Source organism: Patella vulgata, chromosome 3, assembly GCF_932274485.2.
Source record: "Patella vulgata chromosome 3, xgPatVulg1.2, whole genome shotgun sequence".
In the NCBI taxonomy this organism is placed as follows: domain Eukaryota; kingdom Metazoa; phylum Mollusca; class Gastropoda; family Patellidae; genus Patella; species Patella vulgata.
In genome coordinates this window covers 12,216,048-12,324,962 of record NC_065881.2, presented here as the reverse complement: position 1 = coordinate 12,324,962, position 108,915 = coordinate 12,216,048, and the positions used below count along the sequence as shown (strand labels likewise).

At 36.1% G+C, this 108,915-nt stretch overlaps 5 protein-coding genes across 12 annotated transcripts; 3 read left to right on the top strand and 2 right to left on the bottom strand.

Annotated features, from left to right (window-relative positions):
* Window positions 1-3,925: 3,925 nt before the first annotated feature.
* On the bottom strand, window positions 3,926-20,392 carry LOC126816224 (ras-related protein Rab-24). The gene is made up of 8 exons (XM_050542527.2): window positions 20,258-20,392; window positions 14,102-14,244; window positions 12,512-12,580; window positions 11,519-11,665; window positions 10,686-10,785; window positions 10,454-10,504; window positions 9,587-9,643; window positions 3,926-8,374 (listed from the first exon to the last, which is right to left on the bottom strand). Exons 2-8 carry the CDS (start codon window positions 14,222-14,224, stop codon window positions 8,307-8,309), a joined length of 615 nt encoding a protein of 204 aa, XP_050398484.1. The 5' UTR covers window positions 14,225-14,244; window positions 20,258-20,392; the 3' UTR covers window positions 3,926-8,306.
* Window positions 20,393-20,680: 288 nt separating this feature from the next.
* LOC126816211 (probable tRNA(His) guanylyltransferase) lies at window positions 20,681-44,035 on the top strand. Of its 4 annotated transcripts, none has more exons than XM_050542500.2 (7): window positions 20,681-20,860; window positions 38,288-38,519; window positions 39,851-40,027; window positions 40,992-41,161; window positions 42,280-42,368; window positions 42,707-42,814; window positions 43,460-44,035. In XM_050542500.2, the coding sequence occupies exons 2-7, from the start codon at window positions 38,317-38,319 to the stop codon at window positions 43,616-43,618; spliced, it is 906 nt and encodes a 301-aa protein (XP_050398457.1). In that variant the 5' UTR covers window positions 20,681-20,860; window positions 38,288-38,316; the 3' UTR covers window positions 43,619-44,035. The 4 variants fall into 4 exon arrangements, with proteins under 4 accessions (XP_050398457.1, XP_050398460.1, XP_050398459.1 ...); XM_050542503.2 differs by lacking the exon at window positions 20,681-20,860 and adding an exon at window positions 21,194-21,263; XM_050542502.1 differs by lacking the exon at window positions 20,681-20,860 and adding an exon at window positions 29,081-29,150.
* Window positions 44,036-48,355: 4,320 nt separating this feature from the next.
* LOC126816226 (exocyst complex component 6B) lies at window positions 48,356-88,049 on the bottom strand. Of its 4 annotated transcripts, XM_056099527.1 has the most exons (25): window positions 87,858-88,049; window positions 84,528-84,693; window positions 83,641-83,779; window positions 82,708-82,753; window positions 81,829-82,033; window positions 81,046-81,186; window positions 80,283-80,351; window positions 79,702-79,785; window positions 78,925-78,971; window positions 75,058-75,178; window positions 70,734-70,772; window positions 67,335-67,406; window positions 66,625-66,674; window positions 66,097-66,250; window positions 65,209-65,318; window positions 63,865-63,976; window positions 62,859-62,938; window positions 61,802-61,856; window positions 60,154-60,226; window positions 58,953-59,059; window positions 55,509-55,553; window positions 52,263-52,404; window positions 51,146-51,219; window positions 49,682-49,794; window positions 48,356-48,772 (listed from the first exon to the last, which is right to left on the bottom strand). In XM_056099527.1, exons 1-25 carry the CDS (start codon window positions 88,022-88,024, stop codon window positions 48,637-48,639), a joined length of 2,547 nt encoding a protein of 848 aa, XP_055955502.1. In that variant the 5' UTR covers window positions 88,025-88,049; the 3' UTR covers window positions 48,356-48,636. The 4 variants fall into 4 exon arrangements, with proteins under 4 accessions (XP_055955502.1, XP_055955504.1, XP_055955503.1 ...); XM_056099529.1 differs by lacking the exon at window positions 55,509-55,553; XM_056099528.1 differs by lacking the exon at window positions 70,734-70,772.
* A 3,201-nt stretch (window positions 88,050-91,250) lies between these two features.
* On the top strand, window positions 91,251-94,019 carry LOC126816202 (uncharacterized). Its single transcript, XM_050542478.2, has 2 exons — window positions 91,251-91,582; window positions 92,277-94,019. The coding sequence occupies exon 2, from the start codon at window positions 92,291-92,293 to the stop codon at window positions 93,332-93,334; it is 1,044 nt and encodes a 347-aa protein (XP_050398435.1). The 5' UTR covers window positions 91,251-91,582; window positions 92,277-92,290; the 3' UTR covers window positions 93,335-94,019.
* A 5,891-nt stretch (window positions 94,020-99,910) lies between these two features.
* On the top strand, window positions 99,911-105,181 carry LOC130010225 (uncharacterized). Of its 2 annotated transcripts, none has more exons than XM_056099536.1 (2): window positions 99,911-99,996; window positions 103,428-105,181. In XM_056099536.1, the coding sequence occupies exon 2, from the start codon at window positions 103,442-103,444 to the stop codon at window positions 104,483-104,485; it is 1,044 nt and encodes a 347-aa protein (XP_055955511.1). In that variant the 5' UTR covers window positions 99,911-99,996; window positions 103,428-103,441; the 3' UTR covers window positions 104,486-105,181. The 2 variants fall into 2 exon arrangements, with proteins under 2 accessions (XP_055955511.1, XP_050398434.1); XM_050542477.2 differs by lacking the exon at window positions 99,911-99,996 and adding an exon at window positions 101,474-101,689.
* Window positions 105,182-108,915: the final 3,734 nt, after the last annotated feature.

The following is a 108,915-nucleotide window of genomic DNA, read 5'->3' as shown; positions in this document are numbered from 1 at the left end:
ACAATATATATAAACACGAAGACGGACATTCACCATGTAGTGTGGTATAAGGAAAATTTTGCTCAGAGAGCAGCGCTACTATACTCTTAACTGCAAAGGATTCTTTCACATGCGTGCCAAAGTGTACAAGAAAACTTCAGTTTTTCGTCCCATCTGAACAACAGTACCTTGCCACACCCTCTGTCCTGCACCACTGACTTTCTGGGAGTAGACCTGAGACCTTCTGGATAGCGAGCCAACCTCTTACTCACTGAACTACCACGATGATTATTTTCCATTGAAATTAAACCATAATTACTATTTCCATGAAAGATATCGGCGAATTTCAAACAATATGGCCACAACGGAATTCTTTTTCAGTGTGGTGTCCCCTGGTCAGTTGTACAGGACGAAGAGTCTGGCAAGGCACAGCGTGAAAACATTCATTCGGATGGTACATGTTGCCGTATATTTAAAAGAACCCTTGGCAGTTGGAATTGAAGGAAGAGCAGTCAAAAACACGATTGTCTAGTCAAAATTTCCTCATAGTATACCCCATGGCATATGCCTGATTTCATTAGCCCTGTCAGTTATATCATTGAATTGCCAGGATGATCTGCAGTCCGGCGTTACACATTTTTTTCTGAAAAACACTATTTTGATAGTTATTTGAAGTTAAAATTTTGCATGAGAAAATACAAAAGATAATCAGAAAAAAAAAAAATTCCGGTGGATTCATCACAACCAGATTTTTAGATTTTCTTAAAAGAAGCAAGGCTTGAATTTAACACATTTATCCAATATATTCAAAAATATACAATTTACACCCTTTCTCCTATCAATATCATTAAAATACACATCCCATTGTTTATATACTCGCGATAGAAATGAAATGGGGTTTAACGCCCTACTGTTCTGTTCCTATACTGAGGTAAAGAAGACGGGCTTACACAGCTTTTCGTCCCATTCGAATGACAAAAAAGCTGTTCTTGTCAGGCCCTCCATTCTGCACCACTGACAAGGGGAAACCATGTCAGAAAGTCCTGATAAACTTTCTTGGCCAATTCTGGGATCGAACATACGACATCCAGGCTAGCGAGCCAGCTCGAGACCATTAAATGACTTAAAATACAGACACTCTGCACCTGCCTTTACATTGAACTACGTCAGGCAAGTCCAATATTTCACTAGTATAAATAATGTACGTTTGGCAAGTTGCCCGTATGATTATTTGAAATAATGTTACGCCACATCTGTATTTTAAATCTGAATAACAAACTATTTATATTTAACTTTTGTTCTCTACTGCTCTGTATAAAGCCTAGCTCACAACCTGTCATACTTGCTACTACAAGCAGTTTACGGGGAAACTTTTAGTAAACCTGTGCATAAGACTTACATGTTCCTTGCATGTGTTCGGCACCATAGAAGATCACAGACTGGTCGTAGAGAGTATTGGTCCCGCACATTTAAAATTTTCAACCGGTTTCTTGCTACTGATCTGCAAGCATGCCTATTAAAACACGTACGGTAGGTTGTGAGCTAGGCTAAAGTCAGTGCTTATCTCCCTTGAATCTTGACTGAACAAACCATTTCATTGGCAGATCTCTATACATCACCCTCTCAGCAGAAGTAGAATTTGAGTCCCACGAACAAGTCTTTGTTTTAATCAGCTTGTTATTCCTACTATATGGAGCCAAGGTTACTCAGTGAGTAAGACGTTGAATAGCCAACATGGAGGCCCCGTGTTCGATCCCATCGTTGGCCGAGAAAGATCATTGGGATTCTGACGTGATTCCGCCTTGTCTGTGATGCAGGACAGAAGGGCCTGGCAAGGGGCAACGTATAGTCGTTCGGATAAGACAAAAACTAAGAGGTCTCGTGGACACATTGGTGTGCACGTAAAAGGTCTCTTGGTATTTGGAATTCAATGTAAGAGTATGCTGTTTTGTCACTGTCTGGTTCAATTTTATTTCTATAATTTGCTTGCTCGTAGGGATCTTTTGAGGAAACCGGAAAAACCCACAATCGAAAGCATGCCACTTAACTCAGTGACAGACTTTATGATTTCAAACGCACGTTAAACCACTAGATCCCCCCCCCCTCCCCCGAATCAAAAGAAATTTACAAAAATTAATGCATTGGTCCCCGATAATACACAACAATATCGATCTTAAAGGAATATATAAAAGACATCTACAGGAAAATATTTGTTTACACACTCATTGTTGGAGCAAGAGAGTGAGAAATGGGTTTAACACACTGTTCTTAATCGGCTGTTTTTGTCGGCTTTAGTTGAATGATGTTAAATCTAGCCGATTTAAAACAATAAACCGGCCACTATGGTATCATAAATCAATCGGCTTTCGGCTAAATTACAACGGGTTAATTATTACTTGTTAATTAAAAAAGAGAGAGAAAGAGAGAGAAATGGGTGTTTAACGTCCACTCGGCACAAACCAGGTCATTTCAGGACTAACATATGGTTAAATTTTATTTCAGTAATTCACTTGTGTGTATGGGTCTTTAGCAGTGGGAGAAAACCGGAGGACCTGGAGAAAACCCACGAGGTTGGACAGGTGACCCTACTCCTTGTCACGTACAACCGGGGAATTGAAACCATGCCAGTTGACTCAACGACAGACCTATGATACAGTGCACGTGCTAACCAATCGGACACACAACCCCCCTATTAATATAGGTCTATTTGGCTTCTTTTTGTATCCTATTCTTTATGCCTTTATATTGAACAATATTTTTTAAATAAATACTGTTTAAACCAATAATTCGCTTAATTTCAGAACACTCGGAGAAAACCCACCTGGTTAGGCAGGCGACCCTTCTCCATGTCCAGTGTACGTACAGGTGTGGGATTGAAACCATGACAATGTAAATGAAATGTGGTTTAACTGTTCTGCTCCGATTGGGCTAATGAAGACAGGCATACGCCATACAGTGTGCTATGAGTGAAATTTTGCCCTGGCAGCGGCACTATGGCCTACTCTTATGTCAAATTCGAACTGCCAAGGGGTGTTTCATGTGCAAGCCAATTTATACATGGGACCTTGGTTTTTTGTCTCATCCGAATGACAAAACAGCTATCCTTGTAAGGCCCTACGTCCTGCAACATTGACAAGGGGAAACCATGTTGTAAATTTCCGATGAACTTTCTAGGCTAATGCAAGGATAGAACACGCAACCTCCAGGCTACTGAGCCAGCATCTTACCCACTTAGCCACACTGACTCCCTACGCCAATGGACTCAATGACAGACCTTATGATCTAAAGTGTAATCCCCACAATTTCATTGATACCAAACCTTGGGGCCATTTTTACTAAATTTACTCTATCACTTTAAAAACCCTGATTTTTTTGCGGATACAATGATTTTAAGATATAAAAGCCCCAAGAGGTTTCTATTAAAGGCTGGTTTAAAAAAATAGGTTGCGAGTCTTCTGACAGCCACAGTCTACATTTGTTGTTTTTACATGTATATATTGTCCCATCCTATTCAATATTGCATCATTTCCTTGATAAAAGAGAACCACCTGTGTATTTGATAAAGACTAGAAAAGCCTAGTCGTAATGTCACTCAATAATAAATGAAATGAAATGGGGTTTAATGTCCTACTGTTCTGCTCCTAAACTGGGCTAATGAAGACGGGCATACACCATACAGTGTGCTATGAGGGAAATTTTGCTCGGGCAGCGACACTACGGCCTACTCTTATATCGAATTCCAACTGACCTCGGTTTTTCGTCCCATCAGAACGACTAAACAGCTGTCCTTGTCAGGCCCTCCGTCCTGCATCACTGACAAGGGGAAACCACGCCGGAAAATCTGGATGAACTTTCTCAGCCAATGCAGGGATCAAACACCCGACCTCCAGGCTAGCGAGCCAGCGTCTTACCCACTTAGCTAACTCAATAATAAGCAGTACATATATTTGTATTCCATAGAATTGTATTCTGTGTATTTCCAGTTCATTTACTAAATCCCATTGAAACAATTTGCACTGACAAGTTGAATGACAATTAATCCTATTGAAACAATGTGCGCTGACAAGTTGGATTACAATTAATCCCATTGAAACAATTTGCGCTGATAAGTTGAATTACAATTAATACCATTAAAACAATTTGCGCTGACAAGTTGAATTACAATTAATACCATTGAAACAATTTGTGAGGACAAATTGAATTACAATTATTACAAATGAAACAATTTGAGCTGACAAGTTGAATTACAATTAATTCCATTGAAACAATTTGCACTGATAAATTGAATTACAATTAATACCATTGAAACAATTTGTGCTTATCAAGTTGAATTACAATTAATCCCATTGAAACAATTTGCGCTGATAAGCTGAACATAGATAATAACAAGCAGTTGCCATGCAAGATATGCCCACATTTTGCAAGAGATGGGCAGAGAACAAGCCAAAAAAAAGCGATTTTTAGTACAATCAGGGGACATAATCCAGGAAGTTATGGTCCGATACACACAAGTATCGAAAGGAACACAGATCTTTAGGATATGAACATATATTTTAAGTTTCATAAAAATTTAATAAAAATTGTGACCTCTGGAGTGACAAAAAGGGGCCATAATCCAAGAAGTTATGGTCAGATACGCACAAGTATTGAAAGGAACACAGATCTTTAGGCTATGAACATATATTTTAAGTGTCATAAAAATTTGATAAAAAATGTGACCTCTAGAGTGCCCACAAGCTAAAAAAAAGCAATTTTTCAGACAATCAAGGGCCATAATCCAGGAAGTTATGGTCCAATACGCACAAGTATTGAAAGGAACCCAGATGTTTAGGTTAAGAATATATATTTTAAGTTTCATAAAAATTTGATAAAAATTGTGACCTCTTAGAGTGTCCACAAGCTAAAAACATATTTTTTAGTACAACCAGGGGCCATAATCCATGAAGTTTACGGTTCCGTCCGGTCCGCTACATGCCAATATCGAAAGGAACATGTATTTCAAGTTTCGTCAAAATCGGATAAAAATTGTGACTTGTAGAGAGTCCACAAACAAACTGTGGATGGGCAGAGGCGACGATGACATACTTCCACATGAAAATGTGGACATATAAAAATAAATCTTAACATTGTTATCAAGCTGTTTTGACTAGCATTTTACTTTTATTTTAATATTCATTTTTAGATTTAATAATTAAAGCTACTCCTCACGATACTGTTTTTTTTCCTATGTTCTATGGCAATATATCTTAAAATATAATTCACAAAATTCAGCAAAAAAATAAATCTATATTTATGGTACATTTATATCCAATATATATATTATAACAATAATTGTGGAAATGAAATAAAATTTACAAATATATTGTACTAGTATCTTTTCTAAAACTAAATGATAGAGGAATGGGTGGGTGGGTGGGTGGGGGCTAGCCAGGAGCAGCGTCTAGTCATTAGGATGGGAATAAGTAATGTTCTGTGAACATGTTCATGGGCATGAAGAAAAACCCTTGACAGTTGTTTTTTGAAGAAGAGAATTCATAAACACCAATGTCTGGAATGATGTTTTTTATTTGTCAGACATACAAAAATGAAATGGGGTTTAAAGATCTACTGTTCTGCTCCAACTGGTCTAATAAAGACGGACATATGCAATATAACACCAAACAGTGTGCAATGAGGGAAATTTGGCCCGGACAGCAACACTATGGCCTACTCTTATATCAAATTCCATGTGTACATGGGACCTTGGTTTTTCGTTTCATCCAAACAACTAGACATCTGCCCTTGTCAGGCCCTCTGTTCTGCACCACTGACAAGGGGAAATCATACCGGAAGTCAGACAAACATAAATTCGATCATATGGTATATTTTATTTTAATGCTGTGCAGGAGACTTTAGCAGTACAAGATCAGAGAACCCACAGGATTCGAATTCTAACCATACTCCTTGTTAATCTGATCTCTTCCTCAACCGATTTGATCTCCTACTCAACTGATCTGATCTCCCACTCAACTGATCGGATCTCCTACTTGACTGATCTGATCTCCTACTCAACCGATCTGATCTCTTACTCAACCGATCTGATCTCCTACTCGACCGATCTGATCTCCTCCTCAGTCGATCTGATCTCCTCATCAATCCAACCCGATCTCTTCCTCAAATGGACCTGATCTCCGCCCCAGCTCCCCCACCAGAATGAAAATTGATAACTCAACAACCCACCCCACTCCTATTTTAGAAAAGACCTGTACATAGGTTATAACAAGGATTGTGACAAATTAATACAATCAATATAATTATATATACATGCATCAAATGGTATATATATATATACATACAAACAATAAATATATACAGTTATTGATATCATAAAGATAATTATTTGTTCATGATGGGGACTACTGACCCATTAGGATTATTAACGATACATTATGGAAGATTAGATAAAGAGCTGACAGTTCTCACTATAATAATTAAAAACTAAATAATGTAAAGGTAATTTGCTGAAAATTTCAGTCAAATTGATCAACTATGAACTGATATATTATCGATTGAATGTTAGGCCTAACCTCGATCATCATTACTAAAGTCGTTATGATAAAAAAAATTTTTGGGGGGATTTAATCATCAATGAGCGTTGAGCAGCAGATCGGATTCAAATCCAGTGAAAATCCGACACATAAGATGTCAACGAGAGTTGATTATGGTCTGGATAAGTTAATTAATGTCTAATTAATAATTTAGATAACATTTCAGGCCTAAAGAAAGACCTGCAATAGGCAGATTTAGCTCTTGCATTATGTATGTTTAATACAAACTTTCATTGATCACATTATGTCATAAATATAATAATTTGTTTTATGATGGGGTTTAAGAGTCTACGACCCATTAGAGCCAGTAAATACATACCAAACTTTCTTTGTTCAAAACGTTTTCTAACATGATTTTGTGGTTTATTTTCTATTATTGGTTAAACATGTTCAGGTCCAATCATGGTAATCCTAAGGCCACACAAATTTGAAGTTTGATTCTTCAGAAACACCCATTACTACTTTGTTAATTATTTCTTATTGCTTGTACCAGAACACGTACCAGAACTAACACAGTTATATAGGACCACAATCACTGGTTTATTATAATCATCTTTACAAATTAATTCAGTATGGCAGTCTGACTGACTGCGCCCCACCCACTGCCCCTAAATTGCCAATTCCATTTTCAAAAAGTATGACCACCAACGTCAGTAATGCCTGCAACCCTGTCTTCACAGGAATAAATAAGTATGATGGCCTATACATGAATATTATATAAAAACAATAAAAATATACAAACAAACTACAGATGGGGTTTAATATCCAGATATTGATGGAGTAAGCTCTATAGAATAAAATGAAGCAGAATTTGATCAGTTGCTTTTGATCCGTAAAACACAACACACCAATCAAGTTAAGGCCATACACAAAAATTATTCTGGTTCTCAGACAATACTTACAAAGAATCTGACAGAGAGAAATGGGGTTTAATGTCCATTTGACACAAACTAGGTCATTTTGGGACTAACACATGGTTCAATTTTATTTCAATAATTAACTTGCGCGTAGGGGTCTTTAGCAGTGGGAGGAAACCGGAGGACCCGGAGAAAACCCACGAGGTTGGACAGACGACCCTACTCCTTGTCACGTACAACCAGGGAATCAAAACCACTCCAGTTGACTCAATGACAGACCTTATGATACAGCGTGCATTTGCTAACCACTCGGTCATCCAACTCTGAACAAAAAATCTGAAGGATCACTACTGGGCTAAATGACTTCTCACAAACATCACATTTTAAGACTCTACATTTATCTCATGTTGTTTATAGAATGTATGATTATCCAGTATCATTTATCTTATGTTGTTTATAGAATATATGATTATCCAGTATCATTTATCTTATGTTGTTTATAGAATATATGATTATCCAGTATCATTTATCTCATGTTGTTTATAGAATGTATGATTATCCAGTATCATTTATCTCATAGGAATGTATCAATTATCAATTTATCTGGGTTGCCTACTTGATAAATGAGCCTACAAGCAACATTTCTAGATTCAAATCATTTTCTTTTTAAAGAGCTACTTCCTGTAACCAAGGTAAAACATCTAATTAATGATACTGTTTTTATTTTTTACTTTTTGAAATAAAAACAGGTCATACGGCCAATTTTAACTGATGTGAAATAATCCAGGAATCAGATTATTTCTGGCCTAACAATTTCATCTTTTACCCTTTCTTTATAAAAATCAAATTTAAAATAACAAAACTAAAATCATTCCACGCATCTTTAGGTACTTTTACATGAACATGGTAACCGTTTCTTGACTTCATTTAGATAGATCATTTCTTCTTTAACTAAAAATATACAAATACAATTAACTGAAAATATACAAATGTTGAGTGACCATTGTTTGTTATAGATAAACATTTGGCCAAAGAAAGAGAAAGAGAGAAATGAGGTTTAACATCCACTAGACACAAACTAGTGGGGGAAGTAGTGGGGGGGGGAAACCCAAGGATACAGAGAAAACCCACAAGATAGGACCGGCAACCTATTCCTTGTCATGTACAAGCGGGGAATCAAAACCACTCAATGACAGCAGGTACATCCACGTCCCCAGAAACCCTTGCCAACCCTTTCCCCCACCTCACACCAACATTTTTGGGCTAGCTACGATTCGGCAACCCACCCCTTTAAAATATACAGATAAAAATCAAACAAACAAACCTAGTCCAAGGTTTTTACTTCAAAATTTTGTAATAATGTTTTTTACCTCTTTTATCAATAAGATATTCTTTCCAAAGTATGTGTCAGTTTTTAGCAGTACCCCAATTATTTAGTTAATACTTGTTTTAAGAGTTTTAAGTGCTTTAAGTGCTTTTACTAATAAAAACTATAATTTTAGTTGTTTCTATTATTTTAAGTTTTAATTGTTCGAAATTATAATTGACTGACAATTATAAAGTAGGTCAGTTCCACATGGATTATAACTTCAGTTGTTCATAATTTGGGTTGGGGGGGGGGGGGGAGAGAGAGAGAGAGAGAGATAGAGGGAGAGAGAGAGAGAGAGGTTTAATGTCCACTCCATACAAACTAGGTAATTTCAGGACTAGGGACTAGCACATGGTTCAACTCTATTTTAATAATTTGCTTGTGCGTAGGGTTCTTTAACAGTGGGCGGAAACAGGAGGACCCGGAGAAAACCCATGAGGTTGGACAGGCGAACCTACTACTTGTCACATACATGTACAAGCAAGGAATCGAAACCACTCTACTTGACTCAATGACAGACCTTCTGAAGAAAAGATAGAAATGAAGTCTAACGTCCACTTGACACAAACTAGGTTATTTTGGGACTAACACATGATTTAATTTAATAATTTGCGTCGGACAGACAACCCTAATCCTTGTCTTGAAGCCACGCCATTTGACTCAATGACAGACCTTATGATCTAAAGCTTAGGTCTTGCACTATTCGGTCACCCTCCCCTTGTTTTACAAAGAATGTGAAATTTATTAGCATTGACCCATTATTTTAACATATTTTAAAGTGTGCACGTGTTTACCTTCGGTGGTTTTCACAGTTGCCAAATAATATTCAGCTATTGCCATAAATAATTCATCTAAAATACAGAAAGAAATTAAACATTATATAAAATATAATATGAATCGTTCTTAAATAATGACTTTTGTGCTACATAACCTGAGAGAGAAATGGGGTTTAACGTCCACTCGACAAAAACAAGGTCATTTCGGGACTAACATATGGTTCAATTTTATTTCAATAATTTGGTTGCAGGTAGGGGTCTTTAGCTGTGAGAGGACCTGGAGAAAACCCACTAAGTTGGACAGGCGACCCTACTCCTTGTCACGAATAAGTGGGGAATCGAAACCGCGCCACTTGACCCAATGATGTGCTCGTACCCCCCCTCCCCCATCGAACAAATGAAAACAGTGTGCTTTTGTCTCGACAGCAGCGTTTCTGTCTACCCTTATTTCAAATTCCAACTGTCAAAATTTTTATTTTTTCCATGCACAAGAATGTGTATTTTGTTCCTCGGTTTTTGTTCCATCTGGATGACTAGACTGGTCCTTGTCAGGCCTGTACCACTGACAAGGGGGAAGCATGACATTTTATTAAAAGAAATGGGGACATAAAATGATTTTAGAAGAGAACAGACAATAATTCATCTGAAATAAAACACAGGAACTAAAATAATATTATGTATGTATGTATGTATGTATGTATAATGAGAGTTAGTATGTATGTATGTATGTATAATGAGAGTTAGTATGTATGTATAAGGAGAGTTAGTATGTATGTATGTATAATGAGAGTTAGTATGTATGTATGTATAAGGAGAGTTAGTATGTATGTATGTATAAGGAGAGTTAGTATGCACATATTTAAGTGTAAAATTAATTCAACTTACTTATATTTTCTCCAGTTTTACTGGACGTTTCATATAATTCAGCCATTACATCTGGAATCAAATCACTGATAATTAATATAAATAATTAATATACAAGTTCAGTCTACTAAAAAGGGTTGGGGTTAGTATTCCCCAAAATTGTCATTTATATAAAGCGGCCCTTATGGACTCCGGAAACACCCAAACCTCCCCAAACGGCCTACAATTAACATCTCCCTAAAACGATACGTACCTTTTGCTAAAGCTTGAGCCTCATTTTCATTCACATCTCTTGTGTTTGGGTCAGCATCGACTATATCTTTCTTTGTAGCACAAAGATATATCTTACACCCCTGTAAATATATCAAATATATATCTTACACCCCTGTAAATATATCAAATATATATCTTACATCACTGAAAATATATCAAATATATATCTTACATCACTGAAAATATATCAAAAATATATCTTACATCACTGAAAATATATCAAATATATATCTTAAATCACTGAAAATATATCAAATATATATCTTACACCCCTGTAAATATATCAAATATATATCTTACATCCCTGTAAATATATCAAATATATATTTTACACCCCTGTAAATATATCAAATATATATCTTACACCCCTGTAAATATATCAAATATATATCTTACATCACTGAAAATATATCAAATATATATCTTACACCCCTGTAAATATATCAAATATATCTTACACCCCTGTAAATATATCAAATATATATCTTACACCCCTGTAAATATATCAAATATATGTCATGCATTACACACAGGCCATACCCTAGCATTCTTGTAAAATGGTGTTCTTGTTAGACAAAGGGGGATGCCATCCCCACCCTCCTCAACCCTAGTGTTCCTGTTACACAGATAAACAAACACTGGTGTTCTCAAAACGACCCCCCACCCCACTGAGTTAGACAGAGAATGGACCCACAATCCCTGGAGTTCTCATTATAAACAAATGAACCTATGTTCTCGTTAGATCGATATTTTCCCATAACTCCAGGAGGATGGAGCTTGATAGTTTGATTTCGAATAATATAATAAATCTACCTCTTCATGAGTTTGTAATTCTCCAATCCAAAATCGGATTCGATCGAAACTGGATTTATCTGTTAAATCAAAACATAAAATGGCTGCTTTGGCATTTCTATAATATATCCTACTCATTGATTCATAGCGTTCACTACCTGCTGTGTCCTGTAAAATAAAATCAACAAATAAACTTGTCATGAACTTAGAGAACTAATCATGAAGTCACAGAATAAATCCCTGTGTTAGCCTAGAATGGCGAGATTATAGCAAGTTAATTCAATGCAATTCGTGTGACCCGACTGCTAATTGATGTCCAATCTGATTAAAATACAGATCTATATTTCGTTTTGTTTTTTATACTTTCGACGGCCTACACTACATGAAGATCTGACCAGTGATAGTGGAAGGTCATGTGAGGTGTCATACCAGCGGCTTTTGACCTTATGACCTCAGACATTGATTAATCAATCAGCGTTGATGTTTTGTAGTGATTTACCCACAGTTCCGTGCTCCTGACGACAAAAACTTGCCGTAACAGACCGTTTCATTGGCTAATCCCTAACATCATCCAGAACACAGGTTAACTAACAACTCTTCCAGATCATAGTGTAGTAAAGACAAGTAAAATGAAATTTTGAACTATAAAAAAGAAACGAAATAGGATCTGTGTTTTAACCAGATTGTCCTGTTTTAACTTGATTTTATTATGATGAAGGAAGAAGGTTAGCGAGCCAATATCTTACTCACTGAGCCACCGTGGCTCCCAGATTCAAACAGAGAGAGAGAGAAATGGGGTTTAACGTCCACTCGACACAAATTAGGTCATTTCGGGACTAACATATGGTTTTAATTTAATTTCAATAATTCGCTTGAGCATAGGGGTCTTTAGCAGTGGAAGGAAACCGGAGGACCCGGAGAAAACCCATGAGGTTGGACAGGCGACCCTACTCCTCCCAGATTCAAACAGCTACTATAGTATGAGTAGTACAGACAAATAGAACTGATACCTACCCATATTCCCATCACTATTTTCTTTCCATTAACATCAACTTTCTTGGCTCCAAATGCAGCACCTATTGTCTAAAATAATTAATTAAAATAATTAATTATCAAAATCATAATTTGGAAAAAATGAAATGAAATGGGGTTTAACATCCTACTGTTCTACTCTGACTGGGTTAATGAAGACAGGCAAACAACATACAGTGTGCTATGAGGGAAATTTTGCCGGGACAGCAGCACTACAGCCTACTCTTTTATTGAATTCCAACTGTCAAGGGATCTTTTACATGCACGTCAATGTGTACACAGGACCTCGTTTTTCATCCCATCCGAACAACTTAACAGCTGTCTTGCACCACTGACAAGGGGAAACCACATCGGAAAATCCTGATGAACTTTCTCGGCCAATGTAGAGATCGAACACGATCCATTGTGGAAATGGAGCTATCTAAAAATTCTTAATAATAAAAATATTAATTTGATTTGCCCATAAAGAAGTAAAAATTCTAAACAGTATTATTTGTTTTGTAAAGTTTATAAGGAAGGAGAAGTATAAATAAAGAAATGTGATATCTGTCTAGTTTTCCTGCTATATTTAATAAGATATGTAGCAGGGATGTTTTTGTGATTGTTTTGTTTGTACATGTATATCAGGAGACACCTAGATTGTTCTATACTGGTGTCACGAGTTTAAAGGAGGAAAATCGCTGTTGTTTGGCAACTAGAAATTGACACAAATGGGTTGCAATGCATATAATACTGTAATATGAATGTATATAAACTGAATTACATTCAATCGTTTCTGTTTTTACTGTAATTTCTAATCAGTTATGTTCGGCGAAATACGCGAAGAGTCTCAAATTGAATGGCTGTCTTTGGCGTTTGGTTATTCTAGTCTACACTGGGGTATGTTTAACCTCATTCATCGAGTCGCTTCAATACAAATGGCACTCGAAAGCATTCAGGCATACTGGCATGCAGTTTGTGTTCCAATTTTAAAATGTTCATTTTGTCTTAACTATTGAATATCCGTAAGCCCATCTTTTCATGGTAAGATAACAACATCAATGTTGATTTAAATTGACCAATAAGACGTGTTTGCAAAGTCGAAGACTGTGGATGTTATTGATTTAGAGGCTTGTCTCCTTTAAATATACTTTCTATTGACTTTGCTATGGGGAATTCCCTTATTCCCTTTGGTTCATTCGGTAGAGGTGTATGAGAGAAAGGGAGAAATGGGGTTTAACATCCACTCGACACAACTAGGTCATTTCGGGACTAACACATAGTTCAATTTTATTTTAATTCGCTTGCGCATAGGGGTCTTTAGCAGTGGGAGGAAACCAGGGGATCTGGAGAAAAACCACGAGGTTAGACAAGCGACCCTACTCCTTGTCACGTACAACTGGGGAATCGAAACCATGACAGTTGACTCAATGACAGACCTTATTTTGCAGCACACACATGCTAAGCATTCAGCTTTTGTCCCCCAGAGGTGTATGGAATGAATGCATGAAATGGGGTCTAAAGACTAACCATGTGGGGTTTCTCCCAATCTTCTGATATAAAGAATATCAGTAGTTATACAGATTTACTTACGTTTTGATATGGGACAGTTTCTCCATTAAATCTCTCATGTAGATATCGTTCTACCAGACAAGTTTTACCAGCGTACGATTTGCCCAATAATACCACTTTAATATCTATCTTATTACCACTCATTGCAATTCATCATATATACTCTAAAATATAAAATATAATATACTGTACTCTAAAACATAAATCATAGTATGATGGTTACACTCTAAAATATATAATGGTGAGACTCTAAAATACATGTATGAAATGGTTAGACTCTAAAATATAAAACATACTCTGATGGTTAGACTCTAAAATAAAAATACTATGATGGTTAGTCTCTAAAATGTAAAACATAATAAAAATACAAAACAAACCATCATGGTTAGACTTTAATATATAAAACATGGTATGATTGTTAAACTCTAAAACATAGTATGATGGTTAAATTCTAAAATATAAAACAGAGTAGGCCCTATGGTGGTTAGACTCTAAAATATAAAACATAGTATAATGGTTAGACTCTAAAATATAAAACATAGTATGATGGTTAGACTCTAAAATATAAAACATAGTATGATGGTTAGACTTTAATATATAAAACATAGTATGAATATGATTGTTAAACTAATACATGTATATATAACATAGTATGATGGTTAGACTCAAAAATATAAAACAGAGTATGATGGCTAGACTCTAAAATAAAATATAAATAATATGAGGTTCGATTCTAGCCATAGTATAATGGCTGAACTCTAAAATCTGATATGCCTTGGTCGAGACGACACATTAACGTCATAACATGTCATTTTATCGATCTCCTGTCCATAATACATTTACAATGTCTTAACTCAATAGTTTCAGAGATATTCAAGATATTAGATCAACAGCCACCATCTTGGATTTATCTGCAGATTGTAAGACTGTAATCAGACTAGACAGTAATCTATAAAGTATTAAATGAAATGAAATGTGAGTTTAACACCTGACTATGCTGCACCAACCAGGCTAATGAAGATAGGCAGATGCCATGCAGTGCGCTATGAGGTATATTTTGTTCTGACATTGGCACTTCTCTTATGTCATTTTCCAACTAAGTGTGAGTGGATCTTTAAAGTGCTGCCAATAGTCTAAACATTTGTACTTGATAACGATAAGAGAATACGTGTTGAAACGTCGTGCTATATGTGTATAAACCAGTGATTGTTTTCCATATAAATTGTGTTGTGTTTTTTAGTCTAAACAGGACCTCAGTTTTTCATATCATCCAAACAACTAGATGCTTTTACTTTGCTAGCACTAAGATCAAACCTAGGAACTTCTGGTTACTGATGAACTCGTGAGGGGTGTGAGGATGGTCTAGTTGTTTAACATGTACGAGTTAGATCATAAGATCTGTCTATGAGTCAAGTGGTGTGATTTCGATTCTCTGCTTGTACGTGATAATTAGTAGGGTCGCCGTGGGTTTTCTCCGGGTCCTCCTGTTTCCTCCCACTGCTAAAGACCCCTAAGTGCAAGCGAATTATTGAAATAAAATTGAACCATATGTAAGTCCCGAAATGACCTAGTTTGTGTCTAGTGGATGTTAAACTCCATTTCTCTGTACCAGTGCTGTACCTACCGTGGCCCGCCAAGTTTATTTGTTTGAAAGCCCAGACCATTTAACCCCTTAACTGCGTAGGACGTTATATAACGTCCTGGACAACTGCAACTCACCGTGTGTAGGACGTAATATAACGCCCTGGAGGTATTTTCCCCAACCTATTCTTCGAACACGATCTCGGCATTGTGCAGGACATATTATTACGCCTGGTCGATGAATCTATTTGAAGGGAGTCAACTCTATTTACTGTTAGTTTTATTTTGGTTTAAGACCACTCAAATTTGTATTCAGGAAAAAATAGGCCCAAATATGACATTTTCGTCAAATTAATTACGCAATAGGGGGTAGTTAACGTCAAATTAATTACACAGTTAAGGGGTTAATTACTAGTTTTAGGCCGACCTAATGGACATGTAAATAAATATCTTGTACTAATCTAATACTGACCTTACATAGATAAAAATAATTACTTTACAAAAACTTTAACAAGAAAGCAACTGTCTTACTGAAGACAATTCTTACTGTCATAAAAAAAATGGCTATCTAGCAATATCACCATTTAAACTGAAGAGTCCAGGGGAAGAACGATTTTTGTCTTTTCGCATCAAAGCAAAACAGACTTTTGGACGAGAATGCTTGACACGAACAGAATGACAAGTGGGTTTAATTACGACTTCAAAATGATGTTTAATACGAATCATAATTACCAGTACATCAACAGACTTCCAGGTTTCAGCCAAATTAAGGTCAAATAAAGGGTACGATGGAAGTATTTGTCCGGGAGGCCATTTCAGAAGGGCCTTGGTTCGATGAGACTCCGATCGTTTTTACCTGAAATTGATTGTTCCACAGAAAGCTTATACAATTTGCTACCAGATGGTGCCATTAACTGGGGTTCTTTGAAAAAGTGACTTAGATCGTTCTTCCCAGGGCTCTTCAACTCTTCAACTAGTTCATGTATGTAAATGTAAGTTTAACAGAAGATATAAATGTTTTTCTTACAGATTTAATATACCATACATTGATTAAAAAAATGTCTATCAAGCAGTATCACTCTCTAAACTTTAAACATGACAAAGTCTAACAGAAGATATAAACTATCCCATACAATGATAAAAAAAAAAGTTTATCTAGCAATATCACCTTCTAAATTTCACAAAGAACCAACTAGTACCGGTACATCTATGTAAGTCTAACAGAAAATATAAACCAATAACTTTTCTTATAGATTTAAATATTCCATACAATGATTAAAAAGATGCCTATCAAGCACTATCACCCTCTAAACTTTACAAAGAACCAACTAGTCTATCTATTTAAGTCTAACCATTAACTCTTCTTGTAGATGTATATTCGGGATATGAGAAGAGATTTAATATTCCATACTATGATAAAAAAAAGATGTCTATCTAGCAATATCACCTTCTAAATAGTTACATGAGATTATTAATATTACCTAAACAACATGTATCGATATATCTTGAGCAATGGTTTGTTGGTTATCAAATACTTAGATAAAACTTTGATAACGAGAGTTACATCACAGATTAAAACAGTCTAGAGTTAGGCCACACCAATCTTTTTTTTTGTTTAAAGATACATTATGGGAGATTAGATAAAGAGCTGACAGTTCTCACTATAATAGTTAAAAACTAGATGATGTAAAGGGAATATGCTGAAAATTTCCGTCAAATATCTTTAAAGACTCGGTGAACATTTTATAATCAGTACACGATTGTGTATTCTATGGTTTTGGGAGCCATTTGTAATGAACAGAGAAAAACATATCCTACAAGACAATGTAGAAGTAATTAGTAATGGGGGATTCATAAACAATAAAATAATAATATGGAAAACAATTATTGAATTTTTATTTGTCCTCTCTGCCCTGGAAAACAATGTTAAAACAAATACATGTAACAAACACAAGATGGTTGGTGTGAAATATCATTTAAATAAATGAAGACTGAAGCATGGGTTCAGACAGTAATTAGATTGCATTAAAGATACATGTATGTGCTTATTAAAACTATCAAGCAATTACCCGAAGAACCTCATGCTTCTGAGGATCAACTGATTAGAAGGCTGAAACGATTCCCATCTATAACTAACCAGACACAGCTCTATTCACACCCTGATTGAGCTGTTGTATCCAATCTCTATATCAGAGCTACATTTCTACGTGAGTTTTTTGTTCTTTAGGGTATTGATTAATAAATAGTCACATGAATTATATATATAATTTGAAAGGTGTCTTTTTATATTTTGGTTAGAAAAGTGTAAGCGTGATATTGTGTTATCGGAAGTCAAATTCTAGAAATTTTCACGGAACCCTAAAACACTGGAAACCGTGTTTTGCCAATAAAACCTTAAAATAGGCCCTGTTCTGAACAACAGAAAATCAAACTGGTGTGACCTTATATAGTTACTTGTATATCTTATTATACATGTTATTAGAACATCATCAGATTACAACTTTAATTACTGACTGGTGTATTTATAATCACCGGCTGCCCCACCTAGGTGTTACAACACACATCTCATATTAAATTGAAAAATAACTAACAAATTTTTTCTCTATCTTCATTGATGATACCAAACATCAACTGGACCTGATTTTAACTTGAATTTATTATGGCAAAGGAAGTTGACCCGCTTTCTCTTCTCACAGCAGCAAATTTTAACTCCTAGTTTTAAAGTTTATTATGTTTTTACCTTTGTTTATGCCCCCTTCATATGTAAATAATCTTAATCAAATCTAACTGTCCATAATATCATAAATAAGGTATTATTAGACATTAAAATAACTATAAGAAATAACTATTGTTATTTTCCGGCTTGGTTACCTCTTGTCAGTGTTGCAGGATGGATTGTCTGACAAGGACAGGTGTCTAGTCGTTCTGATGGGCAAGTACACATGTTGGCATGCGCGTAAAAGAACCCTTGACAGTTGGAATTGTTTGGGCAAAATTTCCCTCATAGCACACTGCCTGTCTACAAGTCGAGGCAGAAGAGTAGGACGTTAAACCCGATTTCATTTCAGGCTTCTCAGGCAATGATTTAGACAGCCGAGAAGAGGCATTTATATATGAATAGAGTAACAGATAGAGAAACAAAGACGCTAAGACTGGCATGTAAATTGTCTTTTGATTGGTTTGTAGAATTAACCTACATGGACATTGGACAATGAAATCATCAGGGGGAGATAATTTGAATTTGTGAATACCCCATGAATGGACCCAGTGGAGTTGGACGGAACGATGCTACATGTACCTGGGATATATACTGGACGCATATCTCACAGTAATGCTCATGGTACAAGTTTAGTTACACCTCTGTGATTTAGTTTAAATGTAAGTTGCCAGGTGATGAAAAATATGCCCACAGATTATAATCGGAAATCAATGGGATTATTCAGCTCATCAACTGACGCACGGGAGTGACGACAATATGGGCGTATAAAAATCAAGTGTTTAGTTTGGTTGATCTGATGTGCTATATCGGTCAGTTTTTTAGGGAAAAAATGTATGTACATGCATGGTCTGATGAACAAGTGTCAACAACATTGAACAACTACATGTATCATTTTACTATCACATTTTTAAGTTAAAGAAATTGGTTTTTTTTGTTGTTTTTTATCATCAAGTTATTTGACATTATTTAATCTTATTGATAAAAGGGTCACAGCTACTGTGATCAGTGATGTGACTCGATCATGGTTTTGAGTGTGAGGCTTTGAGTCATTTTATCTCCCAAATGCTACTATATTCTCTTTAAAATAGGAATCTCAAGTATGGCAGCTGTAACAGTAATTATTGTTCTAATATTATCTTCTACACTTTAAAGGAGCTAAGTCGCCAATATTTGGGACCTAGAAGTTGACACAAATGGGTCGCAACGCATATAATAATGTAATGTGAATGTACATAAAACTGATTTACATTCAATCGTTTCTGTTTTTACTGTAATTTCTAATCAGTTATGTTCGATGAAATCTGCCAGAAGTCTCAATCAAAGGCATTATGGTACAATGTTAAAATGTTTATTTTGTCTTAAATATTGGATATCAGAAGCCCATTTTTCCCAGTAAGATAACAACATCAATGTTGATTTAAATTGACAAATAATTTGGGTTTTCAATTTCGAAGACTTTGTATGATACTGAGTTAGAGATTTAGCTGCTTTAATATTTTGTTTAATTAACCATGGAAAACTTTATAACTCATCTGTGTTCCAGCTTTAATCTTACAGTTTTACAGTTACAATCACACCAGTGTAAATAAAATATATTATCATGAAGTGAAAGTAAAAGTACCGTACCGTAAAGAAATAATTAGGCAAGAATTAAAAGAAAAATCAGTGGTCAAATCTATGATGATCTCTGGCAGTGCAGTTTCTTTGCTGTAATCGTAATGTGGTACTTGTAACAGGCTCATGTAGAGAGTCGTCATACTCTTTGCCAACTGTGGCAACATATCTTTTAATTTATCAGATGTGAGTGACTCACAATCTATCTAAATCTTTCCACCTTTTCCCAGACTTTAGATTTCAAATTATTGAATTTTAGTTACCTAAATAAGTGAAAAACGAACCAAGGATCAAGTTGTTTCGTCTCTGGCTATCTTGTCCTCTGAATTATCAATAATTACGATGCAATAAATGTTTTACTTCAATAATTCTATCCCAAAAATAAATAAAAAAATTAACGAGAGTTATTTCCCTTGGGGGATTTCCATTTGTGGTCATTGCAAATTACAGAATCATCATAGCATTTAAACGAAACACGAACTGAAGTATCATTGACATTCTGTAAATATTTATATAGAACAAAGTACAACAATTATTTGAATGACGAGAAAAAGCACCAAATGTTGTAAATAATATTCATAAACGTAAAAATGAGAAAAGCCTTTTGGAATTAATTTCGTCTCTGTTCCATTTCCAGATCTAATCACTAATTTTTTCAACCCTTCCATGTTTATTTTTCGGTAAGCATGTTTCACTGACAGTTTAATTTTGGAAACTTACAAATAACAAGCCCGTTACATTAATTAATAAGTCCCGATCAATTTTTTTGACTCATTGAGTTTATCTTCAAAGTTCAATGCCCAATTATGGTAATGCAAATATTTGGCAATCTTGTTTGACGTCACTTGCCAAACATATGACATGAGGTAATACTAATAATGTAATTATTGTAATCAGGGTTAGGGTTAGTTTTTGGTTTAATTGCATATGCCATATATTTTAACATCAAACATCCATGTAAATGCCAGATAATTCCAAATTTACATCACTGTTGCAACAGAAGAATAATGCTAATGGCAATGCCCAGTAATAGTAAACAAGATATTTCCAAATTAACACCATTGTTACAACGTAAACAGCCTACAGATACCGGTACATGTATTACCATGGACCTTATAATGTTTTATAAGGTCCATGGTATTACATACACGGTACTACATGTAATTTCATTTGTAATATTAATTTGATCAAAGAAAGGTGAATGATTTTTCTGAATTATGTAACTCATTCTGTGGACAAGTTTGGTGATAGAGGTAGCCTACCAGTAAAGTAATTATTTTTTCTTTACGTTTTTTTGATTAAAAGAGTATTTAAGTAAACAAAATGTCTGTTAAATGACAACAACACTGCTGCAATTGTGAACCATGTAGATTCAACAATCTGAAAGAATTTTGAAGAAATATTGAAAGTTATAAAAGTTATAGCGTTTTGAAGATTGTGATTTGGAGGCACTAAAATACTTTTTTTTAAAACTCAAATAACTATAAAAAGGTATGTACTTGATCTAATCTAATTACCAGAATACTTTTCTGCTGTATAGCTTTTGTGCTACTGGTTTTCAAAGTTACGGTCAATGTTATTTTTGCTCAAGGTTTAAAAAGTTGACAAAACGTAACCAATCTAAGATGGCTGTGATGCCAAAATGATCGGTTATAGTTTAGTTTATTTTAATTCCCCGGTTGTATGTGACAAGGAGTAGGGTCGCCTGTCCAACCTATGTGTAAATGAATTATTATAATACGATTGAACCATATGTTAGTCCCGAAATGATGTATCTCTGATCTGCTGTTGCAATGCCCATTGATGATTAACTGTAAAAATGGATAATTGAGACTTTGTTAATTATCGTGATAGTGATTTTAAAATATTTATTTTTTTGGTTTAGAGTGAAGCAATTTGACTGAAATTTCCAGCATATTCCCTTTACATTATCTAGTTTTTAACTGGTATAGTGAGAACTGCCAGTCCTTCCATATTGTATCTTAAATCTTCTGTAAAAAATTTTTAATAAATTTTCATGAACACTCATAATGGCCATATGCCAGCATATTTTTTATATGCCCACATTTTCATGTGGATGTATATTGTCGTTGCCCTTGTCCGTCCATTCTCATTTTGTTTGTGGACATTCTACGGGTCACAATTTTTATCCATTTTTGACGAAACTTAAAATATAAGTTTATATTCCAAAGATCTTGGTTCCTTTTGATATTGGCATGTATCATACCTGGAGGCAGACCACCATTTTGATGATATATGAACTTATAAAACCATATAGGAGGCAGACCACCATTAAATTTCATCATCTCAGTACCCACGAATTGTAGTACGTCTATTTATAGCAATTCTCTCTCTCTCTCTTTTCTCCCCTTTTGCATGCCCATTTGTGTTGATTTTTTGGTCTAGAATGGACGAAGAGGGTTTGAATTAACATTTTCTGCCAGGTTTTGGTAAATATTCATGATTTTGAGGCGGAAGGATAAGAGGGTTATCAGGTTAGCTACGGCGATATGTACGGCAACTAGTTACATGTTTTTAGTATGCTTCTTCAAGTTTGTGTATCTCAAAATTTTGGTGGTCAACCTCATACAAATTTTAGTGCAAAGACATGACCATTTGTTCCTCTGTCTGTAGTGAAAAGCATTCAGCCCAACGAAAATTTGGGGAAAAGTTGGAGGTGGGCAAAGAGGCCAGAATTAACATTGAAGTCAATGGGGAAATTAATGGTGGTCTGCCTCCTATATGAAAACAACCTGACAGTGGATGAAAGGCCTAAATTTGATGATATGATCTCCAAATTGTCAGAAAATGTGATATATGGCATTTTGATGGTAAAATATGTGAAATGGTAAAATTTCAAAAATATTTGACAAATTTGGGAGGGGAAATTTTGATTTTAGTCAAAATTTTGTGATTTTCAGTGTTTATTTACTTTTCAAAATTAGTGGAAAATATTTTAATGTATGATTTTTACTTTTTCTGCATTATAATTGTTAGACGGGAAGAAAGTATCATAATTTCACTCAATTTTGCCTAAAAATCATGATAAATTGTCTGAAATTCTTCAGATTACCCCCAATATTGCTGTCAAAATTTTAATTATTCATCTGTTGTAAAATGAACCAAAATGTCTTGCATGTCTTTATTTTCATTGTTAAATAACTTGGCAAGGATCCATGTGTTTTTCAGATATTGAAAAAGTATTCATGTGTTTGTCAAAAATTTAAAAATTAAGAAATTTAGTCTAATTATGTTCTGCTTAGGTGTGTTAGAATTTTCAAAACATGAATTAACTGCATTTTGCTGCTGTTTTCCTCAGTCTTAACACAATTTTAATCTTTCAAAACCTGAAATTGTTGCATTTCCCTTCTCGAGAAAGTAAAATCTATGTGTTTGCAGGGAAATTTATCTGTCTTCATTTCATTTAGACTGGCTCACCCTCCCCACCCCACCCCTTTTCTTGAAGATGATATTTGGATATTCAATTGAACATTTGTTGACTCCAAATTAGCAGTAATCTGATTTTGTGCTTGAATTGTAACCGAGCATTTTATTTGACACAAACAAATAGTTACATATAAGATTTCAAGGATTTCTAAGACTTTTTGTTTATGGTCAAACATGTAATCCTATGACATTTCTTCCAAATGAGTCCACACCCCAAAATGGATATGTTGTAGATGTGTTTTTTGCAGCTTAATGTTTTACATTTTGAATGTAAATCTATTATTTGTGGTGATCTTTGAAAATGTGGCACTTACAGGGCAATAAAATATTAATTAATAGCCTTTTCATACCCCTTTTATGCTTTGAATTATGTCAGAACTCCCTTTTTATACGTCCACATTCATAATGTGAACGTATTATGCCGTCGCCCCTGTCTGTGTGTGTGTGTGTGTGTGTGTGTGTATGTATGTGTGTGTGTGTGTGTGTGTGTCTGTGGTTCGCCTACAGGGCGCAATTCTTCATGGATTTTCTTCAAACTTGGTATACTTATTCCTTATACCCCAAGGAAGATCCCTATTGTTTTTGGTGCATGCCCGACCCCCCGGGGCAGAGCCACGCCCATTTCTAGTATTTGTTTGTTTGTCGTCTACAGGCCACATTTCTTAACTAATAATCTCGAAACTTTGCATACACATTCTTTGTACCCTAAGGAACATCCCTATCGTTTGGGGTGCATGCCCAAGCCCCAGGGGCAGAGCCACGCCCATTTTCTTTGTGTGTCTGTGTGTCGCCTACAGGCCACAATTCTTAATCGATTGTCTTGAAAAAATTTCATATGAATTTCTTATACCCTAACGATGATCCCTATTGTTTTTGGTGCATGCCCTACCCCCAGTGGCAGTGCCACCCCCATTTTTTGTATTCATTGTTTGTCATCTACAGACCACATTTCTTAATGTATCACCTTGAAACTTTGCATACTTACTCCTTTTATCCTAAGGAACATCCCTATTGTTTGTGGTGAATGCCCAGCCCCCAGCGACAGAGCCACGCCCATTTTGTTTTTGTGTGTCTGTATGTCACTTACAGCCTGCAATGCTTAATCGATCATCTTGAAAACTTTCTTATACTTATTCCTTATACCGTAAGGCTGACCTCTATTATTTTTGGTGCATGCCAGACCCCCTGGGACAGAGCCACGCCCAGAATTTGTGTGCCTTTTGTATCGCCTACAGGTCACGATTCTTAATATTTCCTTTTGAAACTTTGCATACCTATTCCTTTTCCCTTTTCCCAGGGGCAGAGCCACACCCATTTTTTCTTTGTGTCTCTGTGAGTTGCCTACAGGCCACGATTCTTAATGGATTGTCTTTGAACTTGGGATATGTATTCCTTATAGCCTAAGGACGACAACTGCATGTCACGACCCCCAGGCGCAGAGCCACGCCCAATTTTTATGTTTATCGTTTACAGGCCGGAATTCTGAATGGATCAACTTGGTACTTGGCATATGTATTCCTTATAGCCTAAGGGCATCAACTATAGATTTTGCCTTTAACGCTCAAAGGCCACAGTTCTGAATGGATTATCTTGGAACTTGGTATACTTATTCCTTATACCCTAAGGACGGCAACTATTGATGTTGTCATTTCAATAACAGGATGGTACCTATATATATTGTTTCCATATCCAACCCCCATGGGCAGAGCCACGCCCAGTTTTTGTATTTATCGTCTACAGGCTGCAATTCTGGGAACTTTGCATATTTATTCCTTATACCATAAAGACAGCAACTATTTATTTTGATGCTTGCCCCGACCTCCTGGGGCAGTGTCACACCCACTTTATTGTTAGTATTTTGTCTGTAAATTTGGCAAAACAAACTTGATGCCTAGTCTTCTTTGCCTCTGAACATAATACAGCCATTTCATATTTCATTCTCTTCATTTTAAAAAGTACCATATCAATCAAAGGTGGAATGTGGACGTATATTGCAGCATTAGCGATGCTCTTGTTCCATCTCATTTTGTCAGGACATTGATGTAAAGATTAAAACAACTTGCTTCCACATAATATTTACACTATGTAATTTCAAGGATACCTCTGATTGTTAAAGTATTTTAAAAACTGAAATATTCCCATTTTTTAAAAAAAAATAGTGCTTTGCGACCCTTTTATTAGAGTGGCTGGTTGTCACCTAAATACAGCATTTATTTTACATTTATCAATCCATATTTTAATAAATAATTCATACTTCGTATAACAAACTGTGTTTGTATGTATGTATGTAAGCCAGGGATAGAAGAACATGGCTTTTAGCCATATTCCATCAACAGTATTACTTATGTGGACACAAGTGGGATTTGTTACCACACCAACATTTTTAGGGGGTGGGCTTACAGGTTTCACTATAGTTCCTTACAGTTACCTTCAATGCAACAAATTTGCAGCTTGTCTTCCTGTATACCGGCCAAGGTTTCTAGAAATAAATGCTTTTCATCTCAGACTTTCCAAGAAATAGGGAAATATTAGCATTTTGAGGCATACAAAGTGTCAAAAATGGACCATTTTGTAGAAAAAGGTAAAAGAAAGTCAATTTTTGAAAAATATTCCAATATTTTGAATATTTTTGATGTGACTTGTCTGAAACTCTTTAAATCTTTTCGCAGAACTCACATTTCGACAAAATTAAGAAAGAATCTTCAATTCTAGAACAAAAGGCCCATGGACCTGAGCTGCAATCCGGTATACAAAACACTACATAACTTTAAAGGGTCACCATTTCTGCAGTAATTATTTTTTTCTGATTCTGTATTATAATAATTTTGCAAAAATAAATGTGAAGCTATAAAGAAAAGAATTTTGATGATATATGAACTTATAAAACCATATAGGAGGCAGACCACCATTAAATTTCATCATCTCAGTACCCACGAATTGTAGTTCGTCTATTTATAGCAATTCTCTCTCTCTCTCTTTTCTCCCCTTTTGCATGCCCATTTGTGTTGATTTTTGGGTCTAGAATGGACGAAGAGGGTTTGAATTAACATTTTCTGCCAGGTTTTGGTAAATATTCATGATTTTGAGGCGGAAGGATAAGAGGTTTATCAGGTTAGCTACGACGATATGTACGGCAACTAGTTACATGTTTTTAGTATGCTTCTTCAAGTTTGTGTATCTCAAAATTTTGGTGGTCAACCTCATACAAATTTTAGTGCAAAGACATGACCATTTGTTCCTCTGTCTGTAGTGAAAAGCATTCAGCCCAACGAAAATTTGGGGAAAAGTTGGAGGTGGGCAAAGAGGCCAGAATTAACATTGAAGTCAATGGGGAAATTAATGGTGGTCTGCCTCCACCTAGACTTCATGGATTATGGCCCCTGATTGTACAAAAAAAACATGTTTTTAGCTTTTGTACACTCCAAAGGTCACAATTTTTATCCGATCTTGATGAAACAGAAATGTATGTTTATAACGCACAGATCTCGGTTCCTTTCGATATTGGTGCGTGTCGAGTGGACGTTAAAACCCATTTCTCTCTCTCTCTCATTTAGAACTATTTCTTTCACATTCATTCAATATCAAATCATTGTTTAAAGATTTGAAAAAATTGTTTAAAATCACCTCAAATCATCTAATTTATACTTGTATCCAGTTTAAAGCTGACCATTCAATTTTGATAATGTCCAATTTACAAGCATTTAATTTCTCGATCACTGTTAAAAAAAAAAAACAACCCAATAGATTATTGATGTGTAATGATTCATTTTTGGTCAGGAAATTAAATACTTGTTAATTGGATACTCATTATCAAAATTAATCAGTCACCTTTAAACTGGACACAAGTACAAATTAGATGATTTTTTGGTAATTTTAAATGATTTTTACACCTTTTTAAACAAGGATTTGATATTAAATGAATGTGAAAGAAATTAGTGTTAGATATACAAGATTAAATGATACCCGGATTACAGCACCATCTCTTGTATGGCAACCGCTTGTCTGGAGGTCCCCGGCGTGGTTCCCTCCAGGATGGAGGACCTGGCAAAGAACAATGTATAGTTGTTCGGATGGGACAAAAAAAACCCCAAAACAAGGTCACAAGTATACATTGAGGTGCACGTACATGTAGAAGAACCCTTGACAGTCGGAATTTGATATACATGTAAGAGTAGACGATAGTACCATTGTCCAAGTTAAATTACCCTCATAGCACACTGTATGGCATTCACCCTTCTTTATTATTAGCCCAATCTGAGCAGAAAACTAGCATGTTAAACCCCATGTCATTTCATTCCATTTATTAGAATTTATTCTAATAGCGTACATGTTTACCATGTCCAACTCAAGTGGAAAAAACTGTTTGTATATTAACTGACTGAAGTGTCATTATGTTTATGCGTCCATGCTTGCTGAATAAAAGAAAGAGATTGATTTTAAACCATGAATAAATTACATTTCTGTTATAAATCACATAGATATTGTCAGTTGATATATATATATATATAGGTAGACAACCCATGGTGTTTATATACTGATTGTTTAAAGACAAGTGTCAGATCTAGATGAAGTTAATCCCTAGGCTATTCCACTTTAAGACTACAGTGAGCATAACAAAGATGAGAGAAAGAGAGAGAGAGAGAGAGAGAGAGAGAGAGAGAGAGAGAGAGAGGTGGATTGGAAGGGGCCCAACAAGTGCAATAGGCTAGTGCCTCACTGAATCTAAATAAAGCGTGTGCTTAGTTTTTGTTATGGCCGGGGATATCTGTCATTGAGTCAACTGGCATGGTTTCGATTCCCCGCTTGTACGTGACAAGGAGTAGGGTCGCCTGTCCAACCTTGTAGTGGATTATTGAAATAAAATTGAACCATATGTTAATCCCTAAATGACCTAGTTTGTGTTGAGTGGATGTTAAACCCTCTCTCTCTCTCTCTCTCTCTCTCTCTCCATAGTGGTTTAAAGGTGTAACTTCTACGGAAATGGTGGTTTAAAGGTGTAACTTCTACGGAAATAGTGGTTTAAAGGTGTAACTTTTACAGAAATAGTGGTTTATCGGATTAACTGCCAATTTAAATGTTGTTCTTCAGAGCACAGGTTTTAAATTAGGTTCTTTGAATTATTGAAATAAAAATTTACCTTATGTTATTTCCAAAATGAGGGAGCCACGGTGGATAAGTGGGTAAGATGCTGGCTCGCTAGCCTGGAAGTCGCGTGTCCGATCCCTGCATTGGCCGAGAAAGTTCATCAGGATTTTCAGACGTGGTTCCCACTTATCAGTGGTGCAGGACGGCGGGCCTGACAAGGACAGCTGTCTAGTCGTTTGGATGGATCAAAAAACTGAGGTCCATGTATACATTGGCATGCATGTAAAAGATCCCTTGGCAGTTGGAATTTGATATAATATTAGGCCATAGCACACTGTATGACGTATGCCCGTCTTCATTAATCCAGTAGGAGCAGAACAGTAGGACGTTAAACCCCATTTCATTTCATTTTTATTTGTATGGAGTGGACAGTCAACTCTCTTTTGTTTGTTAGCAGGATGTATGTGTGTACCTTTAAGATATATTATCTATGTAGTCTATACAGGTTGATTAAGGTAATCTGTCTAGCTATACGTGACTGGTTTTATAAGTCAAGTATTCTTATAGGTGAAGGTTTGATATCGCAAGAGTTATTGAATAAATATCATTTCACCTTCCACTCAGGTAAATTCTAAAATTGATTTTACTTTATTGAATCTGTTCATACACAATAATATATCAATTTGTAAAAGTTGAGTTTGAGGACAGGTAACCACTCAGGTAAATTGTAAAATTTATTTTATTTTATTGTTCATAATATATCATTTTGTAAAAGTTGAGTTGGGGAATAATTTTATTTTAGGAATTGAATGGCGTTTAACCACTCAACTATACTTAGATCTTTCGGGAGGGAGGCTAACATATGATAGTAACCATCTATACAATATACTAGTAAGGTAAATTTTGTTTGGAGAAAAAATGTTCTTTTACGTGCACCCCTGAATGTCTTGGAAACAGTTAATTTTTGCCTATGGACATATGTACAATACCAAGAAGTTAAATTTTGACTGGACAGTGGATCTTTGGGACCTGATATAATTACATTTAGGTTGGCTGTTTGGTTTTTTTTTGCAAGATTTATCAATGAATGCTGTCTGAAAATAATAATCCCCACTTTGTCATGATGAATCTCTGATTACTGAAAATATGTTACTTTTGAATGAAAATATATTACTTTTGACTGAAAATATATTTCTTTGAGCTGGAGATTTTTTTTTTTTAAATGTATTGTGTTTTTTTCTCTCTCGACCAACCTCACCCTTTCAATGAGTGTTCCCCACTGTATCCCTGGGTGTTACAACTCTATCGGATGTATTACAGATTTTGTGAATTTTATGTTAGTTATATAATATATTGTATATCAGTTATAATTGGGTGATATTCTATCTAACTGTATTATATGGAGAGTTTGTAAAGATATTGGTATACCCAGTCATTGAGTCACCACAAAAACGTATCAGATCTATTACAGATTTTCTTTTTCTAATATCTGTTATATGATCTGTCATTGAGTCAACTGGCATGGTTTTTATTCCCTGGTTGCATGTAACAAGGAGTAGGATCGCCTGTCCAACCTCGTGGGTTTTCTCCAGGTCCTCTGGTTTCCTCCCACTGCTAAAGACCCCAACGTGCAAAGAATTATTGAAATAAACTTGAAGCATGTTAGTCCCAAAATGACCTAGTTTGTGTTGAGTGGAGGTTAATTCCCATCTCTCTCTCTCTCTCTCTGTAAAGATATTGGTATACCCATTCATTGAGTCACTGCAAAATAATATTGATCTATTACAGATTCTCTTTCACTAATATCTGTTATATCTAGGTTAAAATACGGTCATGTGTAAGGTATTCTATCTATTGTATGAAACTTCTATAAAGATATAGGTGTATAGTGACCCGGTCATTAAGTCATCGTAAAAAAACATATAATATAGAAATAATATCTGATAGAAATAATATATCCCTGATATAAGTGATTTATATACGGTCTCATTATAACCATATCACAGTAACAAGATTATTTCACACGACTTGATGGTATTAACTTTTTGATCTCTTCATATCATTTAGAAAAGTATTTTTACTTTTTTCTTATTTCAATTTGTATGTTGACCAAGTTTTTTTGTAGCTGATAATTCTAGTTTATTTGTCGGCTGGATGACCTTAACTTTTTGATCTGTTAATCTAGTTGTTTTGTAGCCTATAATTCTAGTTTTTTTGTCGGCTAGATGGTGTTAACTTTTTGAAGCCTATAATTCTAGTTTATTTGTCGGCTAGATGGCGTTAACTTTTTGATCTGTTAATATAGTTCTTTTGTAGCTCATAATTCTAATTATTTGTCGGCTAGATGGTGTTAACTTTTTCATCTATTAAAGATATATTATGGCAGATTAGATAAAGAGCTGGCAGTTCTCACTATAAAAGTTAAAAACTAGATAATGTAAAGGGAATTTGCTGAAAATTTCAGTCAAATTGATCCACTTTGATTTTTGAACCATGAATTTAGCGAATGAATTTAGGTGTAGCCTCGATCATCATTACCAAAGTCGGTATGATAAAAAACATAGTCTTGATTATTCATTTTTTGATTTAATCGTCAATGAGCGTTGAGCAGCAGATCGGATTCTGATCCAGTAAATATCGCAGGCTAGCGATGATATCGAGAGTTGTTTATGGTCTGGATAAGTAATAATGTCTAATTAATAATTTAGATAACATTTCAGGCCTGAAGAAAGACTTGCAAATAGGCAGATTTAGCTCTTGCATAATGTATGTTTAATATAGTTTTTTAAATGGATGAATGAATGAAATGGGTTTAACATCCTACTTTTCATTATTTGTTCTGTACCGTATGTTGGTTGAGTTTGTTTAGTACTGTTCAGCTCGGACTGGGTTAATGGGGTTTAACATGCTATTGTGCTGCTCCGACTGGGTTAGTGAGGTTTAACATGCTACTGTTCAGCTCAGACTGGGTTAATGGGGTTCAACATGCTATTGTGCTGCTCCGACTGGGCTAGTGAGGTTTAACATGCTACTGTTCAGCTCAGACTGGGTTAATGGGGTTTAACATGCTATTGTGCTGCTCCGACTGGGCTAGTGGGGTTTAACATGCTACTGTGCTGATCCAACCGACTAGGCAAATGGGGTTGAACATGCTACTGTGCTGCTCTGATTAGGTTAATGAAGACGGGCATACACTGTGCTGTGTGCTATGAGGGGAATTTTGCCGGAACAGCAGCGCTATGGCCTACTCTCATTTTGAATTCCAATTGTTATGGGTTCTTTTACATGCATGCCAATGTGTACATGGGACCTCATCTTTTAATCCCATCTGGACGACTAGACACTGTCCCTTGCCAATGCCATAATATTACATGTAGTTTAGTGCATGCCTAGATGGTAATACCTTCCATTTAATATGTTCTGATCTTGAAATATTCTTTTTTGATTTGTTAGTTTGTTACAGGTTTTATGATATATGGTGTTAACATTATGTGGTATTAACAATTTTTATAGAAATAGTTTTTATTTTTTGTTATTTATATGTTGGTTGAAGGTTTTATTTTGTAGCTCATGAAATTCTGATTTTATTGCTTTGAGATTTGAGGCAATGGATCATACATGAAAGGAAAATATGTGCTTGTACTTTGTGTCAAACATAATAAAGTGTAGCTTAAAGTGGCAACAAGACTATATGACCACAGAATAATTTTGTTACCATCAGTCAGCCATATATCATACTGATAGTTGAATATGCTAGATCATGTAGAAATTCTAACAGATTACATGTATATAGAAAATGAAATAGGGTTTAACGTCCTACTGCTTTGTTCCTACCGGGCTAATGAAGCTGAGTATTTGCCATACAGTGTGCTATGAGGAAAATTTTGCCCGGACAGCTGCACTACGGCCTACTCTTATATAGAATTCCAACTGTCAATTGAGGGTTCTCAGGGGCGGATCCAGGAATTTTTGCAGGGGGGGGGGGGGGTTGTCATGTTCCTGAGACAATGTATCTCCCTGCCCCCCTCCCGCATGGCCTCTATCGTCATTTTGGCGTATATACATACACAGAGAAATTCAACACCTCGTTTGACGTCAATTTTTATTATGAATTAATACAATGACATTGTGATTCAATTTCATGGATGCAAAGCATTAATTGTGATATCACATAATGTCGATATCATTATCTCGTGCTTTGAGTGCCCATCCTGTCCCAAATCCGACGATAAAGAATAAAGCACACGGCCGAGAAACCTTTCTCATAAAAAGTGTTGATTTACAAAAAAATTTATGTAGCTGAGCAGGGGGGGTGTTTCGACCCCCCAAACCCCCCCCCCCTCTGAATCCGCCCCTGGTTCATTTATGTGCACGCCAATCAAATATTGTCTATTTTCGTAGATATTATATAGATGATATTTAATATACCTATATATATTGTCTATTTTCAGTAACTATGTAGATAAATAATATTATTAATAGAAGATATTGAATATACCTATATATATTATCTCTTGTCAGTAACTATGTAGATAAATAATATTAATAATAGAAGATATTTAATATAGCTAATAGATAGGATTTATTTGTCTGTTGTCACTTAGTCAGTAACTACATGTAGATATTATATAAAGATATTTAATATACCTAATAGATAGTGAAAAAAACATGTAAACAAACTAGATATAACACTGGTTTATAGATAAAAGATATTTAAGGCAACTAACTGTCTCAGATTATCCTGAAAAAGTCTATATTATTTAAATCTTATATATTTATTATCCCGCAAAAAAAACGAAGTCAAATTGCCAACTTATGGTATGTAAAATGTACATGGGTATTTGATAAATTGAGTTTTCAAATTCTGTATTTGATAAATTGAGTTTTCTAACTCTGTATTTGAGTTTTCGAACTATGTATTTGAGAAAAATGAGTTTACGAACTCTGTGTTTATGAATTCTGTAGGCTGTAGGATACATGACTATACTATTTTCCAAAGGATAAACATGATTTGTTTTGGGAATTAATAACAATATTAATGTAAACAGTTGGACTGTGGATCAGATGAATCTCCAGTATGCATGTGAAAAAATCTTACGAAGAAATGCAGCCAGTCAATTTCACTTGTAACATTATCATAGTACAAAATACAACCAAATTTGGGGAAGTACATGTACTGAGGACTGTTGACTGTACATTTGACAAGCAATATCAAATGTTGTGGATATGGAAGGGGTTTACGGTGTACACCTACAGTGTTGTGTGCATTACATGTTATCTTTTTTCTTTATCATACATATTTGGCAGATAAAATATTCCAGTTGGTAGGGAAAAAAAATATAAACAATTTTTTTATATAAAGATTATGATCCATTTTGGAGGTAAAAAATTGAAAGCCAGTTTGAACCCTTCTCACTACTTATTGCTAATTTAAAACAAGTGGCATATGTTTTGTCACAAACACCCAAGTTAATCAATATAGGTGGTTCAGTGACTATGGTGCTGGTTCATCCATCAGGAGGTCCCTGGTTCGATCCTGGTCTAGTCTGAGAAAGTTCCATGTGAATTTTTAGCCTGGTTTCTTGTCAGGGTCTGGCAAAGAAAGGGCTTATAGTCAGTCGTTCAGATGGGATGAAAAAAAAGGGTCCCATGTTAAAGATCACCTAACGTTATCTGGCAAAAATTTTCCTCACAGCACACTGCAAGGTGTATGCCCGTCTTCATTAACTGGTTAATCTCAATGAATCTGTATTTGGGGGGTGTACCCCTTTAATTTCAATTTAAGCTATTTATATTATCCGTGTAGGGTGTTTAAAAGTAATAATTTAGAAAGTCAAACATCCTTGTTGTGTAATATCAGGTTTCAATGATACTTGAGTTGGTTACACGAACTTTTATTATTAACAGGTAACATGTACTTACATAGACATTGATAGACGTTACCCCTATTTAACAGTTACTAGTTTCGTTCGTTTGTTTTGAACTCTTCAGATTGATTGACCTCACCTAATGAGGTTCTATACTGTGTTGGGACCCTGGTAAAATTTCAACTCAGTTGCCTCTCACTTCCACCTTTTGAGCCACTCTAGTCACAATTTAGACAATCAAATAATTAAAACAATTGGGTATCAACCCTGACCTTCCCAAATCTACCACCAATAGACATACTATAGACCTTCACTGGATCATGTATGTGACAATCTCGTGGGTTTACCCCGGGTCCTCCGGTTTTCTCACACAGCTAAAGAGTCCTATGAGCAAGGGAATTGTTGAAATAAAATTCAACCATATATTAGTCCCAAAATGACCAAGTTTGAATACCATTTCTCTCTCTCTCACTGGATCATTAGATTGAAAACCCTTTGAAGCATACAGTATCAATGACAAAATCTGAACTGCCTGTTTACAGATAGGCCTATATATACTATTCAAAAAAAGTAGGGGATATTTGATTTTTAAGTGTTATTAAAGTCACCTAATGAAACTGACGAAGAAACAAATGACAAAATGAAATGAAGTTCACATTCATCGATTTATTCCAAATGATCGTTAGACTAAGTAAGGCACAGACTGACCATTATAAGGGTAAAATGATACCCGGGGTCAAACAGCAAAGTTACCACAGCATCACAACCAAGTCAGTAACGGGTAAATCCTCCTCTGTTTGCCAAACAGGCATTGATCGGACGTGGCATACTCCTAATGAGACGTCTAAGGTCATTTTGGTCCAGATTGTCCCATTCCTGTTGCAACGCAGCAGCAAGTTCTTGGACATTGGCAGGACGTTGTTGACGTTGACGTAACCTCTGTCCAAGCATGTCCCAGACATGCTCGATGGGGGAGAGGTCGGGACTCAGTGCTGGCCAAGGTAATGTGGTGATGTTCTGTTGTTGGAGGTAACCTGTAACGATCCTGGCCCTGTGACATCTTGCGTTGTCATCCTGGAAGATGAAACGGCGGCCATGACGTCGTGCGAACGGCACAACATGGACTGCCAAGATGTTGTCCCGGTAGTACTGGCCTGTAACACGCCCTGCAACAACATGTAAAGCCGTTCTTCCAGCAACAGTGATGCCTCCCCACACCATAACAGAACCACCCCCAAATCGATCATGTCTGATGACGTTAACGTCTTGGAAGCGCTCGTTTCGACGACGCCACACCCTCCTACGTCTGTCCAAAAAATCAACGGTGAACCTTGACTCATCTGAAAACATCACATTGCTCCACCGTCGATTATCCCAGTGTTGACGATCCCTACACCAACGACGTCTTGCCTGAATGTGATGATCTCTCAAACAAGGGATCACGCGAGGACGTCGGGCGCGAAGGTGACCCCTATGCAGTCGATTCCGAATCGTCTGGCCACTCACTCTCACACCAGTGTCTGTTTGAAGACGAGCGCTGATCTGATTTGCTGTGATGACACGATTTCTCAAGGCCAAGGTACGGATAAATCGATCCTGGGCTTGAGTTGTCGCCCTTGGTCGACCTGAGCGTGGTCTGTCCTGTACAGATTGTGTATCACGGTATCTGGACCATAGCCTGCTTATGACAGACTGAGAAACATTCATCGTCCGCGCCACAACCGCCTGTGTTGTGCCGATCTGTAGCATGCCAAGGGCACGTAACCTTTCATTTTGGGTAAGCCGACGCATATCAAAATTTGTTTTCTGGTCACTAAAACAATTAAACTGATGTTTCCACCCTGGAATTCAATGCCACAATGACTGTAACATTCAAAGTCAGAGTCTTGCAAATCTTGGGTTGGACCCCCATGATGATCCCAAGCATCACCTGCATTCCATGCGGTAGCTATTGGTGCGTTTGGGCGTCACATGTAACTGGAAATGTTTCTTCTGTTAGGTTCTATAGTGACTTTTTTCGTAGTCAATTGCATATTTTAGTATTATGCCCCCAAAATCAAATATCCCCTACTTTTTTTGAATAGTATATCTATATCTCACTACAACTAGTATCCGCAACTTATATGCAAAATAAACTCAAGCTAAGGGCACCAAGGGATTGGAGGCACCATTGATTTTTTTCTAATGCCAAAAAACTGCTGTTGAATGAAATTGTTTTGCGAGCAGAAAATTTAGAAAACAAACTATTTTAAGTTCAGCTTACATGTATGAGTTTTGATTAATTTTTGTAAGATAAAAACAATTTAGTTTACAGTTTAATAACATTTTTATTTAGAGAGGGGTTAAACAGGCCATGTCTGTTCTCAAATCCCATTCATTTATTTAAATTTTTTTTTTAAAAATTAGAGTTAAATATATTTGGGGGCACTGCAATGTTTTTAGTGCTTTGGGCCCTGTTTTTCAACCTTTTTTAGCGGACATCCTAAATCTGTACCAAAGATTCTACTGCGTCCCATGGTTGAACGAAGAATCAATCTCTCTCAAAGAATTGATCAACATCAAGAAGAATATAGGCCATGCTCTCGTCCAAATGGGAATAGCGAAATGTCCCACCTGAGGGATGCGTTCCCCAGGTTGACAACCGAGGACTGTAGGGGTTCCAAAGGTTTTAATCTGGTCTTGCAAGTATCCATCTAGATTCATTTAGAAATTAACTGATGAACCCAATCAAATTATTACTAGTGTTATATTCATCTGTTTTATTGATTGGTTGGACCTGGAAGCTAGTCTGAGTATGTAACTGGTCACCAAGATGTCTGATAAAGAGAGAGGGTTTAACGTCCACTTGACACAAACTATGTTATTTTGGGACCAACACATGGTTCAATTTTATTTCAATAATTTGCTTGCATGTTGGGTCTTTCATTGGGAGGAAATCCGAAGGCCCAGCTAGAGAAAACCCACGTTGTTGGACAGGCGACTCTTCTCCGTGTCACATACAAGCAGGGAATCAAAACCATACCAGTTGACACGGCTTCGCCAAGGCCCAATTTGCCCAGTTCGTCTGGGGTCCCATTTCGACCAGGGCCCAAATTTGCCCGGGCCCAAATTCAATGACATAAAACAATGACCATCTCATGCTGGATAATTTTATACCACATATGTCGGGGTGGATCGCAGTGAAGAAGCGTGATGGGCGAACACAACACACAGAGACATTTTGATTTTATTTATATAGATTAAGTCACCGATTGTTATAGTAATATGTTTCAAACAGATGCCCTGATGACCAAGACTCCTGGTTGGCAAATAGTCCAGACAACCACTGTTTGTAAATGCTTGAGGGGCCAGTGTAAGATTTATTTTGCGTCAGGAATTAACGAAGAAATGGGTCTTGGACTAAATTATATATTGTCTGAAAAATGCACAATCGGCGTGGATTGGGTGCGGGGGGAGGGGCAGAGTAGGCCAAAACAAACTTTTTCAAACAGTGACCAAATGATGAAAAAAATTGAAATTTAAGTGGATATAAAAGGAAAAATATGAAAATTATTCCATCCTGCAAAATAAAGTGCCCAAAATCCATGACTTTTACTGATAATTGGGTTGGGTGATGCAAAACCACACAATTCTGATTTTGATTCAGAGTGTCTAGTATTCAAACTCAAACTGCATTTCCAGAAAATTTGCTCCGCTCCGCGCTACTTGCCATTATTTTTCGAGATTTTACTATGGTTATTTTGTGATCGGGCTCTATCTGTAAAGTTTTCTGGGTTCATTTTTCGGGCGATGTCACTGTATTTTTCAGGCAATAATGCCTATGTCAGTTACTTTAAATCATTTAGCAGTCGTTTCGATTAAAATTGTCTGTAATTGTTTTTCTTTATATTTCAGACAAAAATCAAGAATAAAGATGGTGTGAAATGATTAAAAGTTTATTTGTGTTGCGACCAAGTTATAAATCATTCCAAAAATTATTTAATTTATCTCTCAAGACTCGTAATTACTTCACCTCATCTAAAATGGCTAAAAGTAAATTTGAGTATGTAAAAACATTTGAAATAGAAGACCGATGTTTACCTGGGTGTTGGATCGTCGTTAGGATTGATGGTAAATCCTTTCACAGGTAAATTTATGAAATATTTTTTTTAATGAAAATAGAAATGAAATAGGGTTTAACATCTTACTGTTCTGCTCCGACTGGACTAACGAAGGCGGGCATACGCCATAGAGTGTTCCATGAGGGAAATTTTTCCAGAACAGCGGAGCTAAGGTCTACTCTTCAGTCGAATTCCAACTGCCATGGGATCTTTTACAGGCAGGCCAAGGGATCTTTTAGGTACACAGCAATGTGTACACAGGACCTTGGTATTTCATCCCAGCAAAACGACTATACGTTGTCCCTTGCCGGGCCCTCTGTCTTGCAAGGGGGAACTACGCCGAAAAATCCTGATGAAACTTCTTGGCCAATGCAGGTATCAAAAACACAACCTCCAGGTTAGTGAGCCAACGTTTTTACTCACTGAGCCACCTTGAATCACAGATGTTTACATTAAAATATCTGAATGTCATATACATTGTTCGGACAATGTCAAATTTGTATTGTTTTTTTTTTTCATGGAAAAAGACGGGATCCTACATCACATGTATTTTGTAATTTCTCATTACGAAAACAGATGCTGCATTACCTTCAGGAAAACTCTTTATTTTTCTGAGAAATTCTGAACTAAAAAATCACGACCCTGACTTGTGTGATGACGTGTAAATAATCAAGTATTTTGGTATCACTTCTGTCTTTCTGTATGTTCATAATTCTAATCACAAGTAGAAAATAATTCTTTAGATTATTTTTTTCAAACTTGCTTAATCTGATTAAAGCACAGATCCTATTTCGTGTCCATTTTTATAGTTTAAAATTTCGTTTTACTTGTCTTTACTACACTAGGATCTGGAAGTCATTATATTACCGGCATTTTGGTTGAAGTGAGGGATTAGCGAATGAAACGGTCTGTGGGTAAATCACTAGAAACGTCAACACTGATTGATTAATCAAAGTCTGATGTCATAGGGTCAAAAGCCGTTTGTACGACCCCTGACATGATCTTCATGTAATGTAGGCCTTCGAAAGTATAAAAAAACGAAACAAAATATAGATCTGTATTTTAATCAGATTGAGACTTGCTGGAATTCTAACGATAGTCTTGTAGAATTGTTGCCCCTGTCACGGAAACCCTGTAAGTACCATAACAGTCAGAGTTTATTATATATTTATTGCCTGATAATACTTTGATTTTTGTCCCCCACCTTTCGAAGAAAGCAGGGGACTATTAAAATTGGTTCTTCCGTTCGTCCATCCGTCTGTCCGTCACACTTTTTGGGAACAATAACTCTATTTCTAATTGAGCTAGAATGTTCAAACTTGGTGCAGGTGTTTATTTTTTAATTCTTTTTTTTCAGATTTTCCGATGTTCACCATTTTGTTAAACCTAATGATGAGAGAGCTCTTGGGTTAATGTCTCGTGCTGCACAGAAAGTTCTAGAAGATTTCAAGGATGTAGTTTTAGCGTATGGTCAGAGTGATGAATTTAGTTTTGTTTTTAAAAAAGATACGTCCGTTTACAACAGAAGAAACAGGTACAGTATCTTTAGTTTGAGATTGGGAAAAATAATCGCTGTCCCATAGAAAAATAATTACGTCTCTGGGTCCTGTTTCACGAAATTTTAACTAAGATAAAATCCAAATTTTAGTAATTCGATTGGAAAAATATTGGATTGATTTTAGTGCTTATCCAATCAAATTTGAAGTATCTACTAAAATTTGGATTTTATCTTTAGTTAAGACTTCGAGAAACAATGATCATCATTGTCGAATTTTAAACCCCTTGAAAACTACAAAATTGTGAATGTTAAATCGCTGATCGATATAAATGTAGAAGTCCTAAAATGGTCATATTCCTGAAGCAATGTCCAGAGAAATCCCGCTCTGGCCATTATCGGATTGGCTTCTGATACTTGAGCTTTTGAGGGAGTGTGTCTATTCTTCCCGTTCAATCAAATCTATCCCAAGTACAGTAACATGACAGACCTTCGTTTAATCTGGGGTCTTCCCTAAAACTTTGGACAGTGATTTAAGGTATTAAAAACGGTGAAAGTATTGTTCATCCCCAAATTGTATTGTTTATATTGTATCCGTTGATAGCCTCGCTTGTCACACAATTAGTTTTTCTGCAATATTCTGCTATGCACTGGTTAATTGGGCATAATAAAATCATGAGTAATGACGTAACATTATGTAAACATATTTGGTCCAATTGGGAGCTCTGATTAAAGGGTAATGATATTGTTACGCAGTTAGCTATTGGTTGTTAATCGGACTATTGACCGGTCGTAATTTGGAACAGAAATTTGCTTTCATTACGGCAGTGTTAAGTGGGATTAGGTATAATCAAACGAAACACTGCGAGGAGTATGTAAAATGGTTCAATATTGTGAAAGTTAAATCTCTAAAAGGTATATATATGTTGTGGATATAGGCCTACATATGAATATTAGAATGTTTTATACATGCAACATATTTTGAATTTTTTTCTATTTTCAGTAAAATAGTGACGAATGTAGTTAGTTTATTTACGTCAGCGTTTGTTTTATATTGGCCGAGATTCTTCAGTACACAAGATCTACAATATCCTCCATCATTTGATGGTCGAGTTGTTTTATATCCTAACGATGAAATATTACGAGATTATTTATCATGGAGACAGGCTGACTGTAAGTTTTTAATTTAATTCTTACCTGGGCATGGACGGGTGATTGAGTTGCCTATCTGTCTTTGTTAGCACAGTAGGTGCTGAAAATTAATAAGTTAAACCCCATTTCATTTTATTTAGTGGTCTTAAGTATGCGTTTTAGATCATAAGGGGGGGGGATAAGGACGGAGGGCCTGATAAGGACAGCCGTCTAGTCGTCCGGTGTACACGTTGGTGTGCACGTAAAAGATCCCTTGGCAGTTGGAATTTGATATAAGAGTAGGCTGTAGGCAAAATTTCCCTCATAGTGTATGCCCGTCTTCATTAGTCCAGTTCGGAGCAGAACAGTAGGACGTTAAACCCCATTTCATTTCATTTCATAGATCATAAGGTCTGACATTGAATCATGTGATGTGGTTTCGATCTCAAGCTTGTATGTGTAGGGTGTCCTGTGTGTAAAGTGACCCGAACAACCTCATGGGTTTTCTCCAGTTTCCTTCCATTAACCCCATTTCATCTTTAAATTGAGTTCAAATTTACATACAGTCATTATATTCATGAGGCAAACATTTCTGATAATTATTGTTTGCTAATGAGGATCTCCAATAACACTGATATTGCAAGTCCTTCATTCGTTAGTCTATAAGTTTGTAAGCTTGAAGTCACAGGTCAGTTTTGCGTCATCTGTGTACACTTGGATTTAGGATGCACAGATGCAAAATCACCTTCAGTTTTACCAAATATATAGGAAGATAGAAATTATTTAGTGAAACTACCCATAGGCAAACTGTTTTGACCCATGCTGTGATTTAAAAAAAAAAAAAGATTCATTCTGGTCAAAGACAGTTCCTCAAATATCTATTTTTAGGATTAACACATCCTTAATGATTTTTACTGGATTGAGCCTTTAAAGTTGCTGCATTTTTGGACAAATCTAACTTTTGCTCAATTTTTTCTTTAACGATAGGTTGCCAAGCAACAAATTGTACACACAAGTCTTCCATAAGGACTGGCACATTTTTATTCTTTTGAAGGAAATGGGAATATTTTTACAAGACACTAAAACGGATCAAGGGCAACAACTCATGAATTTAAGATATATTCAACTTTTAAATGAGAATGTATATTTTTATATTACAGGTCATATAAATAATTTATATAATACGGTATTCTGGAAATTAGTTCAAGATAAAGGTTTAACACCTGCACAATCTCAACAACGACTCAAGGTAAGTTCATCACAGGGGCAGTGATATGAAACAACGACTCAAGGTAGGTTCATCATATTAGCAGTGGTATGAAACATTGACTCAAGGTAGGTTCATCACATTGACAGTGGTATGAAACAACGACTCAAGGTAATATTCTATAAGTGGCATTTGGTAACTGAGCAGATAAATAAACTATAAACATACCTATTTATTTAGGCGAAGTTTTGATGAATATTCTCTCAAAGTTTTCAAGCTAAAACGTTTCCCCCCAAATCTGACGTAGCTTTTAAATATTTGTTTGTATGTGATTGTTTGTGAAGAATGATTTGTATGATGTTCTTATTTATATATTTCAGGGAACATTATCCAGTGATAAAAATGAAATCTTATATTCTGAATTTGATATTAATTATAACACATTACCAGAATTATACAGAAAAGGAACAGTTTTAATACGCAATAAGGTATGATGTTCAGTAGTCATGTGGTTAGGGCACTTGACTCACGACTAGAGAGAGATAGACAGTAAGAGAGATGGGGGTTTAATGTCAACGCAACACAAAATAAGTCTTTTCGGTATTAACATATGGTTCAGTTTTATTTATATAATTCGCTTGGTCGTATTGGTCTTTGGTAGTGAGAGAAGGAAACCGACGAAAACACATGAGATTGGACAAACGGCCCTACTCCTTGTCACATGCAAGCGGGGAATCGCTACTTGACTCAATGAAAGACCATATAATCTAAGGCGTACGTGTCCCCCTCCCCCCTTTCAAATTTTTTATATCCTGGTTTCGAATCCTTGTGTGCACCGAGACAAACCCTGTTAGTGTTGGTGCCTTCGGGGGCTGACAAAGACAATGTGCTTAGTAATTCCGATGAGAAGAAAAGTGACGTCCATAAGCTGCAGTCCGATGATCAGATTAAAAAGTTTTGTATATATGTTGTTTAACGGTTTAAGTCTACTGAATTTCAAACAAAAACTTAAAAAATTAAAGGGGTCTAGTTATTTTAAATATACAGTACACACATTTTGAAATCTGAAAAATCTATATTTTAATTTTTTTTATTAATTGATTTAAAAAGATTTTTTTGTTAATTTATTACAGGAGACTGATGGATCTAATGAAGCTAAAAGTAAATCGAGTTTTTCCAATTCTCATAAATCAAACTTATTTAGTCCGAGAATCAGTGTTCTACATGTGGATATTATTAGTGAATCTTTCTGGCGAGAACACCCCGAAATATTAAACTCTAAAAAATCATGATAGACAGAAAAAAATGAATGAAATGGGTTTAAAGTCCTACTGTGCTGCACCAATGAAGAGGGTATGATAGACAGACAATATTAAAAAGGCCATGTGCTTCAGGGAGGAATAAATTATGAATTACTTTATTTGTATAGAAAATAGAACTGGATAATTTTGATTAGACCGGAATATCTAGTCTTTTATTTGGCTGTTTTTGATATTGTGACAATATGCCAATTAAAGACTAGATTATGTTGAACCGTTCAAATGACAAGAAAGCTGAATAACTATTACAAATATATCAAAATAATATATGGATTTAGGACTGCTGATGCCAGGACAATTGCCCTTCTCTAGACAATTGCCCCCCAGATATATATATTTTTTTAATGAATATCTTCTGAAGTAGTTTTTTGAAATAAAATAATCAGTGTATGTTTCTAGTATTTAAAGTAAAATATATTATTTTTTCTTGGTGAATAATTGTTGTAGATTCAGTGAGATACAACTGTCCTACCCTCGGGTGAATTCCCTGTTTTCTTATCTTGAATCTGAAATATATAAATTATGGGGATGCTCTGTCAGGAACATCCCCAACTGACAGAATTGCAAAAGAGTGAAAAGGTGACAACATAAGAAAATATATCAACTAACCATGACAGCTGAAACATATTCATTTATTTGTTACGTCCAGTTCAACTCACACCACCTCAGGCGAGTGTATTGGCAGAACTGTGACACAACTGAATTTAACGTCACTCAGTCGCAATACTGTCAATTCGAGATGGACAATTGAGCATCGCCTCTGTATCGTCTGTGAGCTAGTATTAAATACTACGACTCTGTGTATCAGTTTCTTATTTAATGTTTTAGTTTCAAACCATTGTCGGGAAACTGTTCCAAACTATTGGGTTTCTACTGTCTGTCACATAGTTTAAAATAGTCTGTCACATAGTTTAAAATAGTCTGTCTAGATTCGATAATGAATGTGGGTTTACAACTGTTTAGTTTCTCGAAAGGTGTTGAGTAATTAACAGACTGACTTATTACTCAACACTGCTCCAGAAACTAAACAGTTGTAAACCCACATTTATCTAATTCGTATTCGGTATCCCCAGTGAATATATCTAATCTAGATGGACCATTTTAAATTACTCAGCAGTAGGAACACAATGGTTTTCTGAGATTCTCAACAAATTGTAACAATTTTCCAACAATGGTTTGAAAGTAAACATTAAATACAAAAAATCCTGCTAAAACAGCACAAACTAGATGATACCAAAGTTGTAGTGAATTGTAGATGGATTATCTAACCGGGAATAGGGTGCCCCGAGCTAAAAAAAATCTCGAAAACTATTTACAGTTATGACACTATATCTATATAAACAACAACCCTAAATAATCCTTTATTATAAACGGCCAAGAAACTATACCTGCATGCTACATTTCACAAGATATATCCATTCGACTGTACGTTAAAATACACTGCTTTTGACCTGTAAAGTAAATAAATATAGAACAATGGCTGATCATCTGTTGTAACCAATTTACTCTCTAGGCATGCTCGATTGTCAACCCGGAATAGTCCAAATCAATCCGGAATAGTCCAAATCAATCCGGAATAGTCCAAATCAACAGTATTACAATAAAGTCTAAAACGGTGATTAAAATCTTTATACAGTGGCTCAGTGAGTAAGACGTTTGGATGGTATGAAAAAATAAGGCCCTGTGTACACTTTGGCATGCATGTAAATGAACCCTTGACAGAGATAGAGAGAGAGAGAGAAATGGGGTTTAACGTCCACTCGCCACAAACCAGGTCATTTTGGGACCAACACATGGTTCAGTTTTATTTCAATAATTCATTTCCACATAGGGGTCATAAGCAGTGGGAGGACCCGGAGAAAACCAATGAGGTTGGACAGGCGACCCTACTCCTTGTCACATACAACCAGGGAATCGAAATCACACCAGTTAACTCAATGACAGACTTTATGATACTAACCATTTGGCCATCCAACCCCCCTCGAAACCTTGACAGAGTAATGAAGTTGGAGTTACAGTATTACTTGTTAAATATTCTAACCCCACTACACTACACCACTCCAGCTGGTGGTTGGTGTATAATCGTTGCCTGGCAACTCCTAGTGAAAATGCTCCTGTTTTAAAAAAGCTATGCACCAAGTTTCATCTCACTCATTCAAAGTTATTGTATTCCAAAGCATTAAACATTGTTCATCTCTGGTTAAAAAATACTCATCAAACTCCATCAAGGCATGCAGACACTAATAAACACTTACACCAAGTTTAAACATTATAGCTCAATTAAAAGCAGAGTTATTGTGTCTGAAAAAGTGACAGAAAGACCTTTATGGTCTAACATGCACGCATTACACCATTTGGCCAAATGCCCACCCGCTTGACTCAATGGCAGACCCATTAATGAGAGAGAGAAATGGGGTTTAACGTCCATTCGACATAAACAAGGTCATTTCGGGACTAACATATGGTTCAATTTTATTTCAATAATTCGCTTGCGCGTAGGGGTCTTTAGCAGTGGGAGGAAACCGGAGGAGCCGGAGAAAACCCATGAGGTTGGACAAACGGGAAACAAAACAATGCAACTTGACTCAATGACAGACCTTATGGTGCACATTAATCATTCGGCCATCCGACCCCCCCCCTCCTCCCGACCTTTTACCGGATGGACCACAGACAGGGTGTAGAACATAAGCCCACTATATGTTTTATTTATTTATTTATTTATACTGTACATGTGATAATATTACATCTATATACAATATATAAATATCACACAATGTATTAACAATAGGCAATAAACAAAGACATGTGACATTATATATATATATATACCTAATAACTAGGGTTTTCACTTTAATAAATGGCAAGTTGGTCAATTGGTGACATATTTTTATTTTACCTTGGACAAGCAAGATATTTTCTCCAGAGAAAGGAAACCTTTTCCCCAAAGAAAGGAGACATTTTCTATCAGATATTTTATTCTGTGAGAGAAATTCAAGAAGTAAATTTAAATTATGTGAATATTTAAAATTGTGACATGAATAAGTAAGATTTTGATTCAATCTCTGAGACAAAAAAATGTCTACTCCTAAACCAAAACCTCTCTCTAAAAGTTCCCTCTTAAATTTTAAAGCATAGATAAACGAAATGCTTGAATCCATACTATTAGTATTATACTTTAAAATTTAGTTAAACATACATTATGTAAGAGCTAAATCTGCCATGTCTTTCTTTAGGCCTGAAATGTTATCTAAATTATTAATTACACATTAATTAATTAACTTATCCAGACAATAATCAACTCTCGATGGCATCGCTAGCCTGCGATATTTACTGGATTATGATTCCATTTGCTGCTCGACTTCCATTCATAATTTAATCATGAAATGGATAATCGAGACTGTTTTTCGTCGTACAGACTTCAGTAACGATGATCGAGACTAGGTCGAAATTCCAATTGCTTAATTCTCGGTTCATAGTGGATCAATTTGACTGAAATTTTCAGCAAATTGCCTTTACATTATCTAGTTTTTAACTATTATAATGAGAACTACCAGCTCTTTATCTAATCTCCCATAATGTATCTTTAATAATTTAAAACTTGTGCATTTGATTATATTCTTTAATAAAACAATAAAACGATCTGTAAAATCTGTCTTCAATCTTTTTTATAAAAAAAAGAAGAAAAAAACCCAAACAAACTTCGATTTTTCAGTGACTTAGATAAATCTCAAGACCAAAAGCTGGTCAATATTTTTGGTACATTTCAGATTGTTTCAAGGGTCTATCTATAGTGAAGCCCTTTTAAAGGAAATCTTGTAACCAGGTGAGGACTTTCAATCCTGATGCCATCTCTAGACTGTTATTAAATCTGAAAACATGGAAACTTCCTACCTTGATATCACAACACGCTCTTCAACTAGCAGTAGTCTCCCTTTATTATGCTATTTATAGAAACAAGTTTATTTATAAATGCTGAATCAATAGAGAACTAGGGATGATCTATTGAACAGTACAACCATGCAATCTAGTCCCTCCCAATTTTATAGAAAATAAATAGATTAATACTTTAAATTATTTCATTGCAAGATAAATCTCAAAACCATTTATATCTATATGTCCACATGAGGTGAATGAAGGGTGTGAAATTAGTTCAATAACGTAAAGTCCTGGACTCGACAAAATTAGAATATATCAGCTTCTCTTCTTCCAAAAATTCAGCTACAAGTTACATGTACAGTAACAACAGTTGGAGTCGATCAATGTTGGTTTGTAGAAATTTACTCTTACCATGGCATCCACCATACTTTGAGTCACTTTTGTGTCATATGCAGCCATTATGAAAAATTGAAAATTTTGAAACATTCGTGCTTCTTTTTTAATCCAAACAGAATTCAAGGCTTGAGATTATTGATCGTTGATATTAAAACTTTCTTAATTAAATATTAAATAATCATTTTGAGTGCATATTAAAATGGATTAAACTATGATTTTTTTTTTATTTTGTCCAAACAATGTTGATATGGAAATTGAAATTATTCGATTTTTAGATATGAAAGAAATAAAACACAGGTAAAAAAAATATGCAGAGTCCTAAAAGATGTTTCCACCTTCTCTGTGATACATTTTCAGAATTCACATTTAATACATGACACTTGTTCGATTGACAGATTGGGTCACACATTCCCCCCCCCCCACCCAACCCCCAAAAAATATTTCTATCTCCGCTGCAATATTTTTTCCACATTCCACATTTCATCCATGAAGTCTGTTCGACTGACATATTCTGTAAAATTTTTTAAAAAAAGAAGAGCGCTGTGACATAATTTCAATAATTCACATTTGATCCATTACACTTGTTCGATTGTGTTAATATTTAAAATAAGACCTGCAATTAGTTATATTTTAAACAATTCACATTTGATCCATGAAGCCTGTTCGATTGACACGGTTTTTAATTTATCACAATAAATATGGTTGTTGGAAGATTCGGTCTACCCCTGAGGCGTCGTTCCATTTTCTAACCCACGAAGTTGTTTTAAAACAGTGTCCACTAATTTCTTTTTGTCACGTTCGTTCTTTTTTAACGATGTAAATAAATTGTTCTTTTTCTTGTCGGCATTGTTTAATCTGAAGAAAAAAATAAATAGTACAAATTTTATGAAATGATTTATTGAGTAATTAATTTTATACACTGATGTGATATTAAATCTTATTAATAAAACATGTTTGAGGAGACACTGTGGCACATTGAGTAAGATGCTGGCTCCTCAAAAATGACTGGAAATGAAAGGTGTTATGCACAAGGCAGGGTATACCTACTCTTTCTAGATAACCTGATACCACGTCGGATTTGAATTCACATACTATGCTTACTGTGTACTTGACTTTCTAAAACACCTGATACCACTTTTATAATTTGTACTTACTTTTCTGGAACACTTGATACCACTTTTATAATTTGTACTTAAGTTTCTAGAACACTTTAATAATTTGTACTTAAGTTTTTAGAACACTTGATACCACTTTTATAATTTGTACTTAATTTTCTAAAACACTTGAATACTTTGTTCTTAATTTTCTAGAAAATTTGATACCACTTTCATAATTTGTACTTACTTTTCTAGAACACCCGATACCACTTTTATAATTTGTACTTAATTTTCTAGAACACTTGATACCACTTTTATAATTTGTACTTAATATTCTAGAACACTTGAATAATTTGTACTTAATTTTCTAGAAAATTTGATACCACTTTTATAATTTGTACTTAATTTTCTAGAACACCTGATACCACTTTTATAATTTGTACTTTTTTCTAGAACACTTGATACCATTTTTATACATTGTACTTACTTTTCTAGAACACTTTTATAATTTGTACCTAATTTTCTAGAACACTTGATACCATTTTTTATCAATTGTACTTACTTTTCTAGAACACTTGATACCTCTTTTATAATTTGTACTTAATTTTCTAGAACACTTGATACCATTTCTAGAACACTTGATACCACTTTTATAATTTGTACTTACTTTTCTAGAAGATTGATGGCTGTGTGTCTCTGAACTCGGATATATTTTGATTGTTGTTTACCAAAATCTGCCAAATATATCGACCAGTCCCAATTTAAAAACAGATCTAATAACTGAAATATAAAACAATATACACTTTTCTACATGAAACCACCGACGAGAGCCATGGGGGTCATCTTAGTATATTCCAGCCTTGTTTCTTCTGTCAGTGGCGCTTGACGAACGAGAACGAGAAGGAAAAGTCGGAAAATGTCTGTGAATACCACCGACAACATGTTAAAGATCACATGACAGTTGTAAATCAAAAAGGGAATCTCCCATGTTGCACATTGAATGATGTATGCCAGTTGTCATTAGCCCGGTTAGTGGAGTCAAATAGGATGATAAAACCAATTTCATTTCATTTTTGAATTTCTGAATCTTAAAAATCCTTTCTCATGTATGTACATGTAAGCACCAATATTGCTATTAGAATCTTAGAAATCATTCATGTATGGATCAGAATCATAATAATTATGTCTCAGATCAGATTCTTATTTAAATTATCGTAATGACTTGTCTCACATCTGATTATTTAAATGATCATAATGACATGGCTCACATCCGCTTTTTATTATAATGACTTGTCTCACATCAAATTGTTATTATAACATCTTGGCTCACATCAGATTGTTATTATAATGACTTGTCTCACATCAGATTGTTATTATAATGATTTGTTTCACATTAGGTTATTATTATAATGACTTGTCTCACATCAGATTGTTATTATATCGATTTGTTTCACATTAGATTGTTATTATAACATCTTGTCTCACATCAGATTGTTATTATAACATCTTGGCTCACATCAGATTGTTATTATAACATCTGGTCTCACATCAGATTGTTATTATAACAACTTGTCTCACATCAGATTGTTATTATAACAACTTGTGTCATATTAGATTGTTATTAGAATTGAATCAGATTGTTATTATATGACTTGTTTCAAATCAGATTGTTATTAAAGAATTATTATAATTAGCCCAGACAAATTTAAATTTGGGAACACACATTAAAACTTCTTCCACCAATTTCTTCAGGAAAAAAACTCATCTAAAACAGAAAGTGCTCACTTCTGTTCTCAAAAGGCTTTAGTTTCAAATATTTAAAGTGCACATAAGATGGCCGACATTACTTTTCGGTACGTATAGCCAATTGTTACTATATCCACATTCAGGCAAGTTCATACCAATCTGATTAAAATTAATTCAGCTATTAACGTTTAAGTATCTGACACTCCAAAACACTTTTCAATTTTTCAATTACGACCCCAATTGGGTTGGTTGGCTCGTGATGTCACAGGGACTACACATAGTATATACATTATCTATTTTAACAAACCATTGCACACAAAAATTGAGTGGAGCATTTATTGATTAAAACCACAAAGAACTAAAAACTAAATTTGTTTCGCCTTACTTGTCTCAGATCAGCAAAAGCTAGCTTGAGTGTTCCATCGTTCGAACCAGGCACAGGTTCAGACTCAGCAAATTCTGTAAAATAAAAATAAAATACATTAACTCTCATGACTGGGCAAATAAACATTTTTATAATATTGATTTTTAATATCTGTTTAATTACAGAGAGAGAGAAATGGGGTTTAACGTCCACTTGACACAAACTAGGTCATTTCGAGACTAACATATGGTTTAATTTTATTTCCATAATTCATTTGTTCCTAGGGCTCTTTAGCAGTGAGAGGAAACTGTAGGACTCGTAGAAAACCCACAAGGTTAGACAGGTGACCCTACTCCTTGTCGCGTACAAGTGGGGAATGGAAACCACGCTACTTAACTTAATGACAAACTGTTAAATTAAAGTCTGAATGGCATTTAAGGGATTGAAAAATTTGCAAACTACTGGTACAAATTCACATGCCAAAGAAGAGTTTCAAAGAACAGTTAAATCTATGGATTTTATGTGCAAAAAACCCCCCAAAATATACCGAAAAATTAAGATAATGCTAAAAAAAGAAATTGACATATTCTTTGAAAAAAAATATTTTGCTTATTCATAGTAAACAAAATAAGTTAAAAATTTAGAATTAAAAGCCCAGATTTTAATCTAATCACAGCACATTGATACCAAAATGAAATGGTGTTTAACGTCCTACTGTTCTGCTCCGACTGGGCTAATGAAGACGGGCATACACCATACAGTGTGCTATGAGGGAAAGTTTGTCCGAGCAGCGGCGCTACAGGCTACTCTTATATCTAAGTCCAAATGCCAAGGGATCTTTTACGTGCATGCCAATGTATACACAGGACCTCGGTTTTTCATCCCATCCAAGCGACTAGACAGCTCTCCTTGTCAGGCCCTCCGTCCTGCACCAATGACAAGAAAAACCACGATGGAAAATCCTTATGAATTTTCTCGGCGAATGCAGGATCGAACACCCGACCTCCAGGCTAGCGAGCTAGAGTCCTACCCACTTAGCCACCGTGGCTCCCACACTGATACCAATACTGGGATCTGGAATTAGCGGTTGACAATTTCTATAGCAGACATGTTACTTTCCTGCCTTATTTACACTGACCTTCACACTGTATTAAATCAAGGTTAAACTGTTGAAGTGATCCCATCGTCATTTGTCTGACGTCATTATCAACGAGAAACTCCATGAGAACAGACGCGATATGTTGACACGCTGACATGCATGCTGTTCTCGCTACCTTTTCCTGTAAGAAACAGCAGCAAGAATAATCACAAAGGTCACATGTCCATATATGGTAATTACAAAATCTATGTCAAACACAAAATCAATACGCCATGAAATCAAAGTCGCAACATGCCAGAATAAAGGTTAATATCGAGTTCAAGTCCAAAAATAAGATAGTATGAACTCAAAGTAAGATTTGAACTCAAAGTAAGATTTGAACCCAATGTAAGATTTGAACCCAATGTAAGATTTGAACCCAATGTAACTCAGAAGTTTGTTCATGTCAAACATTCAGATGAACTAAACAAAATGTTACGAGTTACGACTCAATAAATGTGAAAGAAGTTTACGAGGAATACAGAAATAAAACAAACAGACTGACAGTGAGACTCATGCCCCCCTCGTCTACATCCAAAATAACTCATTACTTGCACATTTAATCATTTATCTTTTCATAAAGCATCAAGCAATCAAATTGTTTGTTGCTTAATCGTAGCAGAAAATGATAATTATCGAAAATAGTCAAGGTTTTGATGAAACGAAACTATACAACAAGTTTTAGCTCTTTCACTCAATTAGAATAAAAGCTATAATGGACAAATCCAATTGCTTAGCTTTAAGAAGAAAAGCTAACCGAGTATAAACATGACAGACGGCCAAACCGATTTTAATAGACCATTGTTTTCTCTGAAGAAAAATAGAATGTATACAGGCCTGAAAAAAATAGTTAACGTCGAACTTGATGTTTTGAACTTTATGCCCTGCATGTATTAAAAACACTATTGAAAAAAAAATCAGTGCAGTGTCCAGAGAGGGCAATGACCCCGAGCATCCAATTCAAGGGACCATCAAATCACAGATGGAAACTGAGTGAAGTTTTTCAAAATTATCTCTGTTATACAACCTCTTTAGTGCCCTATTTAACTTGAAAAAAAAAAGTTCATTTCATCTGTTTTGAGGGAAGCCACAGTGGCTACATGTAAGTGAGTAAGACACTGGCTTGCTAACCTGGAGGTCGCTGGTTGCACCACTGACAAGAGGAAACCACATTGAGAAATCCCGATGAACTTATTCGCCCAATGCAGGGATCCAGCAAATGACCTCCAGGCTAACAACCCAGTTTCTTACCCACTTAGCCATCGTGGCTCCCTTTAGATAAAGAGCTCGCCATTCTTGCTATAATAGTTTCAAAATAGATAATGCAAAATAAATATATTGAAAATTTCATTCAAATTACTCTATTGTGAGCGAATACACTAGTCTTTGAAGGTTTGACAAGACGTGTGCACCGATTGTAACCACTGTACCAATTGTTCGAAGTGAAGTCTCGCTTCTCCATTTTTGAATTAAATCAAAATATGGCTGAACCATTCTTATCTATTTAACAACGGAGATATCCGATGGCATGGAGAGTTGATTATGGTCTTTTCGTGTTAATTAATGTCTAATTAATAATTTAGATAACATTTCAGGCCTAAATAAAGACCTGCAATAGGCAGATTTAGCTCTTGCATAATATATGTTTAAATTAAGTTAAGATTTTAACTTTCAGCCAATGGAAAGATTAAATTCTTAAAATATTTTAATTTTCAGTTCTGATAAATAAGATCTCTTATAAATAATTTTGTGCCGTATTATGGGAAGTATATTTGTATATATATAAGTGAAAGGGGTTTCACATTCACTAAGGGACGTGCTGTATGCTTTCTTCTATCATGCATGACATCATGATCAGCTGTTATATAAATGATCTAGTCTACCAATGTACATCATTTGACAGTGTTAGACTGGATAACATGGACTACTATTTTGTTAAAACTGTGCATATATACATCAGGCCCGTTGTAAGATCTGGTCATAAGTTTAAAAATTTTCTGAGGGTCAAGCCAATGGAACCCCATTTTAATTTGATATGCCCCCAGCCTGCCTAATATGAGTTTCACTCCAACGGGCCTCTATATGTATAAAATATATTATTCTATATAAGTGATGTAATATAAGGGAATACTACATATATTCACACACTGCTCGTTTGCATTTTTAAACACTTTTTTTCATTTATGAATTAACTTCCATAACCTTATATATTAATAAATTATAATGAATATTATTCACTAAAACCGTTACATATATTAATGCTCAAATTCTGGATGAAAGTCGAGAAATTCGAAAAATATAAAGCTTTGCCGAACATTAGAACAAAAAAAAAATAATAATAATTTATTTAATATTTAAATAAAAAAAAAATAAAATACACAAGCAAACAAAAAATAATTTATTAGTAAATGGGGTAACACAACTTTTTGTTCTCAGTCAGTAACAAATTAAATATATTGAATGTCTATATCACAGCTAGATATAAAATAAATATATTGTTTATATCACAAAAGATTTCATAAAGACAAAAAATTAAATGATATTGAAAACAAAATGCGGCAAGCCTTAACCCTTTGAGTAGCCGTGACGTTATAGTTCTGCAATAGTCACTTGTTTACATGGGAACACCTAACAACAATTATTGGTATGCTAGCAGAATATTGACCCCCCCCCCCACAAAAAAACAAACAAACAAACAAGAAAGCAACGTTGTAATGCCTAAAATCGTGGAGGTATCCTTTTATAAAAACACAACACTGTTTCCGTTATTTAAATTATCTTTCTACTGACTGAGAATCTGTCTATGAATAGGAATCTGGGATGAATTATCTAATGAACAAAAACAAGGGGAGAACCTGAATCAATTAATTAACTTACAGTCCAGGGAAATCAATTAGAATTAATCAATAAGTCAATCAACAAATCAATCAAAATAATTGATTAATGAACTGGTGGACTAATCAATCGATTAGAGATCAATTATTTATGCACAAAACGGACAGATAATCAATCAAATAGATTAATCGATCGATTAGAATTTAATAAAATTAGAGATCAATTAATCCTTTGATCAAAGGTACTAATTAATTGATAACAGATCCATTACTTCAGCAATCAAATGGACTAATCAATCCATTAGAAATTGATTCATCTAATGGGCTAATCAATCGATCAACCAATTAATCAATGAATTAAACCAAATCAATCATTCAAGGAACAGGCCAGGCAGCAATACACATTACTCACTGTATTTTTATCTCGGGCTACATCTTCACTCGTATAAAAATAACGCTTAGAAAAATAAAATGACAACATTGAACAACTTATTGACATTTAGACGGAGAACAGTACAGGTGGGACATAAAGTTTATAACAAAATATTTATTAAAACAAATGAACACTTTGAAAGAAAAGAAAATGAACATGACGATAATAATAATGAAGTTTCCAACAAAAATGTATAATGGCGCAAATAATGAATGACATATTGAAATTACACAATATATTATCAATCAATAACAAATTATAAATCAATAACAAATTATAAATCAATAACAAATTATAAACCAATAACAAATTATCAAGAAATATGTTTTGTTGTAGCCGGTTGATTTTCAAGGGATTGGAAGGTTGTTAATTATCTTCTGAAGATGACAACAAGTTTTAAATACAAGGTCATTTTGAGATCAGAATCTGGTACAATTTTATTTCAATAATTCGCTTACACGTAGGGGTATTTATAGCTGTGGAAGGAAACTGGAAGACTAGGAGAAAAAAAACGAGGTTGGACATGCCACCTTACTCCTTGTCACAGAAGACTAGGAGAAAACTCATGAGGTTAGACAGGCTACCTTACTCCTTGTCACGTACAAGCCGGGAATCGAAATCCACGCCACTGAATTCAAGGACAGACCATATGATCTAAAGAGCACAAGTGAAACCAATCGGCCACCTAACTGCACCTCTTTAAAGTAGATTAAGGACACTGATCTAGAGTAATCACTACACAGTTTGAGCGAAAAATAAAGTTCCTCCTTCAAGGCATAAAAGGAGGAGGGGTTGTGGAATTGAAAATCTAATCAAAACAAGATGTAATTTTCTTTGTTTATTTCGTCACTCCACTTAATTAAAATCTAAAAACATGTTTAACAAAAGAGAAATCTGGGCCTGAGACAATATCATAATACTTTTGACTAGGAGAAAACCAACGAGGTTGGACAGGCGACCCTACATCCTTGTCATGTCACTTGGCTAAACGACAGACCTTGTGATTTCCCAAGCACATGTTAAACCACTAGACCATAGCACCCATTCCTGCTTCCCTCATACGACTATGGAAAGGATCATCGCCACCACTCCCCACCCCACCCCACCCCTACTCATACAACTATGGAAAGGAGGGCTGATAATTTCTTGATGGCTCTACAAATTGTTTGCTTATTTTTGTTCTGGAAAAATAATTATTATGGCCAAATGGTAGTAAAATAAGATATAGATTATATGTAATGATATACTATATATATTTTGATACTAAGGCAACACAAATAAAATAACTTGTTTCTCGGGCACCGCCCGCACGCAAAATTGGTTGCGCGTGCAGTCTATTTATTAGTCTTGATGAAAAAAAATAAATATGTAACGCCCGCCCGCACATCGACAAGCAAGTCGTAAAAAAAATATCCCGCATGTACCTACATCCGCCATACATGTATATCTATTCAAATGTATTAAAACTGATTCAGATGAACATGCTGTCTTTTTTATCCGAACAATGGCGAAGTTTGGCAGATTTGCCTTTTTTATTGATATCGAAAGAACCTCCATTTTGTATCACGTGATATTAATTACCTCCCCTGATAAACTAGAATTTGATTCGTGTTAAAAGTCATTGGCGACAATATTTCAATCATTCGATCGTAATCGGCTCATTATTGCCGGCTTCAGTCGGTCCTTGTTTGGAAAATCCTATTGATAAAATAATGAACCGTAGAACAGGTTAATTAATTATAGCTAAGAATACGATACGATGACGATAGTCGTCATAATGCATACCTTAGAATCTGGGTCATTATTAGCACATTTACGGTAGTTTCGATAATCCGGAAAATAATAATTGGATTACCGATTTGATGGTTTTACTGACCAAGTTGTTAGTTAGATTTAAATAGTCATTCAATATAAACACCGGATAGAACACCGAATATCCTGAGAAACACACCGAATATCCCAAGAAACAGTATTTCCGGCAATCTCCAATACCGATGACACGGTGTGACATGCATTGGTTGGAATTCGGTAAATAATTATAAATAAACCGGCGATACTAGATTTAGTTTTAAATACTGTTTACCATGATTATTATTTTTGATACACCTGGTGAAAGAGGCTTAGTTTTTAAAAATATTGTTGTCTTTATGGAGGGCTATTACATAGTCGTATGGAATTTTATTTTAAACCAATTTCAATTATGTGAATTAAATATGGAAAATTATTTTCCTTTCAGTCAGTGTTCAGTCTCAGTGTTTTAGTAGACTTGATTTTGGGTTTATGTTTTAAGTATGTACAATAAAGTTGAATATAACGGAAAGCAAAAACGTAAACAAGTAATGACTTTCTCATTTAAAAAAAAAAAAAAGAAAGACCGCCCTCCCGCCCCAACAATTTTCAGCAATAGCCAAATTTTATTTTGCACCATCAATGAGTAAAAAAAAAAAAGAAACCGCCCTCCCTCCCTACAGTTTCAGCTGTCAGTTGCCCGAGAAACAAGACATTTATTTTGTGTGGCCTAAATAAGCTTTTCTCTAAATATACAGTCTCAAAAATAAATCCTATAATTATATAATAAACATATGTATTCTCTTGCACTAGCATAAATACAAGTATATTATACAGGGCTGAACCAAGCAAGCATAACTCTTTAACTACAGATTCTAATTTTTAATATACAGTCGGCCATTAGGTAATTTATAATCTTTAAAGTTTGAAATTTGTAAAGTTTTATCTAATCCTTATTCAAAAAAGAAGGGAAATGAAATGAAATGAAATAGGGTTTAATGTCCTACTCTTCTGCACCTAACCTGGGCTAATTGAAGACGGGCATACGCCACACAGTGTGCTATGAGGGAAATTTTGCCCGGGCAGCGGCGCTACGGCCTACTCGTATATCGAATTCCAACTGCCAAGGGATCTTTTACATGCACGCCAATCACTGACAAGGGGAAACCACGCCGGAAAATCGAGATGAACTTTCTTGGCCAATGCAGGGATCGAACACCCGACCTCCAGGCTAGCGAGCCAGCGCCTAAAAAGAAGGGAGAGAGAGAGAGAAATGGGGTTTAACGTTATTTCAATAATTCGGTTGCGCATAGGGGTCTTTAGCAGTGGGAGGAAACCAAAGGACTCCGAGAAAACCCAATAGGTTGTACAGGCGACCCTACTCCTTGTCACATACAACTGGGGAATCGAAACCACGCCAGTTAACTCAATGAAGTAGGACTCTGGGTAAAGTTTAGAGTGGTGGATACAGTCCTGAGACTACTGTAGGTAAAATAGTGGGCACAGCCCTAAGACTGCAGTTAGCGTAATGGGAACAAACTACCACAGTCTAATAGAGAGAACATATAGTACTTGTTCTACTTGACGTTATGAAGATGTTTATTTCTATAACAATGTTTTAAAAAGACAACTTACCGGTAAATTAGTGAAAGACATAAAGGTACTCTGTAAAAAGGCAACTAAATCCATTAAAAATCCGCTGGCACGTCCCTTCGGTTCATTTAACATCCAATCATAACTAGCTGTAGAAACAAAATTTGATCTCATGTTAAAATTAAAGTTTCTGTACTCCATTTGCATTTTTGGGAAAATATTAAATTTCAAACGCAACAATCTATGGGACACAAATTGATTATTTTATTAAGAAATCCATTTAGAGAGAGAGAAATGGGATTTAATGTCCACTAAACACAAACTAGGTCATTTCGAGATTAACATATGGTTCAAGTTTTTATTTCAATAATTCGCATGCGCATATGGGCCTTCAGCAGTGGGAGGAAACCAGAGGACCCAGATTAAACCCTCGAGGTAGGACAGGCGAGCCTACTCTTTGTCATGACAACCGGGGAATCAAAACCACGGCAGTTGACTCAATGCGCACGTGCTAACCATTTACCCCCACCCCACCCACTCAAGTCATTATATCTTGTTAAATATTGAATGGAATTGAACCAATTTTGGACAGATAGTCCTTTTAGGGATTCAATCCCCGGTTGTACTTGGCAAGGAGTAGGGTCGCCTGTCCAACCTCGTGGGTTTTCTCCGGGTCCTCTGGTTTCCTCCGACTGCTTAAGACCCCTACGTGCATGCGAATTATTGAAATAAAAACTTGAACCATATGTTAATCTTGAAATGACCTAGTTCGTGTCGAGTGGACGTTAAACCCCATTTCTCTCTCTCTCTCCTTTTAGGGATTCATCTGTCTTAAAATTGTCGTTTAAATTGGGGTTTAACGTCCTGCTGTTCTGCTCCGACTGGGCTAACGAAGATGGGCATACGCTATACAGTGTGCTATGAGGGAAATTTTGCTTGGACAGCGGCACTATGGCCTACTCTTATATCAAATTCCTACTGCCAAGGGATCTTTTACGTGCACACCACTGTATACATGGGACCTCGTTTTTTTGTCGCCATCCAAACCACTGACAGGGAGAAACCACGTCCGAAACTCCAGATGGACTTTCTAAGCCAATGCAGGGATCAAACACGCGACCTCCAGGCTAGCGAGCAAGCGTCTTACCCACTTAGCCACTGTGGCTCCCATTTGCATTCTTAAATGAAACAGTGGTGTAGAAAGAGTTTTAAGATTTTGGAGCATCCATTGATTCTATCTTACCTAATTCTAAGAATTCATCTATTTTTAGGTTAAGTTGGTGATATATATGCTGTTCTGCATCATTTCTAGCATCCTACAAATCATAATTAACCACAAAATATTAATAAACAGGGCTGCCGACAACCAGTATCGCAGCGCAATTTGCGATACATATTTTGTCCGTTGCTAACCAAAAATTAAAATCTAACGTTTTTGATTCGCAGTTACTGCGAATCATTAATATTCCTGTCATTTTGGATATTGACACAAGAATAATCCACATTTTGAAGACTAGAAGGCTTACTCAACACTTTCAACGTGTATAAAATGTTCAATAAAATTTAAAACAAAACTGAATTCTCCGTGTGACATTTTCTTCTCAAACTACCTAGACACAATACTATATAACACAGGGACATAACTCTATGAATAGGGACTTTTAAACCGGAAATAGGGAATCAAGTAGTACCACTCACGTTGCGAGATATCAAGTAATTATATCATATTCATTTTGAAAGAAATAAATCCAGTGTATCCCCCACGTATTGTAAATAAAATATAAAAAAATAAATACATGTTAACGTATTGTAAAATGATAAATTAAAGTAAAAATTCCCATAAAATATTATTGTTTATATCGCGTGTGTCTAGTTAATCGAGGTGCGCCCGATTGAACAAAAATAGTAATACACGATAAAAAGCAGACGAAATTGTTTTCTAACGAAGATTTCTAACGTAACAAAAAAATAATAATTAAAATGAGTGGGGCTTCGGAAGTCACTGTCAAGAATTGGCTTCAGACATAAGACCTAACTAAATGTCTACATCACATTCACAAACTGTCACAAGTACTTGTGGAAGTGCTAAAAAATCTAAGAATAGTCCGAATGGAATCTAATCATATTTGTTATGAATTAAAGTAATATCTTGTTATTTAGGTGTTTTACGCTGAAACTGAAAAACTGCTAATCAATTTTTAAATTTGCTAATCAAATTTGGCAAAATTGGACTTTTTGATTAGCAGTGCTGCTAATCAACTGTGAAAAATTACCGACAGCCCTGTTAATAAATGGCCATTCAGTTGTAAAATAAAAATGATTGTTGATTGAAAATAAGGAGCCATGGAGGCTCAGGTATAAGGAGTCAGGTCAGAGATACAGGACTAGCAACAGTTGATCGGAATGGGTTAAAACCAGAGGCACTGTACATACATTGGCATGCAGGCAACAGAACCCTTGAAAGTTAGAATTCGTTGGAAGAGCAGGCAGAACCGCATTTTTCGAGCCTTTTGCCTTTCTTCACTGGCCGGTTGATGCAGAAATGTAAGACTAAAAATCAGTTCATTGGCATTTCAGGCGTGGTTTCCCCTTGCCAATGATGCACAAAATGACTGTCTGACAAGGACAGTCATCGTCGTTTTGATAGGACAGAAAACCAGGGTCCTGTGTACACATTGGCTTGCATGTAAAAGATCCCTTAGTATTGGAATTTAGTATAAGAGTAGACCGTAGTGCCGCTGTCCAGGCAAAATTTCCCTCATGATGTATGTCTGTCTTCATTACCACAGTGATATCTGTGGTAAATGTATAACATTTGTATGTAATAATAAAAAAATCTAACACCTCCCCCCCCCCCCCAAAAAACCTGTTTGACTAAAAAATAATATTACCTTAAACATGGACGTGCCATGCAGTCGGGAAACATGAACGCTGTCTTTTTCAGCACTAAAAACAAAACAAAGAGAAATAATTTATCTTCACCAGTAGATTTATTTCAGACATTACCAGTGTAGGTATATACTGTCTTTTAACAAAGATTGAAGTAGTTTGTTTTTATAAATAGATAACAATATTGCTTGTTTTTAACAAAGAATGGATGTGGATGTTTTTTATAATTTATAACAATATTGCTACTTTACAGGAGTTAAATCTCTTTAATCTGTAAAAGGAGCATTATAGAAGATTGGATCAAGGGCTGGCAGTTCTCACTATAATAGTTAAATACTTGATAATGCAAAGGGAACATGCTGAAAATTTCAATCAAAATATTTGCGAATGAATTTTAAGGCCTAGCCTCGGTCATCATCGGTATGATAAAAAACTTAGTCTTGATTATCCATTTTTTGATTTAATCATCAATGAGCGTTGAGCAGCAGACAGGATTCAAATTCAGTGAACATCTGACACATAATATGGCATCGAGAGTTGATTATTGTCTTTTCATGTTAATAAATGTCTAATTAATTATTTATATAACATTTCAGGCCTAAAAAAAGACCTGCAATAGGCAGATTTAACTCTTGCATAATGTATATTCTTTAAATGGCATTTAGTAATTGGAACATAATCAAATAACACACTATTTATGGATAACAATTACTGTGGTTTATTTCACTGCGACGTTTCAACAAGATTTCACAAGTCGTTATCAAGCATAATTTCACTGCGACGTTTCAACAAGATTTCACAAGTCGTTATCAAGCATAAAATGCTTGATAACGACTTGTGAAATCTTGTTGAAACGTCGCAGTGAAATTATGCTTGATAACGACTTGTGAAATCTTGTTGAAACGTCGCAGTGAAATAAACCACAGTAATTGTTATCCATAAATAGTGTGTTATTTGACTTGCATAATGAATGTTTAATAACAATATTACACTTTAAAGAAGTTAACCCTCTTTGATCTGGACCTGGTTTTTACGTTAATAAATTAAAGAAAAACTCACCCTGTTATACTAGAGATATAATCTTCTAATAAAGAACAGGATTTCTCTAAATAATTCATATTTATAGATATCTGTATTAACTGTAAAATATCAATACATTTATTAAATTTAAAATATCTAATATATGGTGATACAATAAATGATATCTGCTGTAAAATATCAAATATATGGTCTTATAATAAACGATATCTGTATTGACTGTAAAATATCAAATCTTACAATAAATATAGATCTGATTTAACTGTGAAATATTTGTGTACACGGGGCATTCGCTTGAGCGTAGGGGTCTTTATAGCAATTGGCGGAAACCGGAGGACCCAGAGAAAACCCACAAGGTTGGACAGGTGACTCTACTCCTGGTCACGTGCAAGCTGGGAATCGAAACCATGCTATCTGACTCAATGACAGACCTTATAATCTACAGGAAATGCATTGACCATTTGGCCACCCAACTCCCCACTGTCCTAAGCCAATATACTCCGCATGAGAAAGCGTGGGGGTGAGATATTTAACCCATTTAACCCTAGAGCCAATTAAAAGATAAGCTACCAACCCCTAAGCTCAATAAATCAGTTAATTGATCTGGCGCTTTTGTTCGCTAACAGTAATGATGGGTCGGCCAGTTGATTCGCTATCGCAAAATGACAGGTGCAAACTGGTTCGCACGCGTCAAAAATGGCTTAAAGACTTTAAAGACATGATGATTAAGACAATGTAAAATAACAAACCTGTAGGGGGGGGGGCTGGGGGGGAGGGGGGGAGGGAGGGGCAGATATTTAAAGACATGATGATCAAGACAACATAAAATAACAAACCTGTAAAAGGGGGGAGGGAGACATTTAAGGACATGATGATCAAGACAACATAAAATAACAAACCTGTAAATGGGCGGGAGGGAGACATTTAAGGACATGATGATCAAGACAACATAAAATAACAAACCTGTAAATGGGGGGGAGGGAGACATTTAAGGACATGATGATCAAGATATCATAAAATAACCAACCTGTAAAAGGCCGAAGTTTGGTCGTTTAATCAACTGTGACAAACATCCACCTAATGTTTTAGTTAATAAACTATTCGTAGATTTTCTAATCATATCATCTATCTCCGTATGACTGAAAAATACAAACACAATTTTGTTTTAAAGGGACCATCAGAAATAAAAGTCTGTATATGTATGAAATTTCCAGATGAAGAGTTACAGGTTTAAGATATTTGAAAACATATCACATATATTGAGTTAGTTGCTAGGCCCTAAGTTAGAAGATTTTAAGGGCTTTTAACACAAAATTAAGCAGTTTTATTCTACAAAATATAATCGAGATTGGCCCTTTTATAATTCGCTTGCATATAAGCATCTTCAATAGAAGGCTACGTACATCTTATCAAGGCCTTCGAGTAATAAACTGCATATTTCAGCACTAATTTCGATTGGGTATTCAACCAGCTTGAGAGCCTATCAGATTCCTTGATCATCGCGAATACCAGGTCTTGCGCTTTCCAGCTAAAATGTCTACCTGTCTAATTAATCGAGTAGCAAAGTTCAATGTCAAAGTTTCCGTGGAGGTCGCTATGTAACAACCTCTGATTGGACACTACTGTTCACGTGTCTGCAGATAACATAGCTATAAGTGCGGGAATTGTGAAGTAATCTAGCAACGTCAAGATGTTGTAAAACTTGCAGTCGTTGTTTCAGGAACATGGCATATAGGGGACTTTAGCAATGGGAAGAAAACAGAGCACCCAGACACCCACCAAGGGCCCCCCCCCCCCAGCAAAGGTTCGGCAGGAAAACCTAATTGTCTCTTGACTCAATGACAGACCTTATGATCAAAAGCTCACTTGACAACCCCAAAAAATAGAAGAACAAACTTTATCAATTATCAATGAAAGATGTATAAAAGCCAAATCAGAGTAAATGTGCCGAATTTAAGCCTGATGTTGTCTATAACAACAGGTGTCTTATTTTGTTATAATATAAATAAAGAGCCCCCCGGGAAGAACGATCTAAGTCACTTTTTTAACGAACCCCAGTTAATGGCGCCATCTGGTAGCAAATTGTATAAGCTTTCTGTGGAACAATCAATTTCAGGTAAAAACGATCGGAGTAACATCGAACCAAGGCCCTTCTGAAATTTGACCTTAATTTGGCTGAAAAGTGGAAATCAGTTGTTGTACTGGTAATTATGATTCGTATTAAACATCATTTTTAAGTTGTAATTAAACCCACTTGTTCTGTTTGCGTCAAGCATTTTCGTCCAAAAGTCTCTTTTGTCTTTTATGCGAAAAGACAAAAATGTGACTTAGATCGTTCTTCCCCTGGACTCTTCAAATATGTATTTACTACCTTAAATGTAAATCAGCGGAGAATTTTAAACAAGCATTGATATATTCCTTGACCTGATTATAAACACTGGGTACAAACTGGGAATATGGAAAACAACGTGGAAATGGTTCCTGAAATATAAAGTAATGTTGTATAGCTTATTTATTGTTTAACTAATGTGGGCACACATACAAGAAGACACTACTATATAGCACACTTACAAGACATTGTCACTATGTAGCACACTTACATGACATTGCTACTATGTAGCACACTTTCAAGAAATCGCCACTATGTAGCACACTTACAAGACATTGCTACTATGTAGCACACTTTCAAGAAATCACCAGTTATGTAGCACACTTGCAAAACACAATAATCCTTATCCATAAATAATAATTTAAGAGATAAGAGTGGCCACTGGTATTAAGACCCGGATATCCCAGATGTCAGTTAATATAACAGACAATTATCTCACTTCTGTCCACAAAAGAGGGACACATCTTGAACGACTATACGTTGTCCCTTGTAAGGCCCTTGGTCCTGCATCACTGCAAGGTGGAGTGCTGGATGGAAGGGACTGTTTATCAAGGTAACTGGGATGTTATTAAATCTACCTTTTGCAACTGTTTATCATAACCCACCTTTTGCAAATGTTTATCATAACCCATCTTTTGTAACTGTTTATCGTGATAAGATAACCCACCCTTTCTGTTTATCATAAGATAACCCACCCTTTGTAACTGTTTATCGTGATAAGATAACCCACCTTTTACAACTGTTTATTGTGATAAGATAACCCACCCTTTGTAACTGTTTATCTTGATAAGATAACCCACCTTTTGTAACTGTTTATCATGATAAGATAACCCACCTTTTGTAACTGTTTATCATGATAAGATAACCCACCTTTTGTAACTGTTTATCGTGATACGGTAACTGGGATGTTATTATATTAAACTCCTCTTCTGTAGAACAACAAATTGGCGTATAATTATCTTCTTGAAATATTTCATTAAAAACATCCACCCACTGTTCAGATAATATTTCGCTATATCTGTCCCTGGATTTGAGAAGAAAATATACAAGATTTAATATGGAGGATTAATAGAGAGAGAAATTGGTTTTAACGTCCAAACACTAACTAGGTAATTTCAATAATTCACTAGCACATCAACAGGTCTTCAGTTGTGGAAGGAAAAATGAAGGGCACTGATAAAACCCACATGGTTGGACAAATGACTCATTTCCTTGTGTGGGCCCGAAATCATGCAAATGCCTTATGATCGCACACAATTAAACCATCTGACCACCCAAACCCCTTTAGGATTAATGACGTCCTGTTTACATTTAACATAGCTACTGAAGAATATCTCGTGGGAATTTTGTTTGCCTGGACCCATAACATTTTATGAAGTGCAAATTGTTAGAACTTACCTCATTTCTAATAATAATTCTAATAACCTTCCAACACTGAAACCATAACCCTAAAACATATATAGCAATAGAAAACATTGGTGATGACTTCATGAAAGAGAAATGGGGTTTACACAAACTAGGTCATTTCAGGACTAACATGTGGCTTACATTTTTTTAAAAAAATAATTCACTTGTATGTAGCGGTCTTTAGCAGTGGGAGAAAAGCTGGAGGGCCTAGAGAAAACCCATGAAGGAAATGCGACCATACTTCTTGTCACGTAAAAGTTTAGGATCAAAACCATGCAACTTGTCTCAATGACAAACCTTATGCTCTCAGGCTTACACCCTAGACAACCCAGCTCTCGTAGAAAAAATTGGTGATGGCATATTATAAAAAAAGACTTCATTAACCTTTTAGCACTGTTGTTCCTTAGACTTCCTAAGAAATACTGGATGATAATTTTAGTCTGGAGTGTTCTCTAGACTGAAGAATGGATGGATTAAACATAATCTTTAATTATAAGTGGGGGTGTAGCCATTTTAGAGAGAGAGAGAGAGAAATGGGGTTTAACATCCACTCGACACAAACTAGGTCATTTCGGGACTAACACATGGTTCGATTTTATTTCAATAATTTGCTTTCGCTTAGGAGTCTTTAGCAGTGCGAGGAAACTGGAGTAGCCATTTTAAATCAAAGTAAAAATTCAATGAAATAAAAAGAATGTTACCTTTAACGTGTGACAGAATAGAACTATTAATTTCTTTATTTCTAACATTAAATCGGATCGCTTACAGGATTGCTGAAAAAAATAAATACACATGGTTTAAAACGTAAACCTACACCAGGGCCTTGCTGACGCCAAGACACAACATCTGTTTTATTATTAATCGTCCCCCCCCCCCCCCCATGTATTATACTCGGACCACGTTATAAGGCATGTTTCAGTAAAAGGCAGTATGTACAGGACCTATCCAATGTCTGAGTTGCTATGGCTACCGTAATAAACAACAATAACGTAGCAACCATTACAACTTGAGTATCGTGTAGTTGTGCTGTTCTTAATTAATTACTGAACACCTCTAGTAAAAGTAAACGGTTGTAAACCCAACACTCATTATCTAATATAGATGAACCATTTTAAACTAAAAAATATTTTTTGAGGATTCTCAACGAATCTGAATAATTTGCCAACTATGGTTTGGAAGATTTGCAATGAATTTGAATAATTTGCAGAGTATGTTTTTGATGATTCTCAATGAATTTGAATAATTTGCCAAATATGGTTTAAAACTAAATATTAAATACAGAAACTCCTGCTTAACAGCGCAACTAAACGATACCCAAATTGTGATCACTGCCCCCATTGTCCTCCATCTCAAATTGAAACTTGCCTTACAGTGAACCTCAAGTATGCTCAATAACTCAGAAGAACTGAATTAATGAATATATTATTTCTTATAACAAGTGACTCAAAACACTGTTAAAAATTAAATGCATGATTATTTTGGTTTTGTAACAAAGATAAAGAGATACTACATGCTATCACTCTGACAGAAGTTGTATTTATATTAATTTAGTATCAACAAATCAGAAAATATTATCAGTTGTAGAAATAAATCAGCTGTTTACATTTAAAATATTCTAAAATAGAAAACAATTAATTATAAATTGTTGAATAAAAATGAATAAACTTTGTTTAATTGAGGGACTGTCGCAAAATTTCAACATATCCATCCAAACAGATTACCCGCGGATAGATCTAGATACCACCCCCACCCCCCACCCACCTACGCCCATGGATTAAGAAAAGATAGATTTTGAAGTGAGGTCAGGTGAGAGAGAGAGAGAGAGAGAGAGAGAGGGAGGGTTTAACTGCTACTCGACACAAACGAGATCATTTCGGGACAAACAACATATGGTTCAACTTTATTTCAATAATTTCCTTGCGCGTAGGGTTTTTTAGCAGTGCGAGGAAACTGGAGGACCTGGATAACACCCACGAAATTGGACAGGTGACCCTACACCACTTGACTCAATGAGACAGGTCTTGTGATTTTACGTGCATGTGTTAAATCACTTGACCGCCCCCCCCCCCTTCAAAGGGTTGTATCGTGGTATCGTTCCACGGGTTGTTCGTTCGGAAGCAAGCGTTGAAATTTTGCGACTGCCCCTAAACATGGCTGTATTTAGTATGAACACATTTTACCTATTCTGATATCAGCATTTGCTGATCTTTGCGAACAGGGCAAGGACAGATTCCTCCCCTTAAAAAATTCAAATGAGGGATTCTGTGATGATCTGTGGAATACTGACCAATCACAGTTTGATGATCTGTGGAATACTGACCAATCACAGTCAATGATCTGTAAGTATTGGCCAATCACAGTGGGATGATCTGTGGAATGCTGACCAATCACAGTTCGATGATCTGTTGAACATTGGCCAATCATAATGGGCAGAGTAATGTACGGTCCTTGTACAGTACAGGAATGGGATAGAATGTGTAGTCATACATACAATGTTCATGATATAAATTTTTTTTTTTTTCATTAATTAAATATAAATTAACATGTTTTGTTTAATTGTTAATTACATGCATTCATGCAATTAGATGTATAATTATTATTTTAGTATTAACAGATTGTTAATTTAAATCATGCATATTCTTAATTAGTTATTCTCTTACAGTGAAGGCATCAAAAATATATAAAATGAAGGATTGTAAGTCTGTGATAAGAAATAAAATAATTTCTGCTCCGACTGACCGAATGAAGACAGGCATATGCTATGCAGTATGCAGTGTGCTATGTGTGAAATTTTGCTCTTAACCTAGGCACTAGGGCCTACTCTTTTTCAAATTCTAACTGGTTTTTTTTTACAAACTTGGTTTTTTTTTTTGCCCCCATACGCATGACTAGACACTATTTGTCAGGCCCTCCGTCCAGAACCACAGAGGGAAACCACGCCAGAAAATCCTCAGGGCCTTTCTCGGCCAACACCAGGAGTGAACAAGTGACCGACAGCATTCACTAAATGAGCCACCATGGCTCCAATCTGTGATAGGATAAACTAACAAAACAAACAGCTAATGTGGTCTGACTCCGTATCTTATGTGTATATTTCTATTTACATGCTGTGATGTTGTTACCTCCCCTGAGAGGATATCCACATGTGTATGCTTACATTGTAGATCTATGCCAGGACAAACTAACAGAACAACACCCGGATATGGTCTGACTCCGAGTCTACTACGCTGTAATGTTAACTCCCCTGAAAGGTTATCTATAAGCTTCACAGTATGGAAAGGAGCTTATTGTCTTGTCAACACAGTTCAAAGTAAAATCTTTCCTTCAAATTCAAATGAGAATTGTGTGTTTGCCGTCAGTTATACAAATTATTATCAGTTTATTTTCTTGTACGTTTTTAACTAAATTGAAGTTTCGCTTCAAAACATTGAGAAACTGTAACAATTTGTTGTTTCTAGCATTGAATAAATTGAAAGTGATACAAACAATTGTTCTTTGTTGTTGTCACAAGGGGCACATGTGATTTTGTTGTCATGGACAAATGCAATGCCGTGGCCATGAGGGCGCACACAACATGGCACATACAAGATGTTGTTGTCACGGGGCAATATATACATGTACGATGTACTACATATTAAACTATTGAAATAGGAGAGGAGGAGAAATGGGGTTTAACGTCCACTCGACACAAACTAGGTCATTTCGGGACTAACATATGGTTTAATTTCATTTACATAATTTGCTTGCGCGTAGGGGTCTTTAGCAGTGGGAGGAAACCGGAGGACCCAGAGAAAACCCACGAGGTTTGACAGGCGACCCTACTCCTTGCCACATACAACTGGGGATTCGAAACCACGCCAGTCGACTCAATGACAGACTTTATGATACAGCGCGCATACGCTAACCATTCAGCTATCCAACCCCCCCTATTGAAATAGGATTAAACAGAAGTTATATTTGAATTAATAATAGTAATATTAGAACAACATTTATAAAAGATAGATATATGTTTATATGACTGGTGTAGTGCATCTCTAAGGAGCACGACCTGTGAGGATTAGACACTGTAAATTGTATATAAATACTTTATATGGAAATACCTGAGTTGTAGAATTAAGCGTGGCTAGGACAAATTTGGCCTGGATGGAAAAAATATGTGATGAGGATAAATGGATAATGGGAGAGCAATATTATATGCTGGGAGATGAGGTTAATGTTTCATAAAATGCATTAACATTTGTTTTTTTTTTTTAACTTATTGGATGTTTAAAGGGACTATCCCGATTTGAACAATAACTCAAAAATACAAGTCCGAGTACGGAAGAAATTTAAGTGCCAAAATATAGAGGAATGGTGTATTTATCTTGTCTCAAAATTTCAGCTCAAAATATTGAGTTGTTTGGATATGAACGTCAAAACCGCTTATTCAGACAAATAACCCTTTTAAGACTTCGGGTCAATTTTTTCGTTGGGTTACCCAATAATCGATTCCCAGTCCTTTCGAGGTCTATACAGTGAATGACCCATCTGCTGTACTGGATAACTAAAGGTAAATTTCACCTACACATTATTTTTATAAAATAAAAGTCTGTTTTTTTCCAAACACCACATAATACAGCTTGGGACAAGGGTCTCCATTTCCAGATGAAGACTGACGAGTTTAAGTTGTTTGAAAATGTATCTAAGATAGAGGATTTTAAGGGATTTTATCACAAAATTAAGCAGCTTTATTCTCCAAAATATTATCGGGATTGGCCCTATAAACATAATCAAGAGTTTATAATCATATCTTTACAACTTTCTCTGATTCAGGTATAGAAATAATTATTCTAAGTTGTATTCTGATGATATTAATGAACTTACACCTGACATTTTGAACATTGTGCCTGACATATAAGGCTTTTTTATCGACTTGCCAAATCGATTTGAATTTAGTGGAGATGTCATGTGACAGTATAGTCGATTTCAAAGTACTTTGGTAAGTTCGTTAAATATGTCGATTAACTGTAAACAATTCTTGTGGTTGGACAAAGTTGAAAAAAAACCCCAAACAAAACACGCGAACACCCAATCAAATCGTCAAATCACATCTTGGAAGTGATTTAGAGATTTGAGGTAATCGCTTCAGAAATCGGTGTTGATAAATCCTTTGATTAGGATTAATTTGAATTAGAAGAATGTTAAAGATGAAAACTGATCGAATGCAAATCACTTTGGCTAATAAGTCTTCAATAAAATCGCCTTAAAAACACTGATGAAAACAAAATCTAAGCCAGACAAAATAGCAGACACAAGAGTGTATGTATATGTACTGGATATTTTGACATGACAAGTACCAGAGGATTTGTGACTGACATAGCCCAAAAGCCTTAATTTGTGTCGGACAATATTTTTGACAGGTGCCTTATATTCAGGCTTGCTATAGCAAAAATAATGTGGTCTGAATCCATGTCTATTACATACTGTGATGTTGTTACCTCCCCTGAGAGGTTAATTCCCCATGTGCAATTTTAAACAGGGTCAAAGTTAAATGCCATCTTGGGAGTTGTTCTAGATATCTTGTAAATCGGTAAATTTAATGAACAATGACTCTTTTTTTTGGGGGGGGGGGGGGGCAGAACGTGAAATAATTGACACCTTGTACTAAAAACCTCAGAATACATGGGGCTGCCTTTTTGTAAATACTTTGTTTTTGATTCATTTTGGACAAAAAGTAAATCAAAGATTCTGAGATTTACCGAAATATGATTAGAAATCAAAACGTATTGTAACAAAATCAATAAAAATTAAAACAGAAATAATAAAAATATTTAAACGATTTGAACTAACTCGGAACTTAACTTTCATATATACCTACAAACATGGATTGCATTGTCCACACAAACTTACAAAAAAAATACAATATGGTTTAAATATAGGGGAATATTTTAACTTATTTTATAATTTCTTTGAGTAGTATTTAGCAATTGATATACGAATAAAGACAATTGTATAATATTGAATACAATAACTACTTTAATTAAAGCGACGTTTCATTGAGGCTGAGAGCATAACGCAACAAAAACATTGCTCTAATTAAAACAGTAATCGTGTTCCTAATTATAATAACATGTTTATCATTTTATAACTTGTATGTACCTCTTAAAACAAGTTTTCAATTAGAAAATGAAACAATGAATTGGAATAAAAAACACGGCCACAATACTGACGAGACAAAAATTAACATATAACACTGTAATCTGGGTATTGTTTTATCTTGTGTATTTAGCATTAATTTCTTTAACATTCATTCAATATTAAATCTCCGCTTGAAAATTCGTAAAAAGCACCAAAAATCATCTAATTTGTACTTTTGTTCAGTTTAAAACTGACCATTCAATTTTGATAATGAATGTCCAGTTTACAAATGTTTAATTTCTCGATCACTGTTCACACAAAGATTTGATATTGAACGAATGTGAAAGAAATTAATGCTACATACGCAAGATTAAACGATAACCTAGTTACAGTGTAATATAAGATACAGGAACATTTGATTTGAAAGCTGAAACAATGAAGGAACAAATTCATAAAAAGCTGAAAGTAACACGCAAACATGAGTTGACATGAATATCACAAAAGTTTAGATGAAGGCATTTTGGAAAGAGTTTTTCATACATGTAGCATTTGTGCATTTTTTTGGCAGAAGTCGTTCAAAATTTCTGATCATTCTACGACAAAACAGAGAAGTGTGGTGTTTTATCGTAAATAACAGTGAAATCTCTATAAATCGACACTCGTTGAATTATGAAGATGTTTTGGTGAAGATGGAGAGAAAGAGAAATGCGGTTTAAAGTCCACTTGACACAAACCAAGTCATTTCGGGACTAACATATGGTTCCATTTTATTTCAATAATTCGCTTCCGCATAGGGGTCTTTAGCAGTGGGAGGAAACCGGAGGACCTGGAGAAAACCTAAGAGGCTGGACAGACGACCCTACTCCTCGTTACATACAACCGGGGAATCGAAACCATGCTAACCATTCGGCCATCCAACCCCCCCCCTCCCAAAAAAAAAACATAAAAAAGGATCGTGACACATCAATGCAGCCTCTTGTGATTCAATACGCAAATTGGGAGAAGGTGAATCACGATACATCGATTCAATGATACATCATGCCAGCACTAGAACTTACGATCTAAAGCGCTGTGCCACACAACCCCAAATTGTCAGTCTAGTTAGACTTCACTGTATTTACAATAATTCAAACATATTTCTAATGAAATGTAGCGTCCAGAAATTTTGAACGAATGTCAAGTGAGTGGAAAGGAGAGACAAACAATGGGTTTGACATGATTTAAAAAAAAAAAACGATTCTAGAAATCTTACTGGCTCGTCAAACTGAAAAATAAAGTTCCGTGAAAAGTGAAAAGAGATTCTAAACACAACAATTATACCATTAGGGTGCTTTGGGTTTACATGTATGAAAAATGATAAAAACAATATAGACTGAATAGTCTCGAATGTCAAGTACCATTGCCACTATAATAAACAAAGTCTTGATGAAGTCTTGATTGTCACATACCATTGCCACCATAATAAACAAAGTCTTGATTTTCAGTCTTTCTATCAAACGTCTTCTTGAGTGGTGGACATGGTAACGTTAAAAGATATGGCAAACATTTTCTAATCAACTCAATATCTAAGCCATCCGATAGCCTAGAGAGTTGATTATGGGGTTGTCTTTCTATCGACCGTCTTCTTGAGTGGTGTCCATAATAAGGTTTAAAGATATGGCAAACATTTTCTAATCAACTCAATATCTAAGCCATCCAATGGTCTAGAGAGTTGATTATGGGGTTGTCATGTGAATTTACATGTATATAACATTTGAAGCCCGAAAAATGACCTGTAATAGGCAGATTTGGCTCTTAAATATGCATCTTTAACATTGGTGTGGCTAGTAAGTTATCTTCCCTTGGTTCCTATTTTCTATGGGGATGCTCGATTCACAGTCCAGAACGTCCCGAAATGACAGAATTGCAATCGAGTGACTCGGAATTCAGTCCTGTCACAGTTGTTTCAGTCCCGACTCCGGAGGTGGTGTGAGTAGAATCGTAACGTAATTAAACACAACAAATATGTTTCGACTGCATGGTTGGTTGAGATATTTACTTATCCAGTCGATGCATGTGTTGTAGCCCGAAATACCTGTTTTCACTCGATTGCAACTATTTTTGGGATTGAGAGAATTCAATTCCGGAACGTTCAATCAAGTACCCCCAATGTTGATTTATTAGAGGTAAAATTAACAGAGAAAGAGGCCAGCGTGTAACAGCATGGAGGCCAGTGGTCTTTAAATATTTGATTCAATTGAAATGACAAATTTCTGGACCATTTTACAGCCCTTAGAATGTAAAAAGCATAAATTGTGAAATACTTACTGCACTCGATCGAAGTGTAGCTACCATTTTTTCTACTGCCTTTTCCCATAATTCATCTATGTAGGCTCGATTAACCAGTCCCTGACTAGTGTGGTAGATATGATCTTCAACAACAAAAAAACTGTAAGAAAAAGATGAATTGTGCTGCAATTTAATGGATACTTCTCAGACTCTGTGACAAGGTATTTCACGGTATTTAAATAACTTAAAGGAGCTAAATCGCTAATGTGAACTGCAATCTTAAGCGTCTGGTTTTGTCCAGTCTACACCAATGGTATTTATTGCACAAGCTCTCCAGATAAGAATATAGCGTCACCATTTGACATGACTTGTGGAATATGTCTAGCCCTGTTCTTTGAGTCCCTTGTTCCAAATGGCGGTGAAACGCATTATGGTACACGATTCGTGTACCAATGGTAAAATGTTTATTTTGTCTTGAATATTGGATATCAGAAGCCCATCTTTTCCCTGTACTGTAAGATCACAAGACCAATGTTGATTTGAATTGACAATTAATTCGTGTTTTCAATGTCGAAGATTTTTGATGATATTGAGTTAGAGACTTAGCTACTTTAATGTCCACTTGACACAAACTACGTCATTTTTTGACTAACATATGGTACAATTTTATTTCTATCATTCACTTGTGTTTATGGGTCTTAAAATAAGCAGTGGAAGAAAACTGGAGGACTTGGGAGAAAATTTTGATGACAGAAAGGAGTGATGATGTTGATGCACAACTATCCATATCCTTGACATATAAATTATTAATTTTATTTTATTGATCGACATAAATATTTACCCAAGAGGAGCATCAAGGTTGACAGATCAACTAACAAACACTTAAAATGCAGAGATTAAACAAATATTGTGGCTCTTGGGTTACAGGTGTGTGTCTCCCAGCAAATAAATTCAAACTTTTAAAATTTAATATGTACACGCAATCTATTGATGTAAAACACATCGACCTAGAATGGTCTAACATATTGATATGACCTTGTTTATTGGTATGACCTTGTTGTGTAACTTCAGACAGTTAATCCTTTTACTAACCTAAATCACTGACTGTATTTTATAAATTCTCATACATCAAATGTAAATGGGGTTTCATACTGTTCTCGTTTAAAGACAAGGCCAAAATAAGATAAATACATGCCTTTACGATTACCCGACGGCGACCAACCTAATTTTTTAAAGCTAAAACTGTCGACCCTAAACTTTTTTCTCTCATTTCCCAGACCCTGTAACTCACGTCTTGGAATGCTTTTCTAGACATACTCCAACATTGAAATTTCTGTATTATTTTCAAGGACCTTATTCAGTATTTAAGGGCGTTGAGCAGTCTAAAATGCAGATTTTAAAGCTAGCACTGTAATTTTCTTGATAAGATATGACAATTTTTGTTATTTTGGGTGGTAAACTACATATTAATAACCAAAAAAAAATACCAATTTTATTTACCAATTATGTTCCAAACTTGGCCTAAAAGTATAATAAAGGGTGCCAATGACAATAAAAGTCAAATTTTCTCAGTTATGCCTGCATGGATTATCTTTATATTTGGCATGAACAATACTAATAGCAAGTCCAAAAAAGCCACTGGTGAATTTTTGACTATAGGCTATGGTTTGTCTTGTATCCATGGAAACGAAAAAAAACCCAAAAAACAATAAGTTTTCTTGGAAATTCTATTAGTAGAGTATTTAAGCTAAAAATGGTGGGAAATAGCTAATACAAACACTGTAATCTGGGTGTCATTTAATTTTGTGTATCTAGCACTAATTTCTTTCACATTCGTTTAAAGTAGCTAAGTCTCTAACTCAATATCATCCAAAATCTTCGACATTGAAAACACGATTTATTTGTTGGTTTAAATCAACATTGATGTTGTGATTTTACCGGGAAAAGATGACCTTCTGATATCCAATATTTAAGACAAAATAAACATTTTACAATTGGTACACGATTCGTGTACCATAATGCGTTTCAGCGCTATTTGTAATAAGGGACTCGAAAAACGAAATGAAATGAAATGGAGTTTAACGTCATACTGTTCTGCTCCTATACTGGGCTAATGAAGACGGGCATACGCCTGGGCAGCGGCACTATTGCCTACTCTTATATCGAATTCCAACTGCCAAGGGATCTTTTACGTGCATTCCAATGTTTACACGGGACCTCGGTTTTTCGCCTCATCTGAATGACTAGACAGCTGTCCTTGTCAGGCCCTCCGTCCTGCATCACTGACAAGGGGAAACCATGTCGGAAAATCGGGATGAACTTTCTCTGCCAATGCAGGGATCAAACACCCGACCTCTAGGCTAGCGAGCCAGCGCCTTACCCACCTAGCCACTGTGGTTCCCTCGAAAAACGAGGCTAGGCATATTCCACAAGTCATGTCAAACGGTGACGCTATATTCTTATCTGGAGAGCAAGCCCAATAAATAATATTGGCATAGACTGGAATAACCAGACGCTAGAGATTGAAATTTGATTGAGAATACTGGCGTATTTCGCCGAACCTAACTGATTAAAAATTACAGTAAAAACAGAAACGTTTGAATGTAAATCAATTTATATACATTCATATTACATTATTGTATGCGTTGCGACCCATTTGTGTCAATTTCTAGGTCCCAAATATTAGCGACTTAGCTCCTTTAATATCAAATCTTTGTTTAAAAATTTGTAAAAATGATTCAAAATCACCCCATATCATCTCATTTGTACTTGTGTCCAGTTTCAAGCTGACTGATTAATTTTGCTAATGAGTGTCCAATTTACAAGCATTTAATTTCCTCATCACTGTTCAAAAATGAATCACTATACATCAATAATCGAGAAATTAAACGCTTGTAAATTAGACACTCATTATCAAAATTGAATGGTCAGCTTTGAATTGGAGACAAGTACAAATTAGATGATGTTTAGTGATTTTAAACGATTTTTATGAATTTTTAAACAAAGATTTGATATTAAATGAATGCGAAAGAAATTAGTGCTAGACACACAAAATTAATTTCTGTTGACAAAATTCAACACAGAAATTTAGGCATTATTTTCAAGAACTTTACTCAGTAATTAAAGATACATTATGTAAGATTTAGATAAAGAGCTAGCCATTCTTGCTATAACAGTTCGAAAATAGATAATGTAAAATGAATAATTTGAAAATTTCATTCAAATTACTCTACTGCGAGCGAAGATATTAGCCTTTGAAAGTTTGACAGACGTGTGCAATAATTTCAAACACTGTACTGGTTGTTCAAAGCTAAGTCTCACTCCTCCATTTTCAGCTTATGGCTGAACTGTTCTAATCTATTTAATATCGGAGAAATCCGATGCCATCGAAGAGTTGATTATAGTCTGGGTAAGTTAATTAATGTCTAATTAATAATTTAGATAACATTTCAGGCCTAAAGAAAGACCTGAAATAGGCAGATTTAGCTCTTGCATAATGTATGTTTAAGCTAGAAATGCTAGGAAATAGATCATAAAAACTACCCATGAAAACCATAAAATATTTAAACAAATAAAAATAATGTTTATTACGATTAGTGAATGAATGAAATGGGGTTTATCATCCTACTACATATCATTTAAGGGGGAAAGAAAATGGGTTTATTTAGGTCATTTTGGGACTAACATACGGTTTAATTTATTTCAATAATTTGATTGGGTGTAGATGTCTTTAGTAGGGGGAGGAAACCTATGAGGTCGTAAACCTACTCCTTACCTACAAGCATGGAATCGAAACATCGCCACTTGATTCACTGACAGACCTTATGATCTAAAGCCCACATATTAGACAATTCGGAGAGTTCACACATAGCTATAAAAATATAGAAATAAATAAAAAAATCTTACCCTACAATATCATGGAAGTATTTTCTATAGGCATCAATACTTTCATGCTGGAAATAAAAAATTACCGTTAAAATATCATTAAATAAAATTCAAAGGATGGTTTCTCTGAGCAGCTAGTTCGTGACACCATCAGTCTTATAAAATGAAATGAAATGGGGTTTAAAACAAAACCTCCATTCAGAAAGTTTTGGCTCAGGCAGCGGCGCTATGGCCAACTTTTATTTCAAATTCCAACTGTCAAGGATTCTTTTATGTGCACTCAGATTTTTGTAACATGCCAAACTTTCTTAGTCAAAAATCTGAAACGAACCCGAGAACACTTACTTAATTAGCTAACCAGCGACTTACTCCCTCAACCTGCAGAAACTCCTTCATCAATATTGTAGTGAAGAAATGAAATGAAATGAAATGGGGTTTAACGTCCTACTGTTTTGCTCCGACTGGGCTAATGAAGACGGGCATACACCATACAGTGTGCTATGAGGGAAATTTTGCCCGGGCAGCTCAACTATGGCCTACTCTTATATTGAATTCCAACTGCCAAGGGACCTTTTATGTGCATGCAAATAAGTACACGGGACCCTAGTTTTTCGCACCATCCGAACGACTAGACAGCTGTCCTTGTTAGACCTTCCATCCTGCACCACTGACAAGGGGAAACCACGTCGGAAAATCCCGATGAACTTTCTCGGCCAATGCAGGGATCGAACACGCGACCTCCACTTAGCCACGTGGTTCCCCACTTGTAGAGAAGAATTTTTGTAAAATAATACATACCATATTTGGTGGGGGATTTAAAGACAATCTGGCTTGTTTCCAACGCTGTGTTCGATAATAATTTTCAAATTTTTCTCGATCACCCTAAAAAGATATATTTAAACAAAATGAATTTTTTTTTTTTATATTTGAAACCTAGTAAGTTATTGACACATGATTTGATCTATCAATGTTGAAATGGTTACCGGAGTTGCATGCACACGCAAAACTCATGCAAGATCTGCATTTACCAAAATAAACATCTATTCACGCATGAAAATCAAATTTGTCGGGCCTTGCTATGTTAGTGCATGACAAGGAGTAGGGCCGTCTGCCTTCCCTGGTCCTAAAGACCCATTTGTTACATATGTTAGTCTCGAAACGAGCATGTACATTGCTCTTCTTAACAGTAAATTGTCACTTTTAAAAAAAATACCACTCCCGTGAGGCTACACAGTGTTTGGTTTGGTTTTTGCCTTTAGTCGGACATGGGAGGAATTGAAAAAACACAGGCCACAATTAATTAATCTGCTCTGTCGTCTCTAAAAATTAGGCTCTCAATTTCCACTATGATTTTAGTGAGGCTACATGCATGTACATACCAGAACTGAGTAGATATGTAGACACCGATAAACAGGAGAAAAATCTATCAGATCTTGGGCACTTAATTCCTGTAAAAAAAACATAAAAAAACATATTTATGTCTCATTTTATATCAACATTTCATTCTGATTATTTGTATAAACAAAAAAACATCCTAAAAAGTTGTCTCACACTTTTCATTTATCCTAATCTTTAATGAAAACCATTAACCGTATGGGGTTTAATGTCCTAGTTTTCTTAATGTCCTACTTTAAACTGGACAAAAGTACAAATTAGATGATTTTGGATGATTTTTTACGATACAAAGTTTTGAAAAAAGGTTTGATATTGAATGAATGTGAAAGAAATTAATGTTAGATACACAAGATTAAATGATACCGAGTTACAGTGTAAATTCATATAAATAATTAATGAAATGAAATGAAATGGTGTTTAACGTCCTACTGTTCTGCTCCTATACTGGGCTAATGAAGACGGGCATACGCCATACAGTGTGCTATGAGGGAAATTTTGCCCGGGCAGCGGCACTATCGCCTACTCTTATATCCAATTCCAACAGCCAGGGGTTCTTTTACGTGCATTCCAATATATTAACGGGACCTCGGTTTTTTTTCTCATCCGAAGGACTAGACAGCTTTCCTTGTCAGGAAATAATTAATGACTTGGAGTGCAATAGAAGTGACTTGATGAAAGAAGAAATGGTGGCATGTCAGCTCCAACCGAGCTATATTATGCCAAACATATGGTAATATAAAATTTTACCTCTTCATCGCCGGAATCATCTCGAACAGCTTCAGGCATATGATCTATTTCACCAGTAAATGGATTGGGTGGAGGTGGGGCACGTTTTTTCTTTATCTTTTTCTTGGCTATAGTTGGATCCATGTTATTCTGTTCAGCAGCCTAAAACAATTAACATTATCATGTAACAGAAAATGAAATGGTGTTTAACATTCTACTGTTCTGCTCCGACTGGGCTAATGACGACGGGCATACGTCATACAGAGTGTTATGAGTGAAATTTTACCCAGATAGCAGTGCTACAGCTAACTTAATGGTATACGGGGGCTAAATTTATTTGTTAAGACCAGCTGAAGTTTCGCTGAGATGTAAATGAGGTTAGGGCACTTGATTGTTGGCAAGACTGTAGGTCAGGGTTAGGGTAAGCATTAGGACTTGGTCCAGGGTTAGGGTTGGAATTAGCTCTAGCGCTGTTTACATCTTGTGACCTTTGACCAAACTTAAAGTTAGGCTTATCAAATAGATCTAACCATACTTGAGGCCTCCTTTTTTTTTTTAGTCATCCATTCTGGCCCGGACTTTTGTCCTACACCAGGTTGGAAATCAGGTTGGAAAATCCTCAGCAGGAACTTTCTAGACAAACACGGTGATTGAGTCGAAAACCTACTGGTTAGTGAGTCTGCGCCATATCCATCACCATAGGACATTCTAATTGAGTCCAGTGCCCCTAATCACTCAAATGTCGTGGCTCCCAGGAAGTGTATGTCTGCCATTCCATTCCAACTTGACAAAAAATTTACTTACATGTTTCATGGCAACCTCTCCTATTTTTGCCGAATTTTTTCGAATACTTTCTAAGAAATCTTTTAATTCTGACATCGAGGCCTCTTTGATTCGTTCCCGTAATTTCGGAATGGCGTCTGACATTGTTTGTGAAAACCAGTGACTCATAACTCGCGGTAGGTAGGTGTGTTCAAGCTGTTCTAATGTCTTTAAGGCTGGATAATATCTGAAACAAAAAAACAAAATAAATGAAATTGGGTTCAATGTCCTACTCTGACTGGTCTAATGAACACAAGCATATGCTATACCGTGTGCTACTATATGAGGGAAATTATGCCCGGACATTGGCGCTACTCTTATATTGAATTCCAATTGCCAAGGGTTCTCCTACGTGCACACCAATGTGTACACGGGGGACCTCTGTTTTTCGTATCATCCAAACGACTGTACTTTGTCCCTTGCCAGGCCCTCTGTCCTACACCAGAAACAAGGGGGAACCAAGCCAGTAAATCCTGATGAACTTTCTCAGCCAATGCATGGGATCGAACATGGGACATTCAGGTTAGCAAGCTAAAGTTTTATTCACTGAGCCAACATGGCTCCCATAACAGAAAAACCAATTTTTAGGGGGATGCAAGATTTTGGCTGCTATTTTAAAGATGCACGAAAACAAGTTAGTTATTTTATATAAAATCTGGTATATATGTAAAGCACTAGAAAATTACTGGATTCCCTGAGCAACACCCATGGGGCCGATAACCACAGAACAAAAGGGCATTATTAACTGGCAACCTGGCGACTTGTGTACCGCTCGAATGACTTAGGGAGCATTTGGTACGTGTTGATTGAGGGATTTAAGAGGGATCTGAAGCAAACTTTTGATAGATAAATAATACTAACCTTTTTGTTTTCATTTGTTCTTTTAATTTTCCATACATTTCTAAAACTGTAAAATATATAAATTAATCATAAAACATATTAATACCATACTAGTTTTACTAGTTTTACTATTAATACCATGCAATGTTTACTAGTTTTACTATTTATATCATACAATGTTTACTAGTTTTACTTTTAATATCATACAATGTTTACTAGTTTTTACTATTAATATCATACAATGTTTACTAGTTTTTACTATTAATATCATACAATGTTTACTAGTTCTATCACTCATTTCATAACAGGTCTTTTGATCCGAAACTTTATGAAGATGAATAAACCACCTCATATTTCTACCTAAAGCTTTATTTTTGCACAGTGGCGATTTTAAAATATCCTTTTATTTCCACTCTCTCAGTCAGCATCATCCTTTGATTCACCAGCTACAAAGACTTATTGGCCTGTTCCAGCCCCTGCTGCTCTTTGAAGGGAGTGTTACCGATGATCCCTTGTTTCCTAGTTTTACATTTATATCAATCAGTTCTAGTTTACCGAATAAGAAGACTCAATAATCAAAATCACGCCCCCTTGTAAGTCATTTTTTTTTCCAGGGAAGTATAAAAATCAATAAATCCAAGTAACTTCTAAAAAGTAAGAGAGAGAGAGAGAGAGAGAGAAAGAGAGAGAGAGAGGTTGTTTTGGAACTAACATATGGGTGGTATTTGGGTAAATTGTCCTGTCGCAGGTCTCGCAGTGGGAGGAAACCTGTGAATCTGGAGAATAGCTATGATGTTGAGATGGAGTTTAACACCCACAGGTTTGTCATGTGAATAAATGTTTAAATAAGAATTTTTAGAACATTTGAAGCGAAAAGAAAGACTTGCAATAGGTAGATTTAGCTCTCACATGTACATAATAATATTTAATTTGAAAGGATGGAATAACAATTACCTGGCAGACATAATGAAAGGTTTTCTATGGCAGACGTTATATTTTTTTGAACCAGACGACATTTGACAAGTTTTTCACCTTTTGCTAACAATGGTTGACACGATTTCTGTAATTCTTTATCAACATTTCCTATATCATCCTGAAATTATATAATACATAATATACTGCAGTAATAGTTAAAATTATATTAATACATAATATACTACAGTAATTAATAGTTGAAATTATATACTGCAGTAAAATAGTTGGAATTATATAATACATAATATACTGCAGTAATACATGTAGTTGAAATTATTTAATACATAATAAACTGCAGTATTAGAAATTATATAATACATAATATACTGCAGTAATAGTTGAAATTATATAATACATAACATACTGCAGTAATAGTTGAAATTATATAATACATTATATACTGCAGTAATAGTTGAAATTATATAATATATAATAAACTACAGTATTAGAAATTATATAATACATAATATACTGCAGTGATAGTTGAAATTATATAATACATAATAAACTGCAATATTAGAAATTATATAATACATAATATACTGCAGTAATAGTTGAAATTGTATAATACATAACATACTGCAGTAATAGTTGATATTATATAAATACATAATATATTGCAGTAATAGTAGAAATTGTATAATAAACAATATACTGCAGTAACATATCGTGATATAAAACAGTTTTGTTCCTTCGACATCATTGGCAAGTATAAAAATATCAATTATTCATTTATCCTGTTGTTTTATTGGTAGATATTGACCTGATTATGAATCATGATACGAATCATATCATAGCAACTGAATCGCAATACTCATTGCATCGTGACTGCAGTAGCCATACCCAGTAGTAGTATATAGACAAACCTTTAATTTGGCAGCATCCCCGCTGACTTGTTGTAATTCTCTGATGGAATCAATAAAACCCTGATAATGGTAATTGCACATCCGCTCAATCTCCTTGTCATGTGATTTGATTCTAGAATCCAATTTATTCCCAAACTTCTCCAATTCTGCTCCATCATAAACAGCTCTAAAAAAAATAAAATAAACATTATTAACTACTTACATGTATACAAGTACATGTATTTAAAAGAACATCTGTTTTGTTTGTTCCTTACAGGAAACTGGGAGGTGTTAGGTAGGTAACGGTTAACATGTGCACATTGGATCATAACAAATATTTTTACAAGAGCAGAATAGTAGGACATTAAACCCCATTTCATTTCATTGCCAGACCCTCCTAAGCTCTGTCCTGCACTCCACTGACAAGGGCCAACCACGCTGGCAAATCCAGAGGAACTTTCTCAGCAAATCTGGGATTGAAGCAGGACCACCTGCTTAGTGAGCCAGCACTCTACTCACTGAGAAACCACCTGCTTAGGGAACCAGCACCCTACTCACTGAGCCACAGTGACTTCCATATTAGATAATGGGCATGTGATTGGACTACAGACAAAATCTTAAAGCACTGACTAATGTATAATAATAGAATAAAACAAAATAGAGTTAATACGTTCTACCACAGGCAAAATGTCAGACAGCCCTCATGGCCTATGTACATGTATGTAATTTGAAAAACTTTCTAAATAAAGTTGTTATTAGTTTTATCTTAATAAGACTGTGTTTGTGTTAAGTGTTAGAAAACTATATTGTACCATTATAATTTGTTTGCTGCAAAAAGTCTACATGAACATGTATATACTATTTAACAACAATTGACAGGGATATGTACATTGTACATGTATTTATAGTTGTATACTGTAGAACGTACCTGACTAATTACATGATAACTGTAGTTACAGGTATGACTCATACATTGTAAATACAGGACATTTAGATGTTGTAAATAATATAAAGTGTCTTTCTTGTAATGATATAATTTGTCAAACAAGCGCAAATAATAGTTAAGGTTTATGTACATGGTATATGGTCGGTCTAGTCATTGAAAAACACAGTTTGTTACTTGGCTGACAATATCTGCAGTTATGCGGAGTTGAGTAGCTATATTTATAGATAATAGTATATATCATATAAAATATATGTTAAACTAAAGGCATTAATAAAGCATTAATAAATAAAATGAGTAGAGTTAGCCATGTAAAAAGAAAGGGAACCAATCGCAGTTAAAACCAAACACATGCAGATTTATTTATGTTTTGGCAGTGTCTATTTTGCCAGCAGTCGCACTCGGATTGGTTCATTTTCACTTCCGTTTGACATGCGCAGTTCTCTTATTCCTGGACTTAGCAGTTTTCGCTTTGGCAATGATACCGGCTATTTCAACTTGTGGGCTACTTTGCCGTCTGACATTAACCCATAACCAAAACCCGAACCCTAACCCAACAGTTCTATTCGTCTTTTGTGTAACATTACTTCTTTCTCCGTTTCTTATAAAGGGACGAAATAGCCATTTTTGAATTTCTATGGTAGAAACTTTTAAAAGAAAATAAGATAATAAATGTAAATTGTAGAAAAGCATTTAGAATATTATTCTATTTTGGTCAAGGGCGCATTTCTGCGGATTTTGGTTTTTAATTTAAGTACTAAGACTGTTAGTGGTTTTTGTTTTTCCCGTAAAATCGTGCTTCTGCGCCGAACTTGAAAGACGGAGTAGTCAAAATGGTGGAATATATCAAGAATCGCACAACAGCGCATGTCGAACGGAAGTAATGGCAAAATAGCGTAAACGGAAGTTTTGCCGGTGCTGGCAAAATAGACACTCCCTAATGCTTTAGCATGCTTCTTGTACCTAAGCAAATATATGGTCTAATGGTAATTGGGGCTATTCATGTATCGTCCATGTCGGCCAGTGCTATATATCATATATTATAAATTAAAATATGGGACATGAAATGGAGAAGGAAAGAGAAAGGCCCTATTATTTAGATGCAGACCAGAGCGACACAGAATACATATGACTAGGGCTGCAACGATACACCAGGCCACGATACGATGCGCATCACGATTCATACCCCACGATACGATTAATATCGCGATGCAGTTTTCTCGGTCCACTGAACGAATTCCATTCTTGTCATAATTTACGGGAAATCCAAAAAACTCCCATACTTGTGACTTATACTTGGCAGAGGGATTTTCAATTTCTACATTATTTTTGTCGCCCGTACGACCTGAATTTGTTGAAGAATGAATTATTATTAAAAATATTCTGTTGCTGAATCAATTCAATGGCTGGCTCGTATTGCTACAACAATTTCAGCCAATGGAAAGCTTTCTAGTTGTCAGGTCAGTCGTAGATGAGAGAATGGCAAAGAAAATAACAATACGAAATTTGAATGTCAAAATATTATTATACACTGAAAATATAGAAAAGATAATTGTGCTGATCATTGTATGCACCTATCACCATTCTTGCACAGTAGTCTTATTACAAATCGCATATTACTGACGTATTTATAATAATATGTTGTATGTTTTTTCCGCATATTATTCAAGTGTGTAATTTGCAAGTAACCTAATTTCATGCCTGACTTGCTTATCCAGACTGATATTTTTTTTTATTCTTGACGAAATAGCTGAAAGTCTCGAATTATTCACGTGCCGAAAGCGAGTTAACACGTACTCGCTGAAAGTAAAAAAAGTTATTTTACTCATAGACTTATTTAGGCATTCCTCGTTAGGATATTTAAACGACAGAATGTCAGTCTATTTTTTTTTTAATTTGGATAACGAATCGCGATACGGACATTGATTGTATCATGCATCGTGGATTTTTAAACTATCGCGGTTCATCGATTCATCGATGAATCGTTGCAGCCCTACATATGACTATAGTCTATGTGCGTTATGGCAAAGTCTTGCCGAAAAGAACTGACATCCATTAGTAACCGTTACATGTAATGTGCGTAATTATTATAGTATGGACATAAAATAAACAGTGTTAGTCAACCATCTATTTTGACCCACCCACCGGACTGCCACAGGTTCTCAGTCCAGAATGTTTTAGATTTTACTGGCTATCATGTGAACATAAAAATAAATCTGCTCTAGTTTTCCATTTGAATGTCATGGAGTTCTTTTGCAATTTTTAACCACAAACAATTAAACAGAACTGTCAACAGTGCTATTTTGAAATGATGAATGATAACATTTCTAAATCTACTCCATCTATCAATTTCAAAGGAGGTGTGAATATGACATTTCTAGCAAGTAAAGTGAAGCCATGTTTTATACCTCAAGGTCGTTGCTAGCGGCCCTTCAGACGTTTCGATCTCAGTAATAAGATGATCATGCTGTGCGCTGACAGCCTCTTGTCGTAGTGTATTAGCATCCTGCACTTTATCGCCTAATAATTTCCAATCACCTGCAACATTTCCTTTGGGTGTAGCTTCCGCCATCATCCCATTTTGACGCGCATGCGTACTATCGCCCACCTTGCAGACGAAAAGTTATTGATAATCCTGTAGACTAATTTTCGTACCCCGGTATTGGGAATAAAACTCAATTTATTGTCCTCGTTTCGTGTCACTGATGTAATAATAAATGCACGATTTTTTGTTAAGCATTCAATATGCTGCAACAGAAAACATTTTTTTACGATCAGTGAAAGTGTCACTGTCGTCAGGTCACCCCACCCGCTCTATAAAAACCTTCAAATTAAAGGGCCAAATTAAACTTAGGTGGCTGACCTGAAGTCCGAACAATCAACAAGTCGTTTAGCCCACGGTGCCGCGGTCGCGGCAAGGACGGTAGTCGCGGTGTACAGGTACGTCGCCCACCTCCCCTCGAGAAAAGTTTTGAAAATTTAACCGCCAAAATGCGTTAATTTAAACAACTTCATAGCGGCCCAATGGTTTTGCAACCGATATCCCATCCTATGCCGCCCTGAATTCCAATGAACAGATCAGACGGTGCCTCAGAAATGTTGCACAAGGCAGAATCGTCCAAGGAGAAAATAGTCAGTTTAGTAGGCTACAAATTCGCGGTATTTGATTAAAAGTAAAAATAGTGTTTTATTAGATTTCGGGCACTAGAACGCAAAATATTTTGTTCACATTACCCGTCTGTCCGAAAAGTCATATTGCCCGAAAGTTAGCTGCCCCCTCCCGCATCCTCTTGGCTCGTAGTGGCTAAGTGGGTAAAACGCTGGCTCGCTAGCCTGAAGGCCTCATGTATTGGCCGAGAAAATCCATCGGGATTTTCAGACGTGGTTTCCCCTTGTCAGTGGTGCAGACGGAGGGCCTGACAAGGACAGCTGTCTAGTCATTCGGATGGGAAGTAAAAAACCGAGGTCCGGTGTATACAGTGACGTGAACGTAAAATTTCCCTTTGCAGTTGGAATTCGATATAAAAGTAGGCCATAGTGCCGCTGCCAGGGCAAAATTTCCCTCATAGCAGACTGTATGGCGTATGCCCGTTTTTATTAGACCAGTATTGGAGCCGAACAGTAGGGGGTTAAACCCCATTCCATTTCATTCCATTTCCTTGACACGTATAAAGATTAGTCTATAGATTTAGTGTCATATTTTATGGGTAACCGAAAAATCCACTGATTTAACTCATATTTCACGGGGATTATTTAGCTGCTCACGTATTCACGATATACATTTATGGCAGGTACAAATTCTGTATATATTTTTTTATGTATTTTAAAGTTTAAAGGTTAGGCTATAGACTTAGTGTTATATTTTATAGGTTACCTAAAATCCACCGATTTAATCTCATATTTCACGGGGAGTATTTAGCCTCCACACGTATTCACGACATTATGCACTTTGGAGTATGGAAGACCAAACAGTTCTTTATTCGGTGTTCTTAATTCTTGGTTCTTAATTCTTATTTTTTCATTTGTTGCCGTATTTAAACATGTATATCTTAGAATTAACATTTGTATCTTAAAATCAATATCTGTTTTACAAATAAATAATTTGTCATACCAGATTTGTAAATTGTATTTCTGTTTAATTTAATTGTATTTTAATATATGATAAAATTTCTTTTCGAAAATCAAAAAATTACATTTACATTTCATAAGAAAGATACAACGAAAAACAAATCTCGAACAACAAATTTCCAAATACAGATTTTCAAATACCAATCTTGCAAAACCAATGTCAAAAAAAAAAAAAAAAAAATCTACAAGATCAACTAACCTGAATATTACGACGACAGAGGATGCTAGTGGTGGACCAGCAATCGGCTCTACCGACCAATAAAACAACAATAAAACAATAGCTGCACTTAGATGTTTGATGATATACATTCTTTCCTGTAAGTTTAAAGCTTTATATAAATAATCATTAAATTCTTTATATAATTCTAATTTTAAACAATGTACTTATAATTTTGTAAATAATTTTGTACCTGGGAGATGAATTATACTTCAATCGTTTCAGGTTCATAGAAAGACGTATATCGACATAGTATTAAACATACATTGTGCAAGAGCTAAATCGGCCTATTGCAGGACTTTCTTTAGGCCTGAAATGCTATATAAACTATTAATTAGACATTAATTAACTTATCCAGACCATAATCAACCCTCGGTGTCATTGCTAGCCTGCGATATTTACTGGATTAGGATTCGATTTGCTGCTCAACTTTCATTCATGATTTAATCATGAAATGGATAACCGAGACTATGTTTTTTATCGTACCGACTTTAGTAATGATGATCGAGGAGTTGGCCCCAAATTCCCTTTACATTATCTAGTTTTTAACTATTATAGTGAGAACTGCCAGCTTTTTATCTAATCCCCCATAATGTATCTTTAATTAACGTGGCATTGGTTATTTTAATAACCGTGCATGTCGTACAAATGTATTTTCTTTTGAATTCTGGATAGGTTATGCTAAATTTAATATGGGTGAATATAAAATAAAATTATATATGTATCCACGTTATTTCATAATTACAGACAGCGAGCGTATTAAAATATAGTTACAGGGCCGGGAGACGCGCTGAATCAGTGTGAACAGTTCGCACGAACTATTTTCATTAGCCAATCAGAGTGCAGGGTCAAAAGTCAGGTGGCAGGTAACTCCCGACGGCTTCGTCATGCCAGGTGACAAGACAGAAGAGAGAATGTCCGTGCGTATCGTCGCTTTCAGTGCGAACGATGATTCCCGCCGAAAATCGCAGTATAAACGACCCATTATGTAATTGTAAATGCCTGTTTATACCGAGCGTGAATGCGACCGCGACCGCGAACTGCGATCTCTGCGATTTTCTGTGCGAATTGTCGTTCTTTCTGAAAAGCGACGATACGCATGGAAATTCGCTCTTCTGTCACATGTATGACTTTTGACCTCGCACTCTGGCTAATGAAAATCGTTCGCACGAACTGTTCCAAACATGGCAATTCGGCCATGTTCGCCGTCAGTAAAATAGCAGTTAAGCAATCAAAAGCGGTCGCCACGTTCGTGGTCGCAGTTGTGGTCGCGTTCGCGCTCAGTATAAATGGACCTTAATGGGAACGTATCCATGTAGCGGCGAAATCCCACGGAGAAACGCCGCGAAAACGCATACATGGAAAACGGTCATTTATAACAATATTATTTTTGGAATTTCCAAGGATGAGGGGCAAAAATAGATCAAGGCCTGTGAGCATGCCTAGGACACTTCATAAAATATAGGTCAAGACCAGTTGGCAATCTAATGACACGGCGCTTTCATGTTCAAACTTCAGCAGAAAAAATCACCATCTCTATAAGACTGAATCATTCATGAATATTTATATAAACTCTCTGGTTTGTGATATTATATGACAATGTCAACACGACATAATATATAAATATTACAATCAGTTAAAGTTTAGATAACTCCAGTATCCCTTGAGTTATCTATCTAGCTGGTTATCTGTAACTCGTGATTCCAGTCAGTTAAAGAAATTGTACAACCTCGACTCATTCTCGTTTTGCATCAGTAGTGTAAATCAACATCCAAGTACTCAAAAATTGTAAGTAGTCAATCTCTTTCTTTATATGAAAACTGTAACTTTTCAATGTGTGTATATACAAATTATAATTGTGAGTTGGGCGATCATATTTGATCCTACTCCCATTTCTATTTCCATGCACTTTTACATTCCATCACTTTTACATTTACCACCCCACCCCCACCGCCCCTTTTTTTTATTAACCCCCGCAAAATTGTTAGGAATAGGGTTTAGGGTTAGGGTAATGGTTAGGGTCATTTATTTAAGATTAAAACCTAGTAGTGCGACAACAATGAAATTTTGAGACGCAAAAATGGGAGTCAGATCAAACATGAATGCCGTGAGTTGTTAGTATTCAGTGTCATTATATACAAATATTCACAACTATTCAAGCTCTTTATATAGAAATTGTAAGCATTGGATCTCTTTATAAATACAAATTGTAATTATTCCGTCTGTGAGAGGGGGGAGAAAGAGAGAGAGAGGGAGGGGGAGAGAGTGAGAGAGAGCCTTTATTCATTGATTTTACTTGTGTATGTGTCGTTTCTCACGTAAAACCATGGGGTAGAAACCCCGACAATATCAGCTCTTATGGTAGACCATTCGACCCTCATCTCATTGGCACTTAAAGAGTACAACAAGTTGTGCTAGACAATTTGACGGCCGGAAAACTATTTTTATACTATATTAAGTCTCGATGTTTGTTTTCCTTCAGATTGAAATTTCAAGATGCAGGCCTTACAATGGAATAGAGTTGATATGACTTTGAAGAATGTTAGTGCTAAAATCCCGGAGGTTACTGATGACTATGTCCTGGTGGAAGTTTCACATGCTGGAGTATGTGGAACCGATCTACATATTATGGCGAAGGAATTCCGGTCCTCGGATCTTGTAATTCTTGGTCACGAGTTCTCTGGAACGGTTGTTAAAGTCGGAAAGAACGTAAAGAACGTGGCCGTTGGGCAACGAGTTGCCGTAGAGCCAAATTCAATTTGTGGAGGTTGCAGTTTCTGCAGACGTGGGAAACCAAATTTTTGTAAGGACGGGTTGGCTCAAGCGCTTGGTGTCATGAATAATGGCGGATTTTCCAATTTTTGTTTGGTGCCAGGTACCCAGGCGATTCCAGTTCCGGATTCTCTACCGCTTGATAAAGCTGCTTTATGTGAACCCTACTCTTGTGTTGTCCATGGTTACGAGTTGCTAGGGAAGGTGGAGGATGGCAGCAACATTTTAATCATGGGTGCAGGAATCATTGGTCTACTTTGGGGGTCGATGTTACACCACCGCGGTTTCAGGAACGTTACAATGGTAGAAGTTGCAGATGGCAGACGACAGCTTGCCAAGGATGCAGGACTGGGATTTGACGTCCTTCACCCAAGTGCCCTGGAAGAAAGTTTCAAGGGAAAAGAAGCCAGTGAAGACGGGTTTGATATCGTGGTGGATTGTACTGGCAATTCAAAAGCAATTGAAATGGCCTTCTATATGCTGAAAGGTGGCGGAAAACTGCTCATATTTGGTTGCGCGCCACCTACTGCCGAAATTAAAGTTAAGCCTGCTCAGATTCAGTTCAAAGAATTATCGATAATCGGCGTCCAGATTAACCCGTATTGCTTTACAAAAGCCGTAACTCTCGTCAGCGATATGGCAGACAAATACCTAGACTTCAAAAGACTCGGAATTGAAGTTTTCACTTTGAATCAGTATGAGACGGCCATTTCCAAATTAAAAGCCGGGCAGATTTCCAAAGCGATGTTCTGTGTGAAGAAGGAGTGAATAATGTGAAGAAGGAGTGAATAATGTGAAGAAGGAGTGAATAATGTGAATTATGATTGACAATAATGGTGTTATTAACGTAGTTGTTATTATGATTCGTTCTTAGATACAGTAGAATCTGCAATAAGCAGCCACCCAAGGGAATTTTCACAACTGACCGCTTAACGGGAATGGCCTCTTAATAAAATCTCGTTGCTTTTTGTGCCGACATAAATTAAATATTACGCTTGTATTACAAAATGGCGTCAAATTCTAAAATACAGTGGCGTGCAGAGAGAAAAGGGCGGAGAGTGAAATGAAAAATTATCACCGTTTAGGTTGGCGGTGCGGAGAGTAAAATAAGAATGACGTTTTTTAAAATTTGAAATCAGCGTCTTTGTTATAATTCGTTCTTAAATATTACAAAATGGCGTCTAAATCTAAAATACACAGAGAGTGAAATATACAAATCTAAAATACACGGAGAGTGAAATAATTAAAATTACCTTTTTTGAGATTTGAAATTATCGCCGTTAACTGTCTTCCTTTGTGATATTTCTCAATAGTCAGTACCAGGAAAATAAAATCAAGGAGTTTAGCACCGCCCATCACCAAACCTCTGCACGACACTGTATATACCTGACAAATGCTTTTATACTATATTATTATATACCATTTTTGTTAAAAGATAATCAAATATACTCTACTTTTGTGTTAAAAATTTATTTTGTTTTCAAGAAACTGAATTGATATTTTCAAAAATTCCGGATCTGGGCCCTGTTTCACGAAATTTTAACTAAAGATAAAATCCAATTTTAGTAGATACTTCAATTTTGATTGGCTAAGCACTAAAATCAATCTAATATTATCCAATCAAATTTCGTGAAACAGGCCCCAGAGAGTTTGTATAATTTAATGTTCATGAATGATTCAGTGTTATAGAGATGGTGATTTTTTTAAATTTTTTTAAACATCAAAACGGATTGCCCTCGGATTTCCCGCAGGCCTTGATCTATATTTTTGCCCCTCAGCTTTGGGTAATACGAACCAATATTGTTATAAATTTTAGTACACGGGTTTCATATTATATTTGTCATGCACTGAGAAATCAATTGAAATTTAACGTCCCCCTTTCTGCACCGACTGGGTTAATGAAGACGGGCATACGGGGGAATTGTGCCCGGATATCGGCGCTACAGTCTACTATTATATCGAATTTCAACTGTCAGATGTTCTTTTAATTACGTGCACGCCAACGGGTACGCAGGTGCTATGAGGGAAATTTTGCCCGGGCAGCGGCACTATGGCCTACTCTTATATCGAATTCCAACTATCAAGGGATCTTTCACATGCATGCCAATGTATACACGGGGTCTCGGTTTTTCGTCCCATCCGAACGACTAGACGCTCCCCTTGCCTAACCCTACGTCCTGCTCCACTGACAAGGAGATACTACACTTATATTAATAAGCTTGCTGTCTGAAATTGTGAAGTAAAGTTGATACATATATTTTTATATTTTCGATTCACTTATATTATATTTACTTAAACATACATTATGCAAGAACTAAATCTGTCTATTGCAGGTCTTTCTTTAGGCCTGAAATGTTATCTAAATTATTAATTAGACATTAATTAACTTATCCAGACCATAATCAACTCCCGATGGCATCACTAGCCTGCGATATTGACTGGATTATGATTCCATTTGCTGAACGACTTCCATTCATAATTTAATCATGAAATGGATGATCGAGACTATGTTTTTTATTGTACAGACTTTAGTAATGATGATCGAGACTAGGCCGAAATTCCAATCGCTTAATCCTCGGTTCATAGTATATCAATTTGACTGAAATTTTCAGCATATTGCCTTTACATTATGTAGTTTTTAACTATTATAGTGGGAACTGCCAGCTCTTTATCTTATCTCCCATAATGTATGTTTAATAAATAATAAAAGTCGATGTAACAAACTGCAACCCAACCACAATGATTACATATCTCGACGATATACGGACGGCTTTTATTTTTAGTTCATATACACTTAAAGATGCATTATGTAAGAGCTAAATCTTCCCATTGCAGGTCTTTATTTTGACATGTTATCTAAATTACTATTTACTCTTAAATAATTACTATTTACTATTACTATTTACTCTTAACACAACGAGCCAATAATCAACACTCTATACATCGGATGGCCGGGATTTAAATGAATTTGAAAACACACAAGATTTTAAAATTTAACGAAAAAAATGGATAATTGAGACTTAGTCTCGGTTGACAAGTGCCGTTGCTAAGATAATAAACGATCTATCCTTCATCTTCAAACAGTATTAACCACTCCCAGAATGAAAAGACATAATTTCTTTCAATCTTTCAAGTGGACGTTACACCCCCCCCCCTCTCTCTCTCTCTCTCTCTCAGTAGACAACCTTTATGTACTAATATAAATATCATATCCTTGACATGGTAATACATGTATTGCTAAAAAAAATGCATAATGTCGTGAATACGTGAACAGCTAAATACTCCCCGTGAAATATGAGATTAAATCAGTGGATTTTAGGTAACCTATAAAATATAACACTAAGTCTATAGCCTAACCTTTAAACTTTAAAATGCATAAATAAATATAAAAAATGTGTAGCAAGGTTTTATGGGTCTACCTGTATCTTAAATGAAGTGAATTGGGGTTTAAAGGAGCTAAACCCCTATTCTTTGGCAACTAGAAATGGACACAAATGGGTCGCGACGTATATAATAATGTAGGATTTACATTCAATCGTTTCTATTTTTACTACAATTTCTAATCGGTTATAAATTATGCCCGGCGAAATACGCGAAGAGTTAAAATTGAATGACAGTCTTTGGCGTCTGGCCATTCCAGTCTACGCTAGTAGTATTCTCCTGCGGCATATGTTTAAGTCTCGTTCATTACAAATGGCGCTCGAATGCATTCTGGCACGCGATTCGTGTGCCAATTTTAAAATGTTCATTTTGTTCATATTAAATATGAAAAGCTCATCTTTTCACGGTAAGATAACAACATCAATGTTGGTTTAAACTGACCAATAAGTCGTGTCTGCAATTTCGAAGACTGAGGATGAATTCCTGTGAATATCGAAGTCTCATTATGTTCTTGGATTATCCTCTGTCAATGTTGTCGTCGAGCAGGCAACAAGCCGACAGCCTGTTAGTACCAGTGTGTGATGCCCTTGTCCTGCGTGCTTCCCATTGGTGTTTTTCAAGGAATCCAGTATTTTTCTAGTAAGATTGGTTGTCTCTACATTCCATATTATTGCCATACTTTTATTGGAAATAATTAAATACTTTAGCCCTTTAAGTCTATGGCGTATGATTCAAATAACAATAATATTCTATCCACGACACGTAACTCAATACGTTAAAGAATACACGGCGACCCAACGTCAATACTCAACCAAAACTGGGGTATTTTGTGATTAACGTAGAATAATTCTTTCACTTTAATAATAAAATTGCGCACAGGACAAAATCCAGAAGGTTAGCCATGCAACCCTACTACTTGGTCAGGAAGGGAGAGAGAGAGAGATGGAGAGAGAAATGGGGTTTACCGTCCACTCGACACAGACTAGGTCATTTCGGGACTAACATATGGTTAAATTTTATTTCCATAATTCGCATGCGCGTAGGGGTCTTTAGCAGTGGCAGGAAACCGGAGGACCCGGAGAAAACCCACGAGGTTGGACAGGCGACTCTACTCCTTGTCACATACAACCGGGCAATCGAAACCACGCCAGTTGACTTAATTAATGACAGGCTTTATGATACAGCGCGCACGTGCTAACCATTCAGCCATCCACCCCCCACCCCCACCCCCCGGTAAGGAAGGAGCTGTGGTGCGAGTGTCAGTAAACCGTTCAAAGGTAGGGTGTGTTGCTTTATGTTTTCTGTCATTTTGGGAGTAAAAAATATCTCTGAGTAAACTTGCCGACCATTTTGAATGTCACGTGATGTATCCTTCCATCGATCGATTCACAAAGATCCAAGATGGCTTCTCAAACTCGCATTTCTTCAGAAATGTCGCGTTTTTAGCCGAATCACTCACATTGCGCACTACAAATAGTTCCCGGTAAATCATCAAATCGGCTGTATGCGAATGAACTTTTGATGCCAAGATGTGGAGAATATTCCAAGGATCATTAATATGACTCATGCAATGAACCCATGCTTAATTGTCGAGAAATCGGCAGCATTTCATTCAAACAAATTGAGCCAATCAGAAGCCACTGGGGGCGGAGCTTAGAAAAATGATGTAAGACTGATTAATGCCCGGCGAGTTTTCCCAGGAATAAACAAAAGGTAAATTTATCTCTTGGAGCCGAGATTGTAAAAAATATACCTTTAATTTAAGTATCCTACCGATACCTATCTACAAGAACGTAGGTAAAACCGTTGAGATATGCTGATGTCTTTGTTTTTAGCTACGATTGGTTAGCTTTAGTCTGACCTAGCAAATTTAATTTGTTTATTAATGCATGTAACATAATATTAAAGATGAGATCATTTTATAATATTAGGACTAATTAAACATACCCGTTCCAATGTAGTGACACAGCTTTCTTTTAACGGCAAATATTGACAGCTAAGTAATCAAGTCGTGTTTTTAACTGACTTGGAACGCCCATTCCTCTACTTACGGCATTACTTTTGTCTAAGTCGCGAATTTTGATTGGCTATTGTTCACGTCATATATTTAGCCCCGCCTTCATGATGTTTAGAAGCGGGATTGGGATGACCTAGTGGTCTAGAGCATAGTGCTCTAGTTGGCCGGTCAACTCTGGCTTGCGGCTGCGGTTTCGATCCCTGGTGTGAGCGTATGTGGCTTGCGGATAGAACGCATTCTCACCCTCTTGGGTTTACTCCGGTTTCTTCCCCTCAGGAAAAACCCCTAGGCGTGCGCTAAGATAACAAGAATAAGACAACTTGTCTGCGACACTGCCTTCGATGGAATCGGACGTTAAACTCTAACAGAAGATGAATGATGTTTAGACGTTATAGGCCTCTCCCATTTCAAAATGTCGAGCGTGGCAAAAGCTTATAACGCTTAGATTTAAAAGAGAAGATTTGTACCCGTGACAGGTAGCATGCTTGTACGAGCCAGGGATACAGTGTGGGGAGGGTGGGCAGCTGTTCCTCTAACTTTTGGGCTATCTGACTTTTCGGGCAGACGGGTAAAGTGGGGAAAAGAATTATGATATAATACAATATTACAAACCCCCTTATGTAAATATTCATGAACGATTTAATCTTATAGAGATGTTGATTTTATCTGAAGATTGAACATTAAAGCCGAGTATTGACTAGCTACCAGTCCTGGATCTCAGTGTCGGGTTTAGATGTAGAGACGGTCCTATAGTCTATTCCACTGATGAGTGCTCTCCCAATCCTACGCCCTCACGACTAGCTGAAGATGAAAGCGTATTTTTTAAACACAATTGAGCAAAACCGAGGATGTTGACGGATGTTTAAGACTACAGTGCGTGTAAGAAAGGCTTCTGTCAGTGTGAAAAATATAGACCCAACCCCCTAGATCTTGTACCCCTGGATTTCAGCCTGCTAAATCTGGTACACCATGGATAGATGCTCCCTAGACATCGGAGCCCTAGGCTACAGCCTAGGTAAACCCAGCACTGCTTGATCTATATTTTGCGGGGATCATTCGCGGCTAACATCGGGATCGACAGTTGAAGCCTCCGGGATAGTGAGCTAGCGCTTCAAACTAAACATAGGCTGCCTGTCCACAGTTAGCTCCGCTTGAGAACAGACACTAAGCTAGTTGACCAACATTTTAAGTCCTAAATCGACGACTTTTAGTCGAAAACACTAAGTATACTTCGAGAATTTTGAGAAATATTTATTCTGCATCTATCCAATAGAAATGAGAAGTTTTATTTGTGTGTATGACAGAAGTGTAACGGAGTAGAACCGCATTACAAAATAGTATACTACTTTTTGAATATGGCGGACATTCAGGGCAGAGATCTATTCTCGAAGTAGGAAGTAGATGGATCACTGTGTGCAGAATGCCAGTGCCTTACTCACTGGAGTCCAGGGGCCTGTTTCACGAAATTTTAACTAAGATAAAATCCAAATTTTAGTAATTTGATTGGATAATATTAGATTGATTTTAGTGCTTAGCCAATTAAAATTGAAGTATTTACTAAAATATGGATTTTATCTTTAGTTAAAATTTCGTGAAACAGGGCCGTATGTGTTGCCGTATTTAAACATGTATATCTTAGAATTAACATTTGTATCTTAAAATCAATATCTGTTTTACAAATAAATAATTTGTCATACCAGATTTGTAAATTGTATTTCTGTTTAATTTAATTATATTTTAATATATGATAAAATTTCTTTTCGAAAATCAAAAAATTACATTTACATTTCATAAGAAAGATACAACGAAAAACAAATCTCGAACAACAAATTTCCAAATACAGATTTTCAAATACCAATCTTGCAAAACCAATGTCAAAAAAAAAAAAAAAAAAAATCTACAAGATCAACTAACCTGAATATTACGACGACAGAGGATGCTAGTGGTGGACCAGCAATCGGCTCTACCAACCAATAAAACAACAATAAAACAATAGCTGCACTTAGATGTTTGATGATATACATTCTTTCTTGTAAGTTTAAAGCTTTATATAATAATCATTAAATTCTTTATATATTTCTAATTTTAAACAATGTACTTATAATTTGGTAAATAATTTTGTACCTGGGAGATGAATTATACTTCAATCGTTTCAGGTTCATAGAAAGACGTATATCGACATAGTATTAAACATACATTGTGCAAGAGCTAAATCGGCCTATTGCAGGACTTTCTTTAGGCCTGAAATGCTATATAAACTATTAATTAGACATTAATTAACTTATCCAGACCATAATCAACCCTCGGTGTCATTGCTAGCCTGCGATATTTACTGGATTAGGATTCGATTTGCTGCTCAACTTTCATTCATGATTTAATCATGAAATGGATAACCGAGACTATGTTTTTTATCGTACCGACTTTAGTAATGATGATCGAGGAGTTGGCCCCAAATTCCCCTTACATTATCTAGTTTTTAACTATTATAGTGAGAACTGCCAGCTTTTTATCTAATCCCCCATAATGTATCTTTAATTAACGTGGCATTGGTTATTTTAATAACCGTGCATGTCGTACAAATGTATTTTCTTTTGAATTCTGGATAGGTTATGCTAAATTTAATATGGGTGAATATAAAATAAAATTATATATGTATCCACGTTATTTCATAATTACAGACAGCGAGCGTATTAAAATATAGTTACAGGGCCGGGAGACGCGCTGAATCAGTGTGAACAGTTCGCACGAACTATTTTCATTAGCCAATCAGAGTGCAGGGTCAAAAGTCAGGTGGCAGGTAACTCCCGACGGCTTCGTCATGCCAGGTGACAAGACAGAAGAGAGAATGTCCGTGCGTATCGTCGCTTTCAGTGCGAACGATGATTCCCGCCGAAAATCGCAGTATAAACGACCCATTATGTAATTGTAAATGCCTGTTTATACCGAGCGTGAATGCGACCGCGACCGCGAACTGCGATCTCTGCGATTTTCTGTGCGAATTGTCGTTCTTTCTGAAAAGCGACGATACGCATGGAAATTCGCTCTTCTGTCACATGTATGACTTTTGACCTCGCACTCTGGCTAATGAAAATCGTTCGCACGAACTGTTCCAAACATGGCAATTCGGCCATGTTCGCCGTCAGTAAAATAGCAGTTAAGCAATCAAAAGCGGTCGCCACGTTCGTGGTCGCAGTTGTGGTCGCGTTCGCGTTCGCGCTCAGTATAAATGGACCTTAATGGGAACGTATCCATGTAGCGGCGAAATCCCACGGAGAAACGCCGCGAAAACGCATACATGGAAAACGGTCATTTATAACAATATTATTTTTGGAATTTCCAAGGATGAGGGGCAAAAATAGATCAAGGCCCGTGAGCATGCCTAGGACACTTCATAAAATATAGGTCAAGACCAGTTGGCAATCTAATGACACGGCGCTTTCATGTTCAAACTTCAGCAGAAAAAATCACCATCTCTATAAGACTGAATCATTCATGAATATTTATATAAACTCTCTGGTTTGTGATATTATATGACAATGTCAACACGACATAATATATAAATATTACAATCAGTTAAAGTTTAGATAACTCCAGTATCCCTTGAGTTATCTATCTAGCTGGTTATCTGTAACTCGTGATTCCAGTCAGTTAAAGAAATTGTACAACCTCGACTCATTCTCGTTTTGCATCAGTAGTGTAAATCAACATCCAAGTACTCAAAAAATGTAAGTAGTCAATCTCTTTCTTTATATGAAAACTGTAACTTTTCAATGTGTGTATATACAAATTATAATTGTGAGTTGGGCGATCATATTTGATCCTACTCCCATTTCTATTTCCATGCACTTTTACATTCCATCACTTTTACATTTACCACCCCACCCCCACCGTCCCTTTTTTTTATTAACCCCCGCAAAATTGTTAGGAATAGGGTTTAGGGTTAGGGTAATGGTTAGGGTCATTTATTTAAGATTAAAACCTAGTAGTGCGGCAACAATGAAATTTTGAGACGCAAAAATGGGAGTCAGATCAAACATGAATGCCGTGAGTTGTTAGTATTCAGTGTCATTATATACAAATATTCACAACTATTCAAGCTCTTTATATAGAAATTGTAAGCATTGGATCTCTTTATAAATACAAATTGTAATTATTCCGTCTGTGTATATACGCATTGTAAGAATTAAATATATGTGTATATACAAAAGCGCAACAAACATTTTTCAGTGTGCGAATGTTAGGTAGTAGGAGTGGTGGTGGTAGTGGTAGTCGTAGTCGTAATAGTAGTAGTGGTGGTGGTAGCTGGTGGTTTAAAGTCTGCATCCATGATAGTAATGGTAATTGTTTTGCAAGCTCTTCACAGCAATCTTTTACTTTATGTCATTTATTGTGGGACCATGGTAAATCCAACACTGGAAAAGACTTTGTGGTTGCCCCCCCCCCCCGTCTCGTGGTGCTCTGAGCACCTGCTTATGGTCAATCCAGGGCTGGGTGCTACAGAAAGTACTACTATCACAGTGTCAGATTTTACAAGAAAGTAAAAAATGGAAACAATCTTTTTTTTTATCGCATCGGACTTAAATAAGACCCCTGTCCAGTTGGGGTTTTAGGAGACAAGCCCAGTCCCGACCTCGGCCCGCTTGTGACCGTCAGTTTCTTTCATCAGACAAGCCCAATAACTTATTTAAACAAAGCAAATAATACTGTTTTTTGGTTATTTGCTTCATTGGTTTGCATCCTCAGTATTGATTAGGTTATGGCTCTTGAGTTTAAAGGCAACCGCACCCCCCGAAGGGAGAGAATACACCACCGTATCCAAATGGCTACATGTGTGAGTTAGTAAAAGACCAAATGTCTGAGTTAGCAGGCTCGTAACCAAGGGGGGGGGGGGGGCCTAACTAGCTGACTAAGATGGGTTGGGCTGGAAAAAGTTTCGCCCCCCCCCCCCTTGTGAAAAATTTTCGACACCCCCGAGAACACCCCTCCCCCCTCTCGTTGCTCTAAGCTACTTACGGCCCTGTGAGTTAGTAGAAGGCGACATATATGATCTCACTTAAACATTATATGATCTCGCTAAAAACATTATCTTCATACTGAATTTAGTTCAAGGCCAAATAATAATAAGATCGATAATTTCATATAAACCATTTAAATTTATTGTTGCTAATACAGAGAGAGAGAGAGAGAGAGAGAGAGAGAGAGAGAGAGGGGGGAGAAAGAGAGGGAGAGGGAGAGAGTGAGAGAGAGCCTTTATTCATTGATTTTACTTGTGTATGTGTCGATAGCAGGGGGTTCTTCTCACGTAAAACCATGGGGCAGAAACCCCCACAATATCAGCTCTTATGGTAGACCATTCGACCCTCATCTCATTGGCACTTAAAGAGTACAAGTTGTGCTAGACAATTTGACGGCCTGAAAACTATTTTTACACTATATTAAGTCTCGATGTTTGTTTTCCTTCAGATTGAAATTTCAAGATGCAGGCCTTACAATGGAATAGAGTTGATATGACCTTGAAGAATGTTAGTGCTAAAGTCCCGGAGGTTACTGATGACTATGTTCTGGTGGAGGTTTCACATGCTGGAGTATGTGGAACCGATCTACATATTATGGCGAAGGAATTCCGGTCCTCGGATCTTGTAATTCTTGGTCACGAGTTCTCTGGAACGGTTGTTAAAGTCGGAAAGAACGTAAAGAACGTGGCCGTTGGGCAACGAGTTGCCGTAGAGCCAAATTCAATTTGTGGAGGTTGCAGTTTCTGCAGACGTGGGAAACCAAATTTTTGTAAGGACGGGTTGGCTCAAGCGCTTGGTGTCATGAATAATGGCGGATTTTCCAATTTTTGTTTGGTGCCAGGTACCCAGGCGATTCCAGTTCCGGATTCTCTACCGCTTGATAAAGCTGCTTTATGTGAACCCTACTCTTGTGTTGTCCATGGTTACGAGTTGCTAGGGAAGGTGGAGGATGGCAGCAACATTTTAATCATGGGTGCAGGAATCATTGGTCTACTTTGGGGGTCGATGTTACACCACCGCGGTTTCAGGAACGTTACAATGGTAGAAGTTGCAGATGGCAGACGACAGCTTGCCAAGGATACAGGACTGGGATTTGACGTCCTTCACCCAAGTGCCCTGGAAGAAAGTTTCAAGGGAAAAGAAGCCAGTGAAGACGGGTTTGATATCGTGGTGGATTGTACTGGCAATTCAAAAGCAATTGAAATGGCCTTCTATATGCTGAAAGGTGGCGGAAAACTGCTCATATTTGGTTGCGCGCCACCTACTGCCGAAATTAAAGTTAAGCCTGCTCAGATTCAGTTCAAAGAATTATCGATAATCGGCGTCCAGATTAACCCGTATTGCTTTACAAAAGCCGTAACTCTGGTCAGCGATATGGCGGACAAATACCTAGACTTCAAAAGACTCGGAATTGAAGTTTTCACTTTGAATCAGTATGAGACGGCCATTTCCAAATTAAAAGCCGGGCAGATTTCCAAAGCGATGTTCTGTGTGAAGAAGGAGTGAATAATGTGAAGAAGGAGTGAATAATGTGAAGAAGGAGTGAATAATGTGAATTATGATTGACAATAATGGTGTTATTAACGTAATTGTTATTATGATTCGTTCTTAGATACAGTAGAATCTGCAATAAGCAGCCACCCAAGGGAATTTTCACAACTGACCGCTTAACGGGAATGGCCTCTTAATAAAATCTCGTTGCTTTTTGTGCCGACATAAATTAAATATTACGCTTGTATTACAAAATGGCGTCAAATTCTAAAATACAGTGGCGTGCAGAGAGAAAAGGGCGGAGAGTGAAATGAAAAATTATCACCGTTTAGGTTGGCGGTGCGGAGAGTAAAATAAGAATGACGTTTTTTAAAATTTGAAATCAGCGTCTTTGTTATTATAATTCGTTCTTAAATATTACAAAATGGCGTCTAAATCTAAAATACACAGAGAGTGAAATATACAAATCTAAAATACACGGAGAGTGAAATAATTAAAATTATCTTTTTTGAGATTTGAAATTATCGCCGTTAACTGTCTTCCTTTGTGATATTTCTCAATAGTCAGTACCAGGAACATAAAATCAAAGAGTTTAGCACCGCCCATCACCAAACCTCTGCACGACACTGTATATACCTGACAAATGCTTTTATACTATATTATTATATGCCATTTTTGTTAAAAGATAATCAAATATACTTTACTTTTGTGTTAAAAATTTATTTTGTTTTCAAGAAACTGAATTGATATTTTCAAAAATTCCGGATCTGGGCCCTGTTTCACGAAATTTTAACTAAAGATAAAATCCATATTTTAGTAAATACTTCAATTTTAATTGGCTAAGCACTAAAATCAATCTAATATTATCCAATCAAATTACTAAAATTTGGATTTTATCTTAGTTAAAATTTCGTGAAACAGGCCCCTGGACTCCAGTGAGTAAGGCACTGGCATTCTGCACACAGTGATCCATCTACTTCCTACTTCGAGAATAGATCTCTGCCCTGAATGGCCGCCATATTCAAAATCAAAAAGTAGTATACTATTTTGTAATGCGGTTCTACTCCGTTACACTTCTGTCATACACACAAATAAAACTTCTCAATTCTATTGGATAGATGCAGAATAAATATTTCTCAAAATTCTCGAAGTATACTTAGTGTTTTCGACTAAAAGTCGTCGATTTAGGACTTAAAATGTTAGTCAACTAGCTTAGTGTCTGTTCTCAAGCGGAGCTAATTGTAGACAGACAGCCTATGTTTAGTATGAAGCGCTAGCTCACTATCCCGGAGGCTCCAACTGTCGATCCCGATGTTAGCCGAGAATGATCCCCGCAAAATATAGATCAAGCAGTGCTGGGTTTACCTAGGCTGTTACCTAAGGCTCCGATGTCTAGGGAGCATCTATCCATGGTGTACCAGATTTAGCAGGCTGAAATCCAGGGGTACAAGATCTAGGGGGTTGGGTCTATATTTTTCACACTGACAGAAGCCTTTCTTACACGCACTGTAGTCTTAAACACCCGTCAACATCCTCGGTTTTGCTCAATTGTGTTAAAAAAATACGCTTTCATCTTCACCTAGTCGTGAGGGCGTAGGATTGGGAGAGCACTCATCAGTGGAATAGACTATAGGACCGTCTCTACATCTAAACCCGACACTGAGATCCAGGCCTGGTAGCTAGTCAATACTCGGCTTTAATGTTCAATCTTCAGATAAAATCAACATCTCTATAAGATTAAATCGTTCATGAATATTTACATAAGGGGGTTTGTAATATTGTATTATATCATAATTCTTTTCCCCACTTTACCCGTCTGCCCGAAAAGTCAGATAGCCCAAAAGTTAGAGGAACAGCTGCCCACCCTTCCCACACTGTATCCCTGGCTCGTACAAGCATGCTACCTGTCACGGGTACAAATCTTCTCTTTTAAATCTAAGCGTTATAAGCTTTTGCCACGCTCGACATTTTGAAACGGGAGAGGCCTATAACGTCTAAACATCATTCATCTTCTGTTAGAGTTTAACGTCCGATTCCATCGAGGGCAGTGTCGCAGACAAGTTGTCTTATTCTTGTTATCTTAGCGCACGCCTAGGGGTTTTTCCTGAGGGGAAGAAACCGGAGTAAACCCAAGAGGGTGAGAATGCGTTCTATCCGCAAGCCACATATGCTCACACCAGGGATCGAAACCGCAGCCGCAAGCCAGAGTTGACCGGCCAACTAGAGCACTATGCTCTAGACCACTAGGTCATCCCAATCCCGCTTCTAAACATCATGAAGGCGGGGCTAAATATATGACGTGAACAATAGCCAATCAAAATTCGCGACTTAGACAAAAGTAACTCCGCAAGTAGAGGAATGGGCGTTCCAATAAGTCAGTTAGAAACACGGCTTGATTAACTTAGCTGTCAATATTTGCCGTTAAAAGAAAGCTGTGTCACTACATTGGACCGGGTATGTTTAATTAGTCCTAATAGTATAAAATGATCTCATCTTTAATATGTTACATGCATTAATAAACAAATTAAATTTGCTAGGTCAGACTAAAGCCATCCAATCGTAGCTAAAAACAAAGACATCAGCATATCTCAACGGTTTTACCTACGTTCTTGTAGATAGGTATCGGTAGGATACTTAAATTAAAGGTATATTTTTTACAATCTCGGCTCCCAGAGATAAATTTACCTTCTGGGAAAACTCGCCGGCCATTAATCAGTCTTAGATCATTTTTCTAAGCTCCGCCCCCAGTGACTTCTGATTGGCTGAATTAATTGTTTGAATGAAATGCTGCCGATTTCTCGACAATTAAGCATCGGTTCATTGCATGAGTACCATATTAATGATCCTTGGAACATTCTCCACATCATTCGCATACAGCCGATTTGATGATTTACCGGGAACTATTTGTAGAGCGCAATGTTACAAGGAGTAGGCTAAACACACCCTACATTTGAACGGCCTAATTCCCCTGACACTCGCACCACAGCTCCTTCCTGACCAGGGGGGTTGGATGGCTGAATGGTTAGTATGTGCGCGCTGTATCATAAAGTCTGTCATTGAGTCAACTGACGTGGTTTCGATTCCCCGGTTGTACGTGACAAGGAGTAGGGTGGCCGAATGGTTAGCACGCGCGCGCTGTATCTACGGTCTGTCATTCAGTCAACTGGCGGGGTTTCGATTCCCCGGTTTTACGTGACAAGGAGTAGGGTTGCCTGTCAACCCCGTGGGTTTTCCCCGGGTCCCTACGCGCAAGCAAATTATGGAAATAAAATTGAACCATGTGTTAGTATAGAAATGACGTTGGGTCGCCGTGTACTCTTTAACGTATTGAGTTACGTGTCGTGGATAGAATATTATTGTTATTTGAATCATACGCCATAGACTTAAAGCTACGTTCACAGAAAAGTATTTATCGGGTGGTTATTTTGGTATATATGGAAAGTAGAAATATCCAATCTTACTTGAAAAATACTGGATTCCCTGAAAAACACTCATGGAAAGGATACAGCAAAAAAATGTAAGAGTATCCCTAATCGACAGCCCGACGATTAGGCGTGTCTGCACGCGTGACGTCGAAGGTTGCACGCGGAGATTGAGCGCTTGATGTACATTTTGATAAACTTTATGAAGAATTAGACGTACAACACTTTCTGAGATAAAAATCACGGAAAAAGACACGGGCAGTGGATACTTCGAAAATTTAATAAGGCTTCGATATTTGTAATAAATAGTCAGAGATTAAAGACAACATCGTCTTGTGTATGCAATGAATTCTCCTCCGACTTTGCTTGCGTTGCTAGGTACCGAGAGAGGTGAGTCACGTGACACAAACATGACCTCTTTTGGTCGATTTTTTATAGCCAGGGTATTCCCCGACAATTGCAATGTTTTGAGAAGGATTTGAAGCAAAATTATGATAAATTAATTAGTTTGAATATGTTTTTAGTCCAAATATATCATCAAATCACCCAGTTTGTACCCGGGAATGTATCGTTAAAGGGCTAAAGTATTTAGTTATTTCCAATAAAAGTATGGCAATAATATGGAATGTAGAGACAACCAATCTTACTAGAAAAATACTGGATTCCTTGAAAAACACCCATGGGAAGCATGCAGGACAAAGGCATCACACACTGGTACTAACAGGCTGTCGGCTTGTTGTCTGCTCAACGACAACATTGACAGAGGATAATCCAAGAACATAATGAGACTTCGATATTCACAGGATATCATCCTCAGTCTTCAAAATTGCAGACACGACTTATTGGTCAGTTTAAACCAACAGTGATTTTGTTATCTTACCGTGAAAAGATGAGCTTTTCATATTTAATATGAACAAAATGAACATTTTAAAATTGGCACACGAATCGCGTGCCAGAATGCATTCGAGCGCCATTTGTAATGAAGCAACTCGATGAACGAGGCTTAAACATATCCCGCAGGAG

Excerpts from the sequence above, each read along its gene's own strand:
- LOC126816224 (XM_050542527.2), bottom strand. The coding sequence starts at position 14,224 with ATGAGTGGTAATAAGATAGATATTAAAGTGGTATTATTGGGCAAATCG. Across the intron at positions 11,666-12,511 it reads AAATAGTGATGGGAATATGG|GACACAGCAGGTAGTGAACG; the intron begins GTAGGTATCAGT and ends TTTATTTTACAG. Across the intron at positions 10,505-10,685 it reads GGCTCAAGCTTTAGCAAAAG|ATGTAATGGCTGAATTATAT; the intron begins GTACGTATCGTT and ends ATTTGATTCCAG.
- LOC126816211 (XM_050542500.2), top strand. The coding sequence starts at position 38,317 with ATGATTAAAAGTTTATTTGTGTTGCGACCAAGTTATAAATCATTCCAA. Across the intron at positions 41,162-42,279 it reads ATCATGGAGACAGGCTGACT|GTCATATAAATAATTTATAT; the intron begins GTAAGTTTTTAA and ends TTTATATTACAG. Across the intron at positions 42,815-43,459 it reads CAGTTTTAATACGCAATAAG|GAGACTGATGGATCTAATGA; the intron begins GTATGATGTTCA and ends AATTTATTACAG.
- LOC126816226 (XM_056099527.1), bottom strand. The coding sequence starts at position 88,024 with ATGATGGCGGAAGCTACACCCAAAGGAAATGTTGCAGGTGATTGGAAA. Across the intron at positions 79,786-80,282 it reads TACATATCTACTCAGTTCTG|GGTGATCGAGAAAAATTTGA; the intron begins GTATGTACATGC and ends ATATCTTTTTAG. Across the intron at positions 60,227-61,801 it reads ATGGCACGTCCATGTTTAAG|GATGCTAGAAATGATGCAGA; the intron begins GTAATATTATTT and ends TATGATTTGTAG.
- LOC126816202 (XM_050542478.2), top strand. The coding sequence starts at position 92,291 with ATGCAGGCCTTACAATGGAATAGAGTTGATATGACTTTGAAGAATGTT.
- LOC130010225 (XM_056099536.1), top strand. The coding sequence starts at position 103,442 with ATGCAGGCCTTACAATGGAATAGAGTTGATATGACCTTGAAGAATGTT.